This window comes from Ranitomeya variabilis, chromosome 4, assembly GCF_051348905.1.
Source record: "Ranitomeya variabilis isolate aRanVar5 chromosome 4, aRanVar5.hap1, whole genome shotgun sequence".
In the NCBI taxonomy this organism is placed as follows: domain Eukaryota; kingdom Metazoa; phylum Chordata; class Amphibia; order Anura; family Dendrobatidae; genus Ranitomeya; species Ranitomeya variabilis.
Window position 1 is genome coordinate 218,683,931 of NC_135235.1, and position 144,179 is coordinate 218,828,109.

The window sequence follows — 144,179 nt, forward strand, 5'->3', positions numbered from 1 at the left end:
CATTTCACATGACGAGTATTTCTCCGTCACGTTTGGGGCTTTCGGAACAGAAAGTCTTCCATTGATCCAACCGTTTTGGTTTATCACGGAAGGAAAGCAGGTTCTTACAGATCGAGACGCACGGTTAGCAAGTGAGGTAACGTCTTTTTACGAGAAGAGACCACTTTTTTTTTTTTTCCCCCCCAACCCACCCTCCCTTTACTATACACAATCCAAATTTAACATTTCCATGGAAGACAAAGAAGGTTTCTCGTAAAAGGAAAAAAAACAAAAAAAACAATCACAAATGGGTAAATATGCACAATGAAGAGAACAGATACATCAGATTTCAGTATTCGGTGGTGGAAAAAGAGGATTTCTACAAGACGACGACTTCTGATTATTGCAAAATACATACAGACACTGCACTTTTCACCCTGAGGATAGAGGTTCAGAAACAATTTTCAGAGCGTGCCCTTGTGGTGAGAGACGCTCAGCGACTTTCCTTCTGCAGTAACATGTAGGAGCAGTCGTATGTATGCAAACAATCTATTCCCCAATTTTCTCTACATTCACCACTAGTTTTGTTGTCTGAGCTTATCGAAAAAAAAATAAAATAAAAACAGGCGCAAGGCAAAATTAGCTTAATGCCGAGCATTGCAGCCTTTGGAGTCAACTCCTGATGATTTGCTCTTATGGATTGGCTTAAATTGGATCCATGAGGGGCTAATATTAAAGGGGGTTTCAGAAAACCCCTCGGACCCGGCTGCAGGGGGTTTATTAAAAATCTGAAAACCCCTTTAAAAGGGCTCCTTCAATGAAAATCTCAGAAGCATAAACTCCTAGAATTCAACGTTCACGGGTTGTTTCTTTTTAAAGCAAATCTGTTCAAAAATGTATTGGAAAACCAGTCCTACAAGAAAAAAAAAAAATACTTTGAAAAACTCTCCAAAAAGTAGTATTTTCTGCCATGTAGAAACATGACCGCTGTAGCCAATCACTGACTATATCTGGAGACGTGTTGACACTGTTAAAGTCAGCGATTGGCTGCAGCGTAGAGATGGGGGAAGGGACTAGGCAAGGTAATGAGGTGAATATTACACTTTTTTATTTTATACAATTCTAAGCAGTTTAAGAAAAAAATAATAATAATCATGGGGTTTAAGACCCCCTCTGGAGACAGAGGATGGGTGTAGACTTGCAGAATATAAGACACTCTTCAATCTCCTGTGAAAATGAGATGTAAGCAAGTGTAACGACAGCTTATCTTGGCTCAGGCAGCTTTGAACGATCACTAGTCAGCAGTGGACTTTTAGTTTTGCAGCACCCTGTAAAGGGAGATGCTTTCTGATGACCTCTAGTGGTCAATATGAAAACTGCGATATTTCAATTGCAGTTAGAAGAAAAAAAAAAGCTATTTTATAACAAACTTTATGCAGATAGGGATTAAAAAAAAACATTAGCACATGCAGATTACATGGTCACTGCTTTAAAAGTAAATTTTAAAAGCAAAGGTATTAACTAATGAGTCTCGGTCTACATCAGCGTCTCATAATATCGTCATGCCTAACAGATTTCCAAGTGTTCGTTCTGCTACTAATAATAACTCTGTGACTCAGAATAGAATACAGTGTCGGAGCTGGTCCCCGGAATATGGGCCTTCATTAGTCGTGCAGAAGACAAGAGCTGTCTTATACTATAACTACCACACACAGCCATACTATGGGGCTGCAAACTGGCATGGATGTTATATTAGAGGGGCCTAGAGTGCATGAGCGCCAGGTAAGGAAGGAGCTGCACAGACAGCGGGAATGTGTCTGATCATGGAAGATCCGAGACTTTGGTCACTCAAACTGATGGTTAATATACAATAGCAGTCTTCACTAGCATATTGGACAGATTCAGTCATTTATACAGTGTGTCCGTAAAGTCATGGTGCACTTTTGACCAGTCATAGGCTCTATTCATAGTTTACATTTAGGCGTTCTTTCTCCGTGCCTAATCATATCAGACCTGTTCATGAGGAGAGATAACAAGAACCAATCAATCAAACAACACAAACTCATTTAAGCTGTTGCTAAGCCCCCAGTCAGATTAACCCCTGATAAACTGAACTCTGATTAATACACTGCCAGGTCTGTGACATCATGCAACCCCAAGCTTATGCCAGCAGTGTGGTGTTCCATGCCAGTCGAGATGAGTATGGTACAGAGGAAAGTTCGATGTATTGGAAGATTTTTGCAGAAGATTGTACATGTTCATCGCCATAATGTACGAATATGGGCTGCTGAACATCCTCATGCCTACGTTGAGTATGAACGTAACGCACCTAAAGTAAATGTGTGGTGTGGCCTGATGCATGATAAGGTGATAGGCCCATTTTTTTTTCGCAGAGCGGTCTGTGACGGCAAACACGTATCTTGACATGTTGGAATTGTATGCAGTGCCACAATTTCCAGAAGGTGTCATCTTTCAACAGGACGGCGCTCCTCCACACTACGCCATCATTGTTTGTGAGTTTCCGGTGGCGGTGGATAGGCAGGGGTTCTGTCAAGCCATGGCCACCACGATCCCCGGATCTGACACCCTTAGACTTTTATTTTTGGGGCTATGTGAAGCAACATGTGCACATTGAACATATAAACAACATTAATCGCTTAAAACAGAGAATCACCGACGTTATTCACTCTTGCACCAGACGTCCTTACCCGTGTGTGGCAAGAATCTCACTATCGTTTGGATGTGTGTAGGGGAACAAATGGAGCCCACTTCGAACTGCACTGAATAGGTATGAAACTGGGAGAGTTTTTCTTTTATTTGGAGCAGATTTCACATTTCTATTGTCTTTTTTTTTTTTGTTGCTATCCAGTGACTGGTCAAAAGTGCACCATGACTTTACAGACACACTGTATATCTTCATGGTGAATTTGCAGACATTTGTCTAATGTGACTTGTGTTTTCAGGTGTGAACGCCATTTTACATACAGAATAGATCCACAACATGACACTTTGCAATTTCATTACATATTCTGAATTATACAATACACCGGAGCTGCACTCACTATTCTGCTAGTGGGGTCACTGTGTACATACATTACTGATTAGTACAGAATCAGTAATGTATGAACACAGTGACTGCACCAGCAGGATAGTGAGTGCAGCTCTGGGGTATAATACAAGTATATATATATATATACTCTGTAAATAGCAAATGTAGAATTTTTTATTATACTTCCGTATTATATTCTGAAGTCTATCTAATTAGCAAAACGTTGCCTCTTATTCTTATGAATAATAATTAAAAAAAATCCTTCCAATGAAAACAAACCATTTTGGTTTTTTCTGGTTGTTATGGACAGTAAAGCCTATTCTGTTTAGTCAAGGACCACGAGCACAAATCATCATGAGACTCCATTGACTGCAGTAATAAGTGCAAAGCGACAAAACGGTGCGAATGCAAAAGAGCTTCTTGCTTTTGGCAAAACAAAAATGGATAACCCCCCTCCTCATACATTAGATTTATGTGTCTTTCTGCAGGTTAGACAAGTCATATGTACAAATATGTATTAGTAAAAAAAAATATATATGAACCTTATAATATTAACTCACGTAAGTAACATCCTAACAATTCAGATTTTTTTTTTACCCCCTTGGATGTGAGGTTTAACCTCTGTCTATAAACCTTAAAAGGAAGCCATTTTATTTGCCGGCGCCCATACACCACAATGTTAATCTACCAGGAGCTAGTGATGGTATTGAGGCACAAAGATGAGAATTACCTGACTAGACTGGGGCAAAAAGAAAAAAAAATGGCTGCCTTAACAGTTTGTAGACAAAAGTTAGATAAATAAATATTAGTCATAATAATACTGCTGAAATGGGAAGCACTTATGTGATTAATGGTCCAAAGTAACAAGATTGAGGGTTTTTTTTATTTCGAGGGAGGGCAGATTTTAGTAACAGTCCACAAAAATAAACAATATACAGGAAACAAGAAAAATAAATAAAATCTAAGCTTTGTAGGACAAGCGCACCAATACCCAAAAAGGTGTCGCCGGTACATTGATGACGTTTTTTCTGGAAAACAGTTGAAGTTTAGTAACACATTACTAAAATCTCCATTGGGCGGCTGCGCTTTCTAGGACTATCGGGGAGAAGGGCATAAAAACGCTCCAGTATTGAGTATCATCTTTTTTGGGAAGCAATAACGACATGCCGAAGAATTCATACAAAAGATCCAAATGGCAACCAAGTCGCTCCATCGAGAATTTATTGAGAGTCTCATCATGTTAAAAGGGCAAGAAGAGCGCTATATTCTACACTAGAAAGAGTTTGAAACTCCAGACAGAGCCGTAAATCTCCAAGAAGCAACCGATTTATAGACTTAAAGGTCATTTGTTTTGCAGGAATCATTACATATTATACCTTCCTTTACCAAATTTTCTATTCCTATCGATTTCCTCTAGCATAAGGTTGTGAAAAATGAAGTGGTTTTGCCGTTTTAATCAAGTTTGAACACAGATTTATAGGGTCACAAGCCATCTGGGCATTACACGAAGAAGGACATTGATTTTAATGGTTGCAATACCTTATATATCCTGTTGGAGTGCTGTAGGGAAACTGAACACTTTTTCCTGGGATTTTTCAGGTGATCACTAGGAATTTTCAGAAGCGAAACACGATGTCACCAACTTATTGTCAAAGTGATCGCTTTGCGAATAGAGGGGCTGTCCAAACCACTCAAATTTTATCTCGAGAACTTAATAGTCTATGGATATCTGACACTTCAATAAATATGTGAACCTTCACTTTTAATTAGCATAACATATTTAAGAGTCAGATTGACAAAACATTAAAAAAAATAAATAAAAAAAATAGTGATTCCTCACTAATCACCCATTGCTCCTGTCCAGATTCTTCTGGGGGCCCCCTCTTCCTGGTCACTCTTGACTTACTGATCACATTGATGAGCCGACTCTGCCACAGATTGTCAAGGGGTCATTTTCTGTATGTCGGGAAAAGACCAGGAAATTGGCAATACTGACGTTTTCCCTTTTGGTCTCGCTACTTTTTAAGAAGGTCGAACAAAGTGGACAACACCTTGAAAAGTACTGCTATCAATAGAAAAGGGGTTGTGAGAACCTTCCACTAAAAAAAAAAAAAAAAAAAAAAAAAAAAAAAAAAAAAAAGGATGCTTTTCAGTCAACCTGTCCTATTGGTTTTTTTTTCTGGTTTTCTCCAACTGGGGTCATAGTTGCCAACATTTATGGGGTAAGGGGAAAATTTAAAGTGTCACAGTCGTTTTAATTTTTATACCATAAATCAATAGTACATATGAAAATAGGTAACTTTGTAAAATATGTTAATCAGATAAATCTGCTTCTTTATCCTCCTGGACTGAGCTTTCACTTTCAATTCATGGGTAAAATCTGTAGTCAGTGAAGACAGATTCTTATTACGGGGAAAGAATTTTAAACAAACCCAACTGTCATATCGTATGGAGGGGAGGAGCTAGAGGCAGACCCATACATTCTGCTGCAAGTTCTTGTGAATTGAGTTACACTTTAAGTCCCGCCCTCTTAACCCCACCTCTTCCTGAGAACAGCCCCACCTCTTCCTGAAACGGCTAGGGACAAAGAAAAAAAAAAAAACCTTCGCAGCTTTAAAAAAAAAAAAAAAAGCTGGCAACTATGGCTGAGGTTAGTCTTAAAACAGCTACCCCTCTCCATCCCTTGTATAAATTCAGCTACCACCTGCTACCACTGGTTGGCCAGTCCATATGTGGCCCCCATTCAAGTCAAGGACCAAGTACAACTATATACAAATCGCCCCCTGGTGGTGGCAACAGGAACTTTGCATAAAATGTTTTCTGTACTAAATAAGCAAAGCGCCAGAGTCTACAACAAGCTTCCTATAGGTCTTCGCACATGATCGTGTAGGAGCAGAGCAGGTGGGTCACGGTTATGACTGTAGTTAAGAATCGGAGGTCAGACACAAAAGGAGATAAGAGGCAATGCAAAACCGACTCCTATATAAATGCTAAAGTAAAACTCGTATAATAAACGCATAAATAAGACAATATGTATTGTATATAACTTGTTACCTTCAAATTCATACAGCAAAAATCAAAAAAAGTTATGAGACGAGGAGCAACGTCATGTAACTTCGAAAGGCAAGCTGCCAGGATATGGTCGTAGCTGCCGACGTATCCCTACTATACCAACAACAAAAAACAGATGCCTATAGTAAGGGTTTCAGTGTGAAACGTAGAGCAAAAAACAAGAGACAGATATAAAAATAAATACTTAAAAATTAAAAAAAAACATTTCTTAAATATATATTCTGCCCATGGAAGCGGGAAAAAGGAACCAAATCATCCATAAACTGTAAAAAAAAAAAAAAAAAAAAAAAAAAAAATGTCACGCCGCTGTGACTTACAGTAGTCAAATAGCGGTGCGCATAATTCACTCTATATAGATAAGTGCTTCCCATGTCATTTCATACTTATTGTTATTGAGTGGTTTCAGAATTAGAAAAACATGGTCTTTTAAAGAAAAAACAAAACAAAACAAACAAAATAAACAGCACCACCCCTGTCCTACAGGTGGCGTACGGTACTGCAGCCCAGTCCATAGTACTGGAGCTGAGCTACAATTCCAGACAAGCCATAGACCGGGGGTCAGAGCGGATTTTTGGAAGAAAGCAGCCATGTTTTTCCAATCTTGGACGACCCATTTATATTCAATATATTCATCTCATAGTAATGCAGAGTTGCTCCGGAGTCTTTCTAGAGAATCGGCGCCATCAACTTTTTCTACCAGGTTAGGATTTTCTTTTTTTTTTTTTTCCCTCCTAAAAGGCATTTGTAATTGTACAAAACAGTCTGCCATCGTGATGACATGTCAGAAGTAAAGCCCACCTTGCAAAGCGTAAGACTATGGTCAATCTCAAATTTCAGGTCCAATTCCATACTCCGCGAGGCCTTACGGAGACCTTAAATCGTTACCAATATCACATATACGATTATTTTTCATGCGGTATCTATACGGCATTCCTTTCTTCTTCTTCCGTCCCTGAATTTCTGCCGTCCATCAGCTCTTGATTTGGTCTCCAGCAGAACTGTACGCCGTGATGAGGAGGGTTGACCTTGGCGTGCTGTTTTCTGTGAACAGCAAGATACCCTTGGTGAAGGAAGCTGTCTCCGCACTCCAAGCAACTGTACAGGGGTTGAAGGTCGTGCGACTTTTGGTGTGCCACCAAATTTGACATGAGGTTGTAGCGCCGTGGGCATTCGGTGCACTTGTAAGTACGCTTGCCTCGAGGAATTATTCGTTTTTCCTTGACGTCATCATTTGACTCGGATTTCCGAGGACGGCCTCTGGCTCTGGGTGCCGCGTACTCTGCGCTTTGAGTAGCGTCTACGGTAATCTCTTGCCCTACGTGACTCTTCAAGTGATATAACAGGTTGGACTGTTGGCGAAACCGTTTGCCGCAGCATTGGCAGGCGTACGGCATCTCTCCGGTGTGAGTGCGTAAGTGGATCATCAGACTGGTGCGTTGACTGAATTGACGGTTGCACTCGTGACAGTGGTATGTCCGCTCACCGGAGTGGATTCGTTGGTGGACTAACAGGTTGGACTGGTGAGTAAAAATTTTGTCACAGGCGGGGCAGTGGAACTCTCCTTTTGGTCCATCAGGAGGTGAAGCGGCTGCAGTTTCGCTCTTAGTATTAGTTTCAAGGTGGACCCAAGGATGGGCTTGCCCTGGGGAGGCCTCCATGTCGGAGCTCATGCTTGGCTCCATAGTAGGGTCTAGTCTAGGAAGCAATGGAGAACTTGGCAAGCTCTCCGCAGTACAGTTTAGCTGCCCTTGCACAGTGTTTGTCTTTATGTGATAAAGTAGGTTGGACTGCTGCCGAAAACGTCTCCGACACTGCAAACAAGAGTACGGCATCTCGCCAGTATGAGTCCTTAGGTGCACCATCAGACTGGTGCGCTGACTGAACTGTTTGCCACACTCAAGGCAGCGATAGGTCTTGTCTCCTGAGTGAATACGTTCATGGACCAAGAGGTTGGATTTATGAGTAAATGTTTTAAAGCAGCTGCTGCACTTGTATGTGCTTTCAGGCGAGGACGAGGATGAGGTGCCGTTTACCTCCAAATTATCAGAGGCGCAGTCACTACTGGAGGCGATATCACCTAGGTGGATAGTTTGAGGTCCTTGAAACAGCTGTCCGTTGTGATTGTGATGCATCTGGTTCCCATCAAATGGTAGAAAACCTGACCGGATCTGGACAGTGTTCGGGGATGGACTCATTCCTATAGCCTGAATGCTTTTCCCGTTTAGCTGTTCTTTAATTGCAAGCTTCCGTGGACGAGTTATGAGTTCATCCCCAAGAACGTCCTCGTGATTTTTCAGATGTTGGATCAAATTTGACTGCTGTCTGAATCTTTTCTCACAAAGCCAACACTGGAAGGGCTTTTCCCCCGTGTGTATACGCAAGTGGACGATTAGGTTTGACTTATTGTTGAAGTGTCTTGGACATTTCCAGCACTTATGTATTGCTTTTCCTGCCATGGAGGACCCGGCTGGAGTCTGTCCGTGACCTAACCAAGTAATTTTTCTTGGTCTTCCTCTTCCTAGCACGTGGAAAGGACCTTTTGGAGATCTTCCCTCTCCTGGCTGTCTTCCAACTCTTTGATAGGAAATGCTGTGTTGTGGCTGGGGAATAAGGTTGGACTCGAGGCTATTCAGCATCCCAGACACGTTGCCTTCGGATCGTGCAGCCATCTTAAAATGTTGAGGAGGGTAAGCGTCATGTTCCTGACGAGGAGACAGCATGTTCTCAGGGTACGTGTGTGGAAGGGCTCTGTTAATGGGGTATGAGACCTGAATTTCTCTGCAATGCATGAGAGCGTTGGACTGCTCTACATGAAGCTTTTGATGTAACAAGAGGCTATGAGAGCTCGGGAACCATTTTGAACACTGGTTACATTGGTAAGCCCTGACTTGATTTTCTTCAATTCGCCCACCACCAATGTTTATCATCTGCGAATTATCTCGCTCAAGATATTGACCTGAAGGTCCAATCAGATGCCCAGACATCTTTGTGGACTGCTCATTTTCGGTGCTCACGTTGGGTTTTGGTTCGGCTGTCAAAGAATGGCTTTTCATGTGGTAGAGAAGGTTTGACTGTTGGCGAAAACTCTTCCCGCACTGGAGGCAGGAGTAAGGCATCTCTCCGGTGTGACCCCGTAAGTGAACCATCAGGCTGGTCCTTCTGGTGAAATGCTTGCCGCATTCTTGGCAGCGATACGATCGGTCTCCGGTGTGGATGCGCTGATGAACCATGAGGTTGGACTGATGAGTAAATCGCTTAAAGCAGTGTCCACAGACGTAGGGCCTTTTACAAGATTCTGGATCTTCTACCTTGTCCCCTTTAACCAAAGGGACTTTGTTGCTCCAAACTTCGCTACTGGATTCATCCGCTTCGGAAATCAGATACATGAAAGGAATACCTGGGGCCGTGTTTTCTTCGCTCCAATCCACCCCGTCGAGTTCCTCCACTCTTTGATGACTCTTCATGTGGTGGGTAAGGTTAGACTGCTGTCGAAAGCTCCTATTACATTTGTTGCAAGGGAACGGTGCTTCTCCAGTATGAGTCCGTAGATGGACGGTCAGACTGGTACGCTGGTTAAATTTCCTCCTACACACGTGACAAGAGAAGGGTTTCTCACCGGTGTGTATACGCAGGTGTGTTACTAACGATGACTGCTTGCAGAAGGTCTTATCGCACACTATACAGCGGTATCTCCTCCACTCCAAGACTGGAGTTGTCGACTGCTGCGGTTGGTGATCAGGACGCCCCTGTTCGTTCCCGATTACTTGGAATTTCTCTTGGTTGTGGGATTCTTGATGCTGTAAAAGTTCAGAAAGATCTTGAAAGACGAAATTACAGAACGAGCACTGAAACAGTCCCCAAAACCTCTGGTTTGGTTGTTCTGTAGAGCCAGAATCTTTTCTTCTGGTTGTCGGTCCAGCGTTCGACCACCCGTGTGGTCTGCAGATCACAATATTATCCTTCTCAAGTTTGCCGAAGTTGGTAGGCATGGGAGTGACTCCATGTAATGCCGGCTGTGCCGAGGAGTCCCCAGCAGTTCCTGCCATCTTTGGGCCACCAGTTCCTTGGTCCACCATGTCATCTTCTCTGTGCCTTACCTTCTCTATAAGAGGCAAGGTTGACTGTGAGCTTTGCCCTGCTGGATAACTATATTCAACAGTGCCACTGCCTGACTGGCACACCGGTTCGGTCGCCATCATGGGATGGATATTTTTTTCCCTCCAACTGTTGTCGGTAGTTTCAATCTCACTGACAATAAGAGAACTTTGAGCGTTTTGTGGAGCGGTCTGGTCTTCAGGCTGCTTTCCAACGAGAGGAGCGAAGGATCTTGGTTCTTCTGTCGTTCCACCGCTCCAGCATTCTGCAACTAATGAAAAAATAAATTAGGAGGCAACAAAATGCAAAGGACAAATGAAGACATGAGACACGACGGTCAAATTCCCATATTTCCCTGCTCTTTCTACCCACTCTCCACACCGACCAAGATATCAGGAGCCTGAACAGAGAACGTCTCTCTATTAACAATGTGTACAGCTCTACCCATAGAATGGGAATGTGTCATCAGAAAATTATACCTTATTAATATTATCCAGGAGGAGGTGAGCTGTGACATCATCTATTGTGAATGGTGGATCCTGTTATCTACTGTATATAGAGGTGTTATCAGCCATTGTACAGGAGGAGGAGGTGAGCTGTGACATCACCTATTGTGAATGGTGGATCCTGTTATCTACTGTATATAGAGGTGTGATCAGTCATTGTACAGGAGGAGGAGGTGAGCTGTGATATCAACTATTGTGAATGGTGGATCCTGTGTTATCTACTGTATATCTGTATATAGAAATGTTATCAGTCATTGTACAGGAGGAGGAGGAGGAGGAGAGCTGTGACATCACCTATTGTGAATGGTGGATCCTGTGTTATCTATGGTAGAGGGCAAACCTTTCACTGTCATTCTGTCCATGATGATAATGAAACTGCTGAAAAGTCTTCTGTACATAGCAGGAAGTATGCTTAAGTATAAATCCTAGTGGTCAGTGTCAACATTGCAAGATTTCTGATTCCTTTTATTATAATTATAGAAAATGAAAAACAAAAACACATAAAACCCCTCGACTTAAACAATAGGTCATTTTTCTGCTGACACATTCTCTTGTAATTTCCATATTTGAATATATATTTGCATAGTATTTCTCGGCAATGTACGTTCTAGAATACAGTAATAGTTTGGTGCTTACTTTCCACCCGACTAGCCCTGGCCTGATTGTTCTCCTGACCAAAGGGCTCTTCTGCATTTTCCATTATGGATAACACATCCGGTTTGGACATCTGGAGACCTGAAAATAAACAGCAAATGTTAGGGGGGGGGGAGAAAAAAAAAGTCTCTAAAGTGAGTCCTTGAGTCAGCTCCTTATACGATGCCATCACATAATCAGGCACCTACATATCTTTTTAGGAGGGCCCCTGCGACTACCGAGCCCCTGGGATGAGTCCAGCATTAGGCTGACCGTACACATCAGATACATGATGGTGGAACCTCCGCCGACATCTAATGTGCATGTGACAGCCGATGTCAGGGAAAAGAAGGACAGGACATGTAGAAATTCAACATGCCTGATCCTTTTGCTTTTCAGTGAATGCCTGGGTGAGGCTTTATTCCTTCTGCGAGCTCTACACGGAGGAGTAGAAAGAGCTGTCTCTTTCTTTAAGTGTTTCCGTAATAGTCATCATTTAGCTTTTCTACACTCCAAAATAAAAATCTCTCCTACGCGCGTTTCGCTTTGTGCTATTCAGGAGTCTCGAAAAGCGAGGGAAGCAGTAAATTTGGAATAAATATATATGAAAAAAGGGTGCTCCGACCCCTAATCAACACCAAATTCTTAACTGGTTGTGGGAAAACTGAAGTAGGTGGACATCTGAGCTCATGGATTGGACAGCTCGCTAGATTTCAGGAGATCGGGATTCTGGTCAGCTTCATTGCGGTGCGCTGACCACAGCCTTACATGAGTCCAAAGCCATCATATTGGGACCTCCGGACTCTCCCCAACATATGAGAAGGATCAGGCAGTTGGACTTTGAAGACCAAATCCTATTGTATTCGGGGGGGGGGAGAAAATAAGGATTTTCTCATCATTGATCTGCAGGAACGCACTACTCCACTGCTTGTCGGGGGCGGCTCGCTCCTGATCGTTTGGGACCAGCAACATGGCTTCTCCACTGACCCAACCTGTCCACTCTCCAGAGCCTCTGCAGCATCGCAGGAACACTACAGCTTGCAAGTCCTATAGAAAAGAATTTGTAAGCGCTGCACTCTCGTCTTCGGAGACTAGCCACCACTGATGGACTGGAGCATCGAGAGAGCTATCTAAGGGAACATCTTGAGAAGAAGTGCCCCCCACCATAACACCATGATCAGCACAGAGGATGCAAACCACATTCTGCTTCTGGAGCCCCTGACATCTAAACACAGCCCCTGTCAGAAGGCTGCAAGATGGAGCTTCACTTCAACGTAAAAGGATGGCGGCATCCTCCACTCATCCGGCATCATCGGTAATCTCCATGCCTCCTTCACTGCACAGTAAATCACATCACTTTGGATACGGAACAGATTTAAAAAGGGAAACAAACAGACTTCACAGTGAATTAAAGCCACATTTGGATGGAGGGATCAAAGATTCGCAGCATGTGTTTGCAATTAGCTGCTTTCTATAGAATATCCCTTTAACTGCAGCAACCTAAAAGGAGATTTTTTTCTCAGCCGTCGTCCTAATTCTGATTATTGAGGGATCTAATGATGGATCACATCAGTGATCAGTGAGTGCACACACCTGACGTGCCAGAAGCCACAGTGCGCCGGATCCAAGGGGGGGGATTACTGTCACAGTCTTATAGTTTCCATATAAAGATGAATAACTTTGTAAATAGGTTTCCGCAGCCAAACAGACCCCACTGACCAGGAGTTACATCCTGCATTATACTTCAGAGCTGCACTCACTATTCTGCTGGTGCAGTCACTGTGTACATACATTACATCACTGATCCTGAGTTACATCCTGTATTATACCCCAGAGCTGCACTCACTATTCTGCTGGTGCAGTCACTGTGTACATACATTACATTACTGATCCTGAGTTACATCCTGTATTATACCCCAGAGCTGCACTCACTATTCTGCTGGTGCAGTCACTGTGTACATACATTACATTACTGATCCTGAGTTACATCCTGTATTATACCCCAGAGCTGCACTCACTATTCTGCTGGTGCAGTCACTGTGTACATACATTACATTACTGATCCTGAGTTACATCCTGTATTATACCCCAGAGCTGCACTCACTATTCTGCCGGTGCAGTCACTGTGTACATACATTACATTACTGATCCCGAGTTACCTCCTGTATTATACCCCAGAGCTGTACTCACTATTCTGCTGGTGCAGTCACTGTTCACATACATTACTGATCCTGAGTTACATCCTGTATTATACCCCAGAGCTGCACTCACTATTCTGCTGGTGCAGCCACTGTGTATATACATTACATTTCTGATCCAGAGTTACATCCTGTATTATACTCCAGAGCTGCACTCACTATTCTGCTGGTGCAGTCACTGTGTACATACATTACATTACTGATCCTGGGTTACATCCTGTATTATACCCCAGAGCTGCACTCACTATTCTGCTGGTGCAGCCACTGTGTACATACATTACATTACTGATCCTGAGTTACATCCTGTATTATACCCCAGAGCTGCACTCACTATTCTGCTGGTGCAGCCACTGTGTACATACATTACATTACTGATCCTGAGTTACATCCTGTATTATACCCCAGAGCTGCACTCACTATTCTGCTGGTGCAGTCACTGTGTACATACATTACATTACTGATCCTGAGTTACATCCTGTATTATATTCCAGAGCTGCACTCACTATTCTGCTGGTGCAGTCACTGTGTACATACATTACATTACTGATCCTGGGTTACATCCTGTATTATACCCCAGAGCTGCACTCACTATTCTGCTGGTGCAGCCACTGTGTACATACATTACATTACTGATCCTGAGTTACATCCTGTATTATACCCCAGAGCTGCACTCACTATTCTGCTGGTGCAGCCACTGTGTACATACATTACATTACTGATCCTGAGTTACATCCTGTATTATACCCCAGAGCTGCACTCACTATTCTGCTGGTGCAGCCACTGTGTACATACATTACATTACTGATCCTGAGTTACATCCTGTATTATACCCCAGAGCTGCACTCACTATTCTGCTGGTGCAGTCACTGTGTACATACATTACATTACTGATCCTGAGTTACATCCTGTATTATATTCCAGAGCTGCACTCACTATTCTGCTGGTGCAGTCACTGTGTACATACATTACATTACTGATCCTGGGTTACATCATGTATTATACCCCAGAGCTGCACTCACTATTCTGCTGGTGCAGCCACTGTGTACATACATTACTGATCCTGAGTTACATCCTGTATTATACCCCAGAGCTGCACTCACTATTCTGCTGGTGCAGTCACTGTGTACATACATTACATTACTGATCCTGAGTTACATCATGTATTATACCCCAGAGCTGCACTCACTATTCTGCTGGTGCAGTCACTTTGTACATACATTACATTGTAGTTCCACGACATCCGATGCAGTGATTGCGCTGAATGCCTGCAGCTGTTGCTCATAGCAACCAATCAGAGCTCAGCTTTCATTATTCAACCAGTTAAAAAATGACAGCAGTGAGCTGTTCAGTTGTCATGAGCAACCCTTCTACATTTGTTTTTTTTTTCCTTTCGCTCAAAATGCTAAAACTTTATTGTACTACCAGTAATGTTGACAATTTTGTAAACATTTCTGTATTATCCGGGCCCTGCAGGCCTCAGTGTTTCATTGGCGCAATATAAAAAAACCTAAATTATAAAAAAAAAAAACATTTTATAGAGGAAATAAAAAAAACAGGAGGTAAAAAAGCAAAGAAATGTTATTAGCAGAACGAAAATAACCAGGCGAGTGGCGGCGGCTCGTCCTGTGGAGCGAGGGTTGAGGAATATTTACAGCCGCAATATAAAAATAACGCTTCCACACAATACCACATAGAACGCCCCAGAGCCGTTAACCGCCTCACCGCCAGTCCTCCACACGTTAACCCATGCACCACCCAACCCCGGCAGCCATAACTGCTCGCCCCTTCATCATCTCCTCAGATTTTCTTGCAAAATTAAACAAAACAAAAAAAAAAAAAACACAAAGTTAAATATTTAAAAAAAAAAAAAAAAAAAAAAAAAAAGGTCTCGGAGGTCAAAATGGATTCCCTGTGAGAGGCTCAGTCCTGAGCTCAGGCTGCCATAGCAACCAGGGTCACGTGGGCCGTAAGAAAACAATGGTTTTAATGCTAGGAAAACAAATAAAGTGCGAGCAGGAAGTTCGCAAAGCAGACATTATGTGGAGGACGCTCTCCACATGTTCTGGGAGGATTTTTACCTCAGGACAGTGTGAGGCCATGTTTGGACAAAGCATTTTTTTTTCATTTTTAAAGGAATTTTCGACATTTTACTTTTTTTTTATTTTTTTTTTACTGCCGCTTTTAAATATAACACTCAGAGAGCAAGGTGTAAAACGCGATTAGATAATGTGTGGTTTTCTAAGATGGCGGCTGAGGCCTAGCATCGCTCTGTGGAGCCGCTACATCGCAGGTCAATAGGATCACATTATGGCCGCCAAAGTCACAATCAGTTAAGGGTTTTTAGCTTTTTAGCGACTTGTTTGTTGCAGTTTTTCACTCTGCGGGTCTGAATACGACCCCATTAACCCGCACAGGGCGACTTTGGGACATACGAACTGCGTCCTGGTCAAAGTCATTGCGTGTTTTATCCCTCTGACATTAATGGCACGATTTTCAACGCGACCAGGTTTATTTTTTTATTTTTCACTTCCTCTCATACAGTATTTTTTTTTTCCATATTTTTTTTTTTTATACTTTTTTCATTTCCCAATATACTTTTTTTTTTTTTTTTTAATTTCCGTTCACGTAAGTGTTTTTTTTAATTTCACATCATTTTTTACATTTCCTTTTTATAGTATTGTTTTATTAAAACCTTATTTTATTACCTCACACATTTTCTAATTTCCCCTCATCTACTTTTGTTCATTTCTCCACTCTCCATTCTATAGTTTTTTTATTATTTTATTTCCTCTAGTATATTTCTTTTTATTCCTCCTCATGTAATTTTTAATCTTCTTTCATTTCTTCATAAACATTTTTTCCCCAATTATCCCTCTTTTTTTTTTTTTTTTTCTTTATTCGTGTAGTTTTTTAGTTTTCACCCAATTTTCCTTTGTTTTTTTTTATCACTCTTCCTCGTGTAGTTTACCTTTTTCATTCCCTGATGTCATTTTTTTTTCCAATTTTCCCTCAATTTTTCTTATTTTTCTCATTTCTCCCCCTTGAGTGGTTTTTCATTTATTACAGATTTTTTTCCCCCTCGATTTTACCTCATGTATTATTATTGCTTGACCTCATGTAGTTTTTATCTTTGAATTCCCTAGTACAGATTTTTTTTTTCCAATTTTCCCTCAATTTTTCTTTTTTATTTCCCCCCTCTCACGTAGTTTTTCATTACAGATTTTTTTCACTCAATTTTCCCTCATTATGATTATTATTTCTCCCCCTCATGTAGTTTTTATCTTTTCATTCCCTCGTACAGATTTTTTTCCCAATTTTTCTCTTTTTTATTTCTCCCCCTCAAGTAGTTTTTCATTTATTACAGATTTTTTTTCCCTCAATTTTCCCTCATGTATTATTATTATTTCTCCCCTTTGTGTAGTTTTTATCTTCTTTCATTTCCTCGTACAGATTTTTTTTTTTCCACTTTTCCCTCATAAATTTTTTTTTTCTCCTACTCATGTAGGTTTTTTTTTTTTTTTTTTAATGCTTCAAGCTGCAGCGGCCAGATGGTCTCTGCGAGCAAATAGGAAAATATAATTTTCCACTCACCCACAGCTTTTATTATTTTTTTAGTGCGTTATTTAGCTTATTTTAGAGCCTGCTGCCATTTTTTCGAGCTGCAGACATTTTGTGCTGATTTTTTACACACCCATCACGGTTTTTTTTTCCCCCTCTCTCTAAATTGGGTTGTAAAACTTCATTCTCTAATAAAAAAAAATAAATTGTGAAGTTTTATTTTGCAGTGCATTCTGTGTTTCGCTCGTTCGCGCGGTCGTTATTTTTCCAGCCGTGGTAATTTACTGCGGTGGGCAGATTCCATTTGCACAATGCGGCTATAACCGATTATGCCTCGTGGTCTTTCTGCAGATTTTTTTTTTTCCACCTATTGATTTTAAACAGGGAAAATCATGGTGTAAGAAAAAGAAAAATACATGATCATACATTACGGTTTTTTACTTAAAGGGAACCTGTCACCACGTTTTTGGAAGATGGGATAAAAATAGCGTTAAATAGGGGCAGAGGTGGGCATTACATTAGTGTGTGTGTTATGCGTTTATTACCCACCTAAGTTGCCGAAATAACTTTGCAAAGTCTCCGTTTTCGCCTGTCAATCAGGCTGGTCAGGTCACATGGGCGTGGTGTCTTCACCCAGATTTGGCGTAGTTTTCCGTTGGTGGCGTAGTGGTGTGCGCATGCCCAAAGTCCGGAATCCTCTTCCAGGGGATTTAAAATAGCGCGGTGTTCGTTATTGCATTGGTGATCGGTGGGCGCGGCCATCTTCCTTTGGCCGCGCGTGCGCAGAAGCGGCGCTCTGCTGGCCGCGGCTTCAGGAAAATGGCCGCGGGATGCCGCGCGTGCGCAGATGGATATCGCGGCGACCATTTTCCTGAAGCCGCGGCCAGCAGAGCGCCGCGGCAAGCAGAGCGCCGCTTCTGCGCACGCGCGGCCAAAGGAAGATGGCCGCGCCCACCGATCACCAATGCAATAACGAGCACCGCGCTATTTTAAATCCCCTGGAAGAGGATTCCGGACTTTGGGCATGCGCACACCACTACGCCACCAACGGAAAACTACGCCAAATCTGGGGGAAGACAACGCCCATGCGACCTGACCAGCCTGATTGACAGGCGAAAACGGAGACTTTGCAAAGTTATTTCGGCAACTTAGGTGGGTAATAAACGCATAACACACACACTAATGTAACGCCCACCTCTGCCCCTATTTAACGCTATTTTTATCCCATCTTCCAAAAACGTGGTGACAGGTTCCCTTTAAAATTACATGTATTATCACATGTTGGTAGCAAAAGCTGCGTCCCGATAGTTGCTTGTGCAGCTGCCACCTGACATTGGGCGCCACTCATCATCCAACTCTCTGCATTGCTATTGGTTCAGCTCCAGCCAAAGGAACCAGTACAGGAGATATTTTAGTTCATTTACTCCAGTGTCAGTTTTACGTAGTCCGACATTCACGGTCTGAGTCCACACCGGCCGGGGGTCCCCAGACCCCCGGAAGAGACTTTACAGCCTCAAAAATCAGCGACGTATTAAACGGACCTAAGACGACTAACCGGGCGAGCATATGAAAAACATAAGGAAAAAATTGAAGATTTACAACCGTATTCTACCATGTGCCGGGTTTATACTGAAATGTACAAAAACGAATGCAGTCTCCTGCGTCAAATATCGCAATATATCCCCCCCCCCTCCCAAAAAAAAAATTTGATCTGTTTATATATATATATATCTCTTGTGTGCTAATTTTAATTTCTCAACATATTTGCCATGGACCTAGAAGCCGATTATAAAGCCACGTTCATACGGTCAGTATTTGTAAGCCAAAATCAGGAGTGTGAAAAATACAGAAGTGCCGATTCGTCCAACTCAGAAGTGCCGATTCGTCCAACACAGAAGTGCCGATTGGCCCAATACAGAAGTGCCGATTGGTCCAATACAGAAGTGCCGATTGGTCCACTCCTGATTTTGGCTTACAAATACTGATGTAAAATACTGACCAAATACTGAACGTGACTGTAGTTGCTTACAAAAACAAAAAAACAGAAAATTGAGCTCACTACACATTCTCAAATCCACAACACATCAATTACACCCCACAGGTGAAATCCTTAGCAAAATCCACTTGTTCCAGAAGGAAACACATTTGATACTGATTTGTGGAAGACTGATGTGATCCTGCGCTATGTTCATACAGAGGTTTAAAAATCCACAAGATAAAAATAAAAAAAACACACACGAAAAAAACTAAGCCTTTGTGTTTTTTTCAGCTTCATACGTCAAATTTGGGGCACCCTCCATCAATGACCCGGGATGCCCGGCAAGACGGAGGCGGTTTCAGTGCTGACGGTCGTTGCCCGTTTCGCCAGATTGCGTCTGAAGTGTAATATTTGGGTGTGTTTTCACGCTTTATAATTCTTTCATGGGGTTTCTGAGTTTTAGATTTTGGCCGCCACCCATCTTGTGCCCACGGCGACAGAAAACTCACCAACCATGACACATCCCACTCCCAGTTATGCGTGGACCGTTTCTTGACCCAAACTTTCAGAAAAGTTGTAAAACACACAAACGAAGAGGATGGCAGAGCCGATGAGCTCAGTGATTGGCTGCAGCGGTGACGCGAGCTGTTTATGTGAAGTCAACGCTGCAGCCAAAATCTAAGCGGCGGCGAGACTGTGCTGGACTGGGAGAGGCAGAGAATTTACTCTGTTTCTGATTTTATAGCACTTTCCTGAAAGTGGAAAACCCCTTTAATAACCTGGAGGCTGTTAGATTTCTGGGGTCAGGAGACTGGTGGCCGCTTCCGGACGTCACGTGAAAGTCGGACGCTGCCGTTTATATTAGGCACGTGACAGATCCGGACTCTGTGTGAATGGGGCCATATTTGCCCCTTTTTCGGGTGCCGCCGCCATATTTGGACCACACAGGCGGTGATTTTATTCCCGCACCCAATGACGGAGGGGAATAGGGCACCAAAGCGACCCGCAAGGGACTGCCACCATCTCTGGCCCAGTGTCGGCTAAACGAAAACACAGCCAAGACTTTTTAGATTTTTCTTTTTTTTTGGGTGGGGGCCAAAATCTACAAATCGGAAACCCCATTAAAAGAATTGTAAAAGAGTCAAAACACATCCAAATGTTACACTTTAGACCCAATCTGGCGAAACGGGTGACGACCGTCAGCACGGGGTGAGGTTTCGACCCCCCCATACACCGTACCCTGCAAAAAGTTACTAACGAGGCGTGCAATTAATGAATTAATGACAGAGCTGAAGTCACCTCCTCCCAGGAGCGGCCATGCCAGGAACAACCCCCCCCCCCCCCATTACTGGAGCAGAAAAGTGCAGCCAGGGTGGGGTGGCACTCTGCATGCACCACTTTTGACCCTTGCGATTGCAAAGCGGTGGGGGGGCTGTGCACAGCACCCTGCCCGGCAGCCAAGGGGTTAGACGGAGCGAACGTCGCCCGGGAGGAGAAGGAGGAGGAGTGCAGGCCCGGCTCATACTCACCTGGGTGCTGGGAGAGGGGTGTGCGGGGGTCAGCTGGGCGGCAGGAGGGCAGCAGACATTGGGGGGAGTAGACACAGGATGCTTTGTGCAGGGGGAGGAGGAGAGACACTGATGTACGGAGCTGGGGGGGGGAAGGAGAAGGAGACGGAACTGCCGTACGATGTCTACGGCGGCCGCAAAGGTCCAATCTGGTGACAAACGCGTTTCTCTGCCTGCTGGCGGTATATAAGGGGAAACTCTGCAGCAGAGAACAGTGACAGTAGGCAGCGGTGTCAGGGCTGGAGAGATGCACATACAGCTTATTGTGCACCTCTCCACTTTAGGGTTTTTTTTTTCTAAAAGTTAGAATTTTTTTTGTGACCTGTATGCAAAAAAAAAAAAGTTCAATTCAACACATTTTTTTTGGCTTTGCTCTTTTAACATGTTCACTAAATGCTAAACCTGCCCTGCCATTATGATTCTCCAGGCCGTTACGAGTTCACAGACACCAAACACGTCTAGGTCCTTTTTTTATTTAAGTGGTAAAAAAAATTTCCAATATTTCTAAAAAAATAAAAATAAAGTTGCCATTTTCCGATACCCGTAGCGTTTCCATTTTTCGTGATCTCGGGTTGGGTGAGGGCTTATTTTTTTGCGTGCCGAGCTGATGTTTTATTGATAACATATTGGTGCAAATATAATCTTTTGATCGCCTGTTATTGCATTTTATTGCAGTGTTTCGGTGACCAAAAAAACATAATTATGGCGTTTTTATGTTTTTCTAGTTATGCCATTTATCGATCAAATTAATTATTTTTATATATTGATAGATCGGGCGATTCTGAATGTGGCGATACCAAATATGTGTATTTTTAATATATTTTTAATTGTTTTATTTTGAATAGGGTGAATGGGGGGTGATTTGAACTATTATATTTTTTTTTATTTTTTTTAAATATTTTTTAAAACTTTTTTTTTCTTCCTTCCATGGGAGACTAGAAGCTGCGATCATCCAATCACTTGTGCTACACAGAGCAGCTAAAATGCTCACTTGCTATGAGCGCTGACTGCTGGGCGGCGCTGATAGCTATCCGGCTATGACAGCTATCCGGCTATGACAACCACAGAGGTCTGTTGCAGACCCCGGGTTGTCATACCGACCCATCAGCAACCCGCGATCATGTGATACTGGCATCGATGGGCGGGACTAGTGACGGGCTTCCGGCACGAGCATGTTAAATGCCGCTGTCAGAGATTGACTGCAGCATTTAACATGTTAACAGCCGCGGGTGGATCGTGATACCTGAGGTCGTGCAATGTCTGCGCATGAGGAAAGAGACAATCAGAAGAACTATACTACATTTCTAATTGTAGATATTTGATAATATTATCACACCTAGGGATCAGATATTGGAGATGGGAATACCCCTTTAATATTTGGTACAGAAACCTTTGAAGTTTGCACACACTTCAGCAGGGATTTTAGCCCCCTCCTCCGTACAGATCTTCCCCAGATCTTTAAGTTTTCGGGGCTGTCGCTGGGCCAGGGCCGGACTGGGAGTAAAATTCAGCCCTGGCATTTGAAGTCACACAGGTCCACTTGTCACATGGTGACTGTATAATATCTTTGTACACTTGTAGGCTACAAGAAGTGAGGGGAGTGTAACACAACTATATAACATAATTACAGCTGTATCCAGCATTACAGCTTAGTCCCCATAGAATGTAATACAGCACAGCCCCCATAGACTATAATACAGCACAGCCCCCATAGAATGTAATACAACACAGCACCCATAGAATGTAATACAACACAGCCCCCATAGAATGTAATGCAGCACAGCCCCCATAGAATGTAATGCAGCATAGCCCCCATAGAATGTAATGCAGCACAGCCCCCATAGAATGTAATGCAGCCACCCCATAGAATGTTATACAGCACAGCCCCCATAGAATGTAATGCAGCCAGCCCCATAGAATTTAATGCAGCACAGCTCCCATAGAATGTAATGCAGCACAGCCCCATAGAATGTAATGCAGCACAGCCCCCATAGAATGTAATGCAGCACAGCCCCCATAGAATGTAATGCAGCACAGCCCCCATAGAATGTAATACAGCACAGCCCCCATAGAATGTAATACAGCACAGCCCCCATAGAATGTAATACAGCACAGCCCCCATAGAATGTAATACAGCCAGCCCCCATAGAATGTAATGCAGCACAGCCCCCATAGAATGTAATGCAGCACAGCCCCCGTAGAATGTAATGCAGCACAGCCACCATAGAATGTAATGCAGCCAGACCCATAGAATATAATGCAGCACAGGCCCATGGAATGTAATGCAGCACAGCCCCATAGAATGTAATGCAGCACAGCCCCCATAGAATGTAATACAGCCAGCCCCCATAGAATGTAATGCAGCACAGCCCCCATAGAATGTAATGCAGCACAGCCCCCATAGAATGTAATGCAGCACAGCCCCCATAGAATGTAATACAGCACAGCCCCCATAGAATGTAATACAGCCAGCCCCCATAGAATGTAATGCAGCACAGGCCCATGGAATGGAATGCAGCCAGCCCCATAGAATGTAATGCAGCACAGGCCCATGGAATGGAATGCAGCCAGCCCCATAGAATATAATGCAGCACAGGCCCATAGAATGGAATGCAGCCAGCCCCATAGAATATAATGCAGCACAGGCCCATGGAATGGAATGCAGCCAGCCCCATAGAATATAATGCAGCACAGCCCCATAGAATGGAATGCAGCCAGCCCCATAGAATATAATGCAGCACAGGCCCATGGAATGGAATGCAGCCAGCCCCATAGAATATAATGCAGCACAGGCCCATAGAATGGAATGCAGCCAGCCCCATAGAATATAATGCAGCACAGGCCCATGGAATGGAATGCAGCCAGCCCCATAGAATATAATGCAGCACAGCCCCATAGAATGGAATGCAGCCAGCCCCATAGAATATAATGCAGCACAGGCCCATGGAATGGAATGCAGCCAGCCCCATAGAATATAATGCAGCACAGGCCCATAGAATGGAATGCAGCCAGCCCCATAGAATATAATGCAGCACAGGCCCATGGAATGGAATGCAGCCAGCCCCATAGAATATAATGCAGCACAGCCCCATAGAATGGAATGCAGCCAGCCCCATAGAATATAATGCAGCACAGGCTCATGGAATGGAATGCAGCCAGCCCCATAGAATATAATGCAGCACAGGCCCATAGAATGGAATGCAGCCAGCCCCATAGAATATAATGCAGCACAGGCCCATGGAATGGAATGCAGCCAGCCCCATAGAATATAATGCAGCACAGGCCCATAGAATGGAATGCGGCCAGCCCCATAGAATATAATGCAGCACAGGCCCATGGAATGGAATGCAGCCAGCCCCATAGAATATAATGCAGCACAGGCCCATGGAATGGAATGCAGCCAGCCCCATAGAATATAATGCAGCACAGGCCCATAGAATGGAATGCAGCCAGCCCCATAGAATATAATGCAGCACAGGCCCATGGAATGGAATGCAGCCAGCCCCATAGAATATAATGCAGCACAGGCCCATAGAATGGAATGCAGCCAGCCCCATAGAATGGAATGCAGCCAGCCCCATAGACTATAATGCAGCACAGGCCCATGGAATGGAATGCAGCCAGCCCCATAGAATATAATGCAGCACAGGCCCATGGAATGGAATGCAGCCAGCCCCATAGAATATAATGCAGCACAGGCCCATGGAATGGAATGCAGCCGACCCCCCCCCCCCCCCAATAGCTCCACAATCCAGTCATCACTCATTGATAAAAAAAAAAACCACTCACCTCTCTCCTCGTGCCCCGCGCTGCTCCGGGCTCCGGTCTCAGCAGATGCAGTCTGCCCGCCCGGTCACACTGCAGGTGCGCGATGGTATGACATCATCGCGCACCCGCAGTGTCAGTGGCAGGCAGAGCGGGGAATGATGGGAGAGGGGGCGTCAGCAGACGCTTTCTCCTCCATCATTGCATTCAACTGTACCGGTGTCTATGACGCCGGTATAGTTGAATGCGGGGCCGGGAGTGTGCCGCGACAGCGTGGGGAGTGTGCCGACAACGGCACACTCGAGCGGCCCACTACTGCCATCGGCCCTTCTGGCATTTGCCAGAACTGCCCGATGGCCAGTCCGGCCCTGCGCTGGGCAATATTGAGTTTCAGCTCCCTCCAAACATTTTCTATTGGGTTCAGTTCTTGAGACTGGCTAGGCCACTCCAGGACCTTGAAATGCTTCTTACGGAGCCACTCTTTAGTTGCCCTAGCTGTGTGTTTCTGGTCTTTGACATGCTGGAAGCCACAACCCATCTTCAATGCTCTCACTGTGGGAAGGAGATTGTTGGCCAAAATCTCGCGATATATGACCCTGTCCATCCTCCTTTCAATACGGTGCAGTCGTCCTGTCCCGTTTTCTGAAAAGCACCCACAAAGTATGATGTTTCCCCCACCATGCTTCACGGTTGGGATCGTGTTCTTGGGGTTGTAATCATCCTTCTTCTTCCAAACACGGCGAGTGGAGTTGATACCAAAAAGTTATTTTTTGGTCTCATCTGACCACATAGTTTTCTCCCATGCCTCCTCTGGATCATCCAGGTGGTCATTGGTGAACTTCAAACCGGCCTGGACATGTGCTGGCGTGAGCAGGGGGACCTTGCGTGCCTTGCAGGATTTTAGTTCATGGTGGCATAGTGTGTAACAGTAATGTTTGAGACTGTGGTCCTAGCTCTCTTCAGGTCATTGACCAGGTCCTCCCATGTAGTTCTGGGCTGATTCCTGATCTTTCTCAGAATCATCTTGTGTTTCTTCCATTTTCTAATAATTGCACCAACAGTTGTCGCCATCTCACCAATCTGCTTGTCTATTGTCCTGTAGCCCATCCCAGCCTTGTGCAGGTCTACAATTTTGTCCCTGGTGTCCTTAGACAGCTCTTTGGTCTTGGCCATGGTGGAGAGGTTGGAGTGTGATTGAGTGTGAGGACAGGGGTCTTTTATACAGGTAACAAGTTCAATTAGGTGCAATTAATACACGTAATAAGGGCAGAGTAGGAGGGCTTCTTAAAGAAACACTAACAGGTGTTGTGAATTCTGCTCTTGGGCTCCCTCCGGTGGTTGTAAGTGGTAGCGCTGCTGTCTCTGAATCACAGCATTTGTCAGGTGTGTTCACTTTTTGCAATTTGGACTGGGCTATTTAGTCTTGCCTCACCCTTTAGTCAGTGCTAGTTGTCCATTGTTCCTGGAGGATTCACATCCCTGCCTGGTCTCTTCTGCTTTGTAGTTCTTTTCAACAAGATAAGTTCTGGCCTTGATTTTGCTGTCCACATGCTGTGGTCTTATTGTTCAGTTCTTTTCTATGTTTTGTCTTGTCCAGCTTGGTCTGTATAAGGATTTTTTTAGCCAAGCTGGTATCTCTGGAGATGCAGATATACCCTCCATATCTTTAGTTAGCTGTGGAGATTTTGTATTTTCTGTGGTTGATATTTTCTAGTGTTTTAATACTGACCGCATAGTTCTCTGTCCTATCTTTTCTATTTAGCTAGAAGTGGCCTCCTTTGCTAAATTCTCATTTCAGTCTGTGTATGTTTTTTCCCTCTCCTCTCACAGTCAATATTTGTGGGGGCTGCCTATCCTTTGGGGATTTTCTCTGAGGCAAGATAGTTTTTCCTTTTCTATCTCTAGGGGTAATTAGTCCTCTGGCTGTGTCGAGATGTCTAGGGAGCGCTAGGTACATTCCACGGCTACTTCTAGTTGCGGTGTTAGGTTCAGGGTCTGCGGTCAGTACAGGTACCACCTTCTCCAGAGTACATCTCATGCTGCTCTTAGGCCACCAGATCCTAACAAACAGGTCTGTGAGAGGCAGAGTTCTTGCTGGATGGTCGGTGATCAAATACTTATTTCATGCAATAAAATGCAAATTAATTATGTAAAAATCCTACAATGTGATTTTCTGGATTTTTTTTAAGATTCTGTCTCTCACAGGTGAAGTGCACCTATGATAAAAATTATAGACCTCTCCATTCTTTGTAGAAATCGGCAGAATATCAAATACTTATTTTCCCCACTGTATCTATAATATAACGCTCCTTATGTCTCTATACACTGCGCTGAGCAGTGTGGCGGACTCAGAACGACACATCCAGAGGTGACGGAGGAGGAGGAGCATGGAGGTGTGTGGCGCTGGAGATTGCGGTATGCGTAGGTGCTGACCACATACCGTCATCTCCGGCACCATGAGGACATACCGTGATCTCCGGCAAGGCTGGAGGAGGAGTGTGGTGCCGGAGTCAGCGCCTGCGCATAGTGTGATCTCTGGTTCCATTTTGTTAAAGACAAATTTGCACTCATTGTCTTCAACAAAATGGCGCTGGATAGCACGGTACGCACACGCGCTGACTCCGGCGCCATTTTGTTTAAATAACAGATGAAGCGCTGCAGGGGAAAGGTGAGTAGGAGTGTTTTTGCTTTTTGTATGCATGTATCTATGGATGGATGGACCGACCAACAGCAATGCAGGCAGGATGGGGAGCATATAATAGGATGGGGAACCAGGATGGGGAACCAAGATGGAGGAGCATATACCAGGATGGGGGAGCATATATTTTGATGGAAAACAGGATGGAGGAGCATCTCTCAGGATAAGGATGCATATACCAGGATGGGGGAGCATATACCAAGATGGGGGAGCATACTGTATACTAGAATGGGGGATGCATATTCCAGGATGGGGAACCAGGATGAAGGTGCATATGCCAGGATGGGGGGACCAGAATGGGGGGAGCATATTCCAGGATGGAGGAGCATATACTAGGATGGGGGACCAGGTTGGGGTGAATATACCAGGATGGGGGAGCATATACCAGGATGGGTGACCATGATGGGGGACCAGATTCCAGGATGGGAGATCATAATTCAGGATGGGGGAACATGTTCCAGGATGGGAGAGCATATCCCAGGATGGAGAACCAGGATGAAGGAGCATATACCAGAATGGGGGAGCATATTCCATGATGGGGGTGCATATACCAGGATGGGGTAACATATACCAGTATGGAGGAGCATATATCAGGATGGAGGAGCGTATACCAGGATGGGGGAGCACATACCAGGATGGGGGACCAGGTTGGGGTGCATATACCAGGATGGAGGAGCATATACCTCGATGGGTGGCCATGATGGGGGAGCATATACCATGATGGGGGACCTGGATGGGGTGCATATGTCAGGAGGGGGAGCATATACCAAGATGGGGGAGCATATACCAGAATGGGGGACCTGGATGGGGTGCATATGTCAGGATGAGGGAGCATATACCAGGATGGAGGAGCGTATACCAGGATGGGGGAGCACATACCAGGATGGGGTACCAGGTTGGGGTGCATATACCAGGATGGAGGAGCATATACCAGGATGGGGGACCTGGATGGGGTGCATATGTCAGGAGGGGGAGCATATACCAAGATGGGGGAGCATATGCCAGAATGGGGGACCTGGATGGGGTGCATATGTCAGGATGAGGGAGCATATATCAGGATGGGGAAGCATATACCAGGATGGGGGAGCATATACCAAGATGGGGGACCTGGATGGGGTGCATATGCCAGGATGGGGGAGCATATGCCAGTATGAGGGAGCATATCCCAGGATGGGGGAGCGTATACCAAGATGGGGGACCTGGATGGGGTGCATATGCCAGGATGGGGGAGCATATACCAAGATGGGGGACCTGGATGGGGTGCATATGCCAGGATGGGGGAGCATATACCAAGGTGGGGGACCTGGATGGTGAGCATATCCCAGGATGGGGGAGCATATTCCCCTCTGAGAATACAGAGCGGCCGCTGTAACCGTGCCCCCAGCCCTGACTGACTGCCAGCCTCAATGTAGAGCCAGTGCCAGTCAGGGCACAGTTACAGCAGCCAAACTATATATTCAAAGCACGGCCCACGCCTCCGTGACTGAAACTGAATGCTGACGGGAGAATAAAATTCATTTTCTCCCAGATGCGCGGTATGCACACGCGCACCATTTTATTAATGTACAACAAGATCAACATAGCCGTGCGCATGCAACGCCCATTGCCATTATCCCTATGGCCGGCGTGTGTGCACTCACTGCATGTTGACATTGAACAATAAAATGGTGCCGGAGTCAGCACGTGCGCATACGGAGCCATCCGACGCCATTGCATTGAAGTCACTGTATATGTGAATTCGCAGACACAATGTCTTAAAACAAATCACATTGGAAATGAACCAACAAATACAGTCATATGAAAAAGTTTGGGCACCCCTATTAATCTTAAGCTTAATGTTTTATAAAAATAGTTTTTTTTGCAACAGCTATTTCAGTTTCATATATCTAATAACTGTTGGACACAGTAATGTTTCTGCCTTGAAATGAGGTTTATTGTACTAACAGAAAATGTGCAATCTGCATTCAAACTAAATTTGACAGGTGCATAAGTATGGGCACCCTTATCATTTTCTTGTTTTAAATAGTCCTACCTACTTTTTACTGACTTACTAAAGCACTTTTTTTGGTTTTGTAACCTCATTGAGTTTTGAACTTCATAGCCAGGTGTATGCAATCATGAGAAAAGCTACTTAAAGTGGCCACTTGCAAGTTGTTCTCCTGTTTGAATCTCCTCCGAAGAGTGGCATCATGGGCTCCTCAAAACAACTGTTAAATGATCTGAAAACAAAGATTATTCAACATATGTGTTCAGGGGAAGGATACAAAAAGCTGTCTCAGAGATTTAACCTGTTAATTTCCACTGTGAGGAACATAGTAAGGAAATGGAAGAACACAGGTACAGTTCTTGTTAAGGCCAGAAGTGGCAGGCCAAGAAAAACATCAGAAAGGCAGAGAAGAAGAATGGTGAGATCAGTCAAGGACAATCCTCAGACCATCTCCAGAGAGCTGCAGCATCAACTTGCTGCAGATGGTGTCACTGTGCATCGGTCAACTATACAACGCACTGTGTTTTTTTGCTGCCATGCATAACGCCTTTTTGTATTACCAAACAACTCAATCTTGGTTTCATGAGTCCACAGGACCTTCTTCCAAAAAGAAATTGGCTTCTCCAAATGTGCTTTTGCATACCTCAGCCGGCTCTGTTTGTGGCGTGCTTGCAGAAACGGCTTCTTTTGCATCACTCTCCCATACAGCTTCTCCTTGTGCAAAGTGCGTTGTATAGTTGACCGATGCACAGTGACACCATCTGCAGCAAGTTGATGCTGCAGATCTCTGGATGTGGCCTGAGGATTGTCCTTGACTGATCTCACCATTCTTCTTCTCTGCCTTTCTGATGTTTTTCTTGGCCTGCCACTTCTGGCCTTAACAAGAACTGTACCTGTGTTCTTCCATTTCCTTACTATGTTCCTCACAGTGGAAATTGACAGGTTAAACCTCTGAGACAGCTTTTTGTATCCTTCCCCTGAACAACTATGTTGAATAATCTTTGTTTTCAGATCATTTAACAGTTGTTTTGAGGAGCCCATGATGCCACTCTTCGGAGGAGATTCAAACAGGAGAACAACTTGCAAGTGGCCACTTTAAGTAGCTTTTCTCATGATTGCATACACCTTGCTATGAAGTTCAAAGCTCAATGAGGTTACAAAACCAAAAAAAAGTGCTTTAGTAAGTCAGTAAAAAGTAGGTAGGAGTATTTAAAACAAGAAAATGATAAGGGTGCCCATACTTATGCACCTGTCAAATTTTGTTTGAATGCAGATTGCACATTTTCTGTTTGTACAATAAACCTCATTTCAAGGCAGAAACATTACTGTGTCCAACAGTTATTAGATATATGAAACTGAAATAGCTGTTGCAAAAAAAAACAATTTTTATAAAACATTAAGCTTAAGATTAATAGGGGTGCCCAAACTTTTTCATATGACTGTATGCTCACCACCCAGGCATAGAATGGGTTCAATAGCTAGTATATACAGCTCTGGCAAAAATTAAGAGACCACTCCAAAATGTTCAGTTTGTCTGATTTTTCTCTTTATAGGTATATTTTGTTTTTTTTAATTTTTAATTTATTCTATAAACTTTTAACAATATGTCTCTGAATTTCCAAGCAATACATTTTGTATTTTTTTTCTGAAAAGGAGAAGTGGTCAAAATTAAAAACAAAACAAAACAAAACAGTGCTTTCAGACCTCAAATAATGCAAAGAAAACAAGTTCATAATCATTTAGAAACAACAATACTAATGTTTTAACTCAGGAAGAGTTCAGCAATCAATATTTTATGGAATAACCATGATTTTTAATCACAGCTTTCATGCTTTCCACCAGTCTTTCACACTGCTTCTGGCGGTAAAATGTAAGCAATTCTTCTTCATTGTTTGATGGCTTGTGACTATACATCATCCTCTTGATTACATTCCAGAGGTTTTCAATGGGTTCAGGTCTGGAGATTGGGCAGGGTTTTGATGAGGTAGTCTCTTAATTTTTGCCAGAGCTGTATGTAGCTCACTTTTTTTTATACCTTTTTTATTATTGTGTTTTTTTTATGGTGTTATTTACATTCTCAGAAAAAAAGGTGTGATAGTTTTTAGTTTTCTTTTTTAAAAATATTCTTTATCTTTAATTTTTTTTTTAATTTTTATTGGTGTCCCTAAGGGCTCTTGCAGAATGGAGAAGATGGAGACAAGATTTTCTCCATCTTCTCCACATTCATAGGACAAGGAACGATGGGTGTCAAACGGGACACTTTCCCCAATTTGCAACCTCTTAAGCATCTAACGGGGAAAACCTCTATAAAATCTGAGGTAAATCTGAGGTAAAATATGATTTCTATGGCTGCCTTATTACGAATCAGCCGAGATCGGTAATGCGGCCTTTACAGATTTAAGAGCTTGATGTACGACTGTGGAAGCCATTGATGTTGTCATTTTCCCTTCCTCACACACGACAGAACAGAAGATGACAGGAAATTGTTGTTATATGATCATAACAAATTCTCGATTCCCTTATGGTGGATGATGAAGATGGAAATAGTTTTAAATCACACATTGTCATGGCTGTATGAGGTCCAGGTCAGAGAATAATGGTTACCTCAGACACCTCATTGCGCACCCTGTCTCCGGCAATAACAAAAGTGATGGCGACGTGTAAATCCAGTCTATATAAATAAGTCAATGCTATTTGAGAAGCGCTGACAGATCACACCGGCCCTATTGTTACGAGACAGTGTGCCGCTTCCTCTGTGGCTGGAGAATTTATAGCATGTTATGGATTCACTTCATCTGTTGTGAGACAAGGAACTGAGGGAAACGCTAAACCTGACAGGCGACATTTTTTTAATACCAGCAATGTCTATAAAGCCCCTGACATGTGTTAATATATGGCAGCAGTAGTAAGACTGGGGTACTAATCCAGACCCCTAAAACATTAGGTAGTAGGTTCATGTGCTGCTTTTTTTTTCAGATATTTTTAACAGATTTGACCTCCCATAGAAGTTAATGAAGAGAGTTAGGTAGTTGCGCTGCATCTGCCAGTCACAGCAGCTGCTGCACCAGTCAAAACAAGGAATGGCAAACTAAAGCATGGGAGGATTCAAATTTCGACACCTGCTGTACATGTATGGTGGACATGCAAGCTTCATGTATGGAATTGTTATACAGCCGGTACTGCGAGTAGACCTAGCTTCAGTCCAACCTCTTAGATGCTGATGTCAATCGTGACAGAGAGCATCTAAGAGGTTGTAAATGGGAGAAGGTGTCTCCTTTGACACTCATCAACATGATTGTATGGTGCCCATGGGGTTGTCAAAGTGACAGTTAATGAGGCCCAGTGGAGTTCTCCATGGCGGCCATGCTTGTTCACCCATAAATTCCAGTCAATGGCATCAAAGGAGATGTAATACTACAATATTACACCATGGTCCAAGTACCCAATAGGGACCAATAAAAAAGTACAAAAAAGGCATATATATAAGATATACGGTATATACAGTATATATATATATATATATATATATATATATATATATATATATATATATATATATATATATATATATACATATATAGTATAAATATAACATTTAAATAACTAAAACAAATATATATTTTTTAATTTACAAAACTTCCTCTCACCTTTCTTTTCCCATAATTTAAAAAATATCTAAAAACATTAAAGAAATTACTTTTGTGCTATTGGATTGTGCGTAACTGTCCGAACTGATAAAATATCATAATATTAATCCTATACAGTTAATTTTTTTTTTTTAAATGGCTGAATCGCCCCAAAAATTAAAATAAAAAGTTATCAGAAAAATCGTGTGGAACCCAAAAGGGTAACGATAAATGACATAATATTGTTGCACTTGTGGTAATTTCCGTCCGGCGCTACAATAGTAACAGTGTATCATGCAGACAGCTGTATATCATGGCCCGGCCGGTAACTGAACACCCATGGAGGACACCTGATATAGCCCATGGCTCGTCTTCTCGGGATGTGGCCAGCATGCACTGGGAAGATCTCACTGCTTTGTGTCTGGCTGTCACTTACAGTAGCCGAGGCCATTTTCTATCGGTTATAGCCACAGTTCCCGTCTTTTTAGCATGTGAGCCATGTGGCTGTGGAGAGATGGAGACATCGGGACTAGAGGCCTTACCCTTTATGGCCCTTTAATGCAGCAGAGCCCAGCGCAGAAGCGGAGCAAGTGACATTGGAATGGCCGCTCATGATGACAAAGGTGCGTAGATATTTCTGTCACACCACGGAAGGTCCTGATCCCACCGCCAAACTAAAGTGGCCAAGGATGCATAAAAAGGCTTTTGCACTTCTGTGCCAAAATTTGTGACTCTTTTTTTATGCTACGGCCCTAGATATGAAGCCCCCAAAGAAGTGCCGGGATAAGGGCAGCGCTGCGTCCGTGTTACATGAGGAATCCCGTGTCACCTCCATTCACTTCATTCATTTTGTAATATTTTTCAGGTATCGAAAAGAATCTCCATATTTGATATTTTCCCAGAAGACGTCAACGCACAGGTAAGAAGCACGAGATGGAAAAGGTTGGGTGAGAAACATGGCAGAGCTTACTGACATTGAATGTTGTGGATGTAACCAAAGCACGAGCTGCCGTAAATGTCATCTGTACAACTACATGGACCTGTGCAAATGTTGTCACATATTTTGCAAAACCCTTTTATAACTAGATAGATTCACATTATTACTGTTACCTATATAATATTCACTTATCTGCCGCAGCAGTCATTATGTACATTCATTATTAATTCTGTACTTATCCTGAGTTACATCCTGTATTATCCTCCAGAGCTGTACTCACTATTCTGCTGGTGCAGTCACTGTGTACATACATTACATTACTGATCCTGAGTTACATCCTGTATTATACCCCAGAGCTGCACTCACTATCCTGTATTCCGGATCAGAACAGGATCAGTAATGTAATGCATGTACACAGTGACTGCTCCAGCAGAATAGTGAGTGCAGCTCTGGGGTATAATACAGGATGTAACTCAGGATCAGTAATGTAATGTATGTACACAGTGACTGCACCAGCAGAATAGTGAGAGAAGCTCTGGAGTATAATACAAGATGTAGCTCAGGATCAGTAATGTATGTGCAGAGTGACTGCGCCATCAGAATAGTGAGTGCAGCTCTGGAGAATAATACAGGATGTAACTCAGGATCAGTAATGTAATATATGTACACAGTGACTGCACCAGCAGAATAGTGAGTGCAGCTCTGGAGAATAATACTGGATGCATGCAAAAATCAAGATTAAAAAATGAGTTTATATAAAGATTGAATGGCTGTTTTTCTGTTGTTTCTGTATTTGCCAGTAATTTATAGCTTTTTTTTTCTGGTATCGATATTATCTGTTAAAGGCTAAAAAACCCATTTATGGTAAATCCCATCAATTCCTTATTTTTGTTTGTGAGAAGTCCGTGTGTGGATTTCCCCTGAGCTGTGGAGCTAAACACGCCATCACCACAACCGATTCCTTAGTGAGTGGTAGTTTCCACACGTTATATTTTGCTCTTTAATGTTTTTGTATTTTTTAACATTTTCAGGATGTGATTCCCTCAAGTTTCGGAGAAGAGGCGTCAGTGGAGGCCGGTACAGTACAGGTGGGGGATGAGGCCGCCATCATCATCTCCGCACTGACTGATCTGCAGAATCAGAGTGAGAGGACAGTGGGGCGTTGTGAAGGGTTGGTGGGAGATTTGGGGTGTCGGTGGATCGGCGCTGGGTGACTCTTGGGTGGTATAGGGCTTCTTGCCTTAAGCTTAGTAAATGCACTGCATGTTTCAGAATATCCTGGGCCCTCCTTGCCCAATACATCGTAATACCTGCCCTTGTTTGCCTGGTGCTGGCGCCACCCTGGTGACAGTAAATGGAATAATACCTGTTAGTTTTTTTTTTTCCCCGGAGTAGATGTTCCTGGATCTGAGGCTTTGTGCAGTTTGGAGGAGAAATCGCCCCTGTGCTCCCTGCATCGTGTGTCCAGAATTCTCGTCTACGTCTCCATCATCCTGTCTATTGCCGCAGCATCTTTGTCCGTCCTTCTCATCTGTAAGTAAGAGAAATGCTGATAACAAACGGGGGCGTACGTACAATCTGGGGAGGCTAAGAAGATATCAGAGCTATAAAAGGTGGCGGCTTTAAGGCGGCTTTGTCGTTACCGCCCATGCCAAAATTCGCTTGGTGTCACTGCATCGCACCGCCATACAAGTGAATGGGATCCTGAGAGCTAACAGTAATCCAGCAGAGTTTCTAGGAGCGTTATTAAATAGTAGAGCAATAAAGTTTTTATATTTTGCACTGAAATCTCCTCTTCGCTCTCTAACTGGCGGTGCTGGCATTTTCCGCAGTGCAGTATTTTTATCATCCTGCGGCGCAGCGAGCCTGTCCTGACTATTTGGAGGCCTGCGCTCCCTCCGTAAACTGTTCTCATGCAGACGGTGCCAACCTCTGCCCACCTAGCAGACAGCCAAGCAATCGGACCCTGGCCAGCGGTGAGGACGGGGTGTGATGTTTGCATGCACGACTGTCGCCATGTGTGCCTATTCCCAAAGAATGTGTCCTCCGTTCACATCCAAAGCTGCATCTTTATTCGCCACCTGGTCCGTGAACAATGGTGCAATATTTTGTTACTGGACCAGCAAAGAGTATCTAGGACAGCCGGGGTCCTCAGTCTGAAACTATGACGCCCAGCATGGCATAACAGCAGCCTCCTGGTGGGGTTGTAGTTTAAAAAGAGCTGGAGTGACGCGGGTTGTTGTAAAATGCAAAGCACAGTAGCTTAAAATCATGATTTCATATACCATGATTAGTTGGGGGTCCGGTCTTTGAGATCTCACAACCAATCCTAAAACTGAATAATTGAGCCCACTTTTAATTTTTACCTCCAGAGATGCGCTCGCGACCACCCATCTGCGCAGGGTGACGCAGCGCTATCCCATGTGTTTGCCGTGCGGTGAATGGCAGCGCTTTATTCTTGGGATTACTGGGTTGGATTCCCCCCCTTAATCTCTTTAAAAAGAATGTTGGATGCAGCTTTGGGTGTGATTAGTGTAGAACACATCAAACGGATGCCTTTTTTGTGTGTGCGTGTTTCTCAATCTGGAGAATGGGGGCAGATATTGACTTTTCGGATTGCGAACTCCCAGTGGGTGGCGCTAGAGTTCCCATCTCTAGAGGTCACCGTAAACTTTGGGCCGCCATATTGAGGATGTGATTACGTCCAGTGAATATGGTGTCATCTGCTCGTGTTATCAGAGTACAGGAATCCGGTTCTGCTGCTGACGGGCCGCTCGCTGCTCCAGGTCTACAGTGTGAACAGCGGGAGGTACCACACCGTGTGTCACCAGGGCTGGACGCCCTCCCACGGCTGGACAGTGTGCAGAGAACTGGGGTTCAATAGGTAATAGAGGGGCTCTGTGCCTCCTCTTCTGCTCTGTCGTACTTTGCCTTTTAGCCGCGCCTTCTCCTTTGCGACTCCTAACTCAATAACCCCATACACCACTTTTTTGGCACCGATTCATCTAGAATGGCATTTTGTGCACTGGCCTTGCTCCGGGGGGCGCTAGGGAGTAAGATGGGCCAATTGTATGATGGACGCTTCCCTACCACTGAGCTCTGCTGAGTTTTCAAAAACGCCCCAAAATTTTACCAAAATTTTCCAACATTTCGAAAAGATTTACGCCTCATTTCTGGTCTGAAAATGGTGCGGATCTACAACTAGTCATAATAGTTGTAGATTGGAACTTCCCTGTAAGATGGCGTTTATACTGACCCTCCACCTGACCACCTTTGAGGACAGTTTTTTTTTTTTCTTAAAGGGATTTCTCCCATCTTCATAGAAGGGTATTATCGGATAGAGCTTCCAAATACGAGCAATTTTGTAATTTACTGCTTATTAAAATTCTCAGCCGTTCTTTAGATAACACTTTTCTTTTGTTTATTTCTAGTTGCCTTAGAGACCGACCACCGCTGCTAGACAGCAAAACATATTCAGTGCTTGCAAGCTCATTTCTATTGAGCTTGTAATCACTGGTTTGAAGCCAGACGGTATCTCTGGAGCGTTCTGTTTTCTCCTAATCCCGGGCCAGCTCCAGCGCAGTGCTTACAAGCCAGACGGCAGCGGTGGTCGGTTGCCTAGGCAATGAGCTGTAAATGAATAGAAAAATGTTAATATCTCAAGAACGGTTGCAAATTTTAACAAGCAGTAACTTACAAAAGTGCTCGTTTTCACCAGCGCTATCCCACAATATCCATCTGTGAAGATAGGAATAATCCCTGTAAATGCAGGTATTGTGTTTACGCCATCTGTCGCTGGCTGCAGAATGAGTTAACTGAGAATTCTTCAGTTGATCGTTTTTAACTCTTTCATGTCTTCTCCTGAGCTGATTTCTGACCATATGGTTGAAAATGCAGGAAAATAAAGAGCCTAAAAAAGCCAAAAGGTGCAACATTTTTAACGAAACCCAATTGAAAAAATTATACAGTGGACGACCCCTTAACCCTTCACGACCTGAGTGCCTCTCTCCATTCATCTCGTGGTTTAGCTTCCTATTTGGCTCTTACTTTTAACCTCTTTCCAATTAATTATCTTCACTGGCACAGCTTCCATAATAACCTAATAATCGGCTTCTCCTGTTTTCCCCTTTACCAGCCACACAGTATTGTCATCGCCGTTGCCTCTCGGTGACACAGAGCCCGGCTGCCTGGAGTCCTTTGCCGTGATGAATAAAACCAGCGGATCTCAGAGTAACCTGGATGGATTCCTAAATCCTGTGTAAGTCATATAACCAGACACCAGGGGGCGCTCTATTTCTAAAAAGCTGTACTTGTAACTGGGGTGCATTCAGGAAAGACTATGTAACCATGCTGTTTTCACACTGTCATACATCTTCCCCCATCACTTGTGGGTGATTTTATTGAGAAGTGGAAGGAACCAGTGCCGTATATCACCAAGCACAATGCCAAGCGTCGGATTGAGTGGTGTAAAGCCGCCACTATTGTACTCTTTTCTGTACAGTGACGCATTACACTTTTTTTTGCAGAGAGAAGTGTCCAAATGAAGAAGGCGTATCTCTACACTGCACAGGTGAGAAGGGAAAAAAAAATCTCAGACATCAGTACTGGGGCAAAAAGTAATCAGGGGTGGTAGCGGAGAAGTGGAGTTTCATTGCGGATTTCAATCTTGAAATCACCCATGAAATCCATGACCAATGCAGTATAGTTTCTGACCACTAGGTGGAGATGTAGAATTGATAGACTAGTGCAGAATCGGTACTAAGTGCTGCCGTCGCTGTCAGATCTTCACCAGCCATCACCCAAATCCTGGGGTCTGTCCTCAGTAGATTTCACCTTTTGATTTACAATTTACATTGAAATCTAAGATGAAAATCACGTCCGTGAAAATTACAGGTGGACACAGGTGTTCCCAAGTCCATTGTGCTCCATTAAAGGGTCATTCCCATCTTCATATATCAGTATTGTTGGATAGAGCTTGTAAAAACAAGCACTTTTGCAATTTACTGCTTTTTAAAATTTGCAGCCGTTCTTGAGATATTACCACTTTTCTATTGTTTACAGCTGGTTGCCTAGGCGACCGACCACGGCTGCTGTCTAGTTTGTAAGCACTGTACTGAACCTGTCCGAGATCAGGAGGTAACTGTGTGAGCTTGCTCCAGAGATCCTGGACAGCTTCAATAGAAGTTGACAAGCTCAATAGCTTGTGAGGATTGTGTGTGTTCTGCTGTCTAGCAGCGGTGGTCGGTCCCCAAGGCAACGAACTGTAAACAAAAGAAAAGTGTTAATATCTCAACAACGGGTGAAAATTTTAATAAGCAGTAAATTGCAAAATTTACTCGTATTTGCAAGAACTATCCAACAATATCCGTCTATGAAGATGGAAAATAACCCTTTATCCTCTTTTTACATGTGATTTTACGCTTAGGCATTTTAACTCCTTAAAATTCAGGCCTATTTATTTATTTTTTTCCATCTAAGCAGCTGTATGTGTCAGTGTTGCAAAAACGATTGCAATAGGACACTGACAGGCAGCCTATTAGATCCTGCTTCTGGCAGCAACTTATGGGCATTGGTTTATGGCAAAGCAGGAAGCCATTGTTATGCTATGGGAGTAAAGAGCTGACAGATGGAGAAATCTCCCTCTGTCAAACGGCTCAAAATCCACTTTCGCTGGTGAATGCGGCACATAAGAAGTCAAACACAGCAAACACTTTTCAGCCTTTACGATTTCATCAGAGCAGACGTCTGCTCTGACCGAACTGAACTGCAGCCGGTCAGCAGACACTGATCGGCTGCAGCGGTCACCTGACACGACAATTCCAGGCACAGCACTGCCGACATCTCTGGAATGACACCACTGCAGAAGGTGAGTATCCATTGTTTTTCTCTTCTATGTGGCCTTGAATTGAGGAAACAGGGGTTGTCCAGTGGTGGACAACCTCTTTAAAAAAAGTTCCTCAGGAATTAATCAGCACAAAATTATCTTATACACATGAATAAATTAATTTTTAGGTGTACTGTCCCTTTAATACGCCGAGATTGCTATCATCATTATGATCGTGAGACGTGCACAGCTCTCGGTAACACATTGAGATTAGTTTAGCAACTTGCAAGAAGAAAACACCTCCTAATAGATCATAACCAGAAGGGATGAATAATTCATGGAGGACGACCTCAATCTTTGGAATCTGTGTTTATTCGGAACGCATTAGATCCTGAATTCTTGTTTATAAGAAGCGGACAACCTGCAAATAACGGGAATTAGGGGATAGAGACATGCTAGGCGTTTTGATTGGTGGGATTTCCAGATATCGAGACCCCACAATCACTAAAACGGTCTCAAAAATGCCAATTTCCTACGAGCTGACAAAAATAGTCGAGAACCCTTCTTCAGTCTTGGAGGCTGATTGCACCTTCCTTTTTAGTGATGAGATGGACAAATGTTGTACTTGGTTATTGGTTTTCACTGTCCCTTTCGTCTAACCTCTTTGTGTAGACTGCGGTCGTTCTTCTGCTGAAAGTCAGCGAATAGTTGGAGGATCTCCATCAGCTTGGGGACGTTGGCCATGGCAGGTCAGCCTGCGTTGGGATGGACGGCACGTGTGCGGAGGGTCTATCATTTCATCCCAATGGGTGATGAGCGCAGCCCACTGTTTTGTCCTGTGAGTAGTCGGCTCATCTATGTGGAGATGTGAGGTGGAGCCTTCTCTACTTCTCTATACTGATGGAGTATGATGTCATATCTCACAGGTCCAACTTCCTCACCGTTGCAAGGTGGAAGGTCCATGCTGGTTCTGCCTCCCTCAACCCATCAACCTCTCACTCGGTCCGGAGCATCTACTACAATGGGCTGTACAACCCTGAAACCAATGACTACGATGTCGCTCTGCTTAAAACTAGTCAGCCCATGGTCTTTTCTGGTGAGTTGAAGTCCTGCTGTGATTAATAATTTTAATTAAATATGTAGAGAAACAAGGATGCTTTCTTCCAAAAACTGTGCCACATCTGTCCACAGGTTGTATTACTTCCTACCTCACTTTCCACAGAAATTTTTCCATTTTTGGTGCTTAGCATGTCTGATCTATTATTGACCAAGCAGTGGAGGAGAACTGCTGCTGGAGACAGAGCAGTGGAGTTGAGGTCCTGCTGGAGACAGAGCAGTGGAGTTGAGGTCCTGCTGGAGACAGAGCAGTGGGGTTGAGGTCCTGATGGAGGCAGAGCAGTGGGGTTGAGGTCCTGCTGGAGGCAGAGCAGTGGGGTTGAGGTCCTGCTGGAGACAGAGCAGTGGGGTTGAGGTCCTGCTGAAGACAGAGCAGTGGGGTTGAGGTCCTGCTGGAAACAGTTGTCTTACGGAAAAAGTTACGTGGAGTGGTGCTTTCAGAGAAGAGTAGCTTCTGTCATGGGAGTCACGAAAGTTCTTTATATACTTCTCCCATTTCTTATTCCCAAAAATTCCTGTGTGTTTTATGTGTGTATGATAACACATTTTTTTGTTGCTTGTTGTCACTTCTCTCAGACTTCTCTTTCCTGCAGAGACCCTCTGGCCCGTGTGTCTACCCAGAACACAACAGCAATTCCAAACAAGGGGCAACTGTTGGATCAGCGGTTGGGGACATGTGAGTGAAGGAGGTACGATGACAGGGTGCAATGGTAGTTCTGAATGATATGTAACCCAGCATTTGATCCTCGTCCTCTCTGACCCCTCTGTGTACCTATAGTTTACATTTTTCACCATGGCATTAAAATGCTTTCTGCTGTTCTGCTCAATAATGAAGCCATTAAACCCTGCTTAATCTAAATTATAAAATTGTTATGGCTAATGCAACATATTTTTTTCTCGGTTCAGAGATAATGGGGAGTTAGGTAAATTCATGCAATCTATTTCTAATTTCATTTTAATGGCAGCTGGGGGATGGCCTAGTGAATGTCCCCTTATCTGCCATGTTTGTACACCCATGATGCCCCCAGCCTTCATCTGGTCCTCATAGAAGACATACTCACGAGAAAGAGTAAGCTTACAAGTTCAAGAAAGTCTAAAAGAACTGATACAAACAATTAATGTACATTTCAAAAAAATTATAATTAAAAAAATATATATCTATATATATAATTGTCTAAGGGTTTTTCTGTCTGTCCTGGAAATCCCGCGTCTGTGATTGGTCGAGGCCGCCTGGGCCTCGACCAATCAGCGACGGGCACAGTATCGACGTAGATGTCATAATGGTTGCCATGGCGACGATGATGTCATAAAGGTTGCCTCGACCAATCAGCGACGGGCACAGTCTGCCGCGAATTCTGGAATCATCATTGTCCATATACTACGGGGACATGAATATTCTAGAATACCCAATGCGTTAGAATCGGGCCACAATCTAGTCTACTATATAATTGTCTAAGGGTCACTTCCGTCTGTCTGTCCTTCTTTCTGTCTTTCTTTCTGTCATGGATATTCATTGGTCGCGGCCTCTGTCTGTCATGGAATCCAAGTCACTGATTGGTCGTGGCTAAACGCCCACGACCATTGCCACGACCAATCAGCGACGCGTACAGTCCGGAAGAAAATGGCCGCTCCTTACTCCCCGCACTCAGTGCCCGCATACACCCCTCCGGTCACCGCTCACTCAGGGTTAATGCCGGCGGTAACGGACCGCGTTATGCCGCGGGTAACGCACTCCGTTACCGCCGCTATTAACCCTGTGTGACCAAGTTTTTACTATTGACGCAGCCTATGCAGCGTCAATAGTAAAAACATCTAATGTTAAAAATAATTTAAAAAAATAAAAATCATTATATACTCACGTTCCGCCGCCTTTCCTGCTCCTCGCGATGCTCCGGCCGGTCCATGCAAGCGGCACGTTCCGGTGGCAAGGATGGTCTGGGAGAAGGACCTGCCATGATGTCACGGTCATGTGACCGCGACGTCATCACAAGTACTGCGCGCCTGCGCGAGAAGGACCTGCCGTGACGTCACGGTCATATGACCGCTACACGGTCATGTGACCGCGACGTCATCACAGGTCCTGCGCGCCTGCGCGTGAAGGACCTGCCATGGCGTCAAGGTCACGTGACCGTGACATCATCACACCCTGGGACCAAAAGCTGCCACCTGCACCCCACACAGGCGACAGAACTACAACGCGTCTGCGGAAGGTGAGTATATGTTTATTTTTTATTTTTTTAACCTGTGACATACGTAGCTGGGCAATATACTACGTGGCTCTGTGCTGTATACTACATCACTGGGCAATATACTACATCACTTGGCAATATACTACGTCACTGGGCAATATACTACGTCGCTGGGCAATATACTACGTCGCTGGGCAATATACTACGTCGCTGGGCAATATACTACGTGGCTGGGCAATATACTACATCACTGGGCAATATACTACGTGGACTTACATATTCTAGAATACCCGATGCGTTAGAATCGGGCCACCATCTAGTATATATATATATATATATATATATATATATATATATATATATATATATATACACACACACACATACATGCATACAATCACCGAACGTGTTGGCCCCCTTTAAATTGTTCCTGAATATTATTGCAATTACACATGTTTTGTTACATATGTGTTTATTTCCTTTATGTTGTAAAAAACAAACACACAAAAAAAGGCAAATTGGACATAACGCCACACAAAACACCCAAAATGTATGGAACAAAATTGTTGGCACTTTTCCAAAACTGTGGGTAAACAACCTTACCTCAAGCATGTGATGCTCGTTCAGACTCACCTGTGGCAAGCAACAGATATGGGCAATATGAAAACCACACCTTAAACCAGATAAAAAGGGAGAAGTTGACTCAATCTTTGCATTGTGTATCTGTGCGTGCCACACTAAGCATGGAGAACAGAAAGAGGAGAACTGTCTGAGGACTTCGGAACCCAAATTGTTGAACAATATCAACAATCGCAAGGTTTCAAGTCCATCTCCAGAGATTGTGATGTTCCTTTGTCCACAGTGCACAACATAATGAAGAAGTTTACAACCCACGGCACTGGAGCTAATCTTCCTGGACATGGACAGCAGAGAAAAATTTATGAAAGGTTGCAACAAAGCAACCCCAATCAAGTTCCAAAGAAAGTCAAGCTGTCCTTCAGGCCCAGGGTGCATCAGTTTCAGTGCAAACTATGCCAAACATTTGAATGCAATGAAATGCTATAGCAGGAAACCCTGGAGGACCCCACTGCTGACACAGACATAAAAAGCTACACTGCCGATTGCCAAAATGTAAGTAAGCCAAAACCTTTCTGGGAAAGTGTCTTGTGAACAGATGAGACCAAGATAGAGCTTTTTGGTAAAGCACATCATTCTACTGTGTACCGAAAATGGAATGAGGCCTACTTAAAAAAAACACACTACCTACAGTCAGATATGGTGGAGGTTCAACGATGTTTTGGGTTGTTTTGCTGCCTTTGGTACTGGGTGCCTTGATTATGTGCAATGTATCATGGAATCTGAAGATTATCAACAGATTTTGGGTCACAAAAGCTGGGTTTGTGTCCTAGGTCATGGGTCTTCCAGCAGGACAACAACAACAAACATACTTCAAGGACCTAGAAATGGATATAAACAAAGTGCTGCAGAGTTCTGAAGTGGCAGCAATGAGTCCGAATCTAAATCCCATTGATCACCTGTGGAGAGATCTTTAAATTGCTGCTGGGAGAGGGCGCCTTCAAATATGAAAGACCTGGAGCAGTTGGCAAAAGAAAAGCGGGCAAAAAGTCCAGATGAGAGGTGTAAGAAGCTTGTGGATGGTTATAGGAAGCGAATGATTCTGTGATTTAAGGGTGCCAACAATTCGTATATACAAAGCAAAAATCGAAAAGCTTAAATCATCCTTTTTTTCCTCAAAATGTAAATAGTAAATTCCTCAAAATAACACAAAATAACATATTTGGTATCAACATGTACATAATTGTGAGAACTAATAAAATATAAAAATCTGGTGAATTCCAAGATGGAAAAAATATCTCAGAATTGCTGTTTTTTTTTATACCATCATCCCCCAAAAATGTTATTAAAAAAGATCAGAAACTGGTATAGAGCCCAAAATGATAATGATAAAAACTATAAGCGCCATACATCTCTGTTGACCGAAAAATAAGAAAAGAAGGGGAGGAAAAAAGAGAAAAATGGCCGCATCTCCAAGGGATTACAGTCAGAATGCACGATCCTTGTCTCCCCCAAATAAATCTGTTGAGATCTGCACCAAATGTAATGTGTATGGGGCTGTGAGGGCCGAGGAGGTGATCCATGCTTAGTGTTTCGCACTGAATGTGTCCTCTAAGGTTTCTCATTGTTACAGTATTAATCTTTTTTTACGGTTTTCATTATTTCAGGGCAATTGTCTCCGGTTCTCCGAGAAGCCAAGGTGCACCTGATCAGCACTGAGCTGTGTAACCAGTCCTCGTATTACCCGGGGCTGATCAGTGCCCGCATGTTATGTGCTGGTTATCTGGATGGAAAGGTGGACTCGTGTCAGGTATCCAGTGTCACATTCACAATGGAGACGTCTGTGACTGACATTTATATTAGTGTCACCGCTAATGTCAGAACACGGAGATAAGCGGAGATAGGAAGGCACTGCCTGTGCAGAAGAGGGACGTCACCGGGCAATGTTACAGGACGCTCATTCTTCTGTATCAACTGCTGGATAGCTGCTGCAGAACCTCACAATCTACACCTCAGCTCCGCAGAACCTCATAATACACCTCCGCTGCTGCAGAACCTCAGTCTATACCTCAGCTGCTGCAGAACCTCATAATACACCTCAGCTGCTGCACAACCTCACAATCTACACCTCAGCTGCTGCAGAACCTCATAATACACCTCAGCTGCTGCAGAACCTCATAATCTATATCTCAGCTGCTGCAGAACCTCATAATACACCTCAGCTGCTGCAGAACCTCATAATACACCACAGCTGCTGCAGAACCTCATAATACACCACAGCTGCTGCAGATCCTCATAACACACCTCAGTTGCTGCAGAACCTCATAATACACCTCAGCTGCTGCAGAACATCATAATACACATCAGCTGCTGCAGAACCTCACACTACACCTCAGCTGTTGCAAAACCGCATAATACACCTCAGCTGCTGCAGAACCTCATAGTTCACTTCAGCTGCTGCAAAACCTCATAATACACCTGTGCTGCTGCAGAGCCTCATAATACACCTCAGCTGCTGCAGAGCATCATAGCACATCTCAGCTGCTGCAGAACCTCATACTACACCTCAGCTGCTGCAGAACCTCATACTACAAATTAATTGTAAGAAAATAGCGGCACTCACCAGTTGGCTGATCCACAATGTTTAATCCATGTGCAGGTTAGTACAAACACATCTTGGAAAGTGCAGAGGGTGCGGGGAGTGCAGAGGGACGACGGCCGTTTCGTGTGATTAGCACTTCTACAGGTCCAATCCTGGACCCGTAGAAGTGCTAATCGTACGAAACGGCCGTCGTCCCTCTGCACTCCCCGCACCCTCTGCACTTTCCAAGATGTGTTTGTACTAATCTGCACATGGATTAAACATTGTGGATCAGCCAACTGGTGAGTGCCGCTATTTTCTTACAATTAACTTTTGGAATGATGCCCTTCAATTCTTGAATGCATAGCTGAGCACCATAAACCCAGTTGTTCCACGCCGACTGCACCCGCATAGAGAGATGTGATTGAAAGTCTGCGTGCTGTGATTCATGTGGTCCTAGTGCCATTCCTTTTCTGAAGATTAGAACCTCATACTACACCTCAGCTGCTGCAGAGCCTCATAATACACCTCAGCTGCTGCGGAGCCTCATAATACACCACAGCTGCTGTAGAACCTCATAATACACCTCAGCTGCTGCAAAACCTCATAATACACCTCCGCTGCTGCAAAACATCATAATACACCTCAGCTGCTGCAGAGCCTCATAGTACACCACAGCTGCTGCAGAGCCTCATAGTACACCTCAGCTGCTTCAGAACCTCACACTACACCTCAGCTGCTACAAAACCTCATACTTCACCTCAGCTGCTGCAGAAACTCACAATACACCTCAGCTGCTGCAGAATCTCATAATACACCTCAGCTGCTGCAGAGTCTCATAATACACTTCAGCTGCTGCAGAGCCTCATAATACACCTCAGCTGCTGCAGAACCTCATAATACACCTCAGCTGCTGCAGAACCTCATAATACACCTCAGCTGCTGCAGAACCTCATATTACACCTCAGCTGCTGCAGAACCTCCTAATACACCTCAGCTACTGCAGAGCCTCATAATACACCTCAGCTGCAGAACCTCATAATACACCTCAGCTGCTGCAGAGCCTCATAATACACCTGAGCTGCTGCAGAACCTCATAATACACCTCAGCTGCTGTAGAACCTCATAATACACCTCAGCTGCTGCAGAACCTCATAATACACCTCAGCTGCTGCAGCTTTGTCAAACAATGGTGGGCAAAAAGAGGTTCTGCAGCAGCTGAGGGGTATTATGATGTTCTGCAGCAGCTGAGGGGTGCGTTACGACGCCCTTACATTTATTATTAACCCCTCGGATTAAGTAGAAGAATGACTGAGTATTTCATGTGCCTGTAGTCAGTGCTCGGCGGTCTCCGCACTGGGACAGAGGGCAGCGTGTACAGTGATAACGGCCCTGATGGGAACATGCCGGGGAATTGATTGCACTTTCATCCATGTAAATGACGGAATGATATAATCTAATTATTGTACGTCGCACATTAGTCCCCTTATCACAGTGGCGTATTGATCCTCTTGTCTTATTGTCTCCGCTGTCGTAGCCGATACTACCCTCTTATAAAGTCATGGCATATCGATCGGATGCCATCGCTTTGCGATGAGCGGTGTCCAACCTCTGAGAACATGGCTCCCTCACCAGTGGTGGGCCGTAACCCGGCCTCTGACCCTTGTCCTCTCTGTATACCTATAGATGACGATTTTGCCCATGGCTTCCCGGCAGACAATAAAGAAGCCATAAACCCTGGGCTTAATCTAAATTATAAAATCATTAGGACTAATCAAACATATTGTTCTCTCATTTCTCGATAACGGGGTGATAACGGAGCTTCCTGGTTCATGGACAGGATAGACTAGGACTGTTATTTTTCTTCTCTTTCGCAGGGAGATAGTGGGGGTCCTCTCGTCTGCCAGGAGGGCGGCTTATGGTGGCAGGTTGGCATTGTCAGCTGGGGAGAAGGTTGTGGGCGACCCAACCGTCCGGGAGTCTACACCAATCTCACTACGCTCCTGGACTGGGTGTATCACCGCCTCCAGGTGGGTAATCGTGGGCTCCGATGCACAAGCTCTAACCATCATGGCGGCTCTCCAACCCCTTCCTTCAATTTTAATCTTTTCCTTCTCTTCCTTAAGGGGCTGTAACTTTTTTTTTATTTTTGTCCGTCAATGAGGCCTTTGTTTTTTTTGTGGAATGAGATATATTTTTTAATCATACCATTTACTTTACCATTTGATGTGCTGAAAAGTGGAAAAAGTGGTGAAAAATAACAATTCCGTCATTGTTTTTTGAGTTTTATTTTTGATCACCTGACAAAGCGATTCTTTGTATGATTACGGCGAAACCAAACTTGTATTATTTTACTGAGTTTTAAGTAAAATTTGGAAATTTGTAAAAAAAAATTAAGCTTTGCTTTATATCGCCATTTTCTGATACCCGTAACTCTTTTTTTTATTTTTCCGTCCATGGAGCTGTGTGATTGCTTGACGATTTTATCACTCTTCTTTTCTCCTCAGACTGACAGCGAGATCCCGTAATGAGAAGACAATCCATCCATTATTATATTTGTATCCAATAAAGCACATGGATCGTCATGTCTTGTGTGTCCGTGTCATATGATTGATGGGATTTGTAGTTCCCCAGCTGCTGCTCTGTGCTGTAGTAAGAAAGATAGCAGGGAAGTGAAATAAGTATTGTTCTGGTATGTGACGGCAGGGGGGACGGATGACGGACCCCCGTAGTATTCCTCTGTACAGCCATTTGTTCCTGCCCATAACACTATATTTAGTACATAGCAGCAGCGTCCTGAGGCTCCAGAAAGGGTGAGGTTCACTTTAAGGGAACAATAAAAACGAAAATAGTTGACCGGAGACTGAATGGGCCAAAGGACCCTCAGTCCTCAGCCGTCAGTACATGTCATCATTGCGCTGTCAGTGCGTGCGGCTAGTGTGTGGTGTCGGTATGTGCGATCAGTGTGTGCAGCCAGTGTGTGCGGCTAATGTGTAGGGTCAGTGTGTGTGGCCAGTGTGTGCAGCTAGTGTGTGGTTTCGGTATGTGCGGTCAGTGTGTTGGGTCAGTGTGTGTGGCTAGTGTGTGGGGTCAGTGTGTGCAGCTACTGTGTGGTGTCGGTATGTACGGTCAGTGTGTGCGGTCAGCGTGTGCAGCTAGTGTGTGGGGTCAGTGTGTGCGGCCAGTGTGTGCAGCTAGTGTGTGGTGTCGGTATGTGCGATCAGTGTGTGCGGCCAGTGTGTGCAGCTAGTGTGTGGGGTCAGTGTGTGCGGCCAGTGTGTGAGGGCAGAGTGTGGGGCCAGTGTGTGCAGTCAGTGTGTGGGGTCAGTGTGTGCGGTGAGTGTGTGGAGCCAGTGTGTGTGGCTAGTGTGTGGTGTCGGTATGTGCGGTCAGTGTGTGTTGCTAGTGTGTGGTGTCAGTGTGTGGTGTCAGTGTGTGAGGTCAGTGTGTGTGGCTAGTGTGGTCTCAGTATGTGCGGTCAGTGTGGCTGTCAGTGTGTGTGGCTAATGTGTGGTGTCAGTATTTGCGGCTAGTGTGTGGTATCGGTATGTGCGGTTAGTGTGTGGGGTCAGTATGTGCGGCCAGTGTGTGGGGTCAGTGTGTGCGGCTAGTGTGTGGTAGGCCAGTCTCACACGTCCAGATAATTCCGGTACCGGAAAAATCTGTACCGGAGTTATCCGTGTCCGTGTGCTCACGTGGCACATCAGTGTGGCACATGTGCGGCAGCCGTGTGCCGCCCGTGTGCCGACTGAGGACCACACGGACCGTGCAGGAGACAGCGCTAGAGTTAAGCGCTGTCCCCTGCTTTTGGTGCTGAAGCCGGCATTCATTCCTTCTCCCCAGCAGCGTTCGCTGGAGAGAAGAAATGAAAAATCAAGGTTTTTTTTTTATTTTTTTGTGTTTAAAATAAAGTTCGTGGTCACCTCCCGCCTCCCACCCCCTGTGCGCCCGCCCGCTTGCATTAAAATACTCACCCAGCTCCCGCGATGCCTCCTCTCAGCGCCGGCAGCTTGTCCTGTGTGAGCGGTCACGTGGGAGGTGACCACGAACTTTATTTTAAACACAAAAAAAACTAAAAAAAAACTTGATTTTTCATTCCTTCTCTCCAGCGAACGCTGCTGGGGAGAAGGAATGAATGCCGGCTTCAGCACCAAAAGCAGGGGACAGCACTTAACTCTAGCGCTGTTTCTCCTGCGGCGGTACGTGCACACGGAGGAGAGTGCACACTGTTCTAGTGTGCACGTGTGCGGGACGCTTTGCGGACCGTGCTGCCGGAGAAACGTAGACATGTCTCCGTGTTTTGCACACGGACACACGGTCTGCGAAAAATCACTGACATGTGCAGAGACACATTGATTTTAATGTGTCTACGTGTGTCAGTGTCTCCGGTACGTGAGGAAACTGTCACCACACGTACCGGAGCCACTGACGTGTGAAACAGGCCGTATCGGTATGTGTGGTCAGAGTGTGGGGTCAGTGTGTGCGGCCAGTGTGTGCGGCTAGTGTGTGGTGTCGGTGTGTGGGGTCAGTGTGTGCGGCCGGCGTGTGGGGCCAGTGTGTAGGGCCAGTGTGTGGGGGCAGTGCTCTAGACTCAGGAAGTAGCTCTCTGACTGTTGTCCTCTCTGTAGCCCAACCATTAAGCCAGCATCTGCTCCTCCAGGACGTGGAACATCCATCACCTTGCTGGAAGCCAGGGACATTGTATGTGATTGGGGCTGACCCCATTTACAGGGTCTCGCCAAACAGGGAACAAGAGGTGGAAGGTTGAAAGACAAAATCAAACACAGTATGGGTGATAGCCTACCTTTATAAGGTGTGTCCTCTTCATTTTCAATGTTTCCTCCTCACTTTCTAAGAGTGTACCTTACCACTTACCTTATATTTACATTTTTACTGGTTTCTACACTTTTCTATTCATCCCCCTAGGGGACTTGAACCGGCAGGCAGTTATTAGCCCGTACATTAAATGATCGTGTAAAATTACAGTTTTCCTATGAAGCTCGGCCTCGGGAGTACACATTGTTGACAGAGGGACCTTCGTACAAGGCAATAAAGGTCCCCGGATGCAGTGGGACCTAGTATTCGGCTGGGTTCATCAAGTGCTGGCACCAGTCAGGCTTACAAATGACCAAGGGAAGGAGTCGCTAGTTTCTTCCCCTTCTTTAACTGCTTTAGAAGTCATACAGAAAAATCCCTTTAATCCAGCACCAATGAGACCTGAGAGTTTCCAAATTATCAGATGTTGAATTTGTATCTGGGAGATTGAAAATAAATCCGACTCTGCTTGAGACAGGGAAAGGTCTCCAGATGCAGTGGGACCTAGTATTTGGCTGGGTTCATCAAATGCTGCACCAGTTGGGCTTCCAAATGACCAAGGGAAGGAGTCGCTAGTTTCTTCCCCTTTAACTGCTTTAGAAGTCACACAGAAAAATCCTTTTCATCCAGCACCAATGAGACCTGACAGTTTTCGAATTATCTGATGTCGAATTTGTATCTTGGAGACCGAAAATAAATCCGACTCTGCTTGTGACAGCGAATGACTTCGCGAGTCACGTCATCACCGGGAGAAGAGGAAACTGCTGAATCATGTTACATAGACAGAAAGAGAAAAATGTCTGATATCCAAACCTAGCGCACAAAATGTTGGCTCACATGTTGTCTGCTTCTGAGGAATGAACCAGATTATTGTAATGTAACACAACATCTAAAAACAATCGCGTATTAGTGCAAAAAAGTTTTACAGTTTAACAATAAAAAATCTGGTACAAGCTAAAAAAAAAAAAAAAAACACAAAAAAACAACAATGTCCCAGACAGATCTACTAAAAAAAGAACCTGTTAGAACACAGAAAATGCATCACACACACAAAAAAGAAACACTAGGGACTCGAAATGTGCAATATGCTGCTCCACTCACGATATATACTCCATCAAAGTCTACGTCCTCCATCGCACAGAGGATTTTTGTTCATTTGCTTCCTAGATGCAGGATTAAGCAAACTGGTAAATCGTTATCATTTTACATTTTCTACCATTTGGCTGTTGCAGAGTGACTGTGTCCTTTAGCTGAGTGGTTGATTTCTTTTTCAGAGAGATCTGCGTAGTGTGTTGGGGAAAGCATGTACAGTCTCAGGGAGGGCAAAAGAAATCAGACTATAGATAATGAGAAACAGCATTAAGAGGAATTAAGCGCAAGATAGAAGATGTGCTGACACATGAGCTATTGAAGACAGCAGCACCCTGGACACATGTAGAGCTTACATCCAGCCTATATTACAAGGAGAGACCCACATAAGTCACATCCAGCCTATACTCCTGGAAAGATACAGAGATCTCACATCCAATCAATATTACTGGGAGGAGCACATAAACCTCATCTCCAGCCTCTATTACTTAGAGCATCACACATACCTCACATCCAGCCTATATTACTAGGAGAGACACTCAGAACTCACATCCAGCCTATATTACTGGGAGAGACACACAGACCTCACATCCAGCCTATATTACAGGGAGAGACACACAGACCTCACAACCAGACTATATTACTGGGAGAGACACACAGACCTTACTTCCAGCCTATATTACTGGGAGAGACACACAGAGCTCACATTCAGCCTATATTACTGAGAGAGACGCATAGCGCTCACATCCAGCCTATATTACTGGGAGAGACACACAGAGCTCACATCCAGCCTATATTACTGGGAGAGACACACAGAGCTCACATCCAGCCTATATTACTGGGAGAGACAAACAGATAGCACACATCCAGCCTATAATACTGGTAGAGACACATATAAGTCATATCCAGCCTATATACCTGCAAGAGGCACATATAGCTCACAATCAATCTTTATTATAAAGAGAGACACACAGATCTCACATCCAGCCTATATTACTGGGAGACACACACAGAGCTCACATCCAGCCTATATTACTGGGAGAAACACACAGACCTCATATCCAGCCTATATTACTGGAAGAGACACACAGAGCTCACATCCAGCCTATATTACTGGGAGAGATACACAGACCTCAAATCCAGCCTATAATACTGGGAGAAACACACAGACCTCACATCCAGCCTATATTACTGGGAGAAACACACAGACCTCATATCCAGCCTATATTACTGGGAGAAACACACAGACCTCACATCCAGCCTATATTACTGGGAGAGACGCACAGATCAAACATCCAGCCTATATTACTGGTAGAGACACACAGAGCTCACATCCAGCCTATATTACTGATAGAGACACACAGAGCTCACATCCAGCCTATATTACTGGTAGAGACACACAGAGCTCAAATCCAGCCTATATTACTGGTAGAGACACACAGAGCTCACATCCAGCCTATATTACTGGGAGAGACACACACAGCTCACATCCTGTTTATATTACTGGGAGAGACACACAGAGCTCACATCCTGTGCATATTACTGGGAGAGACACACAGAGCTCACATCCTGTGTATATTACTGGGAGAGACACACAGAGCTCACATCCTGTGTATGTTACTGGGAGAGACACACAGAGCTCACATCCAGCCTATATTACTGGGAGAGAAACACAGACCTCACATCCAGCCTATATTACTGGGAGAGACAAACAGATAGCACACATCCAGCCTATAATACTGGTAGAGACACATATAAGTCATATCCAGCCTATATACCTGCAAAAGGCACATATAGCTCACATTCAATCTTTATCATAAAGAGAGACACACAGATCTCACATCCAGCCTATATTACTGGGAGACACACACAGAGCTCACATCCAGCCTATATTACTGGGAGAGACACACATACCTCACATCCAGCCTATATTACTGGGAGAAACACACAGACCTCATATCCAGCAAATATTACTGGGAGAGACGCACAGAGTTCACATCCAGCCTATATTACTGGGAGAGACACACAGAGCTCCATCCAGCCTGTATTACTGGGAGAGAAACACAGACCTCACATCTAGCCTATATTACGGGGAGAGACACACAGAGCTCACATCCAGCCTATATTAGTGGGAGAGACACACAGACCTCACATCCAGACTATATTACCGGGAGAGACACACAGAGCTCACATCCAGCCTATATTACTGGGAGAGACACACAGACCTCACATCCAGCCTATATTACTGGTAGAGACACACAGCGCTCACATCCAGCCTATATTACTTTTAGAGACACAAAGAGCTCACAGCCAGGCTATATTACTGGGAGAGATACACAGTTCACATCCAACCTATATAACTGGGAGAGACACGCAGAGCACACATCCAGCCTATATTACTGGGAGAGACACACAGAGCTCACATCCAGCCTATATTACTGGGAGAGACACACAGACCTTCCATCCAGCCAATATTACTGGGAGAGACACCCAGACCTTCCATCCAGCCTATATTACTGGGGGAGACACAGAGAGCTCACATCCAGCCTATATTACTGGGAGAGACACACAGAGCTCACATCCAGACTATATTACTGGGAGAGACACACACAGCTCACATCCAGCCTATATTACTGGGGGAGACACAGAGAGCTCACATCCAGCCTATATTACTGGGGGAGACACACAGAGCTCACATCCAGACTATATTACTGGGAGAGACACACACAGCTCACATCCAGCCTATATTACTGGGGGAGACACAGAGAGCTCACATCCAGCCTATATTACTGGGGGAGACACACACAGCTCACATCCAGCCTATATTACTGGGGGAGACACAGAGAGCTCACATCCAGCCTATATTACTGGGGGAGATACAGAGAGCTCACATCCAGCCTATATTACTGGTAGAGACACACAACGCTCACATCCAGCCTATATTACTTTTAGAGACACAGAGAGCTCACAGCCAGGCTATATTACTGGGAGAGATACACAGCTCACATCCAGCCTATATTACTGGGAGAGACACACAGACCTTACATCCAGCCTATATTACTGGGAGAGACACCCAGACTTTCCATCCAGCCTATATTACTGGGGGAGACACAGAGAGCTCACATCCAGCCTATATTACTGGGAGAGACACACAGAGCTCACATCCAGACTATATTACTGGGAGAGACACACACAGCTCACATCCAGCCTATATTACTGGGGGAGACACAGAGAGCTCACATCCAGCCTATATTACTGGGGGAGACACACAGAGCTCACATCCAGACTATATTACTGAGAGTGACACACACAGCTCACATCCAGCCTATATTACTGGGGGAGACACACACAGCTCACATCCAGCCTATATTACTGGGGGAGACACAGAGAGCTCACATCCAACCTATATTACTGGGAGAGATACACAGAGCTCACATCCAGCCTATACTACTGGGAGAGACACACAGAGCTCACATCCAGCCTATATTACTGGGAGAGACACACAGAGCTCACATCCAGCCTATATTACTGGGAGAGACACACACAGCTCACATCCAGCCTATATTACTGGGGGAGACACAGAGAGCTCACATCCAGCCTATATTACTGGGAGAGACACACAGAGCTCACATCCAGCCTATATTACTGGGAGAGACACACACAGCTCACATCCAGCCTATATTACTGGGAGAGACACAGAGAGCTCACATCCAGACTCTATTACTGGGAGAGACACACACAGCTCACATCCAGCCTATATTACTGGGGGAGACACAGAGAGCTCACATCCAGCCTATATTACTGGGGGAGACACACACAGCTCACATCCAGCCTATATTACTGGGGAGACACAGAGAGCTCACATCCAACCTATATTACTGGGAGAGATACACAGAGCTCACATCCAGCCTATATTACTGGGAGAGACACATAGAGCTCACATCCAGCCTATACTACTGGGAGAGACACACAGAGCTCACATCCAGCCTATATTACTGGGAGAGACACACAGAGCTCACATCCAGCCTATATTACTGGGAGAGACACACAGCGCTCACATCCAGCCTATATTACTGGGCAAGACACACAGCGCTCACATCCAGCCTATATTACTGGGAGACACACAGAGCTCACATCCAGCCTATATTACTGGGCAAGACACACAGCGCTCACATCCAGCCTATATTACTGGGAGACACACAGAGCTCACAGCCAGCCTATATTACTGGGAGAGACACACAGCGCTCACATCCAGCCTATATTACTGGGAGACACACAGCGCTCACATCCAGACTATATTACTGGGAGACACACAGAGCTCACATCCAGCCTATATTACTGGGAGACACACAGAGCTCACATCCAGCCTATATTACTGGGAGAGACACACAGCGCTCACATCCAGCCTATATTACTGGGCAAGACACACAGCGCTCACATCCAGCCTATATTACTGGGAGACACACAGAGCTCATATCCAGCCTATATTACTGGGAGACACACAGAGCTCACATCCAGCCTATATTACTGGGAGACACACAGAGCTCACATCCATCCTATATTACTGGGAGACACACAGAGCTCACATCCAGCCTATATTACCGGGAGGGACACACAGAGCTCACATCCAGCCTATATTACTGGGAGAGACACACAGCGCTCACATCCAGCCTATATTACTGGGAGACACACAGCGCTCACATCCAGCCTATATTACTGGGAGACACACAGAGCTCACATCCAGCCTATATTACTGGGAGAGACACACAGCGCTCACATCCAGCCTATATTACTGGGCAAGACACACAGCGCTCACATCCAGCCTATATTACTGGGAGACACACAGAGCTCACATCCAGCCTATATTACTGGGAGAGACACACAGCGCTCACATCCAGCCTATATTACTGGGAGAGACATGCAGAGCTCACATCCAGCCTATATTACTGGGCAAGACACACAGAGCTCACATCCAGCCTATATTACTGGGAGACACACAGAGCTCACATCCAGCCTATATTACTGGGAGACACACAGAGCTCATATCCAGCCTATATTACTGGGAGACACACAGAGCTCACATCCAGCCTATATTACTGGGAGACACACAGAGCTCACATCCACCCTATATTACTGGGAGAGACACAGAGCTCACATCCAGCCTATATTACTGGGAGAGACACACAGACCTCACATCCATCCTATATTACTGGGAGACACACAGAGCTCACATCCAGCCTATATTACCGGGAGGGACACACAGAGCTCACATCCAGCCTATATTACTGGGAGAGACATACAGCGCTCACATCCAGCCTAAATTACCGGGAGGGACACACAAGGAGGTTTTCTTTGAAGAGGCAAATGTTGTTGACACACACTTATAAATGTAGCAAGGGGACGTGTGCACACCATGTACGTGTGCCTCCACACACAGCCAAAGTCTTCTTTGTAGCATCTTCGAAGGTGAATTATACTATAAAAGAGAGTTGTTATAAACAAGCCATAAACGTTACAGTCTGAGGCTTATAAAGGGCAGAAGCGTTAGACTCTGCTGCTGAATAGAAAGGTCCTTGGCGCTGGAGAACCGGGAGGCAATCATAGAGGTAGAGAAGAAGACTAAGCACACAGACTTGTAGGGGATATAGCCCCCTGTAATAATCTCACATTTGGGGCTGTTTGCTGCCTTCATTCTGCAGAAACTGAGGTTTAATCACATATGCTAATTAGACTGCTTGGTGCATTCTGGGCGGGGCAAAGCAGCTCAGGAACTGGTTTTGCATGTCCTTCCCTCTTTTGTGATTGACAGTGCTGACTTGTCTGATTCGTCTCTGCAGACTGTGCTCACTCTAGGCAAGTAACGGCTGTCAATCACCAGTAAAGGAGGTGGAGACATGCAAAATCAATAGGCGGAACTGGGCACGAATGCTCTTGGCCACACCCAGAGTGCACAAACACCTTTATTAGCATGTTTGATAAAATCAGTAATTTCAGAAGAACGGAGGCTACGTTTAAAATCACTAAAAGTGCCATTATTATAGGGGCTACGTCCCCAACAAGTCCGTTTGGACTGACTGACTCACAGACTTCCAGTGTTTTTTTGGCATTTCCCTTGATGCATGTATTGGCACATTTCCTGACAACTTTCCTCTATGAGCTTGAGAACAGTGAGTGATGTAATCAAAGGAAGAATCTGACCACAACCACCAAAAAAAACAAAATACTATTATGGAATAAGGACACCCCCTTTAAGTGACAATCATTGAAAAAATGGAATCATCAGCAAATGTTTGGTTGTTTTACAGATTTCTTTCTGCTTCTAAAATCACAGTGGAGAATTCATTATGTGTAGAATTAAAGAAAAGAGTACTATCACTACATGGAGAAACAATTGATGGACTTTTCTTCAGAGGGAAACACTGTTAGTACAGGGAGACACGGGGGGGGAGGCACTAATATTATATGGAGACACAGAGGGGGCACTAATACTATATGGAGACACAGAGAGGGGCACTAATACTATATGGAGGCACAGAGGGGACACATACTATATGGAGACGAGACACTGAGGGGGCACTAATACTATATGGAGACACAGAGGGGCACTAATACTATATGGAGGCACATAGGGGGCACTAATACTATATGGAGGCACAGAGGGGACACTAATACTATATGGAGGCACAGAGGGGACACTAATACTCTATGGAGACACAGAGGGGCACTAATACTATATGGAGACACAGAGGGGCACTAATACTATATGGAGGCACAGAGGGGACACTAATACTATATGGAGGCACAGAGGGGACACTAATACTATATGGAGACACAGAGGGGCACTAATACTATATGGAAGCACATAGGGGGCACTAATACTATATAGAGGCACAGAGGGGGCACTAATACTATATGGAGGCACAGAGGGGACACTAATACTATATGGAGACACTGAGGGGGCACTCATACTATATGGAGACACAGAGGGGCACTAATACTATATGGAGACACTGAGGAGGCACTAATACTATATGGAGACACAGAGGGGCACTAATACTATATGGAGGCACAGAGGGGACACTAATACTATATGGAGGCACAGAGGGGACACTAATACTATATGGAGGCACAGAGGGGGCACTAATACTATATGGAGGCACAGAGGGGACACTAATACTATATGGAGACACTGAGGAGGCACTAATACTATATGGAGACACAGAGGGGCACTAATACTATATGGAGGCACAGAGGGGGCACTAATACTATATGGAGACACTGAGGGGGCACTAATACTATATGGAGACACAGAGAGGCGCTAATACTATATGGAGGCACAGAGGGGGCACTAATACTATATGGAGGCACAGAGGGGGCACTAATACTATATGGAGACACAGAGGGGGCACTAATACTATATGAAGGCACAGAGGGGGCACTAATACTATATGGAGACACAGAGAGGGGCACTAATACTATATGGAGGCACAGAGGGGACACTAATACTATATGGAGACACTGAGGGGGCACTAATACTATATGGAGACACAGAGGGGCACTAATACTATATGGAGGCACAGAGGGGGCACTAATACTATATGGAGGCACAGAGGGGGCACTAATACTATATGGAGACACAGAGGGGGCACTAATACTATATGGAGACACAGAGGGGCACTAATACTATATGGAGGCACATAGGGGGCACTAATACTATATGGAGGCACAGAGGGGACACTAATACTATATGGAGGCACAGAGGGGACACTAATACTCTATGGAGACACAGAGGGGCACTAATACTATATGGAGACACAGAGAGGGGCACTAATACTATATGGAGGCACAGAGGGGACACTAATACTATATGGAGGCACAGAGGGGACACTAATACTATATGGAGACACAGAGGGGCACTAATACTATATGGAGGCACATAGGGGGCACTAATACTATATAGAGGCACAGAGGGGGCACTAATACTATATGGAGGCACAGAGGGGACACTAATACTATATGGAGACACTGAGGGGGCACTAATACTATATGGAGACACAGAGGGGCACTAATACTATATGGAGACACTGAGGAGGCACTAATACTATATGGAGACACAGAGGGGCACTAATACTATATGGAGGCACAGAGGGGGCACTAATACTATATGGAGACACTGAGGGGGCACTAATACTATATGGAGACACAGAGAGGCGCTAATACTATATGGAGGCACAGAGGGGGCACTAATACTATATGGAGGCACAGAGGGGGCACTAATACTATATGGAGACACAGAGGGGGCACTAATACTATATGGAGGCACAGAGGGGGCACTAATACTATATGGAGACACAGAGAGGGGCACTAATACTATATGGAGGCACAGAGGGGACACTAATACTATATGGAGACACTGAGGGGGCACTAATACTATATGGAGACACAGAGGGGCACTAATACTATATGGAGGCACAGATGGGGCACTAATACTATATGGAGGCACAGAGGGGGCACTAATATTATATGGAGACACAGAGGGGGCAGTAATACTATATGGAGGCACAGAGGGGGCACTAATACTATATGGAGACACAGAGGGGGCACTATTACTATATTGAGGCACAGAGGGGGCACAAATACTATATGGAGGCAAAGAGGGGGCACTAATACTATATGGAGGCAAAGAGGGGGCACTAATACTATATGGAGACACAGAGGGGGCACTAATACTATATGGAGGCACAGAGGGGGCACTAATACTATATGGAGACACAGAGGGGGCACTAATACTATATGGAGACACAGAGGGGGCACTAATACTATATGGAGGCACAGAGGGGGCACTAATACTATATGGAGACACAGAGGGGGCACTAATATCATATGGAGGCACAGAGGGGGCACTAATACTATATGGAGGCACAGAGGGGGCACTAATACTATATGGAGACACAGAGGGGGCACTATTACTATATGGAGGCACAGAGGGGCACTAATAATATATGGAGACACAGAGGGGGCACTAATACTATATGGAGGCAAAGAGGGGGCACTAATACTATATGGAGACACAGAGGGGGCACTAATACTATATGGAGGCAAAGAGGGGGCACTAATACTATATGGAGACACAGAGGGGGCACTAATACTATATGGAGACACAGGGGGCACTAATACTATATGGAGACACAGAGGGGGCACTAATACTATATGGAGGCACAGAGGGGGCACTAATACTATATGGAGGCACAGAGGGGGCACTAATACTATATGGAGACACAGAGGGGGCACTATTACTATATGGAGGCACAGAGGGGCACTAATAATATATGGAGACACAGAGGGGGCACTAATACTATATGGAGGCAAAGAGGGGACACTAATACTATATGGAGACACAGAGGGGGCACTAATACTATATGGAGGCAAAGAGGGGGCACTAATACTATATGGAGACACAGAGGGGGCACTAATACTATATGGAGACACAGGGGGCACTAATACTATATGGAGACACAGAGGGGGCACTAATACTATATGGAGGCACAGAGGGGGCACTAATACTATATGGAGGCACAGAGGGGGCACTAATACTATATGGAGGCACAGAGTGGGCACTATTACTATATCACTGTGTCACTTTGGAAGTCACGGTGATCCGTTCCTTCAAGGACTGATTATCTGATGGTGATAATAGATGAACCCTGTGATTCCTGAACCACGTAAACACATTTTATGGTAAAACCTTGAAAAAAAAAAGAAAGAAAAAAAAAAGGAAACAACTTCAAACGAATCCAAAAACTATGCAAAAATTTTACCAAAATTTTGTAAAAATTTGCCAGTTTGATTTTCTCCAATATCGTGGTTGGACGATCTTGCACATTACACTCTGATCTAACACAACCCCATCATTGGGATCTATGGGGGCCCCACTGAAGTGACCGTGCAGTCCTTTGGTGGGGGAGCCGAGCTTTGCGTTGGCTTTGGTTGACCTCCTGGACATTTACGCAAATTTTTTACTTTGAGCAATTGGTAATTCGGATCAGAATACCTCTGTAACGCAGGAAAGCCGCAGGCCCTTCTAGCCCAGGCAATTAGGGGTACAGTAATGTTAAACTGGCCCAGAAGAGAACCCCATTTTTAATATGTCCCCCCCCACTAGTGACGAGTGAACGTGAGGTGTTATCTGAGCATGCTCGGATCCTAATAAAGTGCTTTTGGCGTGCTCGCAAAATACCTCTACGTACGTCCGCGTCATCATCTGAAACAACCCTACGGATTAACACTGGCCTGATGATGACTCATGAGTCATGATGTTTATCAGGTCTCGGAGGAAATACACAGGGACCTAATTAGTAATAAGTGACTGATCGCGGAGGATTTATTGCCACATAATGACGCCTTCACTAATAGCGGCATAAACATGGCGTCATCATGTGAGAAGACTCCAGCATTGCTCAAACCTGCAAGACCCCTGTGAGGACGGGCTTAGGGGGGTGTGTGCAATATTATATAGGGGTCTTATTTAGACGTTGCGGGGCGCTATTAAATGATCACTATATGATGGTATTATTTGAGCACTGTAAGTTTCTTTAAGACACCTCCAAAATGTACCGAAATGGGGTGAAAGATGCTAGTATCTGAAACCTAAGGGTTAATCCGTCCCTGACTCCTACTTCGGCACTACCTTGTATATTATTTTTGCACTTTCTAGTTTTGTACAGATTAATATTGATAAGGTATGGAGCAAGCGCCAGATCCAGCCGGGGTTATGCTCCAGAGCTGCATGCACACTTCTGCCATTGCTGGAGTCCAGGTAGGGAGCAGCCTTCACGGCTCGTGCTGCATCTTGGGAGAAAAGTTGAGTTTCCTGAAGAGTCTTCTGCTTGAAAAACTGAAAGAAAAAAAAAAGGCGCGGTGTGAACGCACACTTAGACCCGGTGGCCCTAAAAAACGGAGTACGTGACAGCGCGGCTCAGCTGTGGCCACACAGGGGTTAACAGCAGCAGACCACGCCCATGCGGCGGCCGCCTGTGATTGGCGGATCTCTGTGAGGGCGGGTCTGCCCGCAGGCTAAGCACCAGGGACGCAGGACTTACCACACAGTATATTAACCGTCTGCACGCTGACGCACGCCATGTTGACATCCGCTGGCAGAGCGCTGGTTGGAGGAGCCCGGGCGTATTGTGTCATGGCAGCGGCCGGGAGAGGACTCGTGTTCAGGCAGGTAAGTGATCTCCAGCACTCGGGGGGTTAATCGCATGGTGGTCATGTGACTTAACCCCGTCTGTGCCGGGCTTCTTTTCTTTTTTACAATGTGATTTTGGGTGGTCGTCTCAAAGAGGTTTTACTGTTACTCCACACGGACACCCGGCTCGTGCATTTGTCGTCTGACAAGGTTTTGGTGACGCATTGCTTATGTGTCCCAGGGGTTTAACCCTGCGAGGGGAAGCCAAAACTGGCTGCATTAACCCCTCCCTGCAGGATGGGCTCCGAAGCCGCAGGGTCCCAGAGCTCGTCATTCGTCTGTCCTGACGGGTCACAGGACGGTGGGTGTCTCCGGGGCATAGAAAAAGCAGCAGGTGATAGGGATCAGGCTGTAATCATCTTATAGAAGGAGGAGGATGATGACGAGGGACACAAGGAAGTCAGCAGGAGACAGTGCCCACTCCTCCCCACACTGCCCACTCCTCCCGTCAGCTGGGCCCCAGAGCCCCGGGGAAAGCCTGGAGTAGATCCACCATAGCAGAGTCCAGATCTGCTGGGAGCTTACACTGCTCTGCAGCCTGTCACATGGCAGCTGCTGGTGAACTACCACTCCCAGCATGCTCTGTTAAGAGATAATGGGCAGAGAGGGTCACAAAATACAGACTCACAAGCCGAAACTACCACCTAGAAAAGTACTGCGGGGTACAGACCCCAACCCCACTAAATAACTACAGACCCCCTAAATAAATAAATATAGACACCCCAAAGGCCTTAAATGAATACAGACCCCAGACTAGTCCCCAAATAAGACTCCCCAAATAAATAGACACCAGACCTTCTAACTAAATCCAGACCAGGACCGTTAAATACAGATGACCAGACTCCCTAAATATATCCAGACCCCAGACCAGGACCCTTAAATAAATACAAACCTAAGACTAGGACATACAGACCCCCAGACCTGGACCCTTACGCAAATACAGACCCCCAGACCTGGACCCTTATGCAAATACAGACCCCAGACCTGGACCCTTACGCAAATACAGACTACAGATGACCAGACTCCCTAAATAAATCCAGACCCCAGACCAGGACCCTTAAATAAATACAGACCCCAAACCAGGACCCTTAAATACAGTCACCCAGACAAGACCCCCTAAATAAATGCAGACCCCAAATCATACTCCCTAAAGTACTTACTGACCCCCAGACCAGGACCCTTAAATAAATACAAACCCTAGACCTGGACCCTTGCGCAAATACAGACCCCAGACCTGGACCCTTACGCAAATACAGACCCCCAGACCTGGACCCTTGCGCAAATACAGACCCCAGACCTGGACCCTTACATAAATACAGATCCCAGACCACCCTAGGATTTAGGTACAGCTGACGTTAGGACATACCCACCACCTCCTAATGCAGCTCTCCTAGTTAGGGAATGGACAGTTTCCTGGATCTGGGACCATCAGAAGGTATGAAGACCCTAAACCAGACCTCCTATAATAAAGCAATCTACAGCCCTGACCGTCAAAAAACATACAAACCCCTATAACGCTGTGTGCACATGGCGTCTTATTGCAGAATTTCTACCCACTTTCAGTTCCTAAACCTCGTAAAAAAAAACAACAAAAAAACACAACTCCGTGTGCCCATACCCCAAATAATCAGACCATAATAAATAAACTTTTTTTATTTCTTTCCCGGCAGCTGTTTGAGCCAGTCAGCTGCACCTACACCTACCTTCTAGCTGATGCAGAAACCAAGGAGGCCGTCCTGATCGACCCCGTGCGGGAAACTGCGAATCGTGACGCCAAATTGATCAAAGATCTGGGCCTCAATATGATCTATGCAGGTAAGAGGGGGATAGATATATATATATATATATAATTAGATCTCTGCTTGCCATCAGTGAATGGAAACGGCCTCAGTAAACCTGTCCTGTCCTTATCAAGTAGGATCTCGCATGGGTGAGGGTGTATTGCCCCTCCTCCGCCTGACATGGCTGATAACAGAGGACAGTAGCAGACTATTCTCTGAACCTAGACACAAAGCTGCGGTGCTAAAATTTTACAGGGTTCAAAGTGTAAAATCTTGAGAGTAATTGAGCGATGCACAGCAATGATACTGGGCGAGAGCTATAACAAGCGTCTATAAGGAATGAATGACCCCTCCACACCCAGCAATCCCAGAAGGCTCGGTAATACCTGAATAACCAGGAATACAGCACTGTGCAGAGGGATACGGACTGCCCATATACACCGGATGTGACCCTGACACTTGTACATTTACTCCAAATTCCCTCAGGGAACATAATGACTCCAGTAAACTTTGCATTCACCTTGCTTTACCCGCTGTAATTATCACAGAACACGGAGGAAGAAGATAAAAGTATATGGTCTGCCTTATATTATATGTAAATACTACTATAATACTGCCCCCTATGTACAAGAATATAACTACTATAATACTGCCCCCTATGTACAAGAATATAACTACTATAATACTGCCCCCTATGTACAAGAATATAACTACTATAATACTGCCCCCTATATACAAGAATATAACTACTATAATACTGCCCCCTATGTACAAGAATATAACTACTATAATACTGCCCCCTATGTACAAGAATATAACTACTATAATACTGCCCCCTATGTACAAGAATATAACTACTATAATACTGCCCCCTATGTACAAGAATATAACTACTATAATACTGCCCCCTATATACAAGAATATAACTACTATAATACTGCCCCCTATGTACAAGAATATAACTACTATAATACTGCCCCTATGTACAAGAATATAACTACTATAATACTGCCCCCATGTACAAGAATATAACTACTATAATACTGCCCCTATGTACAAGAATATAACTACTATAATACTGCCCCCTATGTACAAGAATATAACTACTATAATACTGCCCCCTATGTACAAGAATATAACTACTATAATACTTTCCCCTATATACAAGAATATAACTACTATAATACTGCTCCTATGTACAAGAATATAACTACTATAATACTTTCCCCTATATACAAGAATATAACTACTATAATACTTTCCCCTATATACAAGAATATAACTACTATAATACTGCCCCCTATATACAAGAATATAACTACTATAATACTGCCCCCTATGTACAAGAATATAACTACTATAATACTGCCCCTATGTACAAGAATATAACTACTATAATACTGCCCCCATGTACAAGAATATAACTACTATAATACTGCTCCTATGTACAAGAATATAACTACTATAATACTTTCCCCTATATACAAGAATATAACTACTATAATACTGCCCCCTATATACAAGAATATAACTACTATAATACTGCTCCTATGTACAAGAATATAACTACTATAATACTTTCCCCTATATACAAGAATATAACTACTATAATACTGCTCCTATGTACAAGAATATAACTACTATAATACTTTCCCCTATATACAAGAATATAACTACTATAATACTGCCCCCTATATACAAGAATATAACTACTATAATACTGCCCCCTATGTACAAGAATATAACTACTATAATACTTTCCCCTATATACAAGAATATAACTACTATAATACTGCCCCTATGTACAAGAATAAAACTATTATAATACTGCTCCTATGTACAAGAATAAAACTACTATAATACTGCTCCTATGGAAAAGACTATCCTGTAAAACATTAACCCTTTTGCTTTTTATCCCATTTTCCAGCTAATACTCACTGCCATGCAGATCATGTTACTGGGACGGGGGCCCTGAAGAAGCTTCTCCCCGGGTGTAAGAGCATCATTTCAAAAGACAGTGGAGCTTTGGCGGACGTTCACATAAAAGAGGGAGATTCCATCAAATTTGGCAAATATGTAAGCGTGCCCTAAATATGGCAGACATGGGGTCCTGGCATTTAAGAAGCCCCTTTTGTTTTTGCTGGTCCTGTGATTGGGCTTCTCTTGTTCCTCTGCAGTCTCTGGAGGCGCGCTCCACGCCTGGACACACCGACGGCTGCCTTACATATGTGCTGAATGATAGCAGCATGGCCTTCACCGGGGACGCCCTGCTCATCCGAGGCTGCGGCCGCACGGACTTCCAGCAAGGTGCGTCCCGATCGGCCTCTTGGTCGCATATTATTGTCCGGCGTTGGGGATAATGTTCATTTTTAACATGTATTTAGGCCTTTAAAGCAATTTGTTTGGGATTTTATTAATGTTTTGACGCCGTCCTCCTTCTATATCCGTAGCTTTGCTCTATCTATTGCTGACTGTAGAATGAGTTAACTGAGAACCCATCAGTGAGCTCTTCCTGACAGGTGGATTTTATCTCTTTCTGAGCTCCTCTCGGCTTATTTATGACCACAGACCACATCAAAGTTGATTATGCAAGGAAACAAAAGCCGAACGGTGCCAAATTTTTAATGAAACCCAACTGCAAAAATGGTATTAAGGCCGAAATCAATCCATGAAAAAAAAATGGACAATGCCTTTTCTTGCAGGCTGCCCTAATACCCTGTATCAGTCGGTACACGGCAAGATCTTCACCCTTCCTGACAGCTGCTTCCTGTACCCGGGTCATGATTACACCGGTAAGTGCTGTTATCCGCAGTCTTGTAGCTGTTTTTAGTATGTTGGCAAGTTATGGTGGCCATTTTTACCATCTATGTAGCCACCATATGGTCACAGTGTCACCCAGGCTACAGAGAACCCTACTGACTTCTACACAGTCATAGCATGAATATGTCCAATCTCCTTCTCTACCCCGACAGGTCAGTCTGTGACAACCGTAGAGGAGGAGAAGCGTCTGAACCCGCGGCTGACCAAGAGCAAAGAGGAGTTTGTGAACATCATGAATAACTTGAACCTGCCCAGGCCGAAACAGATAGGTGAGGACATCTATCGTATAAAAGCTGAGGCAGGGATTGCAGCGGCCACTTTGTGGTGAATCTGAACACTTAGAGGACGTCACAGCCTAGCCATGGAGAGAAAGCCATAAAACGCTGAATAAACTGTACAGATAACATGTGACAACACAGCGGTGAAGAAGGCTAGGAAGGCAGACTGTCAATTACTACCAGGTTACCATTCACTTATATGTTGAGGTCCCTTACACATTCCTAAGGCTCAATTTGCAATGACAAGCTCGCTAGGTGAGGTGGATCCAAAAAGCCCAGGGTCCAGGTGGTGTTGGTGCAAAAGGCAGCTGAGGCATGCAGGAAACATGTAGCAGAGTTCCTGGAAACTGCAAACAGCAGAGGTACTGGAAGTCACAAGAAGACAGGAGGCGCCTTGGAGACTACAGACAGATATTAGCAATATTGGAAGTCGCAGGCAGGCTATAGATGTACGGGAAATTGCAGACAGGTAGTGGAGATACTGGAAACCGCAGGCAAGCCATGGACATCCAATAGACTGCAGACTGGTAGTGGAGGTACTGGAAACCGCAGGCAAGCCATGGACATGAAATAGACTGCAGACAGGTAATGGAGGTACTGGAGATCCGCAGGCAAGCCATGGACATCCAATAGACTGCAGACTGGTAGTGGAGGTACTGGAAACCGCAGGCAAGCCATGGACGTCCAAGAGACTGCAGACTGGTAGTGGAGGTACTGGAAACCGCAGGCAAGCCATGGACATCCAATAGACTGCAGACAGGTAGTGGAGGTACTGGAAACCGCAGGCAAGCCATGGACGTCCAAGAGACTGCAGACAGGTAGTGGAGATACTGGAAACTGCAGGCAAGACATGGACGTCCAAGAGACTGCAGACAGGTAGTGGAGGTACTGGAAACATCAGACATGCCATGGACGTCCAAGAGACTGCAGACAGGTAGTGGAGATACTGGAAACCGCAGGCAAGCCATGGACGTACAATAGACTGCAGACAGGTAGTCGAGATACTGGAAACCGCAGGCAAGACATGGACGTCCAATAGACTGCAGACAGGTAGTGGAGGTACTGGAAACCGCAGGCAAGCCATGGACATCCAATAGACTGCAGACAGATAGTGGAGGTACTGGAAACCGCAGGCAAGCCATGGACATCCAATAGACTGCAGACAGGTAGTGGAGGTACTGGAGATCCGCAGGCAAGCCATGGACATCCAATAAACTGCAGACAGGTAGTGGAGGTACTGGAAACCGCAGGCAAGCCATGGACGTCCAATAGACTGCAGACAGGTAGTCGAGATACTGGAAACCGCAGGCAAGCCATGGACGTCCAATAGACCGCAGACAGGTAGTGGAGGTACTGGAAACCGCAGGCAAGACATGGACGTCCAATAGACTGCAGACAGGTAGTCGAGATACTGGAAACCGCAGGCAAGCCATGGACGTCCAATAGACCACAGACAGGTAGTGGAGGTACTGGAAACCGCAGGCAAGACATGGACGTCCAATAGACTGCAGACAGGTAGTGGAGATACTGGAAGCTGCAAACAAGCCATAGACGTCCAATAGACTACAGACAGGTAGAGGAGATACTGGAAACTGTAGGCAAGCCATGGCCCTACAATAGACTGCAGACAAGTAGTGGAGATACTGGAAACCGCAGGAAGCCATGGACGTACAATAGACTGCAGACAGGTAGTGGAGATACTGGAAACCGCAGGAAGCCATGGACGTACAATAGACTGCAGACAAGTAGTGGAGATACTGGAAACATCAGACATGCCATGGACGTCCAAGAGACTGCAGACAGGTAGTGGAGATACTGGAAACCGCAGGCAAGACATGGACGTCCAAGAGACTGCAGACAGGTAGTGGAGGTACTGGAAACCGCAGGCAAGACCTGGACGTCCAAGAGACTGCAGACAGGTAGTGGTGATACTGGAAACATCAGACATGCCATGGACGTCCAAGAGACTGCAGACAGGTAGTGGAAATACTGGAAACCGCAGGCAGACCATGGAAGTCCGTGAGACTGGTAGCAGAGCAGGCTGGGGAAGTCCTAGAGACTGTAGACATGTAGCAGAGGTACAGGAAGTTGCAGCCAGGCCAAAGACGTCCTGGAGAATGCAGACAGGTAGCAGAGGTACTGAAAGCTGCAAACAAGTAGAAGACAGGACTCAAGAGCAACTAGAATGTCTTAATACTAAGACACAGGTATATGTCTTGGTGGGCCTTATATAGGCCCAGGCAGATGATCACTTGGGATCAGGCCGGGGGACCTGCAAAGCCCAACATGGATCACATGAGAGTTCAGTGAAGCGGAGATGAGGAGCACAGCCCAGATCTAGGACTGATGCGTAACTTGGAATAAGAGTTTGAAATAAGTTGTATACTGTCCTGGGATACCTTAGGGTGGCATACACATCTTTTCAGAGTTATTGGAAGCCTCTTATTACATTTGATTCACTGCAAATCAAATTTAACGAAAACTTTTTATTTAATTTCTCAGAGGAGCATGCATGGCTTATAAGTCTCCTCACTCAGACATGTCTCTCTGCAAGGAGAAACGTTACCCCTTACACCCCAGTGGCTGCCTTTGGAAATGTTTAATCTAAGACATGCAATATACACATTGACCACATGATGTCACTATGGTACACAATGACTCCTATTGTGCAGTACCTAGGTTGTCCACTAATGTCACTGTTCATATTTACATTCATGTACTGTAACATAATCGCTGCCTGTTTTCCGCAGACGTCGCTGTCCCTGCAAACTTAAAATGCGGCATTCAGGATGACTGACGACTGATCTGGACTCCAACGCATGTTGATTTATTGACTTGTCTTGAAGAATGAGAAGATTTTGGTGCCTTTTGATATTTTCCTATGATACGGCGATGCTGTGGTGTCACGTGATTGTTTTATGGAGGCTGCCCTGAACCGCTGGGATATCGGAGGGGTGGCGGGAAGATTTCTATAACTTGTCCATAAACCTCATCGGTGAATGTTCGGGAGATCTGACTCATCAGTGTATATATGTAAATCATTTCTCTTTTCCAGGGTATCTATTCTAATAAAAAAATATATAAACCCCCCAATGGCTTTCTTTAATAGAGGGGGTATATAAGGGGGCAGTGTGGCTCGCTGCCATGTTTGAATATGATGTCCAGCAGTGTACTGAGGGCATAGTAACGGACACTGCGTGGTTGGTGCTACTACGGGGGCACTATGAATATTTTATTTTTTTGCCCCTTATCCATTGTCCGTCCAAGTCGTGGTCTCCATGGAGGATAAGTCTCCAAGACTGGGACAACTCCTATCAACTATTTGGAGGAGATTTGATCATTGCTGTAGGCTGGAATACCCCCTTAAGATGTCTCCTCACCCAAAAATTAGGGATTATCTCCATCGATTTGTGAAGTTTCCCACTTCTGCCCCCAAAAAAGATCTGAGACCTGATAGAACTTGAAGAACCTTCTGAAATATTCCCATTTCATGAAGACCTCCTCCTCCTCCTTGTCCTTCTGAATGTCATTTCAAGGTTTACCTCCATGACCGGTGGTAAGGGTCTAGTCCATGCTGGACGGGTTCCCACTGTGCCCCCATGATGTTTTTTTGTTAATTTTCTGTGTAGTAAAGGTAATATTCTACCAGAGATTATATGCTGCAAGTTGGGAGTAATTGTGTGATGGCCTCCTTCAGGGTGCGCTGTGTTGACTGCCAATGAAGTTCTTGTCCAAAGGTCGAGGGGTTCCAACTTTGTTTTTTTATGGTTTAGTGATAGCGTGACGTAAAAATCCTGCAGGAATGATATGCCGCAAGATAAGGCGAACCCAAATACGATGACCTTTTGGAACTTGTTGTTGGCTCTTGACCATGTGGCCTCGAAGGGATGTTGAGGGCATAACACCAAGGCTGCTGAGACATGGGGGAACTTCTTCTGTCATGTCCCACTTAAAGGCCCAGAAATGTTATGTTGACACCATTCCCCCTAATGTGCAGGTCTGCTCTGTTGACCCAAAGTCTCCATTGTTGGCTTCCTAGGAAGGACCTAGGTAAATCTAAACTGTGCCCCGACCCAACAAGCATAAAGAGATCTTGTTCCAGGCCATCTTGAAGCCCCAGATCAATATGGACTTCATCCAGAACGGGATTGTCTCCCAGCTGACATTGTTTCATGACATTCTGAAGGCCTCCATACATTAGACTAATGTTGGCTGAACCCGACACTATCAATGGGCTCAACCGACTGTCTAATGTGTTTGGAGTCCGCGGCCAACTGATCGTCGTGAAAGATGTCAGTTCGGAAATATCCGATTTCGGACTGCAGATCTCATGGTTGGCCAACGCGTCAGTCAGCAGCTTTCTCATAGAAAACGCACGAAACGCTCATCCAAGCTACTTGCGAGTCGGTTGACATGGCTGTTGGTCAAACGATAGACCGAAGCATCGTTTGACCGACAACCATCTAATGTGTATGACCGGCTTTAGAACGGAAGTTGACAAAACAAATCATGTGGATATTGACAATTCTACGCCCTTTGCTCTACTGAGTTCACATCCCTGCTGCCAGACCACTTGTGGTATTATCTCAGACTTGAGAACTTTCAGCTTGGAGAAGAAAGCAGGAAACCTGTCCAGATCCGATCCATGAGGCTTTTGAGAACTGAAGGTGTTCTACATTCCCGCTGGTTTGGATGGCTGGAATGGTGGGAGTAGAAGTCTACTCATGATCACCACCTCTTCGTGTCCACCTCAAACCTCTCCACAAACACCTACAGTTCTCAAAACCTGAGGTTCTTGGCTTATAATTCGCTCTTTGAACTGCCCAAGAAACATGAGCGTGCAACAATCCAAAGAATGGGTTTTGTGCACCTTAAAAGAAAAACAACAAAACTTTCAACTCAGAACGAACTTACCAGGACCAGCAACCTATGTGCTCGGGCCCGCCCTTAGCTGCCTCTATGGCCTCCTCTATTCCTAAAGGGTCAACCTCTGATGCCTCCAGACATCAATGAAGTAAGGACAACAATTGGTATTGGGTAAGTGGGAGCCATCCTCTTCCGCTAAAAGTGCCTGGTCCTGGTTCCATAAACTTAGGAACTAGGACAAAAGGTTCTAGTGCGGAACAGGAGAATCTAACCACCCCGGCCTATCTGATTTTCCTTTGATCTTGGGAAAAGAATATTTCTTGAGGACGATGTTGCTAATATTTAAAGCTTCTGGTTTCGTTTTTAGAGGTGGGACCACCTCACCTATCCACAGACAACCGGAAAACGAAAGGCAGAACGCCACCTAAATAAGGGCCGATTCGTAAGGCAATGACTAAATAGCATGGAAGGACTTCGGTCCTCGTCTTCTGAAGTTTTGGGTAACCTGCCTCCTTAGTGCCAATGACACGAATAAGTACCATTATCGATGATGCTATGGTATAAAGTTTCCAATCATCCCGAGCCTTACAATACATCTGCCATGTCCTTGCAGTAACTTATTATCGCCACCATACTGTTCTCTACTAGGTCCCACATGAAGGTCTCAGTACCTTTCTGTTCACAATGAGACCCTATTCACTTGTATTAGCAAATGCTGTAGATTTTCTCCAATTTTTTTAATGTATGTAGAGGAAAATACCTACTATTAACCCCCTCTGAACTGTATTTCAAGCAGCATTAAATGATGAAATTCTTTATGTTACCACCAGATGGCGCATAAGGCTTAATGAGCTCAATAGTAGCTATGAATTCATGTGCAGTGAGTGCCCTCTAGTGGTGAAAGCGGAGAACTCTATTTTGTAGCTCTAGGACTGTAAAATAGTAAAGTGGTGATTTTTCTTAGCATATATTCAGATTAAATAGAAATAAATTATAACAAATGTCCTAAACAACCTCCATTACCCATGAACGATCTTACAACATCAGGAATGTTAAATGGCAACCCCCAAACCACCATAGAGCTGGAGGGTCGTCAGTTTTTAGCTCACAACCAGATGTAAAAAATTGCAGAGTTCTGAACATTTACAAAATGATGGTAAGTCCTATATGAAGATTTGTGAATATGCCGTACAATCAGTCACAGCTGTAAGTAATGGCTTCTATCAGCGCAGGAGCCGTGCATTACCGAAATATAACAGAAACTTCCTAAAATACTTAAAAAAAAAAGTGCAGCTGGAGGATCTAATGCTGCGTACATCTGCTGCTCATTAGTGGTGACTGCTGGGGATGGACGGGCGGAGGACACAGCTTATATTCTGCCCCGGAGGCCGGGATATTATTAACGTGAAACATATTTCAGACCAATTACCTGCAAAATCCATGTTCATTATATACAGATGATATAAGTGTGTATCTGTTGTCCCCTGGATGACTATTATTATAGATAATATCTAAGTACTATACATATAAAAACTGTGCCACTATGAATATGTATTACATTACTGATCCTGAGCTACTTCCTGTATTAGACCCCAGAGCTGCACTCACTATTCTGCTGGTGCAGTCACTGTGTACATACATTACATTACTGATCCTGAGTTACATCCTGTATTATACCCCAGAGCAGCACTCACTATTCTGCTGGTGCAGTCACTGTGTACATACATTACATTACTGATCCTGAGTTACATCCTGTATTATACTCCAAAGCTGCACTCACTATTCTGCTGGTGCAGTCACTGTGTACATACATTACATTACTGATCCCGAGTTACATTCTGTATTATACTCCAGAGCTGCCCTCACTATTCTGCTGGTGCAGTCACTGTGTACATACATTACATTACTGATCCTGAGCTACTTCGTGTATTAGACCCCAGAGCTGCACTCACTATTCTGCTGGTGCAGTCACTGTGTACATACAGTACATTACTGATCCTGAGTTACATCCTGTATTATACCCCAGAGCTGCACTCACTATTCCGCTGGTGCAGACACTGTGTACATACATTGAATTACTGATCCTGAGTTACCTCCTGTATTATACCCCAGAGCTGCACTCACTATTCTGCTGGTGCAGTCACTGTGTACATACATTACTGATCCTGAGTTACATCCTGTATTATACTCCAAAGCTGCACTCACTATTCTGCTGGTGCAGTCACTGTGTACATACATTTCATTACTGATCCTGAGTTACATCCTGTATTATACTCCGGAGCTGCACTCACTATTCTGCTGGTGCAGTCACTGTGTGCATACATTATATTACTGATCCAGAGTTACCTACTGTATTATACCCCAGAGCTGCACTCACTATTCTGCTGGTGCAGTCACTGTGTGCATACAGTACATTACTGATCCTGAGTTACATCCTGTATTATACCCCAGAGCTGCACTCACTATTCTGCTGGTGCAGTCACTGTGTGCATACAGTACTTTACTGATCCTGAGTTACATCCTCTATTATACCCCAGAGCTGCACTCACTATTCTGCTGGTGCAGTCACTGTGTGCATACAGTACATTACTGATCCTGAGTTACATCCTGTATTTTACCCCAGAGCTGCAATCCCTATTCTGCTGGTGCAGTCACTGTGTACATACATTACATTACTGATTCTGAGTTACATCATGTATTATACCCCAGAGCTGCACTCACTATTCAGCTGGTGCAGTCACTGTGTACATACATTACATTACTGATCCTGAGTTACATCCTGTATTATACCCCAGAGCTGCACTCACTATTCTGCTGGTGCAGTCACTGTGTACATACATTATAATACTGATCCTGAGTTACCTCCTGTATTATATTCCAGAGCGGCACTCACTATTCTGCTGGTGCAGTCACTGTGTACATACATTACATTACTGATCCTGAGTTACATCCTGTATTATACTTCAGAGCTGCACTCACTATTCTGCTGGTGCAGTCACTGTGTACATACATTACATTACTGATCCTGAGTTACATCCTGTATTATACTCCAGAGCTGCACTCACTATTTTGCTGGTGCAGTCACTGTGTGCATACATTACATTACTGATCCTGAGTTACATCCTGAATTATCTTCCAGAGCTGCACTCACTATTCTGCTGGTGCAGTCACTGTGAACATACATTACATTACTGATCCTGAGTTACATCCTGTATTATACTCCTGAGCAGCACTCATTATTCTGCTTGTGTAGTCACTGTGCACATACATTAGCCAGCCCACTGCCACTTCACGGCAAACCTCGTAGTGGGTCCTACCGCCCTAACGGAGCGGAGCCATGCGCCAACCACCGCCACAGCGGCAATGCACCAGCAGGGCGGACGGCCTGTTGCCCCACAGCACCCATGCTGCAAGACTGAGCCCCCATGACTCCAGACCGCGCCGCCCCACCAGCACAAAGCCACGGCAACAATGGCCGCCACACAGCACCAGCACCAAAATGAAAGGAGCACATAAACTCACCTTCCTCCAGCTCTTCAGTGAGAGCCAAAATACTCCAGAGCTGCAGTCACTGTGTACATACATTACATTACTGATCCTGAGTTACATCCTGTATTATACCCCAGAGCTGCACTCACTATTCTGCTGGTGCAGTCACTGTGTACATACATTACATTACTGATCCTGAGTTACATCCTGTATTATACTCCAGAGCAGCACTCATTATTCTGCTTGTGTAGTCACTGTGCACATACATTACATTACTGATCCTGAGTTACATCCTGTATTATACCCTAGAGCTGCACTCACTATTCTGCTGGTGCAGTCACTGTGTACATACATTACATTACTGATTCTGAGTTACATACATCCTGTATTATACTTCAGAGCTGCACTCACTATTCTGCTGGTGCAGTCACTGTGTACATACATTACATTACTGATCGTGAGTTACATCCTGTATTACACCCCAGAGCTGCACTCACTATTCTGCTGGTGCAGTCACTGTGTACATACATTACATTACTGATCCTGAGTTACCTCCTGTATTATACTCCAGAGCGGCACTCACTATTCTGCTGGTGCTGTCACTGTGTACATACATTACATTACTGATCCTGAGTTACATCCTGTATTATACTTCAGAGCTGCACTCAATATTCTGCTGGTGCAGTCACTATGTACATACATTACATTACTGATCCAGAGTTACATCCTGTATTATACCCCAGAGCTGCACTCACTATTCTGCTGGTGCAGTCACTGTGTACATACATTATAATACTGATCCTGAGTTACCTCCTGTATTATATTCCAGAGTGGCACTCACTAAACTGCTGGTGCAGTCGCTGTGTACATACATTACATTACTGATCCTGAGTTAAATCCTGTATTATACTTCAGAGCTGCACTCACTATTCTGCTGGTGCAGTCACTGTGTACATACATTACATTACTGATCCTGAGTTACATCCTGTATTATACCCCAGAGCTGCACTTACTATTCTGCTGGTGCAGTCACTGTATACATACATTACATTACTGATCCTGAGTTACATCCTGTATTATACCCCAGAGCTGCACTCACTATTCTGCTGGTGCAGTCACTGTATACATACATTACATTACTGATCCTGAGTTACATCCTGTATTATACCCCAGAGCTGCACTCACTATTCTGCTGGTGCAGTCACTGTGTACATACATTACATTACTGATTCTGAGTTACATACATCCTGTATTATACTTCAGAGCTGCACTCACTATTCTGCTGGTGCAGTCACTGTGTACATACATTACATTACTGATCCTGAGTTACATCCTGTATTATACCCCAGAGCCGCACTCACTATTCTGCTGGTGCAGTCACTGTGTACATACATTACATTACTGATCCTGAGTTACCTCCTGTATTATACTCCAGAGCGGCACTCACTATTCTGCTGATGCAGTCACTGTGTACATACATTACATTACTGATCCTGAGTTACATCCTGTATTATACCCCAGAGCTGCACTCACTATTCTGCTGGTGCAGTCACTGTGTACATACATTACATTACTGATCCAGAGTTACATCCTGTATTATACCCCAGAACTGCACTCACTATTCTGCTGGTGCAGTCACTGTGTACATACATTACATTACTGATCCAGAGTTACATCCTGTATTATACCCCAGAACTGCACTCACTATTCTGCTGGTGCAGTCACTGTGTACATACATTACATTACTGATCCTGAGTTACCTCCTGTATTATACTCCAGAGCGGCACTCACTATTCTGCTGATGCAGTCACTGTGTACATACATTACATTACTGATCCTGAGTTACATCCTGTATTATACCCCAGAGCTGCACTCACTATTCTGCTGGTGCAGTCACTGTGTACATACATTACATTACTGATCCTGAGTTACATCCTGTATTATACCCCAGAGCTGCACTCACTATTCTGCTGGTGCAGTCACTGTGTACATACATTATAATACTGATCCTGAGTTACCTCCTGTATTATATTCCAGAGCGGCACTCACTATTCTGCTGGTGCAGTCACTGTGTACATACATTACATTACTGATCCTGAGTTACATCCTGTATTATACTTCAGAGCTGCACTCACTATTCTGCTGGTGCAGTCACTGTGTACATACATTACATTACTGATCCTGAGTTACATCCTGTATTATACTCCAGAGCTGCACTCACTATTTTGCTGGTGCAGTCACTGTGTGCATACATTACATTACTGATCCTGAGTTACATCCTGAATTATCTTCCAGAGCTGCACTCACTATTCTGCTGGTGCAGTCACTGTGAACATACATTACATTACTGATCCTGAGTTACATCCTGTATTATACTCCTGAGCAGCACTCATTATTCTGCTTGTGTAGTCACTGTGCACATACATTAGCCAGCCCACTGCCACTTCACGGCAAACCTCGTAGTGGGTCCTACCGCCCTAACGGAGCGGAGCCATGCGCCAACCACCGCCACAGCGGCAATGCACCAGCAGGGCGGACGGCCTGTTGCCCCACAGCACCCATGCTGCAAGACTGAGCCCCCATGACTCCAGACCGCGCCGCCCCACCAGCACAAAGCCACGGCAACAATGGCCGCCACACAGCACCAGCACCAAAATGAAAGGAGCACATAAACTCACCTTCCTCCAGCTCTTCAGTGAGAGCCAAAATACTCCAGAGCTGCAGTCACTGTGTACATACATTACATTACTGATCCTGAGTTACATCCTGTATTATACCCCAGAGCTGCACTCACTATTCTGCTGGTGCAGTCACTGTGTACATACATTACATTACTGATCCTGAGTTACATCCTGTATTATACTCCAGAGCAGCACTCATTATTCTGCTTGTGTAGTCACTGTGCACATACATTACATTACTGATCCTGAGTTACATCCTGTATTATACCCTAGAGCTGCACTCACTATTCTGCTGGTGCAGTCACTGTGTACATACATTACATTACTGATTCTGAGTTACATACATCCTGTATTATACTTCAGAGCTGCACTCACTATTCTGCTGGTGCAGTCACTGTGTACATACATTACATTACTGATCGTGAGTTACATCCTGTATTACACCCCAGAGCTGCACTCACTATTCTGCTGGTGCAGTCACTGTGTACATACATTACATTACTGATCCTGAGTTACCTCCTGTATTATACTCCAGAGCGGCACTCACTATTCTGCTGGTGCTGTCACTGTGTACATACATTACATTACTGATCCTGAGTTACATCCTGTATTATACTTCAGAGCTGCATTCAATATTCTGCTGGTGCAGTCACTATGTACATACATTACATTACTGATCCAGAGTTACATCCTGTATTATACCCCAGAGCTGCACTCACTATTCTGCTGGTGCAGTCACTGTGTACATACATTATAATACTGATCCTGAGTTACCTCCTGTATTATATTCCAGAGTGGCACTCACTAAACTGCTGGTGCAGTCGCTGTGTACATACATTACATTACTGATCCTGAGTTAAATCCTGTATTATACTTCAGAGCTGCACTCACTATTCTGCTGGTGCAGTCACTGTGTACATACATTACATTACTGATCCTGAGTTACATCCTGTATTATACCCCAGAGCTGCACTTACTATTCTGCTGGTGCAGTCACTGTATACATACATTACATTACTGATCCTGAGTTACATCCTGTATTATACCCCAGAGCTGCACTCACTATTCTGCTGGTGCAGTCACTGTATACATACATTACATTACTGATCCTGAGTTACATCCTGTATTATACCCCAGAGCTGCACTCACTATTCTGCTGGTGCAGTCACTGTGTACATACATTACATTACTGATTCTGAGTTACATACATCCTGTATTATACTTCAGAGCTGCACTCACTATTCTGCTGGTGCAGTCACTGTGTACATACATTACATTACTGATCCTGAGTTACATCCTGTATTATACCCCAGAGCCGCACTCACTATTCTGCTGGTGCAGTCACTGTGTACATACATTACATTACTGATCCTGAGTTACCTCCTGTATTATACTCCAGAGCGGCACTCACTATTCTGCTGATGCAGTCACTGTGTACATACATTACATTACTGATCCTGAGTTACATCCTGTATTATACCCCAGAGCTGCACTCACTATTCTGCTGGTGCAGTCACTGTGTACATACATTACATTACTGATCCAGAGTTACATCCTGTATTATACCCCAGAACTGCACTCACTATTCTGCTGGTGCAGTCACTGTGTACATACATTACATTACTGATCCAGAGTTACATCCTGTATTATACCCCAGAACTGCACTCACTATTCTGCTGGTGCAGTCACTGTGTACATACATTACATTACTGATCCTGAGTTACATCCTGTATTATACCCCAGAGCTGCTCTCACTATTCTGCTGGTGCAGTCACTGTGTACATACATTACATTACTGATCCTGAGTTACATCCTGTATTATACCCCAGAACTGCACTCACTATTCTGCTGGTGCAGTCACTGTGTACATACATTACATTACTGATCCTGAGTTACATCCTGTATTATACCCCAGAGCTGCACTCACTATTCTGCTGGTATAGTCACTGTGTACATACATTACTGATCCTGAGTTACCTCCTGTATCATACTCCAGAGCTGCACTCACTATTCTGCTGGTGCAGTCACTGTGTACATACATTACATTACTGATCCAGAGTTACATCCTGTATTATACCCCAGAGCTGCACTCACTATTCTGCTGGTGCAGTCACTGTATACATACATTACATTACTGATCCTGAGTTACATCCTGTATTATACTCCAGAGCTGCACTCACTATTCTGCTGGTGCAGTCACTGTGCACACACATAAGCTGCATTCTGGGAGGAATCAGAAGTTTAATGAGAGTCCCAGTTGCAGTAAAGTTAATCCTCTCTTGTTCCTAGTTGGAGGCAGCAGGAAGTTCTGGTGTTTACACAGGACTGGTAATAGCATGAAGGCTCCAGATGTCATTGGTTATTCGCGGCCTGCAGACATCTGCTCCCAGTTACCTGCCAGGTCCCGGAGCTGCTGTTCTGGGTCAGAAACACTTCTGCAGCCTTTTAAGTTCTGGTTTTGCTCTCTGAGGGGCTGCACTTCTCTGAGGGGCTGCACATGGCAGATACGGTGTATACCGTACTGCGCGCTCTGTGTATGTACGTGCGGTGCCATGTGTTCCTCGCAGGAGGCACCGCATACAATTGGCGCCATGGGTCAACAATGAAGGAACCCCCATGTCTAAGGTTAACTCGCCTCCTCCGTAGGGTAAAGACCTGGATTTTGGATCGGCGTGCCCCATCCCCCACTAATACGTATTGGATTTTGCTCCACTTTTATCCTTGACCCTTCCATTCTACCTTACAAAAATGCCGCACATCATTCTTGAAAATTATGCCAAGTGGATCCCCCCCGCTTATTTTATTAAGACCTTTCTTTAGTTATAATTTTAGGTAACATAATACCGCCACATAGTGCCCAAGTAATGCTACCGTTATACTGCAACTTACTCCTAATAACTGGTAAACAATAGGCGGTGGGTTTAGCATCTTCCTGAGGTTCGCCCGGTAAGGTGGAGGAGGGGAGGACATTGCTGTTGCCTTTTGCAGCCTCTGTCCTGCAGTATGTATTGCTGGCTGCAGAATGAGTAAACTGAGAATCTGCCAGTGAGCTCTTTTTTTTTTTTTTTTTTTTTTTAACAGCGATCAAAAGATCATATCTGTTCAGAATTCATGAAAACGACAGCTCGGCACGCAAAAAATAAGCAAATAAGCCGTGACCCAGCCACAGAACCCTAAAAATGGAGACACTACGGATCTTGGAAAAGGGGTCATTTTTTTTTTTTTTTTTTACAAACTTTGTTTTTTTTTTCACCACTTAAATAAAAAATAACCTAGACATGTTTGGTGTCTATGAACTCGTTATGACCTGGAAAATCATAATGGCAGGTCCGTTTTAGCACGTAGTGAACATGGAGAAAAAAACAATTGTGGAATTGCACTTTTTTTGCAATTTTATTGCACCCAAGGTGGCGAAGGGGTTAAAATGATCATTATCTCTATGACTGTTCTTATCTAAATGGTCCTGCATCCCCTGCTGGGGGCTCATTACCAGTCACCACCAGGAGACCATGAAAGTGATACCTCTCACAGTGGTGTATGGGCAGCACCAATCACAACCAGCACCTGGCCCTCCCTGCATATTCTCCAGTTTCAGTGATTTATGACTGGTCTGAGAATTTGGATAATTAGCACTTAGTGGTGGTGACACAATGGTCCCTCTCTGGGGAAAGGTTCACAAATGAAATTAGGATCACAAAGCTGCAAAAAAACAAGAACCTGCTCATCATGATCTACCGGTACAATAGGTACTGGGATGACCAGCCCAGTACCTATTGTACCGGCAGCTAATAAAAATTAGATAAAAGGTATCTAAAACCACCAATTCCTTCGAGACTGGAAAATGAACTGATGTGTATGGGGGGCTTCCCGACTCTCACTCCAACCTGTTGAATCCTGTAATTTTCACACTGGCCACTAGGATTATTTTAAACTAGCTTTTCCTGTTCTTTTGGGAACAGTTTTCAGCAGCCTCTTTATCGTCACAGGCAGCATAACCATAACAGGTTCTGATAACACAGGATCCACTAATCACCATGTCATCTCCCCCTCCCTTCACAATGATTTTTTTTGCACACGCTCATTACATGCTTTAAGGCTAATGTGTGTGTGCATTTCCTGAAACAAAAGGAAGTAAGCGTCTTAAAAAAAAGGAAAACCCCCAGTGGCCGGTGTGAGAATTGCAAGATTTCTATTTTATTTTTTTTTAATACAGATTTATTCCAAATTAAAAAAATAATAATTTAACATAAAAACTTGATTTAAACAAAAGGTAATTTTCTGATCACCCAATATTTTACAATTCAGTATCTTCCGTTCTTGCTCCATTTATAATGGATTTAATTTTTTTTCAATCCTGGTTCCCCTACAAATTGCTGACAGATCCCTGGAGTGGAGATGCCTGGTGACCCTCCTTGTGGGGTGGATCTAATCATTTTTACGAGGTGTTGATTTCCCGATGAGCCTTATAACAGGCAGGGAGATTGTTGGTAATTGGTAGTTGATGTGTGAGCTGTCGGTAAACATCCTGTCCGCCCCCCATCATCTTATGATCACAGAGGGGACAGAGGAGGCTGCATGGAGGCTGAGACTAATAATAGTCAAAAGTCTCCGAAAGAGAAGAAACTCAACAAATTGCCGAAAACCACAGGAGGCGACAAAACAAGATCTGAGCCAGGGCCAACATAGCCTGAGAATGGAAAAACCCGCCATTATTTTACTGTGCTCCACCCAAAAATACCGAAAAACTCCCAGCTCCTAATACTGACGCATTTCAAGCCCTTTTGAGGTTATGACGTGCCGCCCGGGTATAAGGTTTGGCTTTGACCGGTAGTTATGTGTCTGGTGTTTCTTTATGGTTCTTGTCTTGTATTCAAGGAGATGTTACAAGTTGAGTTTTGGGGGCACCGAGGAATATTGGAGGCGTTATGAGAGTGCGGCCCCCCAGGAGTCCGGATGCCACAATGGTATTGCCTTCCTCACGGGGGGAGGTGACATCATGCCTGGAAACAAGGAGGGGTCCCTTAATCAGGTAATACTGACATGCAACACCGTCCAGGCCAGCAGGGGGAGCTCTAATCCCAGCTTCAGGATAGCTTCCCTATATATTCTGGCTGGAGGAGGAGTTAGTAGTTCGTCTGCTAGGGACAGCGAGAGGAGTGGAGGCAAAAGGAGAGGAGCCTGGGGTCTGAAGCTGCGAGTGGGCTCACCCCAGAGGAAAGCGCCAAGAGACCGGGGACACTGGCTAAGTGGATCCCAAGCTGTTTCCACCCCACGATCACCTGTACCTGTACCCTGGACTGTACCTGAATTCTACCAGTAAATGGTAAAGGAAACTGTTATCCCTGTGTCCTGCAATTATTTCCTGCACCCCACGGTCAACCATCCCTCTTACCAGCTACATCGGGAGCCCTGGGGACCAAGCTCTACCTGTGGGGAGCTATACCATGTAAGCTGCCCCAGAGGACCCCTTTAAGCAACATCAGCAACCCATGGCCGAATACCACAGGTGGCGTCACGAAGATTCCTATATTAGACTTTATTCTCATTTTCATTAACCCCCTTTTACTGGACACTCAGGGCCACAGACCGGGTCACTGCCACTGTGACCTTCCCCTTTAAGAACAGAACCGGCCTGATACCGAGTACCTCACGTTGCTAGTGGGCGCTTCAAGAGCCACTGACTAAGACTGGATCTGACCACTATTATAGGGGCTGTGACACTGTAACTGGCTGCCATCATTACCCCTCTGCTGACCTGCTGTTAGTGTTGCTCTTTCAGCTGTGTGAACAGTTTGTAACTTTATAGGGGTTCCAATCCATTCACTGACAGCAAGCAGAGTTCTTGCCAACAGTCATTTTCGGAGGGATGTGATAATAACACAATACGGAGGACAACATTCAATGGAGACTTTCTGTTAAGATGTAGTTAAAAGGGTTTAGGGGAAAATATAATTGTTGTGGCTGGACACCCTATAAATAGTAACCCAGCCCTTACAGTACATATAATAATGTCATTATAAATGATTTCATTTCCATTTTCTCACTGTCACATGTCTGTCGCATGCAGTCAGTCCCATCAGTGAGGTCAGTGCTTATTAGCCTGGGTGACTGCTGGCACTGCCCACTTACACAACACATCCTATACCCAACAGATGAGATAATCTATGAGCCTGTGCCCAAATCACGGAGGAAGGTGCTATCAACTAGTGCCCAATACAGAAAGCCCTGCATTTTATTATACCCTTATATTATACAATGGTGGGGGCAGTATTATAATAGTTATATTCTGCCACATAGAGGGCAGAATTATAGTAGTTATATTCTTGTACATAAAGGGCAGTATTATAGTAGTTATATTCTTGTACATATGGGCAGTATTATAGTAGTTATATTCTTGTACATAGGGGCAGTATTATAGCAGTTATATTCTTGTACATATGGGCAGTATTATAGTAGTTATATTCTTGTACATAGGGCAGTATTATAGCAGTTATATTCTTGTACATAGGGGCAGTATTATAGTAGTTATATTCTTGTACATATGGGCAGTATTATAGTAGTTATATTCTTGTACATAGGAGCAGAATTATAGTAGTTATATTCTTGTACATAAAGGGCAGTATTATAGTAGTTATATTCTTGTACATAGTAGCAGTATTATAGTATTTATATTCTTGTACATAGGGGCAGTATTATAGCAGTTATATTCTTGTACATAGGGAGCAGTATTGTAGTAGTTATATTCTTGTACATAAAGGGCAGTATTATAGTAGTTATATTCTTGTACATAGGAGCAGTATTATAGTATTTATATTCTTGTACATAGGGGCAGTATTATAGCAGTTATATTCTTGTACATAGGGGGAGTATTATAATAGTTATATTCTTGTACATAGGAGCAGTATTATAGTAGTTATATCCTTGTACATAGGAGCAGTATTATAGTAGTAATACTCTTGTACATAGAGGGCAGTATCATAGTAGTTATATTCTTGTACAGAGGAGCAATATTATAGTAGTTATATTCTTGTACATAGAGGGCAGTATCATAGTATATTCCTGTACATAGGGGCAGTATTATAGTAGTTATATTCTTGTACATACAGTAGGAGCAGTATTATAGTAGTTATATTCTTGTACATAGGGGGCATTATTATAGTAGTTATATTCCTGTACATAGGAGCAGTATTACAGTAGTTATATTCTTGCACATAGGGGCAGTATTATAGTAGTTCTATTCTTGTACATAGGGGGCAGTATTATAGTAGTTATATTCTTGTACATAGGAGCAGCATTATAGTAGTTATATTCTTGTATATAGGGGCAGTATTATAGTAGTTATATTCTTGCACATAGGGGCAGTATTATAGTAGTTATATTCTTGTATATAGGGGCAGTATTATAGTAGTTATATTCTTGCACATAGGGGCAGTATTATGGTAGTTATATTCTTGCACATAGGGGCAGTATTATAGTAGTTATATTCTTGTACACAGGGACAGTATTATAGTACTTATATTCTTGCACATAGGAGCAGTATTATAGAAGGGATATCCTTGTACATAGGGGCAGTATTATAGTAGTTATATAATTGTACATAGGAGCAGTATTATAATAGTTATATTCTTGTACATAGGAGCAGTATTATAGTAGTTATATTCTTGTACATAGGAGCAGTATTATAGTAGTTATATTCTTGTACATAGGAGCAGTATTATAATAGTTATATTCTTGTACATAGGAGCAGTATTATAGTAGTTGTATTCTTGCATATAGGGACAGTATTATAGTAGTTATATTCTTGTACGTACGGCAGTATTATAGTAGTTATATTCTTGTACATAAAAGCTGTATTATGGTAGTTATATTCTTGTACATAGGAGCAGTATTATAATAGTTATATTCTTGTACATAGGGGCAGTATTGTAGTAGTTATATTCTTGTACATAGGAGCAGTATTATAGTAGTTATATTCTTATACATAGGGGGCAGTATTATAGTACTTATGTTCTTGTACATAGGAGCAGTATTATAGTAGTTATATTCCTGTACATAGGAGAAGTATTATAGTAGTTATATTCTTGTACATAGAAGCAGTATTATAGTAGTTATATTCTTGTACATAGAAGCAGTATTATAGAAGTTATATTCTCGTACATAGGAGCAGTATTATAGTAGTTATATTCTTGTACATAGGAGCAGTATTATAGTAGTCATATTCTTGTACATAGGGGCAGTATTATAGTAGTTATATTCTTGCATATAGGAGCAGTATTATAGTAGTTATATTCTTGTACATAGGAGCAGTATTATAGTAGTTACATTCTTGTACATAAGAGCAGTATTATAGTAGTTATATTCCTGTACATAGAAGCAGTATTATAGTAGTTATATTCTTGTACATAGGAGCAGTATTATAGTAGTTATATTCCTGTACATAGAAGCAGAATTATAGTAGTTATATTCTTGTACATAGGAGCAGTATTATAGTAGTCATATTCTTGTAAATAGGGGCAGTATTATAGTAGTTATATTCTTGCATATAGGAGCAGTATTATAGTAGTTATATTCTTGTACATAGGAGCAGTATTATAGTAATTATATTCTTGTACATAGGGGCAGTATTATGGTAGTTATATTCTTTACATAGGGGCAGTATTATAGTAGTTATATTCTTGTACATAGGAGCAGTATTATAGTAGTTATATTCTTGTACATACGGCACTATTATAGTAGTTATATTCTTGTATATAGGAGCAGTATTATAGTAGTTATATTCTTGTACATAGGGGCTGTATAATGGTAGTTATATTCTTGTACATAGGAGCAGTATTATAGTAGTTATATTTTTGTACATAGGGGCAGTATTATAGTAGTTCTATTCTTGTACATAGGGGGCAGTATTATAGTAGTTATATTCTTGTACATAGGAGCAGCATTATAGTAGTTATATTCTTGTATATAGGGCAGTATTATAGTAGTTATATTCTTGCACATAGGGGCAGAATTATAGTAGTTATATTCTTGTATATAGGGGCAGTATTATAGTAGTTATATTCTTGCACATAGGGGCAGTATTATGGTAGTTATATTCTTGCACATAGGGGCAGTATTATAGTAGTTATATTCTTGTACACAGGGACAATATTATAGTAGTTATATTCTTGAACATAGGAGCAGTATTATAGAAGGGATATCCTTGTACGTATGGGCAGTATTATAGTAGTTATAGTCTTGTACATAGGAGCAGTATTATAATAGTTATATTCTTGTACATAGGAGCAGTATTATAGTAGTTGTATTCTTGCATATAGGGACAGTATTATAGTAGTTATATTCTTGTACGTACGGCAGTATTATAGTAGTTATATTCTTGTACATAGGAGCAGTATTATAGTAGTTATATTCTTGTACATAGGGGCTGTATTATGGTAGTTATATTCTTGTACATAGGAGCAGTATTATAATAGTTATATTCTTGTACATAGGGGTATTATTATTGTAGTTACATTCTTGTACATAGGAGCAGTATTATAGTAGTTATATTCTTATACATAGGGGGCAGTATTATAGTACTTATATTCTTGTACATAGGAGCAGTATTATAGTAGTCACATTCTTGTACATAGGAGCAGTATTATAGTAGTTATATTCCTGTACATAGGAGAAGTATTATAGTATTTATATTCTTGTACATAGGGGGCATTATTATAGTAGTTATATTCCTGTACATAGCAGAAGTATTATAGTAGTTATATTCTTGTACATAGAAGCAGTATTATAGTAGTTATATTCTTGTACATAGGAGCAGTATTATAGTAGTTATATTCTTGTACATAGGAGCAGTATTATTGTAGTTATATTCTTGTACATAGGAGCAGTATTATAGTAGTTATATTCTTGAACATACGGCACTATTATAGTAGTTATATTCTTGTATATAGGAGCAGTATTATAGTAGTTATATTCTTGTACATAGGGGCTGTATAATGGTAGTTATATTCTTGTACATAGAAGCAGTATTATAGTAGTTATATTCTTGTACATACGGCAGTATTATAGTAGTTATATTTTTGTACATAGGGGCAGTATTATAGTAGTTATATTCTTGTACATAGGAGCAGTATTATAGTAGTTATATTCTTGTACATAGGGGCAGTATTATAGTAGTTATATTCTTGTACATAGGGGCAGTATTATAGTAGTTATATTCTTGTACATAGGGGCTGTGTAATGGTAGTTATATTCTTGTACATAGGGGCAGTATTATAGTAGTTATATTCTTGTACATAGGGGCTGTATAATGGTAGTTATATTCTTGTACATAGGAGCAGTATTATAGTAGTTATATTCTTGTACATAGGGGCAGTATTATAGTAGTTATATTCTTGTACATAGGGGCACTATTATATTAGTTATATTCTTGTGCATAGGAGCAGTATTATAGTAGTTATATTCTTGTACATAGGAGTAGTATTATAGTAGTTATATTCTTGTACATAGGGGGCATTATTATAGTAGTTATATTCCTGTACATAGGAGAAGTATTATAGTAGTTATATTCTTGTACATAGAAGTAGTATTATAGTAGTTATATTATTGCACATAGGAGCAGTATTATAGTAGTTATATTCTTGTACATAGGAGCAGTATTATAGTAGCTATATTCTTGTACATAGGCGCAGTATTATAGTAGTTATATTCTTGTACATAGGGGCACTATTATAGTAGTTATATTCTTGCATATAGGGACAGTATTATAGTAGTTATATTCTTGTTCATAGGAGCAGTATTATAGTAGTTATATTCTTGTACATAGGGGCAGTATTATGGTAGTTATATTCTTTACATAGGGGCAGTATTATAGTAGTTATATTCTTGTACATAGGAGCAGTATTATAGTAGTTATATTCTTGTACATACGGCAGTATTATAGTAGTTATATTCTTGTACATAGGAGTAGTATTATAGTAGTTATATTCTTGTACATAGGAGCAGTATTATAGTAGTTATATTCTTGTACATAGGGGCAGTATTATAGTAGTTATATTCTTGTACATTGGGGCAGTATTATAGTAGTTATATTCTTGTACATAGGAGCAGTATTATAGTAGTTATATTCTTGTACATAGGAGCAGTATTATAATAGTTATATTCTTGTACATAGGGGTATTATTATTGTAGTTACATTCTTGTACATAGGAGCAGTATTATAGTAGTTATATTCTTGTACATAGGGGGCATTATTATAGTAGTTATATTCCTGTACATAGCAGAAGTATTATAGTAGTTATATTCTTGTACATAGAAGCAGTATTATAGTAGTTATATTCTTGTACATAGGAGCAGTATTGTAGTAGTTATATTCTTGTACATAGGAGCAGTATTATAGTAGTTATATTCTTGTACATAGGAGCAGTATTATAGTAGTTATATTCTTGAACATACGGCACTATTATAGTAGTTATATTCTTGTATATAGGAGCAGTATTATAGTAGTTATATTCTTGTACATAGGGGCTGTATAATGGTAGTTATATTCTTGTACATAGGAGCAGTATTATAGTAGTTATATTCTTGTACATAGGGGCAGTATTATAGTAGTTATATTTTTGTACATAGGGGCAGTATTATAGTAGTTATATTCTTGTACATAGGGGCAGTATTATAGTAGTTATATTCTTGTACATAGGGGCAGTATTATAGTAGTTATATTCTTGTACATAGGGGCTGTATAATGGTAGTTATATTCTTGTACATAGGGGCAGTATTATAGTAGTTATATTCTTGTACATAGGGGCTATATAATGGTAGTTATATTCTTGTACATAGGAGCAGTATTATAGTAGTTATATTCTTGTACATAGGGGCAGTATTATAGTAGTTATATTCTTGTACATAGGGGCACTATTATATTAGTTATATTCTTGTGCATAGGAGCAGTATTATAGTAGTTATATTCTTGTACATAGGAGTAGTATTATAGTAGTTATATTCTTGTACATAGGGGGCATTATTATAGTAGTTATATTCCTGTACATAGGAGAAGTATTATAGTAGTTATATTCTTGTACATAGAAGTAGTATTATAGTAGTTATATTATTGTACATAGGAGCAGTATTATAGTAGTTATATTCTTGTACATAGGAGCAGTATTATAGTAGCTATATTCTTGTACATAGGCGCAGTATTATAGTAGTTATATTCTTGTACATAGGGGCACTATTATAGTAGTTATATTCTTGCATATAGGGACAGTATTATAGTAGTTATATTCTTGTTCATAGGAGCAGTATTATAGTAGTTACAGGTCCTTCTCAAAAAATTAGCATATAGTGTTAAATTTCATTATTTACCATAATGTAATGATTACAATTAAACTTTCATATATTATAGATTCATTATCCACCAACTGAAATTTGTCAGGTCTTTTATTGTTTTAATACTGATGATTTTGGCATACAACTCCTGATAACCAAAAAAACCTGTCTCAATAAATTAGCATATCAAGAAAAGGTTCTCTAAATGACCTATTACCCTAATCTGAATCTTATAGTAGTTATATTCTTGTACATATGGGCAGTATTATAGTAGATATATTCTTTACATAGGGGCAGTATTATAGTAGTTATATTCTTGTACATAGGAGCAGTATTATAGTAGTTATATTCTTGTACATACGGCAGTATTATAGTAGTTATATTCTTGTACATAGGAGCAGTATTATAGTAGTTATATTCTTGTACATAAGCAGGGGCGGACACAGACAGCTTGGGGCCCCTGTGCAGGAAATGTGTCTGGGCCTCCCCTCCTATAAAGGCGACAAAGATATATATATATATATATATATATATATATCTCCACACACATACATGTATATATTAAATAGTCTCCTTTATTATGTATATTGCCGTCCCTTATTATACAGTGCCCTCTCCTATTGTGTACTGCACCGTCCCTTACATATTGGATTTTATAGAGCCCTGTGTTTTTATTACATACCGTCCTGTCTTGTTAGCTGTAAAATGCAATGATGGCTGATGGAGCATAAGAAAGCTTCTTTTCTAAAGGAGGAGCTGGTGGACTGGTAGTCTGGTCACCGGCTCCTCCATCAGTAGTCATTTTATATCTAACAAGAGAGGGGACTATGTAATAAAAGAAGGCGCTGTGAATAACAAAAATATCAAGAATACACTATGCAAGAGACTGCACTGTACATAACAGCAGAGGAAGCTATATAATGAAGGAGGGCATCATACATAGCTAGAGAGGATGGTACGTAATAAGGGACGGTGTTATACATAACAAAAGAGGAAACTATGTAACTAAGGATGGTTTTATACATAATGAGTACACTATACACTAAGGGACTGTGCTAAAGATAAGTGAGTACACTATATACAAAGGGACTGTGCTATACATAATAAGTGAGTACACTTTATACTAAGGGACTGTGTTAGACGTAATAATTATCGATAATAACGTCTTTCTCCACCTCCCCCTTTTCCAAATCCATTATAAATCCCCCTTCCTCCCATCCCAATCCCCCTTCCTCTCACCCCAATCCCCCACATCCCTCATTGTCCTTCTCCCCCCGCATCCCATTATTGCCTTCTTCCCCACCTCCTTAATTGCCCTCTTCACCACCTCCATCATTGCTTTCTCCCCTCCACCCCATTATTGCCCATTCCACCACTTCCATCATTGCCTCCTCCCCACCACCTCATCATTGTCTTTTACACTGCCACCATCATTGCCTTCTCCCCACCACCCTATCATTACCCATTCCACGACCTCCATCATTTCCTCCTCTTCACCACCCCATCATTAAACATTCCAGGACCTCCATCATTTCCTTCTTCCCACCATCCCATTATTGCCCTTTCTACCTCCCCCATAATTGCTTTCTCCCCCACCACCCCTATCATTGCCCTCTCCATCAACCCAATCATTGCCTTCTGCCCCATCACCTCCATAATTGCCCACTCCGTCAACCCAATCATTGCCTTCTGCCCCATCATTGCCCTCTCCATCAACCCAATCATTGCCTTCTGCCTCATCACCCCCATCATTGCCCTCTCCTCCACCCAGGGCTGCCACTAGGAATTTCAGGGCCCCATGCTGTCAAAACTTTCGGGCCCTTTGAGACTCCGCTAAGGCTTCACCTCAGCTCTGCCTCCACACCTCGAACCTTCCACAGTCTCATTGCCCACTCTTGGAAAAACTCCACTTCTGCACCAAGTCCTCACCAATCACACATTAACAGTTCCCATCAAACACCAGATTACATACATAGCCTGCAGCTTTTGTTTTGGCAAAGTCAGGAGTGGAACAATCAGAGAAGTATAATAGAAACACGTCACCACTTCCGCATTTATCGCCGCTCCTGGTTTTGGCTTACAAATACTAATGTATAATACTGACCACATACCTATATAAAATGCATACATATACTGTAGAATATGCCCATGTATAATAAACACTGTCTACTGCATATGTGACATACTATACATTAATGTATAAGGGTATGGTTCCACGGTCAGGAATCGGCAGCGCTTTGGATGCAGCACATGTCCACTCAGTCCAGCCGGCTTTTGTACGAGTGATGATTCCGCATGTGTTCATTGAACATATGTGGAATCACCGCATCCTATACATTGGACTGTGATATTTATCTTGCGGAGACTGAGCGTCTCCGCAAGATAAATAGACATGCTACGGTCTAGAAAGATGCGCCGCATGTCCGTCTCCGCAGGGAAGCTGCGGGTGCCACTGCATACATAGTGGACATTGGATTCCTTGAAATCTCATGCACTATGCTGTAACATCCGGCTGCTGCGGATTGGATGCTGCGGATGTACACAGCGTCCAATCCGCAGAGTTTACTGACAGTGGAAACATCTACTATATAATTGTCTAAGGGGTACTTCCGTCTTTCTGTCTGTCTGTCCTTCTTTCTGTCGCGGTTATTCGTTCGCTGATTGGTCTCGGCAGCTGCCTGTCATGGCTGCCGCGACAAATCAGCGACGCACACAGTCCGGAAGAAAATGGCCGCTCCTTACTCCCCGCACTCACCGCCCGGCGCCCGCATACACCCCTCCGCTCACACAGAGTTAATGCCGGCGGTAACGGACCGCGTTATGCTGCGGGTAATTCACTCCGTTACCGCTGCTATTAACCCTGTGTGACCACCTTTTTACTATTCATGCTGCCTATGCGGCATGAATAGTAAAACGATCTAATGTTAAAAATAATTAAAAAAAATTAAAAATCGTTATATACTCACCATCCGTCGGCCCCTTGATCAACAACACGCCTGCCCAACGCTCCGGTGACCGCTCCATGCTGCGATCTCGCGAGATGATGACGTAGCGGTCTCGCGAGACCGCTACGTCATCATCTCGCGAGACCGCAATGCACTCCTGGGACCGGACCGCGCGAGGAGTGTCGTTAAATGCCTCGCGTCGGTAAAGGCCTCGCTTGGATCCGGGGGCTCCGGAAGGTGAGTATATAACTATTTTTTATTTTATTTATTTTTTTTAACAGGGATATGATGCCCACATTGCTATATACTGCGTGGGCTGGGCAATATACTACATGGGCTGGGCAATATACTACATGGGCTGTGCTATATACTCCGTGCACTGGGCAATATACTACATGGGTTGTGCTATATACTACGTGCGCTGGGCAATATACTACATGGCTGTGCTATATACTACGTGGCTGGGCAATATACTACGTGACTATACAAAGTGGGCTGTGCAAAATACAACATGGGCTGTGCAATATACAACGTGGGCTGCGCAATATACAACGTGGGCTGCGCAATATACAACGTGGGCTGCACAATATACGTGGGCTGCGCAATGTACAACATGGGCTGCGCAATGTACAACGTGGGCTGCGCAATGTACAACGTGGGCTGCGCAATGTACAACGTGGGCTGCGCAATGTACAACGTGGGCTGCGCAATATACTACGTGGGTTGCGCAATGTACTGCGTGGCCTGCGCAATATACTACGTGGCCTGTGCTATACACTACGCATACATATTCTAGAATACCCGATGCGTTAGAATCGGGCCACCATCTAGTACCCTTATATGTGTCTATGCATTGTACCTGTGTGTTTAATGCAACAGATACAGTATATGTGAAAAAGTCTTCACTGGGGGATGGGCTCAGGGGTCAGTCCCAGCCTGGATCTGATACTGCAGTGATGACTGGAGTCCCGTCAGAGAATAGACCCAGTGATTTAGTGACTGTGTTCCTGAGTTCTGAGCTCTCTGGTCCCTGCTCTGTGTGGATGAAAATCCTGCACTGACCAGAGAACACAAAGCTCCGGGGGTCACAGTCAGTAAATCACTGCTTCTAGTCTCTGACTGCAGCCCCTGCCTCCCCTCTTTACTCTGCAAACAATCCGTCACATTCAGACCATTCTTTACCTCCTGTTCAGGGGGTGATTGAGGTCCTGCACACAGCTGCAGCTTCCTTCCAGGCAAGAGTGTGCAGACGCTGTTCTGCACAGGCTGGAAGTGTGTGCAGGGAGAAGGGGGGTGATCTAACAACAAGCACCAGACAGGAGGAGCAGCTGTGAAGAAGAAGACAGGAGATGTCCGACCTCTGCGCACGGATCCTATCCTGCAGCTGCACGCCGGCAGCTTCCTGTCTCGCCCAACCGCAGCGCGGAATGATGATGTCATTCAGCCGCTGTGAGACAGGAAGCAGGATGGATTCATTCCCTGCAGATCCGCTGCCATTTTCTCTTGCAGGCAGCGGAGCTGCAGGGATTGCTCCCTGCCTGCCGCACATGAGGGCAATCTGGCCAGGGGGCCCCCGGAGCCGGAAAGACTGGCCAGATTGCCCTCTATATTAGCCGCCCTGCAGGGGCCCCCCAGAGCCTCCGGGCCCCGGTGCAGCCACACCGGTTGAACCGGCGGTATGTCTGCCCATGTACATAAGGGCTGTATTGTGGTAGTTATATTCTTGTATATAGGAGCAGTATTATAGTAGTTACATTCTTGTACATAGGAGCAGTATTATAGTAGTTATATTCTTGTACATAGGGGGCAGTATTCTAGTAGTTATATTCTTGTATATAGCAGTATTATAGTAGTTATATTCTTGTACATAGGAGCAGTATTATAGTAGTTATATTCTTGTACATAGGGGCAGTATTATAGTAGTTATATTCTTGTACATAGGGGACAGTATTATAGTAGTTATATTCTTGCACATAGGGGCAGTATTATAGTAGTTATATTCTTGTATATAGCAGTATTATAGTAGTTATATTCTTGTACATAGGAGCAGTATTATAGTAGTTATATTCTTGTACATAGGGGCAGTATTATAGTAGTTATATTCTTGTACATAGGGGCAGTATTCTAGTAGTTATATTCTTGTATATAGCAGTATTATAGTAGTTATATTCTTGTACATAGGAGCAGTATTATAGTAGTTATATTCTTGTACATAGGGGCAGTATTATAGTAGTTATATTCTTGTACATAGGGGCAGTATTCTAGTAGTTATATTCTTGTATATAGCAGTATTATATGTCATGATTCTCAATGGCGAGAGAACATAGCCCAGCATATATGAGAACTAGCTCTTGGAAGATGGAAACTATACTGACCATGAACTAAACCTGCCGCACAACTAGAAGTGGCCGGGTAGCATGCCTACGTTTTTTAACCCTAGATGCCCAGCGCCAGCCGGAGAACTACCTAATCCTAGCAGAGGAAAAGACAGTCCTGGCTCACCTCTAGAGAAATTTTCCCAAAAGGCAGACAGAGGCCCCCACATATATTGGCGGTGATTTTAGATGAAATGACAAACGTAGTATGAAAATAGGTTTAGCAAAATCGAGGTCCGCTTACTAGATAGCATGAAGACAGAAAGGGCACTTTCATGGTCAGCAGAAAACCCTATCAAAACACCATCCAGAAATTACTTTAAGACTCTAGCATTAACTCATAACACCAGAGTGGCAATTTCCGCTCACAAGAGCTTTCCAGACACAGTAACGAAACAGCAGCTGTGAACAGGAACAAAATGCAAAAACACACAAGGACAAAAGTCCAACTTAGCTAGGAGTTGTCTAGTAGCAGGAACATGCACAGAAGGCTTCTGATTACATTGTTGACCGGCATGAAACTGACAGAGGAGCAAGGTTATATAGCGACTCCCACATCCTGATAGGAGCAGGTGAACAGAGGGGATTATGCACACAAGTACAATTCCACAAGTGGCCACCGGGGGAGCCCAGAATCCAATTTCACAACAGTACCCCCCCCTCAAGGAGGGGGCACCGAACCCTCACCAGAACCACCAGGGCGATCAGGATGAGCCCTATGAAAGGCACGGACAAGATCGGAGGCATGAACATCAGAGGCAGTGACCCAAGAATTATCCTCCTGACCGTATCCCTTCCATTTGACCAGATACTGGAGTTTCCGTCTGGAAACACGAGAGTCTAAGATCTTTTCCACAACGTACTCCAACTCACCCTCAACCAACACCGGAGCAGGAGGCTCAACGGAAGGCACAGCCGGTACCTCATACCTGCGCAACAATGACCGATGAAAAACATTATGAATCGAAAAGGATGCAGGGAGGTCCAAACGGAAGGACACAGGGTTAAGAATCTCCAATATCTTGTACGGGCCGATGAACCGAGGCTTAAACTTAGGAGAAGAAACCCTCATAGGGACAAAACGAGAAGACAACCACACCAAGTCCCCAACACAAAGCCGAGGACCAACACGACGACGGCGGTTGGCAAAAAGCTGAGTCTTCTCCTGGGACAACTTCAAATTGTCCACCACCTGCCCCCAAATCTGATGCAACCTCTCCACCACAGCATCCACTCCAGGACAATCCGAAGATTCCACTTGACCGGAGGAAAATCGAGGATGAAACCCCGAATTACAGAAAAACGGGGACACCAAGGTGGCAGAGCTGGCCCGATTATTGAGGGCGAACTCCGCCAAAGGCAAAAAAGCAACCCAATCATCCTGATCCGCAGACACAAAACACCTCAAATATGTCTCCAAGGTCTGATTAGTCCGCTCGGTCTGGCCATTAGTCTGAGGATGGAAAGCAGATGAAAAAGACAAATCTATGCCCATCCTAGCACAGAATGCCCGCCAAAATCTAGACACGAATTGGGTCCCTCTGTCAGAAACGATATTCTCCGGAATACCATGCAAACGAACAACATTTTGAAAAAAACAGAGGAACCAACTCGGAAGAAGAAGGCAACTTAGGCAAGGGAACCAGATGGACCATCTTAGAGAAACGGTCACACACCACCCAGATGACAGACATCTTCTGAGAAACAGGCAGATCCGAAATAAAATCCATCGAGATGTGCGTCCAAGGCCTCTTCGGGATAGGCAAGGGTAACAACAATCCACTAGCCCGAGAACAACAAGGCTTGGCCCGAGCACAAACGTCACAAGACTGCACAAAGCCTCGCACATCTCGTGACAGGGAAGGCCACCAGAAGGACCTTGCCACCAAATCCCTGGTACCAAAGATTCCAGGATGACCTGCCAACGCAGAAGAATGAACCTCAGAGATGACTCTACTGGTCCAATCATCAGGAACAAACAGTCTACCAGGTGGGCAACGATCAGGTCTATCCGCCTGAAACTCCTGCAAGGCCCGCCGCAGGTCTGGAGAAACGGCAGACAATATCACTCCATCTTTAAGGATACCTGTGGGCTCAGAATTACCAGGGGAGTCAGGCTCAAAACTCCTAGAAAGGGCATCCGCCTTAACATTCTTAGAACCCGGTAGGTAAGACACCACAAAATTAAACCGAGAGAAAAACAACGACCAGCGCGCCTGTCTAGGATTCAGGCGCCTGGCAGACTCAAGGTAAATTAAATTTTTGTGGTCAGTCAATACCACCACCTGATGTCTGGCCCCCTCAAGCCAGTGACGCCACTCCTCAAAAGCCCACTTCATGGCCAAAAGCTCCCGATTCCCAATATCATAATTCCGCTCGGCGGGCGAAAATTTACGGGAAAAAAAGGCACAAGGTCTCATCACGGAGCAGTCGGAACTTCTCTGCGACAACACCGCCCCAGCTCCGATTTCAGAAGCGTCGACCTCAACCTGAAAAGGAAGAGCAACATCAGGCTGACGCAACACTGGGGCGGAAGAAAAGCGGCGCTTGAGCTCCCGAAAGGCCTCCACAGCATCAGGGGACCAATCAGCAACATCAGCACCCTTCTTAGTCAAATCAGTCAATGGTTTTACAACATCAGAAAAACCAGCAATAAATCGACGATAAAAGTTAGCAAAACCCAAAAATTTCTGAAGACTCTTAAGAGAAGAGGGTTGCGTCCAATCACCAATAGCCTGAACCTTGACAGGATCCATCTCGATGGAAGAGGGGGAAAAAATGTATCCCAAGAAGGAAATCTTTTGAACCCCAAAAACACACTTAGAACCCTTCACACACAAGGAATTAGACCGCAAAACCTGAAAAACCCTCCTGACCTGCTGGACATGAGAGTCCCAGTCATCCGAAAAAATCAGAATATCATCCAGATACACAATCATAAATTTATCCAAATAATCGCGGAAAATGTCATGCATAAAGGACTGGAAGACTGAAGGGGCATTTGAAAGACCAAAAGGCATCACCAAATACTCAAAATGGCCCTCGGGCGTATTAAATGCGGTTTTCCACTCATCCCCCTGCTTGATTCGCACCAAATTATACGCCCCACGGAGATCAATCTTAGAGAACCACTTGGCCCCCTTTATACGAGCAAACAAATCAGTAAGCAGTGGTAACGGATATTGATATTTAACCGTGATTTTATTCAAAAGTCGATAATCAATACACGGCCTCAAAGAGCCGTCTTTCTTAGACACAAAGAAAAAACCGGCTCCTAAGGGAGATGACGAAGGACGAATATGTCCCTTTTCCAAGGACTCCTTTATATATTCTCGCATAGCCGCGTGTTCAGGCACAGACAGATTAAATAAACGACCCTTAGGGTATTTACTACCCGGGATCAAGTCTATGGCACAATCGCACTCCCGGTGCGGAGGTAGTGAACCAACCTTGGGTTCTTCAAAAACGTCACGAAAGTCAGACAAGAATTCAGGAATCTCAGAGGGAATAGATGATGAAATGGAAACCAAAGGTACGTCCCCATGAGTTCCTTTACATCCCCAGCTTAACACAGACATAGCTCTCCAGTCGAGGACTGGGTTATGAGATTGCAGCCATGGCAATCCCAGCACCAAAACATCATGTAGATTATACAGCACCAGAAAGCGAATAACCTCCTGGTGATCCGGATTAACACGCATAGTCACTTGTGTCCAGTATTGTGGTTTATTACTAGCCAATGGGGTGGAGTCAATCCCTTTCAGAGGTATCGGAGCCTCCAATGGCTCCAAATCATACCCACAGCGTTTGGCAAAGGACCAATCCATAAGACTCAAAGCAGCGCCAGAGTCGACATAGGCGTCCGCGGTAATAGATGACAAAGAACAAATCAGGGTCACAGATAGAATAAACTTAGACTGTAAAGTGCTAATTGAAACAGACTTGTCAGGCTTCTTAGTACGCTTAAAGCATGCTGATATAACATGAGTTGAATCACCACAATAGAAGCACAACCCATTTTTTCGTCTAAAATTCTGCCGCTCGCTTCTGGACAGAATTCTATCACATTGCATATTTTCTGGCGATTTCTCAGTAGACACCGCCAAATGGTGCACAGGTTTGCGCTCCCGCAGACGCCTATCGATCTGAATAGCCATCGTCATGGACTCATTCAGACTCGCAGGCACAGGGAACCCCACCATAACATCCTTAATGGCATCAGAGAGACCTTCTCTGAAAATCGCCGCCAGGGCGCACTCATTCCACTGAGTAAGCACAGACCATTTGCGGAATTTTTGGCAGTATATTTCAGCTTCATCTTGCCCCTGAGACAAGGACATCAAGGCCTTTTCCGCCTGAAGCTCTAAATGAGGTTCCTCATAAAGCAACCCCAAGGCCAGAAAAAACGCATCCACATTGAGCAACGCAGGATCCCCTGGTGCCAATGCAAAAGCCCAGTCCTGAGGGTCGCCCCGGAGCAAGGAAATTACAATCCTGACCTGCTGTGCAGGGTCTCCGGCAGAGCGAGACTTCAGGGACAAAAACAATTTGCAATTATTTTTAAAATTTTGAAAGTGAGATCTATTCCCCGAGAAGAATTCAGGCAAAGGAATTCTAGGCTCAGACATAGGTGCATGAACAACAAAATCTTGCAAATTTTGTACCTTTGTGGCGAGATTATTCAAACCTGTAGTTACACTCTGAAGATCCATTTGAAACAGGTGAACACAGAGCCATTCAAGGATTAGAAGGAGAGAAAGAGAGGAAGGCTGCAGTATAGGCAGACTAGCAAGTGATTCAATTAAGAGCACACTCAGAACTAGAGGGAAAAAAAAAAAAAAAAAAATTGTAGCAGACTTCTTTTTTCTCTCCTTTCTCAGCCAGTAATTTAACCCTTTTTTGGTCCGGTCAAACTGTCATGATTCTCAATGGCGAGAGAACATAGCCCAGCATATATGAGAACTAGCTCTTGGAAGATGGAAACTATACTGACCATGAACTAAACCTGCCGCACAACTAGAAGTGGCCGGGTAGCATGCCTACGTTTTTTATCCCTAGATGCCCAGCGCCAGCCGGAGAACTACCTAATCCTAGCAGAGGAAAAGACAGTCCTGGCTCACCTCTAGAGAAATTTTCCCAAAAGGCAGACAGAGGCCCCCACATATATTGGCGGTGATTTTAGATGAAATGACAAACGTAGTATGAAAATAGGTTTAGCAAAATCGAGGTCCGCTTACTAGATAGCATGAAGACAGAAAGGGCACTTTCATGGTCAGCAGAAAACCCTATCAAAACACCATCCAGAAATTACTTTAAGACTCTAGCATTAACTCATAACACCAGAGTGGCAATTTCCGCTCACAAGAGCTTTCCAGACACAGTAACGAAACAGCAGCTGTGAACAGGAACAAAATGCAAAAACACACAAGGACAAAAGTCCAACTTAGCTAGGAGTTGTCTAGTAGCAGGAACATGCACAGAAGGCTTCTGATTACATTGTTGACCGGCATGAAACTGACAGAGGAGCAAGGTTATATAGCGACTCCCACATCCTGATAGGAGCAGGTGAACAGAGGGGATGATGCACACAAGTACAATTCCACAAGTGGCCACCGGGGGAGCCCAGAATCCAATTTCACAACAATTATAGTAGTTATATTCTTGTACATAGGGGACAGTATTATAGTAGTTATATTCTTGCACATAGGGGCAGTATTATAGTAGTTATATTCTTGTACATAGGGGCAGTATTCTAGTAGTTATATTCTTGTATATAGCAGTATTATAGTAGTTATATTCTTGTACAACGGGGCAGTATTATAGTAGTTATATTCTTGCACATAGGGGCAGTATTATAGTAGTTATATTCTTGTACATAGGGTCAGTATTCTAGTAGTTATATTCTTGTACATAGGGGCAGTATTATAGTAGTTATATTCTTGTACATAGGGGACAGTATTATAGTAGTTATATTCTTGCACATAGGGGCAGTATTATAGTAGTTATATTCTTGTACATAGGGTCAGTATTCTAGTAGTTATATTCTTGTACATAGGGGACAGTATTATAGTAGTTATATTCTTGTTCATAGGGTCAGTATTAAAGTAGTTATATTCTTCCAAAATGCATCTGAACTGTCTGATTAATTTCCGTATATATTTTCATGTCACTTTTATAGATACACACCCTTAGACCATGGCATGTTAAACAGCTGACTCTCTGATGTGATCTGCTATCAGCTGGTGTGCAGCACCTGAACAGGTAAATAAATAGATGATCCCATGACTTTGTTATGAAGAGACATAACAAGGACATCTGAAGTTCTCCTGGGGGATACATGACTGCGAGAGATGTCTGATAGCGGCGTTCTTCACTTTCCCTATGAATAATACATGCACACTTACCACTATCTATGGCAGCTGTATCACTGGTGACGGACAAGTTGTCCCATAAGTGGTAAAGTCCATTTGTAGATGGAGGCCGACTGTCCGGCATTCCTAGGGCAGCTGCGGGGTCATATGGCGAAATTTTCGATGATTAAGTACCTTGCATTGGTCAGGCCGTGCACTGATGGGAGGCATACAGCTGCTCATTAGTTACTGACACTTCTTTGATCATGGTCTTGGCTTGTTGGACAACATAGGAAATGTTGACTATAATGGCGGAGCACTTAAAAAAAGTTTAGCTGACATATGCTGCACCCACATAATACCGCTCTTATAGAGCTAAAGTAAAGGTGTTATGGTTATATATGTTGCAAAGATGCAAAAGATTGGGGATCCCTTTAAATAATAAGGAATTGCATTATTAGCAGTAACCAAATGTGGACTCCTGGCCTAGATGTTGACATTCATACTGGGACATGAGCAGCAGGGGGCGCCGTTTATTCCGTGTGCTCCCATTATGGGTGTACGTGCAAATGCCGCTCATCTGTGCTGCTATTTTTATGCTTGCTGGGAAAGATAAGAGCGGAGCAGTACACGGGCGATAACACGGACACGGGGCGTGTTGGCGGAGATTAGTAGTCTGGGTGCCGGCAGAAGCGGCTGCACAGATTTGCTGTGTGTGCTGATTTATCGAAGGCTTATTATGAGGCTTTTGACATTCATAAAGTTGATAGGTGCAGGTACTACCTCTGGGATCTACAGCAGGGTTCTTGTTCTGTGGTTAGTGGTCGGTCTGTGTAATTTCTGTAACCACAGGCTTGAGGGACACATATATGTGGCTCTCCTCACGTTATGTCTCCCCCAAATTAATATCAGTCTCACCGCAAAGCCCCTTTAAAGAGCTGATTGTCAGGGGTGCAAAGAGTCGACTCTTTGCACTCCTGCCAATCAGCTGTCTAAAGGGGCACATGCATGAGTGATGTTTCACCGTGGCTCAGACTTCCAAGTGACGTCCTAGTGATGGTCCCATTTGCTTCAATGCTGCTATATGTGTCAGCAGTATGAAAAGCATGGAGCATGTCGTTTATAGCCTGAAACCTTTCGGTGGCAGCATTTTTGTGTTGGACCCTAAGGCCACGTTCACCCACTCAGTATTCGGTCAGTATTTTACATCAGTACATGTGAGCCAAAATCAGGAGTGGGAGAAAAATGCAGAAGTGGTGACGTGTTTCTATTATACTTTTCCTCTGATTGTTCCATTGTAACTGATGTAAAACACTGACCAAATAAAGAACGTGTGAACATGGCCTTAACGATATGATGGGGATGATGGCCTATCCTAAAGCCCTTTTACACTCTGTCGAACGAGTGTTCCTAATATCAGCTTTTTACTGGGGGTCCTAAAAATCCTGAGAACAGGCTCCAAAATCCTCAGCCTTGGGACTGGCAGGTACAACTATGAGCAGTCCTGAGGACAATGTTGGTTGACCATTGCTCCGACCAGACAGGGCACCCACTCACAAGATCAGAGGGGGTCCTAGTAAGTGGATAGGTGATATTTTGCTAAGATGGGACAAAAATTCCTAAACATATAGGTGATATCTTGAGGTTTTCTGAGGCTTTGACCTTTTGGAACTCAAATGTTCATGAGATCTGGAAACCTGAGAATGGGTCTTGGCACTCAATCTTTGCCCCATTCATTGTCTATGGGACTGCATGCAAAATAGCGTAAAAGCTGAGCATGAGCACCTCCGCTCCGTGTAGAGTCCCACCGTTCGGATCACTTGGGGTCCCAGCGGTCAGACCACCAGTGATCAGAAAGTTATCGTCTGTCAAATGGACAGGAAATAACTTTTTTTTTTAAAAGGCTGCATAGCCCCTTTAATAGCCACCTGAAGATTTAGGACAAATAAAATAAAGGAATAAACAAATAAATTAAATAAATAAATAAATAAAAGATTTAGGATAAATAAATAAATGAAATAAATAAATAAAAGATTTAGGATAAATAAATGAAATACTTAAATAAATAAAAGCTTTAGTATAAATTTAAATATATAAAATAAATACATAAATAAATAAAAGATTTAGGATAAATAAAATGAAATACTTAAATAAATAAATTAATTAATTAAATGAATAAAAGCTTTTGCATAAATAAATTAAACATATAAAATAAATACATAAATAAATAAAAGATTTAGGATAAATAAAATGAATAAACAAAATAAATAAATAAATAAAAGTTTTAGGATAAAATAAATAAATGAATGAAATAAAGAAATAAAAGCTTTTGGATAAATAAACTAAATACATAAAATAAATACGTAAATAACATGAATGAAGAAATAAATGAAATAAATAAATAAAAGTTGCAAGATAAAATAAATTAAAAAAAATGAAATAAAAGCTTTAGGATAAATAAATGAAATACATAAATAAGTTAATACATGAAATAAATAAATAAAAGTTTTAGGGCACATAAACTAAATAAACACAATTAATAAATAAAATATTTAGGATAAATAAATAAATGAAATAAATAAAAAAATAAATATATAAACATAACAAATAAAGATTTAGTATATCAGATAGAAAAATGGGAACATATGGGACAGATTTCGAGGTCGGATCCTAGTGCTTTACTTCTGATTATGGTATGGATGATCATTGCTGCATCTATAACCAGTTCCCCCCCAAAAAAAATCCCATATACATCTCTGCAGTCCTGGCAGAAACTATTTCTAACAAAAAAAAAGAGGAGGTGATACTGTAAAGTCCTCTCCTATACAAAAAGCTTTGTTTTGCAAGAGATAAGGGGATTGTGAGAGAAGTGAGAGGAGGAGGAGGTGAGAGCATGGGGGGTAACAGAGGAGGAGGAGGAAGGAGGAGGAAGGATTAGGTCAATGAGAGGTGTGTCACAGAGCTGGGAGCCCAGTGGTGTGAATCATTAGCTGTGTCACAGTGTGTGTGCTGCACACAGGCAATGCTGGGGCTCTGGGCTGCTGTTGCACTGTGCTAACCTCTGTGCCTGCCTGTTGTTCTGGTGACCCTTGGACACTTTGCCCTTGGATCTCTCAGGAATAAGGTAAGTCATGTAGGGCGCACGTGAAGTTTAGGAAATTCACAGGATCTGGAGTTTGTTCTAAGGGGTATTACAGTGGGGATCCAACCTGCGGCTCTACAAACTACAACACTCATCGGGGCCAATTGGAGACCATTGGGGCACATTATATGGCCATTGACCAGCGGGGCGATCGTCCATATATCAGATTAGTTATGATGATGACTGTGTGAGCTTTCACCTTTAGTCCCGGAGTACGGAGGTGCAGTAATAGGGACAATTTTTTTTCATGTACGTGTTCTGTCCGTGTTTATCATAGTCTATGGGGTTGTTCATACGTCCGTGTTTTCTGTGCGAAAACAACTGTCTGCCAAAAAAATCTATGAACAAAAAAAGCACATGGATGTTGGACCAAAAGTGGATGAAAATTGAACGCAGGACATAAAAATCATTTTGTTTCCTCTTGTATGCAAAAAATAACCTGGACGTGGTGAAGAAATGGTTGTCTCCGACCAATGGAAATGTGTCCCTCGGAGAAAATCGTTCATGTTTCTTGGATGTGGTGGTTTTTATGATGTTATATATACTTTACCTATGTGTAGCATTGTAATGTACATTATGGTTGACAACCAAGAGCCCACCTCAACGGTCACTCAGCTTTCCCAGACTCCTGAATGTCAGACTTTTAAAGATATAATAATGCCTTTATCAAGGATGGGGACTAGTTACATGGGGTGAAGGGCAAACGGGGGAATAAGGTGCAGAACTGGGGCAGAACGCTATGAAGTCAGAATCACTTTTTTCAGAATTCCAGCACTCATAATACCGCCATATAGTGCCAAAATAATACTACTATTAGAAACCCACATAATAGCCCACATACTGCCAATATAATACTGCTATCAAACCACAATACCGTCACACAGTGGCATTATAATACTGCTATTAACATCCCACATAAAATTAACATCCCGCATAATACCACCTTATACAGCCAGGGTAATACTGCTATCATCAACTAACCTAATACCATCGTATAGTGCTTAGATAATAAGGTTATTAACAATGCACATAATACCACCATATAGTGCCTAGATAATAAGGCTATTAACACTGCACATAATCTTGCTATATAGCGCCAAAATAATAGTACTTATTATTAACCCACATAATATCACTATTTAGTGCCAAGATAATACCGCTATCAGCAACCCACAATACTGTCACACGGTGGCATGACAATACTGCTATGAACAACCCACATAAAATTAACATCCCACATAATACCACCTCATACAGCCAGGATAATACTGCTATCATCAACTAACATAATACCACCATATAGTGCCTAGATAATAAGGCTATTAACAATGCACATAAAATCACCATATAGTGCCTAGATAATAAGGCTAGTAACACTGCACATAATGCCACCATATAGTGCCAAAATAATAGTATTTATTATTAACCCACGTAATACCACTATTTATTGCCAAGATAATATTGCAATAAGCAACCCACATAAATAATACCATCACACAGTGCCAAGATAATATTACTGTGAACATCCCACATAATACTGCCATGATAATACTGATATTATCAGCTCGACCATATAGTATAGTATAGCAACACACATAGTACTACCATATAATGCCAAGACAATACTATTTATTAATAACCAACATAATACCACCACATAGTGCCAAGATAATAATACTTATTAACAGCAAACATAATACCACCAAACTGTATACCGCTAAGCGAATACAGCTATTATCAGCTCACATAATACCACCATATAGTGCCATGATATAACTACCATACTTATTATTAATGCCATTATTAAGCCCCAAGATAATACTGCTATAAGCAACCCACATAATACTGTCACTGAGTGCCAACTTAAGACTATGAACAACCCAAGCATCCCACCATATACTGCCATGATAATAGAAAGCTATTAACAAAGCACATAATACCACCACATCGTGCCAGGATAATAATACTACTATTAACAACCTAGAAAAATACCGCCAGATAGTGCCAAAATAAATCTGCTAAGAAGGCACATAATACCGCCAAATAGTATTTATTTTCCATTACTTCTAGACTATCGACTGTGCTTGTAATTCTGCCATATATGCCCCGCATCATGCTACAATTCGATTCCCAGATATTACCGCCATACATTGCTAAGTGCTAGCGCAACTGGAATTCTCATTTTCACTGTGGTCCCGTGCAGTTGCCCACTTTAAAACCGGTCCTTAAAGGGTCCCCCGTAATCAGTACTTCCTCCGCCATTGTTCTCGGTGATGTGTTTAGATGCATCCTCCATATGTTTACTGGTAAATTTGCGCCCCCGTAGGGAGGGGGTCGGCCATGTTGGCTTTAATCAAGACGCAGCCTGAATAAGGGCATTCATCCCGCCACACAAGGCACAGTGAACGCACGGCGACCGCTGGCTCTGCCTGCGTAATGGGCCCGACTGAAATCTACCTTTGATCCGATGTTCCTGCGAGTCTGGCATTCATTAGCCCGGGGACTGGGGTCTAGGAAAGGAAATGAGACAATATGGCGGTGACTGGTAGAAATATAAAGCAGAACCCCCCCTCTCCTCCCTTTATCGGGGCCCTCGGCGTATCTTTATTGCTCCAAGTTTACGGGTTTAGCTGCAAAGAAATAGGGGAGCGGCGATGCAGTGTAAAGCATGGTGGACCGAAACGCGCCCTCAGGCTCCAATAAGATAAAGGGTCGGATTTTAGCAAAGTAAAATGTCCTCTGGGTCTGATTGTTTGGGGTTTTGTATATTGTTACGTCTAATTGGATGTGGAGGATAAGGACATATGGCGTCTTGTGAGACATCAGGTCACAGGTGGGCGCCATGTCTGGAGGCGTCGATGGGGTAAACCCGAGCCGTTCTCCCCTATCTCATGACTCGCCTTTTCTCCGTGACTCTTCCTCTTGTGTGTGAATATTTCTAAAACCCCAAATCGGCATAAAATAACAAAAAAATCTTTAATAAAAACCTCCTCCCATTTTGGGTATACAGCTCTTATGCACAACTATGTATCTCCATGGTGGCAGACTACAAATACAATGTGCTTCTTCCTTCCAACTATCTCTATATCAGCAGCTTTCCCAAAAACAGATATAACAACGTTGTATTTGCTAGGGAAAGACGACTTACTAGGCCTCATTTCTCAAAACAACCTTAGTTTCCCATAGCAACCAATCAGAGATCAGCTTTCATTTTTACAGAGCGGTTTAAGAAATGAAAGCTGAGCTCTGATTGGTTGCCAGGAGCAGGTAAACAAACACTTGATATCCGACTTCAAATGCGTCTGTGATAAAGCCGTCCAATCAAAGTTCAGCTTCACATTTTTCCATATTAGATTTAAGAAATGAAAGCTGAGCTCTGATTGGTTGTTAGGGGCAGCTACGACAAAACCTGATACCAGACTTCAGTTGTGTCTGATTGAAAAACTGTCCAATCAGAGCTCATCTTTTATTTCTTAAACCACTTTGCAAAAATGGAAGCTGATCTCTGATTGGTTGCTATGGACAACAAAGACAGTTTTGAAAATTGAGGCCTAGTTTACATGAAGATATATTAAGCTAATGAATGTAACTATGCCGCCATCTTGAAAGTCACCCTATTACCTTAAATAAGCCACTTGTGATCCTGTACTTTGAGGCAGTCAGGGTTTTTTATTTTTTAAGGTCTCTTCCTCTGCCGGCTACTGGCTGGCAGCTCCAGCGTCCTTCGTTATGGTCTCACTGGGCTGTTTCCCCTCTTTTTATCCTGGCAGTAAATCACAATGGAGGCTTTGAGCTCAGGCCTCATGAATGGCCAAGTGTGAAAAAAAAAAAAAAGCAAAAAAACCCAAAATAAGGGGGTCTCAGCTCCACGCTGTCACCAGGACATAAAACATTCCCATAAAAGTCACTTTTATTGTACACGTGATGTGTTTTTTTTTCTAATCTTTTTATGTTGAACCATCTGGAATATTGTGTGACGGGAGACGGATGGGAACACCGTACCGGCCCCCCGGACTCACAATCTGGCATATGGCACAATGGCGGCCATTACACCTGGCGGGGCGCGCGTAAGTGTAAACAGGTCCGATGCTTTTCTACAGTTGTCACATAAAGGGACAATCTGGTCCCACAAAGTCCCCTGAGATTTGTAGGAACCTTTCTAACTCATACAGGGGGTCTCTTGTGCTGGACCCCGCCTCCCCCATCACTACGACCTCCATACGCACTAGTAGAGAATATATGGGCCTAGGTAACCGACCACCTCTTATACTCTGCAGTGATGGCTGGTAACCTAGGCTGGGAGTTGTACACCATAGAGTTAAAAATCCCCTCTGTTCTTGAGAGCGGAAAGGATTTTTAGTAAGAGTTCATGATGTTTGTTTTCTTTCTTTTTTTTTGAACACTTGGTCATTTTAACCATATAATGAGCGGACCCGTGGAAGTTTGGGTTCTGGTGCCTTACCTGAGAATTATTCCAAAGTTTGTTTCAGGTGCCAGAACTTTACCTGAACTTCAACCAGAACCTGAACCCCATAGAAAACAATGAGGACCCGAACTTGGGAGCTGGAAAATATCTCTCGCTCTTGCACTCTGTTTTTCGCTCTCGCTCGCTTTTTCTCACTCTCTTGCTCTCACTCTGTCTCTTGCTGTCACTCACTTTCTCTCGCTTTCTCTCACTCTCTTGTTCTCTTGCTCTCACAATCTTTCTCTCGCTCTTTCGTTCTCTCGCTATCTCTCTCGCTGTCTCTTGCTGTCACTCTCTTTCTCTCGTTCTCTTGCTCTCGCTGTCTCTCGCTCTCACTCTCGCTTGCTCTCGCTCTTTCGTTCTCTCTTCCTCTCGCTGTCTCTTTGGCTCTCATTGTCTCTCTCACTCACTTTCTCTCGCTCTTTTGCTCTCGCTGTCTCTCTTGCGCTCTCTCGCTTTCTTGCTCTCTCTCATTTTCTCGCTGTCTCTCTCTCGCTTTCTCGCTCTCTCTCACTCTCTTGCTCTTACGAGAGAAGTCCGTGTTCGGCGTTTACCCCCATACACTAAGTATCCAGTATGAACCCCAAAATTTTAAGATCAGGTCGCCTCATCCCTACATATGAAAACTTGAGACCGTCCCTTTAGGGAAGACCTATCACTTGCCATAAATTTGTAGGCCCTGATTCATCTAGACCTATCTTAATGGCACTATTGCTGGACTAGGATGCATCAATTGCCTTTAGAGATCTGCCAACGCAAGGAATGTCCGCCAGTCAGGGACCAGACCCCAGTTCCGTCCTAATTTACGGCACTTTTCGGCATAAATTATGATGAATTGTTCAGCCATGCCCTCTCCCACCTAAACTTTTCCCACTTAAAAATCTAAGGGCTGGCGTAAAACGCAAAAAGTTGCCATTTCGAGAAAAAAAACAAAAAAAAACGCTATCACAAAAAAAACTCTTGAAACCTGCTTGATGAATTGAGGCCATATTTTTTATTTTTTTTACCTGGTATAAATCCCATTGTTCTCCCGCATCCGGCAATGTTTTTCTTTTGTTCCTGCACCTCTGCTTTCCTTAGATATAGCCTCCTCTTCCCTGTATTTAAATCTGGCCTTTTTATCCAACTGGGTGTGTCCTATTCATCAATTGCCACTTTTTAAAAAGTTCCCAAATTTTTGCACAAATGTCTTCCCTTATCTCCCCTGGGGAATTTAATGTACATGCAAATTTTGCATCATTTTAGCAGAATGTGCCAAAACCTGGTCCCCAAAAGCCAAAAATAAAAAATACATTTTTTATTTAAGTATTATTATTATTCATATAAATATTTTATTTTATTATTATTATTCATAAAATGGTTTATTATTATTATTGTTGTTGTTGTTGTTATTATTATTCATAAAAATCTATATTTTTTTAGTAGTATTATTATTATTATTATTATTCATAAAAAATATATTTTTATTTTGAGCAAACTTTATAAAACCAGTGCGCCATTTTGAAGAATTTGGGTAAAACTTCTGCAAATACCAAAAGACAAAAAATAAGGGACTTAAAAAACCCCCCTCTAAACGCAAATGATGACTGTAGCCCTTGATGTTGTGTATGCAAAGATAAGGTAAGGCAGGGAAATCAGGCGCGGCTCTGTCATTCCCTCCTATTCAAATCATTGTCAGGAATCGTCTCCCTCCCCGCTCTTGTCATACAGATACGTGCTGAACCTGTTCCGAAACGCGTCGTCTCATGATCTAAAAAAATGTCTCCTCCTTTTCTTGGCACATGAACAGTTATCACGGAAGTACAGACTGGTGGTTAAACCGTCACTTAAGAGGAGATGAGCCCCCGCAGGCCCGCGCCAACACCACACTGTGGATGAAAACATCTGTAATGTGCTGAAAATGTTCTTCTATTTTATATTGTTGGGAGGGGGGGGGGGGGGCAATGGCAGCACTTTCCTTCACCTTCAGGCCCACTTTATGTAAGAGAACAGCGGTATTTTGCATCACACGGGGCTGAATTATAGGGAAGGCAAAACAGGCAGCTGCCTAGGGGCCTCCACCACATTGGGGCTCCAACGCTTATCACTCCAGATATTTTGGTTATCTCTGCAGGAAGAAGTAGGATTTTCTAATGCCGTCTTATACGTTAGAATCTGGACATTGTTTTGGATGATAGACTCCGTATGTTAGAATACCCCTTTAAGCCACGCCATGGCACTGTTATGTTAGAATACCCCTTTAAGCCAGCTGCAATTGGGAATATCCCCTTCTGTATAGTCTTGTACATGTGTACACCATGCTACTTGTCAGCAGCTTGGATGTTGGAGAAGAAACCTTATTTTAGGAGTAGAGTTGGGAAAAAAACAACCTTCAATTTTTTTTTTTAATCATAATTTTTTTTAACCTGATAAAGGAGAATGTCATCTCTTAAACATGCACAAACACACCCATGGGTGACTCCTATCACCTACCCCGCCAGGCTCCAGAGCAGGGACGGTCATCCGGCCGTCAATGTCAGCGACAGGTCGTAAACGGAACATCCAGTGCAGGATTTTCCGCATATTTTACATCTGAGTACTACTACACCCAATATCTTTATTAATCATGGCAGAAAAAAATAAATGTATGCCTGCGTGTCAGTATGCACTGCGGTTCTGGTATTCTGTTCTTGAATCCGGAGGTTCTGGATGAACAATGATAGATCTCCTCTTTTTACCGTACGCTTGGGATTGTGTGAGGACAAGAGAAATGTCTACCGGGCTGCAAGAGTTGTTCTTGTAAATTGGACAACGAGATTAGGAACTAAAAATGAGATAAGCTGCAGAATCAGGAAGTTCGGGATGAATGGGGCGGGAGGAGGGTGAAAACGGCTGTAATATAGATGTTATAACGAACAGTTGTACAACTTTCTAAGATACTTCCCCTTTCTCGAATTTTTCAAGATCTCTGCTTGCTTTCGGTGAATGGAACCAATCTTATTTTTATTTAGAGGCCACACAGGCAGCGCTGAAACAAATCTATCCCGTCTAGACAAGCCTAAGTGGTGGACTAGACTCCAGACTGATGCATTCTAGCAAATAGACGATTTAAAGGGGTTTTTCGCATCTTCACAAAATGGGTATCGTTAGATAGAGCTTGTAATTACAAGGAATTTTGCAATTTAATGCATGTTAAAATTTTCATCCGTTCTTGAGATATTACAATTTTTCTTTCGATTGCAGCTCGTTGCCTTAGAGACTGACCACCGTCAGCGTCAGTGCAATGCCGACACATTAAAAACTGGTCGGTTTCCTAGGCAACGAGCTGTAAACAAAAAAAATGTGTTAATATCTCAAGAACGGCTGAAAATTTTAAAAAGCAGTAAATTGCAAATTTGCTTGAATTTACGAGCTCTATCCGACTATAGGCATATCTGAAAATGGGAATAACCCCCTTTAAGCAACTAGTGCCGTTCTCAGAGTATCCAGACTGGACACAATTGTATGTATGATGAAGATTTGCAGCTGATGGTGGGGGTACATGAGTAACAGCTCTGGATGTAAACACTCTGCTTGCTGTGTGTGTGTGTGTGTTTGCCATCACAATGCCTTCCTGACTGCGTCCTGTGGTATGCGGCTCATGGTGACTCCACGCTCTGTTTGTGATACATGGCAATTAGTTATTTCCATATGAATGAAGAATATTGCATGATTTCACCCCATGACATCATCAGCCCAGTATTGGTCGGGTCATCAGGACTACTAGAAATATATAGCTTGAACTATAACCGTCATTACGATATGTTCCTGAAATACTCTGTGCCGCCCCTTCTACAATTTGAGTCTGTAATCTCTCACTTGTGTCTTTACCCCTCAAGATGCTTCTATTCTCACATGACCGGACAGATCATGGCTGTCAATAAGATCTCCGTAGCCACCTTCTTAAATACTGTGCTGCTGTGGACAGACCCTCCTTTTTATAACAAGTCACCTTCTATGATATCTCACTTGGCTCCCATCTTGGTTCTGTTACATGCAGTCTTGTCCTTACGGATCACAAACTTCCATAAGAACAGCACTCTCCTCTTCTGAAATACTCTTCACTGCTTGAGTCCCTTCTGTGAGTCCCTTCTGTGAGTCCCTTCTGTGAGTCCCTTCTGTGAGTCCCTTCTGTGAGTCCCTTCTGTGAGTCCCTTCTGTGAGTCCCTTCTGTGAGTCCCTTCTGTGAGTCCCTTCTGTGAGTCCCTTCTCTGTTCCTTATGACTCTCAGTCTACATCTACCACTTTCCACTAGTCACCATTCACCTCCTTTCACCATAACACTTGCCTTTGTCACAAGGTTAGCACCCTCCCCTCCTGAAATACTCTGCTCTGCTGGAGAACATGCCCCATTCACTCTAGAACTTCTCCATTTACCAGAACTTCCTTCCCGGTGCTGATTATAACATCAACAGAGATGAATGGACAGATCACTGCTGTCAATGAGATCACCACTGAAATGCTCTGTGCTGCAGGTGCTTCCGCCTCTGCTTTCTAGCTCCAAGATCTCGCTTGGTTGTCTCCGTGCAGTCCCTTCTTCACTAATAACAAAAATGTAGGGAAAATAAAACGCCAACCCTTCAAGATCAGTACCTGCCTCTGCTGAAATACTCTGTACTGCTGGAACTGATGCATAGACAGGAAAAGTGAATGCAGGTGCAGTGTATCAGTATGTGTGTCCCTAGGGAAGGTGATGCCTGGTAGGTTCCGTGTGCGGTGGCATTTATCACCTGTGTACTGTACACACTGCTGAATGCCAGGCCGTCATGTCACCTTGTTGCTACCCTTTCTTGGACGGCGTCCATGCATAATATTTGCACAAGCCTGCAATATTTGGGCAGCAGGAGGGGGGATTGTAGTGTAAGTGTCCTGCCTCATACAAAGAATCTAGATGGATGGGGTGCGTAGAGCAGGCGACGGGTTTCGCCATGAGCTGCCAGGTCAGCCCATCTGCTTTCCATGATGTTAGGGAGAGGAGGTCTAGACTGCTGGGTAGTGCCCATGAATACTATAACCAGATACCAGAGGACTGGTCTGACCATTGGGGGATCTAGGTAGTGCCCATGAATATTATAACCAGATACTAGAGGGCTTGTCTGGCCATTGAGGGATCTAGGTAGTGCCCATGAATACTATAACCAGATACTAGAGGGCTGGTCTGACCATTGGGGATCTGGGTAGTGCCCATGAATACTATAACCAGATACTAGAGGGCTGGTCTGACCATTGGGGATCTGGGTAGTGCCCATGAATACTATAAACAGATACTAGAGCACTTTTCTGACCATTGGGGATCTGGGTAGTGCCCATTAATACTGCAACCAGATACTAGAGGGCTTGTCTGACCATTGGGGATCTGGGTAGTGCCCATGACTACTGCAACCAGATACTAGAGGGCTGGTTCCACCATTGTGGAATATAAGTAGTGCCCATGAATACTGCAACCAGATACTACAGGGCTGGTCTGACCATTGGGGATCTAGGTAGTGCCCATGAATACTGCAACCAATTGTTACAGGGCTGGTCTGACCTTTGGGGATCTGGGTAGTGCCCATGGCTACTGCAACCAGATACTACAGGGCTGGTCTGACCATTGGGGGATCTAGGTAGTGCCCATACATACTGCAACCAGATACTGAAGGGCTGGTGTGACCATTGGGGATCTTGGTAGTGCCCATGAATAGGGCCGCTTCCAGATTTTTGTAACATTTTTGGGTATGCCATTTTTGGGTATCGCCCATGAATACTGCAACCAGATACTAGTAGGCTAGTCTGACCATTGGGGGCTCTGGGTTATGCCCATGACCAAGGTTGTCTACAGATTTTTGTAGCATTTTCTTATTTCTTCCCCTATAGGGACTTTAACCTAAGAGTGTTCTAAAATTACCGATCTCATATAAGTAGACACACGTGGCAGACTTTGATGAGCATTGTCACCACATTTCCAACCTCCTTAAATGCTGCTGCCACAATTGACAACAGCATCCAAAGCGGATAAACTGCTGAGATCAGAGCCAATTCCGATCTCAGCAGTTAGACTCTGGTGCCGGCTGTATAACACAGTCAGAACAGCAGCATTCCGTGCAATCACGGAATCAGAGCCAAAATTACGAGATTTGGGGGAATTAGGAAGAATTCATAGTGGTTGGTAAGAGGTTCATGACATTTATCATCCGGATGGCCCAGACCCCTCTGTCTGGTGGTCTCAGGCTGTACAGCCGGTAGCGGTCGTTAGGTCATACATGCCAGTATATGGAGGCTTCCTGAACGAACCCTTAAGCTAAACTGTGAGCTGGGAGACAAGCACAGATCTCTGGTCGTTATACACCTTGCCATCATCAGGAGTGAAATTTGAACCCATTGTTCCTTCTTTTTGTAAAAGCAAAGTCCATTATGGCCACCATCAGAAAAACATGGCTGCTTTCTCCCAGAAACCGCACCACCACCGTCCACAGGTTGTGTCTAGTATTGTAGCTTATATCTATTGAAATTAAACAGGTTGGGTGCAGTGTTACTCACAACCTGTGGATAGGGGTGGCACTGTTTTTGGAAGAAACCCTTTATCTTTTGCACAATATTTCTGCCATTCTGGAGTCCAAGATTGTGTATCCGCTCCGGGACTAGGATAACTAAAAGCCAGAAACGGGCGAAGGCCACAATGACACATGGCACTGATGGGCTTGGCATGAAGTAATATATTTAATATGATGTTAGGTGCTATTCCCATACATACCAAACCTGTAATATGTTGAGAGGACAATATTTGTGTCACCCGAGGGTGGCATGGCTGACGCCCCACCTAATATACATGTAATAATAAGGCTTGGCACCAGCAGTATAAATAATATGTGGTCATACAAACTAGTCAGTAGCCATTATTTTCATTCCTTGCTGGGTTACCACATGTTTGCGGTGCTCACACCATAATATTAATATATCTGGAAATATGTGGCTCACTTCTAATACAAGCCTTATGTAATTGATGCATCCACTAATGCGAGTGTGCAGTCCCGTTTGGCATTTTTAGAGTTAACACCCGTGGCGTGATGTGGTAGGTAAAAACACAGAGCAAACAGGTAAAGCAAATATGCAGCATCAGTGTCAAGGACACCAACAGGGATGTACACTCTACTGTCAGCTGCACAGGATACATTGCGACTGAACCAGAGATGCATATGAGTGCAAATGAAAAGGACAGGGGGTCCTGGGGCACACTCTGCAATTAGCAGATAAATGGATCTAAAAAAAGACAAAAATTATAGGATGAGAGAAACTTAATTACAGGATACTGTGCTTTATTTGAGGGAGAGTCAAAGAGGACATGCAGGATAAAAGATGAATATTGTAAAATACAGCATCTATCAATCTCATTATCATTCCTCCTTCAATCTATTAATATGTTCTGCACTTGAAATATATATTGCTTCATGTTATCTTTATAGGTTTAAAGAAAAACTTTAATGGGGTGACACAAACCCCCATGGCAGTCCCTTCTGAACTATCTAGCTATATAGCTCACATTTATTTATCAATCTATCTATCCATGCCTATCTCAGTATACTTTAGATGCATTTCCCATTAATGAAAATAACCATAGTCATCTGCTTGGAATTTTGTCATATAATGACTGTGTGGGAATCCTGTATAATCTACATGTAATTAAATGATATCTATTGGGAAAACGAGGTGGAGAATATTTCCTGTTTTTGCAAAATATAATATAAACAGACTGCATGTATTTATTATACGTAATGCAAAGGCTGATGACTTTTATACATGTAGCCAAAGCTGTGCATATACAAATGTTGCAAACCTAGGTTAGGTGTAAGTTAGATTGTATTATTTTGTTTACATAGGACGGCAGGAAATTCAAGTTCTTTATATTAGAGTGAATATTGTAAAATATCTATTATTCTCATTATCTATTTATTTAATTTGCACATGAAATATTTATTGAATCATGTTATTGTTTATAGGTTTAAAGACAAATTTGGATGGGGTGACACACAACCCCATGGCGGTTCCCTTTTAATGATCTATCTATCTATCTATCTATCTATCTATCTATCTATCTATCTATCTCATATCTATCAATCAATCTATCCATATCTGTCTCAGTGTGTATTCTTGATGCATTATTCTTTAATGTACATAACTGTAGTAATCTGCTTGAAATTCTCTCTTGTAATCAATGTGTGGGAATTCTGTGTCATTTACATGTAACTAAACATTATCTATCAGCAAAAGAAGGCAGAAAATAATTATTGTTTTTACCAAACTCATGTTATCATATAAACATACTACACTGATGTATTCTACATAATGCAGCAGCTGGAGAAGCCAACATCTTTTATACATGTATCCAAAGCACATTATATGCAGATGTTGCAGAGCTAGGTTTGGCTTAAGTTAGATTATAGCCTCTTGTTTACATAGGACCGCAGGAAACCCAAGTGTTTTTATATTAGGCCATGTTCACACATTCATTATTCATTCATTTCTGAACTGTTACTTTGTTGGTTAGACAAAACAATCATTGGTGACTACTTGACAACTCTATATATCTCAGTTTCCCTGATTCCTGTGCCAGTGACTTAGAGGGAAGGGTTATATTTGAGGTAACTGACGTATTGAGTCAAGTCAGGCTGGAATCATCAAGATGCACCAACAGTGCAGTCCTAAAGTGTTAAATGATAAATTTTGCTCTGCTACATCTGTACGTAAGCACAAATACATACATGTCTAAGCTTGTATAGAATTAAATAATAGCATTGTTTGACCTGGAAAATTAATACTTGTTACACCCAACAAGGGAACTAACCACAGCTCCCACTCCCAAACTGGAGTACAGGAGACGTTTATTGCAATTCATCTCGTGACAGTTTGTAGGACCCGTATTGCAAGTTCTGCCAAGCTTGTCTAGCTGTGCAGACATCAACAGCAACCTAGTGGTGGTCACTATATCACCTGTTGCAAAAGTACTCGAGCTACATTCTTGATACTCAGAAATACAATGCAGGCTAGGCACCAAGGATGATTTGTTGGCAGCCATATTAGTAGTTCACTGACTGAATATGTGAAGCCTAATGATAAACTCAGAACTGCTACATCGTTATTGTGTGCAAGTGGAGAACAGACGAAATACACAGGTTAATAGAAGCAAGATGCACTACCTATAAGTACAGGGGTGAACGTAGCCCCCATCACCTTTCCTTTCTTAGATTAATACAATAATACTAAGGTACTAAATCCCCATTTCAATGAAGGTGGTGCTTCATTAAGCTCTTATTAACTGCTAACAAAGAGAGGTGTTTCCGGAGAGATCCACGGATTAGACATAATATTTTCTTAATGCATCATTAGCAGCCTATTCAAGGACTTACTGATTCAGTGCTCTGGATAAATTAGGCAGAGGGGTGTGAATAGTAGGAAGACTCTGCATCTGCACTGTATAATATAGAAAACTTCTGGTTAAAATTGAAAGCTTGTAATATTTATTTTTCATATTGTGTTATCATTATGGGGTTTAAGAAGACTTTCGTAGAGCGACACAAAACCCCATAGCTATCTCCTCTGAACTTTAAAGTAAAACATGGTAGAATTTACTGTATCTATCCTATCTATCTAAAGAAAAAATCTGAAGTACCACACTATCTCAGTGAAAAAAGGCTTGAAGAAGGCTCACACATGGAACTGAAACATCACATGATGGGCTTTTAAAACAAGACATGTTTTTACTGAGATGGTGTGCTGCTTCTGATTTTTTTATTTATATAATAAGGACTGGTATGTACCTAGGGGGCTTTTCACCCTAAATTTGTTACAAAGGTGCTGCTCTTTTCTTTCTTTTTGTATCTATCTATCTATCTATCTATCTATCTATCTATCTATCTATCTATCTATCTATCTATCTTGAGCAGGAAGTACATTGATTGAGGTGCCACAAAGCCCCATGGCGGTCCCCTCAGACTTCCTTTAAATATTAAAGTACAGTATAGTTGAATTAGGCCGGCGTCACACTAAACGTATGAGTAGGGTGGCACTAATGTTGGCCCCTGCTTTTTTTTGTAGTTTTGCTATGATAGTGGGATCACTATATAGCTTGCAACAATCAAAGACAAAATGGTACTGCAAGGATTTGACAGAGTTGATTTTCACCTGTTGGACTGTTACATTTTAGAGGTGGCTCCAATGGTGTCTTGCTGCTGCTGATCTTGTGTTCCATTGAAATATCATGCCTGGTTGACAATGGACATGCGACCTGAGCCTCATTATTACACAGTCAATATGTTTTTGCAGTATTCAAAAATCTTTTTCCAGCCTCTAGGGCTCTTCACTCTACAATCCTTTTGTCACTACTACAAGGGGATGTAGCAGATAATTGTGGTTTCTATATAGCTCCTGTTCTGCAGCTGTTGTCGCACCCACACAATGAGGTGCAAAGAGCGATATATTGGGACTAAATATTTTATGTGCAGGCCTCAGCTAGAGAACCATTATGTCACTTATCACAAGACTGTGCCCCCTACTGGTTAAATATGACCCCTCCACTCATATACTTATATGGACTTTTTAATGGAAAGTCCTGACTTTTCCCAGCAGCTTTTTCAGATATTTATGATCACTGATGGCATTTAGGGAGTTTCCATGCAGATCCTCGTCATCGTTAGACCAGCATTTGCACCGATAGTGAAAGTCTGCAGATATTACATCTGCTGTGAAAGCACAAATGATGCCAAAAACGGACATAGCCTGAAAGTAATGGCTTGTCTTGGCTCTATTACACAACATGTCCTCTGTGACTTTGTGGCCTCGGGTTTACTCTAAAATCAGTATTTTGAGAATGAAATGTCCAAGGAGTCTCTCGAAGACGGCGTTGAGCCCTTGTGGTGAGAAGCTGCAGTTTTACTAAGAAGAAGTCAATAAATAAACAGTGCGGTATATCATGAGAAAAGTACACTGAGCAAGAACATGGGAACTCACCCATAAATGGGGGGAAGGGTGTGAAAGTACTTATGCCCTCACTTACCAACTTACCGAGGGATCATTTCTAGGGAAACTGTTGAAACTGCATTGTCATTGAAAGGCAGTGAAAGTAGACCTTCATGCAAGACCCTCATTACAAACATCACAGAATATTCCTTAGTAAATACTTGTTTTTGGAGGTGTGGACTCTGATACTTGGCTTGCAGGGCACTGGTGCATGGATGCTATGCTGGTCTCCTGAGGCATAGCTTGACATTTTAGGCCCCAATGCAAAATCTATAAAGGTCCCCCAACTCTCATATCATTTATAGTCCCCTCATGTTGGATGAAGGGACCTTCTTGGCCGTATCAGGCTCTCGTGTCTTTCAGTGACTTGAAACTCTAGGTGCTCCTAAATTAGGTGTTTAGGATCTGGAATGGCTTGAGAAGGTCTTTTAACTTCTAGACTTGGTGAGTTACCCTTCTGGACTAGGTACTCACTTTTACATTGCATTGATTTAAAGATGCACTGCATTTGGGAACCCCTTTTTATTGGAGGTACCTTCAGATTATCTGGGGCCTCCAAAGGTCAACTGGATTGTCAAGTCTTCCAGCAAGTCTGTAGGAGATGTAAAGTATGATTTGGTGCTATACCTGGTCATTGACCCTCTGCTTTGGCTAAAAACAAGGCCTCTAGTGCCCGCACTATTTCCTCCATATTAAGTTAAAATATTGTCCAATGGTTTCCACATTTTTAGAACCTCTTACCGGCCTATTATCTAAGGGTGGTGGGGCTCTGCCAGAGCTTTGCAGTCACAGCTTGATTTTACGTCTTTGCTACCCATGGTAAGATAATGGATGTCATCTATATATCGGGTCTTCCATTCTTATTTGAAAATCTGCAAAATTACTATCTTGAAACTTATGATGGTCGTGAATGAGGCATTGTTATATAGTCAATTATGGCCGGGTACTTCGAGGGGCCTGAAGATGCGATCCATAGCTTCCTTAGTTATATAGTCTGGAAGTTCTAAGGCCCACATCCTGAGTTTCCATCTGACACTTGTCTTCTCTTTACAGGGTTAACGTCTTGGTTCCTCATGGTTGTCGGATGTCCTGGAACACTGTTGGGGCAGCCAGAGCTACAAATCTGCCTGAAGTCAGGGAATCGGAAAACCAAGTCCATGTCTCCTGAAAGGAATGAAGAATGTGTATGGGAGCCCCCTGTAGAGGAACTGGAAGGAGACTCAGTGTCCTTGGAGGGAGGAAGGGTGACAGACAGCACCACGGATGATGAGGAGACCAGCAGTACGGAAAGTGCACACACTCAGGTGAGCACTGGGAATGGGTAGACTTTTTTGGACAGTTTAGGCTATTGCCACCTGGACCATATAATCGTCACAATAGGTGGTGAAAAAAAATGTCTTTCTAAGGACACTTTCAAGAATTAAGATGTGATGTCCCTTTAACAAAGGATGATGAGGTCCTAGCACAATATTGTAGCTTTTTCCTAATGGCCTGAGACAGGATGTTGCCCATAAGTGTCTGAATGACGTCCCATAATACAGCAGTGGACATACCGCATTATCATATGTACAGCTGGTGAAGAAGGCAGCGATTTTAGTTTTCTTCCTAGACAAGGGTAAGCTGCTCTAATAAATCTATATATATATATATATATACATACACTCACCGGCCACTTTATTAGGTACACCTGTCCAACTTCTTGTTAACACTTAATTTCTAATCAGCCAATCACATGGCGGCAACTCAGTGCATTTAGGCATGTAGACATGGTCAAGACAATCTCCTGCAGTTCAAACCGAGCATCAGTATGGGGAAGAAAGGTGATTTGAGTGCCTTTGAATGTGGCATAGTTGTTGGTGCCAGAAGGGCTGGTCTGAGTATTTCAGAAACTGCTGATCTACTGGGATTTTCACGCACAACCATCTCTAGGGTTTACAGAGAATGGTCCGAAAAAGAAAAAAAATCCAGTGAGCGGCAGTTCTGTGGGCGGAAATTCCTTGTTGAGGTCAGAGGAGAATGGGCAGACTGGTTCGAGCTGATAGAAAGGCAACAGTGACTCAAATCGCCACCCGTTACAACCAAGGTAGGCCTAAGAGCATCTCTGAACGCACAGTGCGTCGAACTTTGAGGCAGATGGGCTACAGCAGCAGAAGACCACACCGGGTACCACTCCCTTCAGCTAAGAACAGGAAACTGAGGCTACAATTTGTACAAGCTCATCGAAATTGGACAGTAGAAGATTGGAAAAACGTTGCTTGGTCTGATGAGTCTCGATTTCTGCTGCGACATTCGGATGGTAGGGTCAGAATTTGGCGTAAACCACATGAAAGCATGGATCCATCCTGCCTTGTATGGAGCATCTTTGGGATGTGCAGCCGACAAATCTGCGGCAACTGTGTGATGCCATCATGTCAATATGGACCAAAATCTCTGAGGAATGCTTCCAGCACCTTGTTGAATCTATGCCACGAAGAATTGAGGCAGTTCTGAAGGCAAATGGGGGTCCAACCCGTTACTAGCATGGTGTACCTAATAAAGTGGCCGGTGAGTGTGTGTGTGTATATATATATATATATATATATATATATATATATATATATATATATATATATATATATATATATATATATATATATATATATATATATATATATATATATATATATTTGTATACCATAGACAGGTAATGGTATGTAATTATCATTGTGACAGTACAGGAAGCTAAGATATGAGGTGCTGTTTGTAGGGGCCATAAAGATGTGAAAGATCCATCCTACTGACTTTTATAGCAACTGGAAGTGCACAAGTGTGAACGGGAAGGAAAAAGATCAGTGATCAATGTCCAGGAAAACATCAAACAGCTTCCAATATCTCAGCTCCCCCGGACTCCATAAAGAGGGCAGAATCTTCCTGTAACACTAGCACTTGGCAAGAAGAGAAGGCAATAAAACCGCTCCCAGTGCTACAAACTGGGAACATAATTACAGGTGTTACCGAAAACCATCAATCAAATCAGCGTCACCCCCGAGACATCCAGCTTTCTTAGCATCCTGAATGGTAACTGCTCGGATTAGGAGTCAAGCTTAAGCAAGCGAATCTTAAAGGCACAACAATTAATGCATTTCTAGGCTGGAATGGTAGGAGGTCCGTCAATGGGACGTTAAAGGATCAGATGTGAAATTTAACATTGGGGGAAGTCAGCGGCCCCACTTATACACTTTCTCCTTTAACCATAGAGAATCCTGCAAGGTAGCGGAATGCGCCTACCGTAACCGTAGAGAATATTTATTACAGAACGTCTATATACCCGCGAGGGTTCTTTAGAATTTTAGGGTCGCCATCTTTTGGCTTCCTGTAATGGAGATTGTGCGAAAAGTTCGCTTGGCTTTCTGCCCAGATCCCCATTTCTGTCTTGAGCACAGAGGGGGGAGGGATGTGACGAGGACGCCTTGCCATATCTTACATTATATGTCACGTTGTGCGAGTCACAGGCCGAGGTGACAACTTACAGTTCCCAGCCGCAGATGACAGCGGGCAGAACGCCAGCCACGGGGCGACCGCAATACACACGGTGTACCAAAGTCCTGCACATTACATTACATGTGACTATAGCACCGTTAACCATGTATTTATTTCATTTTTTTTACGCACACATTTTTGTATATACGTTATGATAGCGTTTCCTTTTTTTTCCCAAACCATTTTTCTTACAGAATGTTTTATATCTAATATTTTTTTTACACCTTTTGTTTAAGGATCAATCAGAATTTGTAATTTTTTATTTCTATAACTGATTTTTTTTTTTTTTTATTAAAGCTTTATAAGCCTCTTTCATCAAAAAGATGGAGAAAAGAATAGCGTGACTTTGTTGTCCACTGCAACCAATCAGAGCCCAGCTTTTATTTTGTAAACGGCTCTGGGAAAATGAAAGCTGAGCTGTGATTGGTTGCTATGGACAACAAAGACAGGTTGTTCTTTTAGTCTCTTTTTAGGTCTCCTCTTCTACCCATTGGTCTTCTCATACCACTTGGTGTTCATGAATAAAACACATCCGTAACTGTCTCACTAATGGCCGCCATGTTTTATGGCATCTATTTTGTACAATTTACCATTAATGGAGCAGCTGTTCCCAAAAATTCTAGTCACTATGTAATTGCCATTAGCAAATAGCTTTGCTGTCTGACCTGGGGGTCACCTCAGGTTTACATGCACTATATATACATAATGGGGGCTTTTTGCCAAGAGAGTAAATATTCACACAAGGCATTTACTACAACTAAGGGTCAAGACCTACAAAAAGTCCCACACCGGTCATCTACAGACCTTCCGAAGGTCCATTCCTGCCATTGATACAATACTAAAGAATTCAGTAGCCCCAGGATAGGTTGTACATGTAAGATCCCCATCGATGAGGAGGCCTCAGGCTCAGGCTGACTCTCACATACGTGCTACCTCCACATTCAATGTCGATGGGACATACAGAGGTCGCCAAGTACAGCGCAATTTTATAAATGGTCCCTTAGTCAGGGGCATACCCAATGTCTTCCAAACTTTCTCCATCGAACAAGACAGTCCTGGATTTGGGGAGCTGTCCCATTGTGCTGGGAGGTCGGTGACGCTTAACAGTATCTGTGTCCACAGATGAATATAAAGGTGGAGCAGGGAGCAGTCAGCTCCCGGCTCCACCATTCACCTTTTCTGTCCACACACAGCACAGACCGGAGAACTGCCCATCATGAGAACGCGGCTACGTCGTTGTCTTTTTTTATTTGCGTAGAGATGCACCATAGTGGGGGAAAATGTAATTTGGTGCACGTTATAGGGCGTCGTAATTTGTGGAAGGGGGGTGGTAATGTTTGTATGGAAGCATCAAACTGTGTTGGGGGCACTGTGTGGGCATCATTGTGTGTGAGAGGCATCATGCTGTGTAGGGGTATCGTCAGGGCATCATAATGTTTGGGGACATCATACTATGTGGAGGCTATTGCGGGGCTATTATTGTGTGTGTGAGGCATCTACTAGGTGAAGTGGCATTGTGGGGGCGTCCTATTGTGTGGGTGCACTGTGAGGCATCGCATGATGGTGGCATCATTATGTATGTGGGTTACTGTGAAGGTATTACACTGTGGCAGACATTGTGTGGGCATCATTTATCGTGGGTGGCATTTTTGGGGCATCCTATTGTATAGTGGCATTGTGAGTGCGTTCTATTGTGTGGGTGTACTGTGAGGCATCGTGTGTGGGTGTGATGGTGGCATCATTATGTATGAGGGTCACTGTGAAGGCATTAGACTATGTGGCGGTCATTGTGTGGGCAACATTCTGTGTGGGTGGCATCTTTGGGGCATCCTATTGTACAGTGGCATTGTGAGTGCGTCCTATTGTGTGGGTGCACTGTGAGGCATCGTGTGTGGGCACGATGGTGGTATCATGTATGGGGGTCACTGTGAAGGCATTACACAATGTGGCGGTATCATTCTGTGTGGGTGGTATCTTTGGGGCATCCTACTGTGTGGGGGTCATCACAAGACATGGGTGTCATAAAACAGGTATTGAACTTTGTGTGGACACTAAGGGGCCTCACCAGCGTCACTATTTCTGTGTGAGCATGGTGCAGGTGAAAAAAAATGTCTCCCACCTTGCAATGTGTGTCCCTCCACTGTGAACGGAGGGCACATACTGAAACTCCCATCCCTACCTTCCCCATAGTATGTGAGTCTAGAACATATCATGCCCCCACAACTGCAGCGGGACCTCCATGGTGTAAAATAGTGACATCACGGCTTGCTATGTGCCTTACATATGATTGCGGTTGTATCTACCGTACGGGGCCACAAAGAGTTAAATGACAAACTCAGCTCTACAACATCTGGATTTTATCGCCATCCCCTACAATATACAATGTCTCATAGATTATTTCTATTTTAGGGTTGTTTTTTTCATGTAGTCACAGTGTGGGCCGTATTTGTTCCCCCGGGGGGACGTCTATGGGGTTTACACAGTGCGCTCCGACTGTAAACACCGCAGGCAGAGTCATCTTTAGTGCCGCACTGTTTACAATGAATGACGAGACCCAGACGTCTCATTGATGGAGATTTCCGGGAAAGAAGAATAAGATATTGCGTTATTACGTCCTACAATCACCCACCCAGCTTTCCCAGGAACCATTATGGCCGCCAGCTTTATAATTGGCTCCTTTTTCCTGTTTTCTGCCGTAGCATGAAGAATTAGCGGGAAATCCGGTTCAGAGGCGACTGGAGGCCGAGCAGATGAAAGTGATGAACCGAATTTCACAGCTGGAGCAGGAGATCCGGGAGCTGCAGCTACAGAGGCGAGAGCTGAAAATCGAGGTAACCCCTAGAAATAGTGCACCCCAATACTGCACTAACAATAAGACAGGCACCCAGCTTTTCCAAATTCCTGAAATGGAAATATGTCATTCTGGTGTATGGCATGTAAGGAACATTTGGACATAATGTTTGCCACCCAGCTTTCCCAGGATCAGATATAACAGTGACATCCCATTATATTATATAACAGTTCAGTGTCAGTGTTTTTCCTGTACATTTGGCGTTATTCCTGATCCGTCAGCCATGTCCAATGATCCTTCTTTCCGCCAGCCGCTCTGCGTCACTCCGGCATCTTGGCAAACCTGTATTTCCAGACACATTTACCCTAGGGGGAAAGAACCGAAACCAGAGGAGGCGACGGATGGCACTGCCGTCTGGGAACATTACACTCATCACGCTGGGGGACATATCATGTCACATGAACTCTGCGGCTTTCTTTTTTTTTAAAAAAAAGCAGAGTCCCGGCAGGATTTTCTCATAATTTGAGAATAAAGAGGATGCTGCCATAAAGCTGAAAGATGGCCGGCGGGTCAGACCCCTAAATGCTCCACTCGTACCTAAAGAGACAATTTGCATATTAAAAATGAGTTTTAAAGTATATGAGCGTTTCACTTTACAGAGCAGCAGATTATACCCATAGAAGTGAACGGAGGGTGCTTCCCATAGAAGTGAACGGAGGGTGCTTCCCATAGAAGTGAACGGAGGGTGCTTCCCATAGAAGTGAACGGAGGGTGCTTCCCATAGAAGCGAACTGAGGGTGCTGCCCATACAAGTGAATGGAGAGCCATGCCCATAGAAGTGATCGGAGATCGCTGCCCATAGATGTGAAAGAGCTGTGCATGTGCAGCCACCTGTACATTCATCTGGAAGGAAGGAATTAGTGTCTAGGTGACTTAAAGGGGGTATTCCATAGAAATGAACAGAGAGAGTGGTCATGGATGGGAATAAAAAGAGCTGTCCATAGAAGTGAATGGAGAGAGCTGCCAATAACAGAAAATAGAGAGAGCTGCCCATAGAAATGAACAGAGAGCCCTGTCCATAGAAGTAAATGGAGAAAGCTGCCCTTAGAAGTGAATGGAGAGAGTAGCCACCTCTATATTCCCAGCAGCACAAGTTGGAGCCCCATTCTCTACAGGTCGTAGACTTCGGACCCCAATCAATCATACATTTAAGGCATATCCTTAGGAATGGATGGGAATGTCCCTTTAAAACAGGAGTGTTTTTTTTTTTTTTACCCAAGTCAGCCATGCTGAGTTTTACGTTCACCATGTTATCCACCTACGCACCAATATGCACTTTCTGGCTTCTTTCCTCTCTCTATTTTATGCATGATATTTCCCCCCAACATTCCCTCTGCCTGCTTAGCACATACAGTTATCTTCTACCTTGGCATCCCTATGCACATGCACGCTCATCTCCTAAGAGCGTGCATGTGCTTCCATTAGTGGGTGGGGAGAACGCTGATGTCAGACACCTCCGAAGGATCAGGCTGAATTCATCAAGTCCCCACATTACTGATAAGGGCGAGTTGTGAGTCCCCATACTTATCGGTTTGATGTACATGGCTGTATATGGCTGCTATTACGGCTCCCACATTGGAGGTCACCCAACTTTTCTGGAAGGTGAATGGTAAATTGAATTAGTTATGGTGCAAAATATATCACTGCCATCCTCCGTGTGCTAACGGCTGTTTACCAACCGCAAGCCGGTCCGTCTTGCTCGTCCTGTGGGTAGATAGTGTCGGTATATTTATACAGCAGGTTCACAATGAGTGGGTGTTGTGTGTCAGGGTAACAATAGCGCTGCTCATCACATCCATACACTGGCCCCTTTGTGTAATGGGACACACAGACGCGATCTGCCCAGCGCCCTGATGCATTGTACGTTTCGGGATTTCTTCATGGGGAAACAATCAGAGAGGAGCAGCTACCCTCAGAATCCGGGGAGATGTGTGGTCTTCATTTCTCAGATAGAGGGCAGATTGAGGAATTACTTGAGTTTTACTTGTCTTTTTGTTATCAGGGTAAACCCTTTGTGGTTGGAGGATGTTTGGGCTGTGTCAGATACTGCGTATCCGAGGCGGCATGTTACAGTTCATAGTGGGCGTAATATTAATATTGTCATATTATCTACAATTACATTTTGATATATCCTAGTAACAGTGCCATACAATGCTGACGTAATAGTGCACAAATAATACCGCCTTGTAGAGCACATATACCATTGGTAATGAGCAATGGGATGTTCGTTGTCTGATCTGAACCTAAAAAAGTAAAAAAGTCCCGCAGAGTGTTCAAGCTATACAGACCATAAAGTGACAAAATAAATATCGCCATACTGTGCCAATGTAAATGTGCCGCACAAAGTTCATGCAATACATCCCATAAAAGAACATTATGAATACTGCAATACTGTACCAATGTAACAGTACTGCACAATGGTCAAGCAATACATCCAATATAAGAACACTATGAATACTGCAATACGGTGCCAATATAGCAGTGCCGCACAATGTTCAAGCAATACATCCCAAAAGAATGACATGAATACTGCCATACTGGGCCAATATTACAATGCCACACAATGTTTAAGCAGTACGTCTCATAAAAGCACAATGTCAATACTGCAATACTGTGCCAATATTACAATGCCGCACAATGTTCAAGCATTGCATCCCATAAAAGAACAATATGAATACTGCAATACTGTGCCAATATAACAGTACTGCACAATGTTAAAGCAATACATCCCATAAGAGAACAACATGAATACTGCCATACTGTACCAATATAACAGTGATGTATAATGTTCATAATAAAGCCCGTAAAGTGACCAAATGTATACCATCATTCTGTGCCAATATAACAGTAGCGCATAGTATTCAAGTAATACCGTAATTTCCCCCGGGATCAATAAAGTGTATCGTATCGTACAGCTTATAATGGTAGAAAATTAATACAGCAACACTGTGCCAATATAATAGTGCCACACAGTGTTCATAATAAAGCCCATAAAGCAAGAAAATAAATACTGCCACGCTGTGCCAATATAACAGTGCAGCACAGCATTAATAAAATATCCCATAAAGGCCCAAAATATACCGCCACGCTGTGTCAATATAAAAGTGCAGCAAGGTGTTCAAACAATAAAGACCATAAAGGTACAAAATTAAATATCACCATACACTACACAAATTCACAGTGCTGTAAAGAGGATTATACCCCAACCAACTGAGAATACTGTTTGGTAAGTAAATAATACCACTAAATAGTCACACAGTAACATGGCTACACTGTAACAAAACAATACCGCCATCAAGTACCAAAATAATAACACTGTACAATGTTGAAATAATACAGCGGTCATTGCCTTATATTTCCGCCCATCCCTGATAACCACGGCACTTTCTCCATTACATTGCCTCCATGCTTGTGCCTGCAGGTGGAGATGGAGCTGGCTCTGCTGGAGGGGGAACTGAGAACAGAAAGAAAGCAGATGGAGAAAGACGAGGAGACCATCCAGCTCCTGCAAGAACAGCTCCGAGAGACGGAGTGGAGGTGGCAGGAGGAGAGAGACAAGGTAGGTCTGCATCAGTGTGCTATTAACATATCAAAGAGGCCAAAGGGACCAAAGAGGCCAAAGGGACCAAAGAGGCCAAAGGGACCAAAGAGACCAAAGGGACCAAAGGGACCAAGGGGACCAAAGAGGCCAAAGGGAAGAAAGAGGCCAAAGGGACCAAATAGGCCAAAGAGACCACAGAGACCAAATAAACAAAGAGACTATAATCAAAGTACTCATTTTACTCCTTTTTTCCCCAAAAAATCAGTGACGAGAACCAACCAAAACATTAATGTGTTGTGTGCGGTAATAGAAAGGACCACTAATCTCAGCACCATGTTTCAGAACAGTGGCGGTGCGTGACCAGAATTGCTCTTGATTGGTTTTAGTGATGACACAGTAACTATATGTCGAAGTTTCATTTTCTATCTTCTACCCACAGGATAAACTGCAATTACAGAACGAGAAAAAGAAAGTGAGAGAAATGGAGCGGAAGATATCTGAGTGCCAAGCACAGCTGGAAAACCAGCCGGAAAGTCTACACGAGCAGCTCCGTAAGCAGATTCAGGAGGTGAGCAGAAACAATGGACAGGGAGGACGTCAAGAAGAGACGCTTCTCGATTCATTATTGCATTTTTGCTTTTTTTTGGGTGTTTTTGCTCATTTTCGATTTGTGCCAATTTTTTTTTTTTTCAATGAGATTTGCTTTTTTTCACGTTAGCTAATTTTTGTTTTCCCCAGATATTTTCAGCTGATGCCTCCTCAATTGTGACTTTTTAACAAGTGGCAAGATTTTTCACTCCGGTCCCCCCTTAGAAAATTTTTTATGTACATCTGAAATTTTCACGCAAATTTTGTGACATTTTAGCGTAACACTGAAAATTTTAGGGGCTAAAAAGGTGCAAAAAAAGAAAGATTAAAGAGCATTTTTAATTTTATGCAAAATTCCTGAACCATTTTGAACAAATAGGCTCAAAAACATCAACAAATACCACAAAATTAATAAAATAAAATTGACTTAAACTCCTCCTAAATAATTACTCAGACCCTCTAAATATTTAGCAATTTAGTAGGGGGTTGGTGTATAAACTATGGGTACCTTTTATGTGACTTTTTACTGCATGTTCTGCTAAAATGTCCCAAAATTTGCTAAAAAAAAATTCAGGACCACCTAAAATAACTCCAGAGGAGGACATTTGTGCAAAAATGTAGCTATTGTTAAAAAAAAAAAGAAGAAAAAAATGTCGCAATTGATAGATAAGCCCAAAAAATATTTAGAAACTCCAAAAAACAAATCACAATGATGAACCAAAAAAAAAAAAAAAAAAAACCCCAGGAGAGCACATATAAAAATAGTTTTCAAAAAAGACACAAATGTAAAGAAGAAAAAAAGCTTAAATGAAAAAAAAAAAACAGGCGAAAGCCACTAAAAACAATACAAAAAAACCCGCTAAAATGAATTGGGCTCTATAGATGTTCACGGAATGTCTGGTTTACAAAACTAATTTTCAAGTGCCCCATTAATTAATTTTATCGTCTCTGGATGTCCCAACACAAATTTGCATCATTCAGGCATTTTATTAATTTCATAGTGTAATACTTTATTTCACCTGCGGAAGTGCTGCAGGAACAAGCAGATTGTGACTACTACAGAGAAAATGCTGATTTAATTGTGTCATACTTGATTTCACCTGCGGAGGAGCTTCAGGAAAATAAAACACCTATTATTAGCGCATTATGGTTTATGGTATGGGGTCTCCGCAGCAGTTCAGTTCAAGAAAATGGAAAATTATGAAGAGATGTTTCTATTTTCAGCTTTATGGTTCCATCACCATAAATGAGGCTTCGTATAGGAGCGACATTGTTTTTTTTATGGGTGAAGGATCTGTGTGGGATGGGGTTGTCAATGTTTGGTTTTCTTGCTGAGGATGTTATTGTATGGGCGGGTTTATAGATGCACCTTTGTATCCTAGATGACAGAGGCAATGGAGAGCGCAGTCAAGTCCTTTGAAGACTTGGAGTTCCAGCAGTTGGAGAAGGAGAGCGGCCGAGAAGAGGAGAGAGAGGCGGCGTACCGGCAGATCTCACAGAACCTGTCCCATAAGCAAAATGAGCTGAACAAGCGAAAGGTAAGAACGAGACTCCGATGATCTCAAGAGAAGGTCTAGATTGGCCTCCACCATTGGATTACATGACATTTTGGGCATGGAGATTACGCGATTTACCAGAACTTCTTGTCTTATAGGATAAAGTGATACGTTTGGAGGAGCAAGTGCGAAACGCAGAGGAACAAGCACAGACAGAGAGGCTGAGAATTAGCGAGGAGAACACACGAGTCTTCCAGTCTCTAAATAAGGTATATAGATGACATTCAAAACTTGGACTGATCACAGACAATGTTGCATAAGGGTTGACTACTTTGGGATGTGACTCTTGCACTCAGTTGAGGCTTGGGTTGCCAGTTTTTCACCCAGAAAAACTAAAAATGCGTTGTGGAGTTTTTAAATCGAAGAACAAAAAAAATGTGGGTATGTTAGATAGAGACATTGACTTTCTGTAACTCAGTCCTTTGTCCTCCGCTGCACTCTGTGGCCGGGGTGAATGTGTGGTTGCCGAATGTGTCTTGGCTGTTTCAGTCTCCCGCCGGTGCCAGTTATACTTGACCTAATTCAGAACAGAGTCGGACTAGAAAGGAGGAGAAACTCTAGTTGAAACCAAAAGCCTAATGGCTGCACATTGGAGCAAAGTTGGCCAAGCCCACTGATATTGGTGGGATCGACTCACAATCTGATGTTGGGGGAAGAAAGATCAGGTCTGTTGAATATTAGCAGCGGATCTGTTCAAGATAAGCTGCCATCAGTGTAGTATGGAGTAGAACGGAGGAGTGTTGAGGAGACTGAGGAGGAGGACAGAGTGGTCTGGAGGAGGACAAAATGTTTTGGAGGGAACAGAGAAGGCTGAAGGGACAGAGGAGTCTGGAGTAGCAAGGAGGAGTCTGGAGTAGCAAGGAGGAGTCTGGAGTAGCAAGGAGGAGTCTGGAGTAGCACAAAAGGTTTTGAAGGGGACAGAGGAGTCTGGAGCAGGACAGAGGACTGGACCAGGACAGAGGAGTCTGGAGGACATTGAAGGCAAACAGAGGAGTCTGGAGGAGGACAGAGGAGTCTGGAGGAGGACAGAGGAGTCTGGAGGAGGACAGAGGAGTCTGGAGGAGGACAGAGGGGTCTGGAGGAGGAGAAAAGGTTTTGGAGGGGACAGAGGAGGCTGAAGGGGGCAAAAGGGTCTGGAGGACATTGGAGGAGGACAGAGGAGTCTGGAGGAGGACAGAGGAGACCGAGAGAAGGACAGAGGGGTCTGGAAGAGGACAAAAGGTTTTGGAGGGGACAGAGGAGTTTGAAGGAGGACAGAGGAATGTAGAGGTAACATGATTGTGGAGGATGAAACAGCGTCCTTGAGGTGACAAGAGTCTAGGGGAGTCAGAGGATTCTAAAGTAGAACAGAGGAGACTGGATGGGACAGAGGAGACTGGAGTGAACAGGGGATACTGGCAGGGGCTCTCTCGTATAGAATACAGGAGCACTCAGCCAGCCATATTTGCGCGTGGGAGGGTAGGGAGAGATAGCTGTCCGAAGAATGATCATTTGGCCAACTAATTGGGTGGCCAAGAGTGCGGGTCGCCAAGAGTGCAGGTGGGCATGTGAGAGCTACTCGTCGATATAACAGGTTGATTGATGCTCACTGGTACCTGAGGAGGTCCAAAGGCCCCTCTCCCATGAAAGATTATTTAGTATGTGAGTGTTGGGGACAGCTCAGAGGTGTAACTTCTGGGCCCCAGGATTGGTATCCATTTTTGTAGAAGGGTCTTTGGGAGTGTGACTGCTACCTTTAAGCCCGTTATGCCCCTGGGTTAGCTGTCGGGGCTGATAAACAGGGGATTCGTACCCAGAGTCATAGAGACGCACCTATAAACATCCTATAAAATACCGGGCGCCCAGAAATCCTGAATATACTGTTCCTCAATCCCCACAATCCAATAAAAGGTATAATTATCGAGCAAAAGTAAGAATACAAGAATTAGCCCCTCCTGATCGTCTCCGTCTGGCTGGAGCCTCTTGCTAGGTGGGCTGCCATGGTCTCCTGACTGTAGGAATGGACGCGTACACAGATTTAGAACGCTTCATTAAAAGTGTCAGGATTCAGTGATCCCATTTCACCTTAATCCGACAAACAATGAATGAATTGGGAGCATGGCTTAGATCCAAGACAGCGAGCGAGGGCGTCACACCCGAGAGCTGTCAGCCTCACACCCGTCACCTCCAAGATGCCGAGAACTCAGTACGACGTACTAGCAAATTGCTGCAACTGACGGTGGACTGTTCCGCCATATCACAGGATTAAGTGATAAATGTTTGATTGCTGAGGGACCGACTGCTTGGACTCACACAATCCTGACAATAGGGGTCTCCTAGTCCAATGTGTGAATGGGACTGACGCATACAGCAGATAAAAGTGAACAGCACCGTGGTATTTGTTACCTTTTCCCTATTTGCAATAGAGACTTGGATAGGTGATAAATATATTTTAGTGCGACAACTCCTTTAAAGAGGGCCTGTTGCCAGGTCAAAAAATGTCTTATTTCTTTCCCGCTGCTACCCTGATTATTCTGTTTTTTATTTTTCCTAAATCTGCTGTACATTTCCGGAGATATGAACCTGTTTGTTAAGCTTTTTACACTCTCTGGGTTCTTTGGGGGCGTGTATTTAATCTGCTTTGCATAATTGAGTCACACCCCCAAGGAAAGACCATAAAGATTAGCTTACAATAAAAAGGCCCATATCTCTGGAACCGTATGGTAGATTTAGAAGAAACAAAAAGCAGATTACTCAGGAGAGCGAGGGGGGGGGGGGGATAAGAGTAAATATTGGACACTTTTGAACTGGTGTCCAATCCTCTTTAAAGGGCTATTCTTATCTTGAAAAGTTATTTTTTTATCCACAGGATTGGAGATAACTTGCTGATCACTGGCAACGACTGCTAGCATCACCATTGATCCTGAAAATGGGGCTCAGAAATGAATAGAAAATAGAGTGATTGCTGAAAGATAGATATTTCTGGCAGTCTCATATCAATTTAGATTCTTATCATTAGATCCACATTTTGCTGTTATTGGGATCTATAATAGTATTTTTAGTTTTTCCACAAGGAAGTCACTGACGCCTTATTACAGTATGGACATAATTATATGTATGTTCACCACCTCCTCTAAATATAGATGTGCCCGTTAAATGTGACAATAGCGGGTGTGAATGATAATGGCTAATCATTCCGGTTGATTGTAGAAGGATCTGAATGTATCTTGAAGTTTCAAAAGCGGCCAGTGTTTCCTCATGTTTTTTATCCTCGCCACTCCCATTTTTTTTTTTAACTCCACCATATAGTTCAGAGATATGGGCCTTTTATTTAAATCTAATTGTTGTGTTCTTTACAAGGGGGTGTGGCTTCCAGGATCCTCATGGGCGTGTCTTTAGATGGCTCTACATACTGTAATTACCCTGTGAGCAACGCCCTCTTGTTAAAGACCATAAAAATTAGCGCTAGATAAAAAAACAACTCATATATCTGGAACCATATGGCGGATTTACAAAACCCCGAAATTCTCAGGAGCAGTTTGAATAAAATAAGAGCAAGGATCGGTAACTTCTAACCTGGTGACAGGTCCACTTTTAAGAGGTTTGTCTTTTTTTGACTGCTACAAGGACTCCAAAAGAATCAACTCATCACAGTGTGTCCTATTATCTGGAGTCACAGTGATCACCTGATCAAACTCTCCAGTCAGATCTTCTGAAGAGCTCACTGATGGACCCTCAGTTAACTCATTCTGCAGCCAGCAATAGACACACAGGTTACAAAAGGCAAACGGTGCAAAATATTTAATGAAGCCCAATTGCAAAAATGATATTTAACGAAAAATGCATACATTTACATACAAAAAATATGAAAAATATGCAACCTCATGGAGTTAATTATTATTACTGTTATTTTTTTAGGAGAAAGATCGCTTGCTCGCCCTTAGCGCATTGAGTGGAAAAAACTCAGACCAACAGGACAGGAAGGAGGTTTCTTCCAAAAAGGTGAGTAATAAACCTTACATATGAGTGTCATGTCACACGCATCCTGCTCTCTTTTCTATTTCTGCTTTTTTTTGCTTTTTTTTTAACCCCGACATTCAATTGCCCTTTATTCTTTGAAGCAGACGTGTCAGATCTGCAGAAACCCAAATCTCATCTATCTGATGTGTTTATTTAGCTTTACCCCTCCAACTCTAAATCCCCTCCATCACCCCCAATCCCGTCAATGGACCCCCTCCACCTCCTTTCATCTCTCATTGAACTTAAAAAAACTTTTTTTTTTACTTTTCTCCACTCTCTTGAGACACATTCTCTTGTTTTAAGTAGGAGCTCATTTCAAAGCATGAACCTCACATGTCCATGCGCAAAATAAAAGTGAGTACACCCCCAAGGAATAGTTATGTCGTGAGTAACCCTTTCCTGATCGCAAATAATCAAATTCAGATTGACGTGAAAAAAAAATGTAAATCACGAACAATCCAATCTGTCGCGCAATTGTGCACAATCGAAGCGCGTCACTGCTCCCTGCTGGCAGATTGAGGAATTACAGTTTCAACTTTTTTTTTTTCTTTATTATTTTCTTCTTTCCTTCTGATGATTTCTGTGAAAGATGATTTGATCTCTTGTTTTCGATGTTAAACATAATTTCTAATTAAACATTTTAGATTTGCCAGACCCCCGTGTATCACAGTGCATGGACGGATTGCGATGCACGGATATACCACAGCATTTCTGACAGCTTCATAGACATATATAGGAGATCTGCTGCCGATCCGTGCATCGTGGTCCGTACTCGTACATTGTGTCGCCCAAACCTTAATCTTAGAGTTGGCCAATCAGCTCATCAGTGTCATCTACTGAATGGCAAATCGCAAGCTAATATATGGATCTGGAAAACTCAAATTGGATGAAAGCATTTGCTTATCAGCATTAATTTTCAGTAGAGAAATAAGAAAGAAAAAAAAAATTAAATAGTTTTGTTTTTGTTCTGTTTGTTTAGACTGAAAAGAAATCAAGAGCAGAAAATGTTTTACATATACCGTGTGTATATATAATATATATATATATATATATATATATATATATATGTATATATATGTAGTATTTATTTTTTATTATATTTATAAGATATATACATTTTTACATATGTGTATAAATACATTACATACAATAAATATATATTTTAGAAAAAAATAAATAAATAACATATATATAATTCTTTATTACATATTCAGATTTAACATATCAGATATATATTTAAATTTAACATATAAATATATAATATGTATATAAAAAAAATATATACCATATATATATATATATATATATATATATATATATATATATATATATATATATATATATATATATATATATATATATATATATATATATATATATATATTTTTTTTTAATATATTATATTTTTTTTATTCTAAATTTATTATTTAATATATTGAATTAAGTATAATTCAATGTCTAAAAAATATATATATACAGTGTGTATATGTATATGTATATATATATATGTGTGTATATATATATATATATATATATATATATATATATATATATATATATATATATATATATATATATATATATATATATATATATATATATATATCTACCTACTGATTTTTTAATGTTAACATCTACCTAACCTGTCCACTAGGGGCTCCAGAGAACCTCCAGCCTGCCTAGGAGGAGAGGAAATGCGCCATTCGTCCGCCAGTCTGACCGCCCGGTTTCACTTCACGGCAACAGTGAGTGGCGACTTTTTTTTATGATTTTGGGCATTATATACATACATACGGTATATTTATTTATATATAATAGAGTCACCGTATAATTAAAAAAAAAAGTTCAGCAACTTTTTAATAAACTTTTTATTTCACTTTTTTACTGTTTTTAAGACCTCCGCTTGCCGTCAGCGAATGGGAACCTATTTTTATTTTTCTTTGTTCTGGAAGCTCAACCTCTGACTGTATGTTACGCTTGTATCCGGTCTAGACATCCATCCTTAGCACATCGCTGATTTTTTTGCTGCAGTGTGTCAGGGCACATTTGATTCTATGTGCTGGCGAGGTTCCGCACTGTATAGGATGAGAGCGCTGCCATCTGCTGGCAGCAATGCAGAGTGCATGTATGTGGGGATACAAGATGTCACCTGTCACCTCCGGTCTTGCAGCGTGCCTGGAGAGCGCCGGTCTGGCTCTACACCTCGCCGTCTCCTCCAGCAGTTCTGGAGGGAAGATCGCCTTAGCCATCAGCCCCAATCTTCAGATCGCCAGGAGCCGCAACCTCCAAGGTGAAGACAGGAGGTCTTGTGGGGGGAGACTTCAGAGCAGCGCTCCTCCCAGGCTGCCCCTGACCTACAGGTAATCCCCGTTACTGCCGTTGGTGCGGGTGTAGAGAGCGCTGCTCTGTAGTGACTTGGTTTCTTCCTCCTCCATAGACCCATACCTAAAATAGCGGAGATGGAACGCCAGCTGCTCGAGGCCATGGCCGAAAAAGAGCGCCTCCTGAAGGCCAGGGTGAGTAATGATCTGCAGTATAGAGGGAGGGTATATCTGCATTAATGTCTGATACTTGTATAGTACAAGGGTCTTTGGGTCCCTGAGGTATCGGATTCCTGGGAGCGACTACTGCAGGTCTTTCTGCCTATGCACAGTGCACACAGAAAGCTGTCAATCAGTGGTGTGGGCGGAGTTATACCGGAATCAACATTGGCCCCTGGGTCTAATATTACTGCCTGTATGTACATGGACATCAGCATCAGTCAAATAACTCATGGATCTAGGGGGAGGAGGTGAGCTGTGACATCATCTATTGTGAATGGTGGATCCTGTGTTATCTACTGTATATAGAGGTGTTATCATTCATTGTACAGGAGGAGGAGGTGAGCTGTGACATCACCTATTGTGAATGGTGGATCCTGTGTTATCTACTGTATATAGAGATGTTATCAGTCATTGTACAGGAGGAGGAGGTGAGCTGTGACATCACCTATTGTGAATGGTGGATCCTGTGTTATCTACTGTATATAGAGGTGTTATCAGTCATTGTACAGGAGGAGGTGAGCTGTGATATCACCTATTGTGAATGGTGGATCCTGTGTTATCTACTCTATATAGAGGTGTTATCAGTCATTATACAGGAGGAGGAGGTGAGCTGTGACATCACCTATTGTGAATGGTGGATCCTGTGTTATCTACTCTATATAGAGGTGTTGTCTGTCATTGTAATCCTGTCTGTGATGATAATAAAACCTCTATAACGTTATCTGTACAGAACAGGAAATGTGATTCTAGTCTTGCGTCCGGTGTGAAAATTGCAAGATTTCTATATGAAAAATTAAAAAAAAAAAAAAAAAAAAAAGACTGAGAGTAGAAGTCCGGCCATTTCCTGATGATACGGTCGCTGTGAGCATGTGTCAGTGATAAGTAAGGCTTCACCCTGACAGATCCCTTCCCACCCTCCTGCACTTCTCCCCGTCCATTGAGCTGTGCGCGGGGCTGAGCTTCTGCGCTGCTGGCTGACCTCGCTGTCACATGACCGTCACACAAGAGCTTCTGCTTTTTGGAGGCGAGCCTGGGGCACAAGGTCTGCGCTCAGTGAGTCAGACGGCAGGAGCGGCACCGGACACGGGTATGGATTGTGCAGCCGGCTGGTGTGTGTGCCCGGGCACTGCGTGTATGTGTGCACTATATGAGCCTTTATATACTAATCTATAGGTGACATAGATCGTTTTCGGCAGACTCTCCCATTGTATCGACCTCCCTGCTGCTCCCTGACAAGCCGGGTCTCAACCTGAGCTGGCAAACAAGTTTTTCATGTTTGCTCCGATTCTTTGCATAGAGGGCAGGTGAGGAGCCGAGAATACAAAGAGCGTTTCCCGTAAAATATTGAAACAAAATCCAGTAAATGTGCGCCCTTGACTTGTCCTCGTCGTTAGACCCTGCACCCATCGCTTTCTTTAGTTACACTCGTGTTTGAAAACCCCCCAAATTAACAATTGGGCTTGCAAGGTATACCAAGGATCCTATGTGTGCGGGGGTGGATTTTAGTTAAAGGCGATGTGACCTCAATGTCCACTACATCTCTCCAGAAACAAGGACGGGGATTTACTGCTACTGGCTTTTTAAGAATTTTTTGTTCATCTTTCCTGTCCACACTGATTTTACATTTATGCCCTATACAGTAGGTGGGTGATCAGATCCCCTTTAAAGGAGATCTGTCACCAGGTCGTGAGTGTCCAATTTTTGCTCTTACATTATTCACGCTGTTCCCTTCTGTATTCCATTTTTTTTTTTAAATTCACCATAAGGTACCAGAGATATTGGCCTTTTTTGTTTAGTGGTATTTTTATATATTTTTTTATTACTAAGGAGGCGTGGCTAACAGAGTAATTATGCAGAACAGCCTAGAGACACGCCCCTGAGGATCTATTGAGCCACACCTCCTTGTAAAGAGCATAAAAATTAGCACTAAATTAAAAGGATTTAAAAAAATCATTTCCCATTTTGGAGGTAGGTTTAGGTCCCAGCGTATCAAACATTTATGGCATATTCCATAATGTCAAGTGTTCCAGTTTACAAAAAAATAATCTGTATAGGGGATAATTTTTAGACACGTGTGGTTCCATCCTTACTGGTCCCCAGAATTGGGCTTTTGCTCGCACATGTGTTCTAGACTTGCTTAATATCAGTACCGGACAAGTCTCCGTGCTTTCGTTTAGACCACTCGGTCTGAGGAAAAGGTCTGAAATGTGAACAGTCCCATAGATTAGATTTTGCAAAATAAAAAAAACTAAAAAAGGTCCAAAAATGGAGACGTGTCAATTTTTGATCCGATTTGAAGATCAAGTGATCAGGTCCTTTAAAGAAACGGATGCCATCCATGTATCACCCTGGAGTGCTGTCTGTTTTTTTTTACTGATTAAAGGGAAGGAGAGACTTGGAACTTTTTTTTTTTTGCGTATAAGAAAAAGAGAGTCTGAGAGAAGGAGGATCGTGAATTTATAAGAACAATGCCTTGTGTTATCCGGCTTGGAGGCGCCATTGTTTTTATAGGGTGGAGCTGAGAATAGGGCCATTGTTTCAGTAAGGAGATGGACGCCAAGTGTGACTTCATGCTCTACGGTGGTTCACAATGCACGACCTGTCTCGGTGTAGACACCTGCGCTCTCCTCGCGTCCTCGCATGATTCCCACCTTGCATTACTTTGTTGCACCAGTAGGGGGCACTGCAAACTATACCCAGACCTCGCAAATAATCCATTGCCTTTGCTTTATCCCAGGAGGAGAAGAGAGCGGCCAAAGAAATGACAAAGCGTCTGGAAGCGGAGCAAAACCACGTGAAGGAAGAAGCTGCTGTCTCCAATCCCCCCTTCGTACAGACAGTCGTTCCCGAGACTCCCGCAGAGCCAGTAAGTCCATGCAGCTTCAGGAAATCTCACCTTTTTTCTAAAATGCTACCCAACTTTGCAAATTTTCCTCCGGTCACATCCTAAGCTGCATCCAGAGTTCTGCTGAAATCCTGTGTCCTTCTCTTTCGCAGCCGCCTCTCGACCTCAGGTCGTATCTGGAAGCATCGGGGCACAGCGTGGAGACCTGTGCACAAGTGCGGGTCAGTGCCATGTGCTGCAAGGGGTACCTGGTGAAGATGGGCGGCCGGATTAAGACGTGGAAGAAGCGCTGGTTCGTGTTTGATAGGCAGAAGAGACGGCTGGCGTACTATGCAGGTACCCGCGGTGTTGTCGCCTTCTAGACAGATGGCGCCACAGTGTATTATGGGGGATGTAGGTGACGTATACCGACGTAATGACCTGTATGATGGTTCTGCAGACAAAGAAGAGCAGAAGCTGAAGGGGGTGATCTATTTCCAGGCTATAGAGGAGGTGTATTATGACCACTTACGCAGTGCCTTTAAGGTAAGTAATGTGTCACCTCCATATCGTGTCAGCCACAGCGTCTCTTCCATATAGTGTCCACCATGGTGTCCCCTCCATAAACTGTCCGACAGTGTCCCTTCCATATAGTGTAAGCCACGGTGTCCCTTCCATATAGTGTCAGTCACGTTGACCCTCCATTTATTGTCAGCCACGATGTCCCTTCCATATATTGTAAGCCACAGTGTCCCCTCCATATAGTGTCAGCCACGGTGTCCCCGCCATAAAATGTAAGCCGCGGTGTGCCCACCATATAGTGTCAGCTACAGTGTCACCTCCCTGTAGTATCACTTCCATATAGTGTCAGTCACTGTGCCCCCTCCACATAGTGTCAGCCAAGGTGCCCCCTCCACATAATGTTAGCCATAGTGTCTCCTCCACATAGTGTCAGCCATAATGCCTCCTTTACATAGTGTCAGCCACAGTATCCCCCTCAATATAGTGTCAGCTATGGTGTCCCCTCCATATAGTGTCAGCCACGGTGTCCTCTCCATATAGTGTCAGCCACGGTGTCCTCTCCATATAGTGTCAGCCACGGTGTCCCCTCCATATAGTGTCAGCCACGGTGTCCCCTCCATATAGTG

The 144,179-nt window shown here is 43.3% G+C and overlaps 4 protein-coding genes and 1 long non-coding RNA gene across 7 annotated transcripts in view; 4 read left to right on the forward strand and 1 right to left on the reverse strand.

The window, feature by feature from the left end:
* Nucleotides 1-6,807: 6,807 nt before the first annotated feature.
* On the reverse strand, nucleotides 6,808-20,716 carry LOC143770400 (uncharacterized). Its single transcript, XM_077260007.1, has 3 exons — nucleotides 20,598-20,716; nucleotides 11,338-11,436; nucleotides 6,808-10,466 (listed from the first exon to the last, which is right to left on the reverse strand). Exons 2-3 carry the CDS (start codon nucleotides 11,426-11,428, stop codon nucleotides 7,021-7,023), a joined length of 3,537 nt encoding a protein of 1,178 aa, XP_077116122.1. The 5' UTR covers nucleotides 11,429-11,436; nucleotides 20,598-20,716; the 3' UTR covers nucleotides 6,808-7,020.
* A 12,288-nt stretch (nucleotides 20,717-33,004) lies between these two features.
* Nucleotides 33,005-48,893, forward strand: LOC143768654 (transmembrane protease serine 3-like). Its single transcript, XM_077257298.1, has 14 exons — nucleotides 33,005-33,335; nucleotides 33,578-33,631; nucleotides 34,681-34,792; nucleotides 35,045-35,182; nucleotides 35,482-35,625; nucleotides 36,389-36,533; nucleotides 37,785-37,907; nucleotides 38,176-38,219; nucleotides 40,146-40,311; nucleotides 40,400-40,569; nucleotides 41,183-41,278; nucleotides 45,022-45,164; nucleotides 47,813-47,965; nucleotides 48,443-48,893. Exons 1-14 carry the CDS (start codon nucleotides 33,324-33,326, stop codon nucleotides 48,461-48,463), a joined length of 1,521 nt encoding a protein of 506 aa, XP_077113413.1. The 5' UTR covers nucleotides 33,005-33,323; the 3' UTR covers nucleotides 48,464-48,893.
* Nucleotides 48,894-62,932: 14,039 nt separating this feature from the next.
* On the forward strand, nucleotides 62,933-71,059 carry ETHE1 (ETHE1 persulfide dioxygenase). The gene is made up of 7 exons (XM_077260012.1): nucleotides 62,933-63,066; nucleotides 64,758-64,902; nucleotides 66,796-66,944; nucleotides 67,046-67,175; nucleotides 67,571-67,660; nucleotides 67,841-67,957; nucleotides 70,717-71,059. Exons 1-7 carry the CDS (start codon nucleotides 62,977-62,979, stop codon nucleotides 70,761-70,763), a joined length of 768 nt encoding a protein of 255 aa, XP_077116127.1. The 5' UTR covers nucleotides 62,933-62,976; the 3' UTR covers nucleotides 70,764-71,059.
* On the forward strand, nucleotides 69,029-69,370 carry LOC143770403 (uncharacterized). Its single transcript, XR_013214627.1, has 2 exons — nucleotides 69,029-69,132; nucleotides 69,192-69,370. It is a non-coding gene; the product is annotated as an uncharacterized LOC143770403 (long non-coding RNA).
* Nucleotides 71,060-102,841: 31,782 nt separating the features above from the next.
* PHLDB3 (pleckstrin homology like domain family B member 3) overlaps nucleotides 102,842-144,179 on the forward strand; it is a 42,612-nt gene continuing 1,274 nt past the window's right edge. Inside the window, exons 1-15 of one of the 3 annotated variants that reach the window (XM_077260009.1) lie at nucleotides 102,842-102,904; nucleotides 122,664-122,914; nucleotides 127,829-127,960; nucleotides 131,402-131,539; nucleotides 131,961-132,089; nucleotides 133,492-133,647; nucleotides 133,764-133,874; nucleotides 137,563-137,646; nucleotides 137,971-138,018; nucleotides 139,319-139,409; nucleotides 139,835-140,024; nucleotides 140,102-140,180; nucleotides 142,945-143,073; nucleotides 143,205-143,388; nucleotides 143,492-143,577. In XM_077260009.1, coding sequence (XP_077116124.1) covers nucleotides 122,684-122,914; nucleotides 127,829-127,960; nucleotides 131,402-131,539; nucleotides 131,961-132,089; nucleotides 133,492-133,647; nucleotides 133,764-133,874; nucleotides 137,563-137,646; nucleotides 137,971-138,018; nucleotides 139,319-139,409; nucleotides 139,835-140,024; nucleotides 140,102-140,180; nucleotides 142,945-143,073; nucleotides 143,205-143,388; nucleotides 143,492-143,577 — 1,788 coding nt within the window. In that variant the 5' untranslated portion in view covers nucleotides 102,842-102,904; nucleotides 122,664-122,683. Of the gene's footprint in view, nucleotides 102,905-105,869; nucleotides 106,118-122,663; nucleotides 122,915-127,828; nucleotides 127,961-131,401; nucleotides 131,540-131,960; nucleotides 132,090-133,491; nucleotides 133,648-133,763; nucleotides 133,875-137,562; nucleotides 137,647-137,970; nucleotides 138,019-139,318; nucleotides 139,410-139,834; nucleotides 140,025-140,101; nucleotides 140,181-142,944; nucleotides 143,074-143,204; nucleotides 143,389-143,491; nucleotides 143,578-144,179 lie in introns of those variants that run through there. The other 2 variants (XM_077260008.1, XM_077260010.1) reach the window with 2 other exon arrangements.

Bases quoted from the DNA above. Each gene is read 5' to 3' on its own strand.
- ETHE1 (XM_077260012.1), top strand. From the start codon at position 62,977: ATGTTGACATCCGCTGGCAGAGCGCTGGTTGGAGGAGCCCGGGCGTAT. The intron at 64,903-66,795 runs GTAAGAGGGGGA...CCCATTTTCCAG, and splicing joins CCTCAATATGATCTATGCAG to CTAATACTCACTGCCATGCA. The intron at 67,661-67,840 runs GTAAGTGCTGTT...CTACCCCGACAG, and splicing joins CCCGGGTCATGATTACACCG to GTCAGTCTGTGACAACCGTA.
- LOC143768654 (XM_077257298.1), top strand. The intron at 34,793-35,044 runs GTGAGAGGACAG...TCCCCGGAGTAG, and splicing joins GACTGATCTGCAGAATCAGA to ATGTTCCTGGATCTGAGGCT. The intron at 41,279-45,021 runs GTACGATGACAG...TCATTATTTCAG, and splicing joins GGGACATGTGAGTGAAGGAG to GGCAATTGTCTCCGGTTCTC.
- LOC143770400 (XM_077260007.1), bottom strand. From the start codon at position 11,428: ATGTCCAAACCGGATGTGTTATCCATAATGGAAAATGCAGAAGAGCCC. The intron at 10,467-11,337 runs GTAAGCACCAAA...TTTTTTCATTAG, and splicing joins CAGGGCTAGTCGGGTGGAAA to TTGCAGAATGCTGGAGCGGT.